This window comes from Chelmon rostratus, chromosome 3, assembly GCF_017976325.1.
Source record: "Chelmon rostratus isolate fCheRos1 chromosome 3, fCheRos1.pri, whole genome shotgun sequence".
NCBI lineage: Eukaryota > Metazoa > Chordata > Actinopteri > Chaetodontiformes > Chaetodontidae > Chelmon > Chelmon rostratus.
The window spans coordinates 27,908,005-28,035,658 of NC_055660.1; the positions used below are offsets into that span (position 1 = coordinate 27,908,005).

Below are 127,654 nucleotides of genomic sequence, written 5' to 3' on the forward strand. Positions count from 1 at the left end.
TTCACAACGCCACATTCTGAGAGAAACAAAGTTATGCTGGCGAGTTTTGTGGTGACTAGCTAATAGCTAAGAAGCTGAAACCTTTATCAGAAGGAAAATTTGTGAAGGAGAGCCTTGTTGCTGCTGTGGAGCTGCTAGCAGCGGACAAAGTAATATTGTTTCTAAGTGTCATTAGGAAACACATTTTCCTACTCTCAAAGAGCGCAAGCTGCTGTGACCTCTGAATATCCTGTTGAGTGGAAAACTCCTTCAGGCATTTGGTGAGAGGTTTCAGGACATGAAAACAAAAGGAACTGAACAAAACTCGCTGCTGTTTCATGTGGGACCTGCTGATGTTTCTGACAACCCATAACAATAGATCACTGGGCTGCAAAGCAACGACCTGCGACTGAGAGCAGCTCTTTTCAAAATTGACTCTTGCAAAGACTCAATTCTGCTCAAGAAGGACTGACCCAAACCAGGTCAGGGTCAATCAGCTTCTGAAAGAATAAAACCCTTCTTCAGTCAATCTTAACAAAAGTGATGTAGACCGTCACCTGGCTGGTTGCCAGGTAGGTTGCCTCTATGACACAAAGGGTATTTTAATCCCCAACTGACCTTTGGCAAGCATATTTGGTCAGTAATTGTTCTAAGATGTATGAAAATCATATTCAACCTGCAGTTGCCAGAATCTGGACTTTCTCCTCTTGCCTCTATTGCATTGTACCGTATACTAAATAAAACTACAACAATTTCATAATTCCCCTGGTCCGCACTTAATGTTTTCAGTCAAATTTGAGATTTAATGTTAAAATTCTTATAAGACATGTCAGCCATTCTTACCGCTATTGGAATTTTAGTGTGTTTACATGTGTTTAATCCACATTAATTCTGTTTATGCACCATTTCAAAAATGCTGATGTAATTAGAACACTTGTTTCAGTGAATTCAATCTCTTTTAATTATTACACAATATTGCAAATATCTTACAATACAGAGAAGAGCAAATAAAAACAGTATAGGAATGTGGATTGTTAAGTTTGTTTCATGTACATTATTTGGTGCATCAAATGATTGAGTAAAAGCACTGTAGGTAAAACAAAGCCTAGTTTGACATGAACTGACGAGAATAAACACTATCAAAGAGACTAAAACAACAAAAAACAGCAACCCCCCCATAATTGTCATTTACAGCATGTGATAACTTCTGATATGCACATGTAAAATATCCTTTTTGTTTTGTTTGAGACACTGATCCTATGCTCAGTCAACTGTGTGGCCTGCAGGTGTGAATAGTCCATACTGAAACAGCTTTAAGGAGAGAACGTGGTAGTGGTCTCAGTGTCTGTGGCCCCGGAGCTCCGCCGCCTGCCACAGGTATACCTGAAGAACCTCTCCTGGCTCATGCAACCCAAGTCTTTCAGTAGCTTCAGGAGGTCATGACGAAACTTCACACCGATAAAGGCATAGACGAAGGGGTTCAGGCAGCACCTCAGGAATGCCACACATTGGGTGACATCAGTGGCGTAGAGGAGTCTGTTGTCATAGTTGCAGTCCTTGGTTCCTCCTCTTGATGCGACAACTGTGTTCCAAAATAGGACCAGGTTATAAGGCACTTGGCTGAGCAGGAAGACGGCAACTACTGCAAGGATCACCTTGATGGCCTTATTCCGTCCATTTACGTATGGACAATGCTGCTGTAACAGAAGCCCATGACCAGGAGTGGCAGGGCAAAAGCCAGAACAATCTGGCTGGCCTGGATGCTGACACGGAGAGGGTCGGAATTGCTCGAGTAAGGGGTGCAGGTGTTGTTATTGATAGTGGTGTACCTCATTTCTGGTATGGAGAAGATTACCGCCATCACCCAGATGGCAGCTGATGACACCTTACTGAGAAATATTGCTTGGGTGCGGTGCCGGTGAGCAGAGACGGCCTTGGCGATGGCAAAGTAGCGGTCCACGCTGATGAAAGAGAGAAGGAACATGCTGCTGTAGAAGCTGACCTTGTAAATAGTGTGCATGGCCCTGCACACCACCAGGCCCAGCACCCATTCTGCCATGGAGTTTGCTGCCCAAAAGGGGAGCGTCAGAGCAAAGAGCAGGTCTGCAAAGGACAGGTTGAGCAGGTACACATCTGTCATGGTCTTGAGGCGCTTGAAGTAGAAGAAGGTGAGGATGACCAGTATGTTCCCTGCCAGTCCCAGAAAGCAGATGATTGAGTAGAAAGTAGATATGAACCAGAGACGGAACCGGTGGTTGGACTGTTTCACACACAGCACAGGAAAGTCATCATAATCAATACTGGATAGCTCATCATATGGGTAGGTCATGGTGGTTGTATTGTCTCCATGCTGACACGAGCAAGACTGTAATCAAAGACAGATTAAACTATCAAATAAAAGCAAGTAACACGTAAAGTAAAGCAAGGTTCAATGATACCCCCACCCCCCACCCCACACACACACACACACACACACACACACACACACACACACAAATTTTGTTATTGGTACACCTTTACCAACCACTTCCTTCAAGGAAATGATGCTCGTGAGGGGGAGGTTGCGGTTAATTTGCTACAACATTTGTTAGCATTGTGTTATCTTTCATGTTTACAACTGTAATAAGGAGGGCTGCACTTTTGTTTTTCTTACCTTAAAATTCATTAACCATATCAGCACAGCTGGAAGAAGCTTTCGGAGATCTGAAAAACAAATGGAGTGAATTTTTAGAACACCAAGCACATTTATAAAGTATGACTGACAATATCCTTAAGCATTGTGCTTTGTCAACAATCATTATGTCTAATTTTAGAATAATAGAATGACCAGTTAATGGGGTTCTACGGTTTAGTTCTACAATCCCAAATTAAGGGACTTGAGACAGATTTCATAAAGCATGGTCAAAAGTGAAGCAGCAAAAGGCCAAAAAATATCCTGAATTTTACTCCCTAGTATGGGTTGAACTCCCATATCCCCTAATGGTGTTAGGGGGTAATTTTTACTTCAGAAAGCAGCCAGAGCCACAGAAGTCATCCTACAAGTGTTTTCATAGGCCCAGCAGTCCTTCTCATTATTAGCAAACTGAAATTGATGGAGTTCCCCTTCAAATGCTGATCTACAGGTCATATTTTCTGATTTGAATGTTAGTGGTGACACTGTCTTTCTTATTTTTTTTGAAGTAAGGGGTTTCCTGTGCAGCCAGTGGTAATGTTGTTTTAAATCAACTCAAAAAAATCAAAAAAAGACAATTCTGTATTTTTTTTAACAGCGCTTACTAGTAGTCATTAGTCCTATAGTATCCAGTCATTCTGTATATGTGATTCGTTAAACTTCAATACAGACAGCATCATTTATCAAATAACTTGATATTGAAAAAACTATGTGGGTTCTCACAGAAAAATTGTCACTAGTTGCTGTTTAGCAAATGACATAAGACAGAAATCTGTTTGAAAACTACATTTGCAAGTAATTGTTTATTGCAATACTAATATGAAGCAAGTTTTACTATATAGTGGTAACCGCGGTTGGCAGATATGGGCTACCTGAAACATGATGATTGACTACAAGTAGCTGTATGGACAGTTGTAACTCTATATAACTCAATAGATACATGAAGTCACCCTCACAAAACATGTCTGCAGTGCCACGTTATGTGCAGGGCAATCTGCTCTTTGCTACAGATGCTGAAACAGTTGCAGAATTGACACTGCTCTTGGTTAGCACATGGATGATCATGCTAAATGTAGTTGATTGAAAAGGTTACATACTGTACACATACATGTTATCACTCCCAGACACAATAGACACAATATTTGTCACTGATTAATTTGTAATAGCTACTTTTTTCACATTTACTTTTGACATTACTGATGAACTTTAAATTATCATTTGAGATTATCTTTTTAAACAGCATAATTTTTTGTCTTAATTACATGCATCATTCACCATAGCTCATAGAACATCCTTCTAACTATCTTAGTTCAACTCTGATAAGGTACTCACCACTGGGTGCAGTCATGTCGACCGAGAGTAGTATGCTGCAGGTAAAGCCTGTGAACATAAAGGAGTTCAATGTCTGTGTTCGATGGTGGTTTCCCCTTGTTGAAGTGAAAAAAAAAACTTCCTTTCTGTGAGACTTTTTTCTCCAAAGCCCTCACGAATCATGAGAGAACCGTCAGAGAATACCACAGACTGACAAAAAATGAGCAATTTTTCTTTTCTGTTATTGGTACTGCAATGTATCATTAATTAGAATATGTAGATTAGATTATTAGATTAGTTCAACCTTCAGTGGTGTCTATTATACTGTATATAACTATCAGGGCACTTTGACATAAAAGAATGGAGGCTGATCACTGTGACTCATGAGATAAAGATAACTGCTTCCTGTAGTTGATAGCCTCAAGACCCTTTATTATCTGTCTGTGGTCTGAGGGGCAGAGTTATGTACAAATATACCGAGATTACAAAAAATGTCTCCTTTGCCACATTTTGGTAAAACATATTCTCAAAGACAAAGAAATATATGCATAATACAGAGCAGTTCTTTTGCACGTGTACTTTGTTGCGTTTGATCAGTCTTCAGTTATTTAACATGATCAGCCACAACTCTTGTTTTCATGAAAGGCACTGACTACCTGAGAAGAAGTAGAGGCTGAGGTATGAGGCATCATATGAATCATATGTAAATTAGTTCTTCTGGAGAAAATCTGAATCTTCTGTTCAAAGCCACACACTGCTGTCCGTAGATACTTACCTGACAGTGCCCAGCAACACCACATATATAAAGACTTGAATGCCATGTATGGTATGCAATAGTTGAAAGTACTGTTGGTGAATATGCATCAATATATAATTTAATTTATAATCATTATCCCAGTTCATCAGACTGTCTTTCCTCTTGCATAGCAGATGAGGCCTTGCAAACTACCCTTTTGCCGACTAACTCAGAAGGTCCGCACACCTGTATCTCTGTGGTTGTGGTTTCCAGCTTTCACTTGAGGTAGTATTAACCTCACGGTACAAAGCGTGACAAGTTGCAGTGCAGGAAATGTCTTTCACACTTAAAGCAGTGCCAAATCTAATCATTACACCATCTCACAAGAGACTGACACTATGGCAATCGCACATAAATCTTAAATCTTCTGTCATGTGTGAATCATTTCTTTGGGCAGTAATACTGAATTTTGACACGCGCACAACTGAACCTTCAGGAAGACTACTCGTTCTGCACTGAAAACAGGAAATGAGAACAATTCCCTCTCATCTTACCCACTTCCCTTACCTGTACTGTGTAAAGGACAAACATGCTACTTACAAGCACACTGTATGCACCAACAAGTGTTTGATACAAGCCTCTGCTTACCTTTACACAGACTTGTTTTGATCATTTATGCACCATGACTGCTTATGGCAAAGTAACGTTATCAAACAAAGTTTCAAAACCACATTAATACCATACATGTTAAAGTATAGTTATTTATACTAAAAGTGAGCACTTGTTCAGGGTAGAAAAGTTTATTGGTATAAATATGCAAAAGGAAATTCATTTTAAGACTGCATGTTTATGACTGCTATTCAAGCTGTTTTACGACATGAAAATCCATGTTTAAGCAAACCTCGTTACACTGTGTACACAATTACGGTACATTTAAAAGTTTTCTGCTGAAAATTGCAATATTGATCATAACACAGAAATGTTCTAAGCGTACTGCTTTTGATTTGATTGACAGCTAGCAAACTTGAGAACACTGGTAGTTCAGCATTGTACAGCATTGATGATCATGTGATATACTTATGGATGGACTGGGCCAGGCCCAGAACAACCAATACGCAAGTATAATAAAAATGCATATAATAAATAACAAAAATAACTACTACTAATGACTACAAACTCCTGAGACAATACTGTCACTGTAATACTGATACAGAGAGTAAACAAATATTCTCCTGCCAAGGAGATAGTCACCCAGCTCCACTCTTCACAAGTATGCCAACTTATTTTTAAAAATTGCAACATGCAAAAATAACAATAAAATCAACAATGACACTACAATACAAAGGACAACGTTAAATATAACACTGAACAATGTTTGTTTCATGTGACAGCTTTTTTCATATAGCCAGTCTTAATTTGCCACAGTCTGGTCTGACCTATGCCAGACATAGTGCTAGAGATATGTATCAATATGTGCTGAAGAGGGCATGTATGGGTTCTTCCAAATAGCAATGAGGCCTGTGGAGGAAATATAGCGCTTTCGCATGGGCTGTTTTTAGACAGGACCAATGCTTTGTTGGCTTGAAGTGCTTTACATTTTTCTTTTTTTTGTATTCAGCACACGTCTGTGAGCCTTGGGGTTTTCAAACTCATCTAAAACATCATCTTTGCCTCAGCTTTGTTAAACACTGAGCCAATGCACGCTCTTCATATGCTTTGACAAACTGAGATGATACGGTGCAATATGTATGTAATCAGAGGATCATATCAGAGGCCAGCAGATGAAATGACAGCCTTACAGTCCACAGACACTCAGGTGCTGGACTCAGTGGGCTGCTCTTGCTTTGCTGGGCCCCTCTGATGGCTCACTAGTCAGAGCATCTTCTGTTTGAGCAGAGGTGGTCTCTGAGCCTGTGTTGCTGTCGCTGGTTCCCTCCTCCATGGCTCCCTCTGGGACACTCTCCTTGTCCTCTGACACCCCCTCCTCACTGCCTGGATGAGTGTCAAGCTCCTCTGAGGCCTTTGACTTCCCTGAGTTACAAAAGTTAAAAAAGGCATGATATTAAAAAACATGAAGCCCTACAGTAGAGCCAGACAGCCCAAAAAAAGGCCAGTGTGGCGCACCTGGTGTGTCTGTGGTGTTGGATTCTGTGTCCTCCCCTTCCTTGTTGTTACTTTCACTGAGAGAATTTTGCTGGGACTTGCTGCCGTGCGTTGCACAAATGTGTTTTTCTTCTTCTGCTAAGACACAGGTGGGGGCCTCTCGTGCACCTCGGTCTCCTGCATCCTTTTCTCGCTCTGCCATCCGTTTGCGGGCTGCCTCTTCTGCTGCAGCAATCTCTGCAGAAATCTTCTCCATGTCCACTTCCACCTTCATACAGCACAGCTTAAAAGTACAGCAATGGGGGATTTAATATAGAAAGGTGAAAACAATTGCTGTACTCCTGATCATGCTGTACCTGCCCACTAGAATTGTTTTTTTTTTTTTCTTTAACTTTAATGGACCTAAATAATGCCACTGAATGAGCACATAGTTCTGTTCTTATCGACAACAATGTTTCAGCACATGTTCAGTCTTGAAAATGCTCCTTCTCAATCAGTGCTGTATAGAAGCTAACCCTGACCCTGTAACAGGATAAATGGCGCCACCTCTTGTGAATAGCAGACAGTGCATTCAATTGCACAGTGCTGCATCCCATTTCAGAACAATTGTGGGGGCTACAAATTGTAAATGATGACAGCTTTATAATTGCCAGAACATGTGGATGGAGTTAGCAGCAGCTGGTGGCTGTAAAGCAGGCATAGACTGGCACACAACCAGAGCTGCACACTGTATAATCAAACATGCAAAATGAAGCTTGCGTGCGAGTAAGTGATGACCAAGTTCCATGTAAAAGATGCCATACCCTTTTCAGCTCATTTGTGAATGACTCTGTGGCTTCGATGAATTTTCTTTTCTTATCCTGGTGGCGGTCTTCAATCTGAAGCAACTCTGCCTCCAACTTTCTCTGTGACACAAGACACACAGGCACCACAGTAGTTACACTATTAACCGACAAAACAAAGGGGTCTGCTGTTTGCCTCCATTATGTGACCGTTACAAGACCACAATTTGATCATACCTGGTGAACCATTAAAGACTGGACCTGACGTTTGAGGACCTGCATGCGTGCAGTGGTCACAACAGACCGCACATCTGGGACTACGCTCTCACTGAGGATCTCGCTGATCAGACGGTGGTTGCGTTGGAAACGAGATGCAGCTGAGTGCTTTATAGAAAACCCGTCGTCGTAATCTGAAGACATGAACAACATCTGAGTTATTACGATTGTCTTAGGAAATATATTTTTACACACCTGTCAAAAGGCAAGGAGTAGAGATGTTACAGTTACCATCACAGAGTATGAGAGGCTTCAGGAAAATGATACAAAACAAAATGATGCAAATACTGCTCTATCAAGACACTATAAACATAAGGAGGATATTGCTCAATATTTATACAGAGTTAGAGTTAAGTATAGGCCATTATGTCAAAATACATCCTTATGTAAAGCAGAACCGTTATTGTTAGGTGAATGGGACAAGCAGTTAATTATAGCCCACTGTATGTGGACAGATGTAGTCTGCAATTTTCAATCGTCAGCAAATGTTCTTCTTTGTCTTAAATGTATACTCCTTGGCCATTTAAATACAGGATGATAGTGCAGGAAAGTAAAATCCAAATACAGTTAATCTACAGTGCCTTAAGACAATAATCTTCTCTACTTACTTTTTCCACACTAAAAAAATAAGTCCCGATGGATTCAAATGGGTTTTTTATTTTACTTATTTTTCAAATGCATTCAGACTAAAATTCAGAACTACAGTACTTTCAGAAGCATCTTTGAGAGTGATTACAGCTTTCGACCCTCCTGAGTTTGAGAGCCATCATTTTGGTGCGCTGACCATTCTCTCCCATTCTCCATGGCTCAGGCTTTGTTTGGATGTGTGAAGAGAACAGTATCTATATACAGCTATCCTCAGGTCAGTGAAAAGATTTTCAATAGAATTCAAGAGCCAATCCAGGACAACACTGAATACAAAACATGTCCTTCTTTTCCTCAAAACACAAACACAAAAAGTACATTTGTGCTTTCAACAAAAGTGCAACACAATTCATTTGCATAGAGCATGTTGGTGTGGAAACAGATCCAATAAATATGACATAAAGATCTACAAGATCATGTCAAAATGATTGCAAAGTAACTCATTGACTGCAAGTACTGCGGACGTTTACAGAAGTGATTAATACCAGACCAAATGAGTAAAGCTAATGCATTTATATATTGCATTTTACAATATCTGTTAAATTACCGGTAATAACTTAAATATACAGCTGGATTCACAAATACACAGTTACAGTTTTAAATACATTTACAGTAGCTAGAAGAAGTCTGCATATTTATTTACCAATTGCTTCCCCTTTTATATTTCCATTTGCTCACACTGTCACACTCCATTATAAACGTGTCGCTCCGCTTTGGCTTTGTTGTGGCAAATCTTTGCTAAACCTCGGTCTGATGCAACATGAGCTCACGGTGGATATCACCTGAATTTGTGGCTGTAACGCACCCATGTGTGCACCAATGAAGCTTTCCAGAGAGCAGAAATGAATCATCTGCCATGTTTAAAGTTTCAAAGGTGCTCACATGTCTGACACCACAACAGGAAACAGTCCAAGGAGGTAATACATTCTGAAGTTAGTGTGTGAGAATTACACTTCCCGTATGTTCACAAATTCAGTGGAATTCTTTCTCACTAATGTGTGGAATGTCAACTTTTCCTTTTAGCACAACACTACGCCTCTGCAGATTACTGTCTCACATTATTCTTTCTGATAGAATTCAAGCAAAACCAAGACACCTCCTGAATGCATAACAATGTCCTGATTACATTACACGCATGACAAACTTTGAACAAATATAGTTAATTTAGTTTTGCTGGTTAATTTTAAGGCTGTAAATCATGACCATACAGATTTCTCACAAATGCCTTTTAAACCAGAGCATGATAAATCCATTATTTGCTTTTGACTGTATGCCTCTAGCAGGCACTTGATCTCTGCCATCTGTTTAGATGCTATTAAGAACAGAACAGGAGAAACGGAGACATGCCAACAGCTTAGAGTCAAATTTCTGAAAGACTTTATTACTAAAGCAAAATCTCTGAATATGTAGCCACCCGGAGAGCTAAATCTTATTTAATCATTGACGTAGTACGTGCAGACTGTTGAGAACATAACCCACTGGGATACCAGCTCTGACATTTTTATGGTCTGGGGTGTTTCTAAATAGCAATTGGTTTTATCTGTAGTTTTCCTGTACATCATTATCTTCTACTGTAACCCAGCCAGACCCCAGACAAGCATCATTTCCTTGAGGTGGGTGTAACTCAAAAGTCTTCTTCTGGCTTGTGTGTCTAACATGTGTGTGCGTCAGTCTTTAAAACAACAGCGAAAAGAATGTAAATTTTGCAATTATGTCTAAACCAATGGCAAGAATACCTACAAAATGTAAACAGTTGTGCAAAACAATGACAAATTTTGTTCCATTTTGCAGCTTAAAAGCAGAAATGGCATTTCAAAGGTAGCATTACCAAACATGTGGATGGTTGTAGCAGTGTAGGAGGAGGGGAAAAGATAACAGTCTCTGGGTGTGCGGACTGGCAACTCTGTGTGGTCGTGCTACAGTAATTACAGCTCTGTCACAGTGCTCTAAACCTTGGGAGACAAAGCATTTAGCTGAGTGGCCTTACCATCTGGATCCTCCGCTGGCTGAATACTCATGTAAGGCTCGCCCTTGTCCAGCCTAGACTGTCTCTGGCGGCTCTCTTCTTCCAGAGCTGCCTCAGCCCGGCTTTTTGCATTGACGTAGGCCAGGTAGGCTGGCGAATTGTGATAGGCCTTCATGCTCTCATTATACTCAATCTACGGTGAAAAAGATGACAGGAATGACGAGGAAACAGAGAAGGCAAAGAGACACAACATGTGGACCCTGGTTTCAATCAACTATGACAAGATAAGGAAAGAGGTTTACTCAGGACTGCTAGGAAGGAAGAAATGATGACTGGAGGGACCCACAACTGTTGGAGACACATCTACTGGTCACCCATCAGAACAACCCCATAAACACCCCTTGTAAAACAACCAACCTTCTCTGCTTCGTAGTCATTCAAATAATCCTGTTTCTCCTCATCAGTGAGGTCCCTCCACATGCCACCGATTATCTTCCCAATTTCCCATAGCTTCAGATCAGGATTGGAGGCTTTTACTTGATCCCAAACCTGGTGATGAGAACCAGACATGGGTGTGGGGTTGGGTTGGGTTGGAGGGGCTATAAGTGGTTATCTCTTTGCAGAGAGGTCACAAACCAGAGGAGGCCGTGTGCTTTAAGCTCCATCTCCAAATTGATAAATCCCACTGCATGGTGAAGACAATCCTAGCTAAGCCCTGGCTTAATTTGGCTTCACACCTACCTCGATAAGCAACTATTAGTGTCTGAAACAAAATGTACATCTTACTTACTCTGAGCTGATAGAATATCTTAAAAGCAAAGCATCCCTGTCTTCCAACAGAGCACATGATGATGCAAAAGGTAGCAATTAAATACTGTGCACTTACCTTACGACTATATCTCATATATGGCATCAACGGCTTATCGGGTGGCTTGGGTGGCTTTGGGATATTTATTCCAGAGGAGTTCTGGGAAAGAAAGAAGAGTCATCTTAAGGCAACCATTCAAACACTCTCACTAAGCTAGGCTGAGTACATCTTGTAAACTACATGCAGATGCATAGTTATGCAATTTGATGTAAAACTATCAAAAAATGAGACTTAGAATCAAATACAATATGCATCAAAGTAATTTTGTGTCACTTCAATTAACATGATTTAATTAATGTCAGTTTGAGGCCATACGCAAGTCAGGAACCCCACAGAGTACAATGGAATAGCGCTGACTGTGAAAAAAAAATACAAAAATCTCACTTAAACTGAGATTTGCCCATAATGCCATTATCAGAGTCAGCCAACCACAGCTTGCATGCAGCGACTAAATTACTGCTCAGCAGCCAGAGCCATGCCGAGCTGCGAGTCTGTAATGCCATGGCAACACTGATGGCATGGGTTACTTAACATGGCTGTAAGAAATGCAGACTTTGAAAGGCAGGTGGTATTTGAATACACACAGATGGACTTTGAGCCAGTCTGCACTGTGATGGAGGCAGCACAGGGAGTTTGGTATGACACATTTCAGATTCAGTCTCAGTAATGGAATGAGTTAAGCTTCTCATACTGACAACTCTGCAGCATCTGCTCTTGCAGAAAATGCAAAAATACATCTAATCTCATTTGCTCTGAACAAAGCAAAGGTCGAGCTTGTGAAAAGCTCCAATGCTATTGATGCTTGCAGAGGCTTCTGCAGTGTCATCCTTTGACTAAGCCAAAGTTATCTGTTACAGATTTTAATTTCTCCACTTGGAACCGCCTGACATTTTCAGTCACCTTGTTGACTTTGTGTTAATATTCATACCGTTACCCGACTGTTGCTGCTTTGGCTCCCTCCCAGTCTGTAGTTGTTGTAGGCAAGGTGGCTGTATGGGTTGTACCCCACAAACCCGGTAGTGTTGGGCATTTGCTGATGGAAACAAATGAGACAGAAATACGAATGAGAAATGACACAAAAGGTGGGTGCAAATAAATAATAAGCTGGGAAAATGCAAATCTGAAGCCTTTTCAGAAGCCGTGGTGTATAGGCACATCCTGTGTTACAAACAGGTGTTGTGGCTTCAACAAAAAAATAAATAAATAAATAAGAGAATATATTTTGATTTTGAAGTACAAACTGTACCAAAATTAAGTCTCCAAGCAGCAACATCAGTTTAAACTTGGATACTTAGCCAACATTCGGTGCTACACCAAGTTAGGGATACTTACAGTTGTAGGGGCAGGGGGAGGGGGGGGCGCATAGGAAGGTCTCTCTGTTGTGAAAGAAAAGGTCCAAATCAAACACTAGCATCAGTCCAGTGAAACAGCAGACAATTTCAAATCCTCCAGGTTAGCAAACCCTAACTACTTGCTAGTGATGGTTAGTAACAATGTTTTTTATTACATGAAATAAAACCCATTTATAACACAACTGGACCAATATCAACAGAATTCTGTTAACCATTAATAATCGTTTGATACTGCAGTGTTATGGTGATATCAGTTCACATGTATTTATGGAAGTGTATTTGAATTTGCATTTTCATATCATCGTCTACGAAGAGCTTAACATCTCAACTGGCTGAAACACTCCCAGTTTCTTACTTGACATCTTTGCAGTCAGGAACAGTTAGGTGTCAATCCATTGGCTCTGCAATAAACACATTTAGAGTGGGACAACATTTTATATTGTATCGATGAGGTTAATTGTGATGACACGATGGTTTACTGTTATCCATTGCACAAAACAAAGAGGTGCCGATGACGACTGGGAGACAACAGGGCTGGCTAACGCTGGCTAGCATCGACATTACCTCGAAGTTAGCTTAATCTGACTCAACAATGACAGTCAATTGAAGATTGTTAGATTAAAAAGCATTTCATGTTAGCAACAGACTCGGCATCAATCACAGCGTTCATTCGCTTAAGGTCGCATTAAATGACAAAGGAGTCGTGGATATTTTGGATAGGATAACAAGTGAAATAGCGCTGGTAGTTTACGCTGTAACTGGATTTCATCGGTCATCTAAGCGCTAGCGCTAACGCTACATCTCTTCGGGAAGGAGCTGTAATTAGCTAGCAAGCTAACGTTAGCATGCTAACGTGGTGCAGCTACAGAAATTTGTTCTTTTTAGCTAGGTTAGCAAGTCTACGGCAAACGCCAACAATAAACAGTCCGTTGGTAAACGTGCGTGGTCTAAATGTTATACTGTTTGGATAGAAGATACTAGCGCTGTGTGGTTAGCTGGGTAATTAACGTTAACTTATATGGTCTGAATAACCAGCAGGCTGAGGACTAGCTGGTTACGTATCTTAGCTACAAGCTAAATGAAAGAAATACATATGTGAGATGTTATTAGCATGCAACGTCAAGACAAACCAACACACCTATAGATATAAATATCCCCATAGATTCTGATGGTGACAAGCAGGCACCTATACTAAGTATTGGCCCGAAAACTCACCCTAAAACCCTCAGTCCCAACCACAGTGTGTACGTTGTGGGTTTGACAGGGAAGGCTAACCAGCTAGCTCAAAGAAACAGTCCCCCACAATAAACGAATGAAATGGGGTCCACTCACAAGATTCCTGCAGAATCTTCCAGAATTGCACCCCCACCCTCTCCTCATTACAGCTGTTCCTTGCCTCGATGCGGATGCTCATCGCCCTCATCTGTCACTGCTGCAGCTCTGACTTACTGATATGACAGCAGAAACATCTTTCTTCTCCAGAACAGTCATTCCATTCAGAGAAAAGGAGAAGGTATTATAACAGCGCAGCTAAATGGGATTTCACATTATATCTTCATGGCTTTATCTTAATGTGCACCATCATAAGACTTGTCAAAAAAATAATATAGCCTGCTTACTCTTGAGTTGTGTAACGTTAGATGCAAAAAGCTGGCCTACATCAAAAAAGTGTCATGTTAGTGCAGGTGCTCCACAGCTTACATTTAAGCTTTTTTTATACTTCTTTGTAAAGTAATAATGTCAGGCTATAGTTGAAATGACTTATGTCACCATACCGTAAGTTGCATTATGGACGCTTCACAGGCCACTAAGCTTTGAGAAAATCAAGGTTGCCCTATTCACTGCTGCCTTGTTTTGAGAACTGAAATACTTTGCATTCTTGTTCACATTGTTTGAGAGCCGCCCAGGTCAATAGTTGTAATAGTGTGTTCCCTAAAGATAACAGTCCAAAGCCTGTAGGATTTAGCCTACATCTCTGTCCATTCAACCTGAATAGTACTTGTTTTGGATTTGTTAATTGATTGTGTTCATTGTGACCCTGTTACTTTCTGTTTACACTGCACACTTGAGAGCTTATTTTATTACTGCTTGACCTGCATTCTGTATAATATGCATGCCGACACTGTTGTGATCTCATCTGCAGGTGTGGTGCTTCATCTTTTCATTCACCAGGCGAGTGGTGTATGGGCGGAACACGGAGCAGATTCCATACCAGGCAAGACCAGGACCTTGTTGAGCACTGGACACCTGTGATGGAGTACATATGGAGGTAGGGTGGAGGTCACATGCCTGTAAGCTACTGTGCAGGCTTAACACAGACACTAACACAGGGCCTCCCAGGCACAGCTGTGGGATTGTGGATGCCCAGGGGCAGAACAGACATTTTGAATCAATCAGAGGGAAACCCGTAACGCTGTTCTTGTAATGCAGCTTCAGACCCAGTTCTTAAGCCTGTAGAGCTCTCCAAAATAGACTCAGGGAGTGGAACTAAGCTGACTTGAAAGTTTACTCTGGTGGTGGATGGCGAAGGTATTTTTAGAAGCCGCTGTGGTCAGATTATTATGATGTATCACTCCAGAGGTATTCCTTGGACAAATACTTTGAGTATTATCATTAACCTGTCTGTCTAACCAGCTTTCACGAGAGGCTCGGTGAAACATACAGACTCGATTTCAATGTAGGAGAAAAAAATGTAAAAAAAAAAACAAAAATTATATTTCTATTGCAAATGAAATTTTTCTGCCAGCATGGTTAGGTTCATAAATTCATAAAAGTCCATCATAAATGTTTTATTTCCTGTTTTGGCTCAGAAGCAACAATTTGAACTTTTTCCAATGAAATAAACAGATGAGAGATGTGAAGTGTTCTCACACATGTCGATCATTGTAAATTCAGATGTGAAGTGCATCCTGGAGCGCAGCTCATTATGTAGTCATGCACCTGCAGTTCTTAGTCAAAGGTTTGTTTCCTAACTGCTTTGGTAACAAATCACATGACACTAATCAGTGCTTCCTTAAATAACATAATGATTGCTACAGCTGTCAATTCTAGAGCCTGACCGATGCTGCATTTTGAGGCAGATACCAATATGTGAGAGTTAAAAAAATCCAATAACAATATGTCCTCCTGTTCATTTTAAATAAACACACTACATAAGCCATCATGTTTCAGACAGATAAAAGCTAGAACAGCCTGTCATCAATGACTAGTTTATCTTTATGTACTAATTCATTCTTCATTTATCTGAACTTTTTATATTTTGTCTATGTGAGACAAGTTGCTTTATAGGAAAATGTTTTTCAGACATTATTTATGGCAACACAATGAAACACAAATCATAATTGTTGTATGGCATTTCCATGCTTTTTCACATTTTTAAATTTCTTGTGACTTTTTGGCTGACATACAAACATGGCAACTATACATCTGTGATAAGCTAAAATCATCCAGTGCTACTAATAATAACAGCAACAACATTGTCATCTCTAAAGTGTTTTAATTGATGTATTACAATGTGTACATTTTCATCAGGTAAACATTTACAATGTGAGTGACCATATCATTGGTTGTAACTCATATTTCAGTTCGTTGATCACTTCAGTGTTTGAGTATAACAGTCCTGTTCTGGACAAGATACACAAGACCTTAGCTGTTTCCAGCCCCAGTCCATTTGTATGCATGCAAACATTACTTCATATTTTCTGCACATTAATAGATAATATCAAAGGCAAATAGGAACAGTCTAGTCTTGAGAAATGCAATTACAGCTCAGTACAGCAAAGTTAGAAATCAAGCAACATACTATAGCTTAAATACACAGTTTATGTAGTTAGAAGGCCCTTACAAAATCAAAGCCAGAACCATTTGTCATCTCTCTCAAAGATTACGATTATTTAAAAGACAAGTGTCTTTGAATGTGTTTCGTAGCACTTCATTAGTTGATGAATGATAAGATAGGATTTTGCTGAAACTTCTTTGCGTGCATGCATTTCACTGAATAAGTATTGAGGTCTCCAGACACTTCGCTTGTAGTCTTTGGAACATTTTTTAGGATATTTGGTTTTTGATATTTTTAAGCTGGAGCAATGATTCTCCACCCATACCATCTACTATCTATCTGTTTTGGTGAACTACCTTTGGATTCTTTCTTTAGTGACAAGTAAACATGGTCATCAGGTTGCAGAGCACTGTTTCCAGCAAAGGTTAGAAATTGACCAATGGCTACAGCGATAAGATTAAGATTAAATTCCTCGTTGTATGTAGTGTTATTAGTAACTGGGGACCGAAAGTGTGGAATTCTGTCTAATGTTATATATGACAGAACCAGGCCAATACAGAGACAAGAAGTTGCCTTTACTCCTTTTTGTTTTAATAGTTTATTGTGATTAACCGTATAGGACGTGAATTTATGGAACATTCAGTGTAATTCTGTCATAATAAGTTTCATAAGTGAGTTTTGTAGCCAAATTAGAGACGACAAAGTGCATTAAGAACACACCCTCCAAGTTTTTATGTGTACAAATAGTTGTCCAGAATTTCACCCTCAAAGACCTTCGGGATGAAGTGAAGATACATCAGAGAAACCCTCAGTGTGATAATAAGATTCAGTTTGGGAATGGACTGGCCTATATCAGCTGTCCCCACCTCGATGGGTTGAGCCTACTCGGGGAGGGGAACTACTTTTCATGCCCAAAGGTTATATGTTTTACTAGCCTGCACATTAAACAATGAGAGAAGAACCAAAGAAGGGCATTTTACTTTTCTCAGACTCTTTATATGTGCCTATACTACTGCATTTTAGAAAAAAGACTAGACCAAATTCAATATGGAAAATGTGCAAAAAATGCATAATAATAATAATAATGGTTTTCATGGCACTGTTGCTGAATGAACCTTCCTTCAGTATGTTGTGCTGAAATAGTCCAATTTAAAGCTTAATTGATGTTGAGGTAAAATCAGTGTGGAGATACAGAAAGAACCAAGAATCCACTGTGTGACAGCAGCTGTCAATATCTGACTCACTATGATCTTTCTTTTCTTTTTCTTTCCAACATATCTGACATGACTGCACTGTAATCGACACACCAATGATTTGCTGACAGGCTGACATTTATGCTGTTTTCTGTGGGGGTGACCTGACGCTTACTCCCTAGGCCTGCTGTGCTCTCTGTCTCAGGCTCACCGATACCAATAATGACAGACTGTCTACACAGATGAATTTTTGCTGGAGTCAATAATAACCCAAGTTTCCCATGGAGCAGGTGGAGGAGGCTGTCCGTATCTGATGGTGACTAACACCAGCATTAGCTTACACCTGCCACTGCCCTAAACTCGCAGTATACAACACCAGGACAATCAAACTGCTATAAGAATAATACCAGCCTCGTCTATGGTATCTAAAATATGTGATGAGTAGCTATGTCACTTGCGCTGGTAGTTAATTTTTAGTGTGATGCTCTACAGACAACATGAAAACTGCAAGCTATCATTTTCAGATTAAGAGAGGAAATTCTAGTTTCCGCAAAATCTTTATTCTATCTTCACTGCTACACCAGAGTCCTCCATTCGAAGCTTCATATTAACTATGAGTGGCTAGGCTGCCAGGAGCTTAAACCTTACAACCTACTACACTCTGCCTGTGTATTTATAACGCATCACACCTGCAGTTTACAGCGCTGGCTAATGGAACATTCAGCCTGTTAGCTGCAGTGATGGTTCAAAGCCAGTGTGGGATGTTACTTTTACAGTCTAACAATCACATTGAAAACGCACATGGAAAGCCTTAGTGAGAGCTTGTTAAGATGGTCACACATGTAGGTGACCCTCACGCTTGCTGATGCTAATTGCTCTTCTTCCTGAATACCCCAGTCTTCTGTTTCGATCTTAAACAATGCCCAAAAAAGTCCAGAAGCCTTTTTTTTGTTTGTTTTGCATTTTGGCACATTCAGTATATAGCACCACCAAAGTTCTGCCAAGCAGTCTGGAGAGAAATCCTGTATGTTGAAGCATATTCATACGAGAGTCACACTGGCATCTCAGCACCAGCTGGAGAAATAAGATTATCCTATCAGCAGTGTACAGAGTTTCTAGCCCAGCTACTCTGCCAGTCCTTCTGGACTGCGATGTTCGAGAGAGCACGTCAGCAGAGAGAGGAGGATGCAGAGTTAACCACGGGGTAATGAAGCAAATCTATTCTGGCCCTTCAGAGATACAGTTTTTCACACTCTCGCTCTTTTCAGTTTGGTCTTGATATTGTGAATGCTATGGCTTATCATCTGATAACTCAAGGCATTCCTTTGTCACCCCTGTTTCTTTTTTCATTTGATCTGTTCTTCTCAGTCCGTCTTTTATTGCTGCTCTTGTGTTGTCGCTGAACTAGACTTTGTGTTTGCAAACGCATTTTATGGTTTGTTTGAACCTACTTACCAGATGGGTTGGGTTTTTATGACATACGTATAGGACAGTAGAATAAGAGCCACATGTTCCAAACAATTACACACATTGTGTGAAAAACTAGTACATAATCTTTTAATTGATAATCTTTCTGCAGTAATTGCAGCTGATCTAGTGCTCCATAAAGAATTAAACAGATGCTACCAGCTCCTCTTGTATCTCAGGTCTGATTATCTGGTGGGGTTGATGCATTTTCTTACTTTTCAAGAGTACTCTACTGAAGTTAGACTAGAGGAAACAACACATTTTGCTCTCTAACAAACATCACAACTACGACTTATCTGTGAAAGGTTTTTTTCTGCCACCTGTTACTTCAAAGCACATGTGTCTAAAGACTATCTGTCTTAAGCTCACATGGTAGAAACAATATACATCAAGTGCTCAAAAGACTCAGACATCACACACTCTCACACACAGAAACAAAATAGCAAAAGAACTCAATTCAATGGTTTCCTTTTTGTTGCGCAAGCTCAAGTACCATCGACCTCAGGTGAAGCGAGGCTTTAGAGCGAAGTCCTTTCCTTGTGTAGTCCTACTAATAAGCACCAGTAGAGTTCAGCTGGTCCTGCACCCCCACTGCCACTCTTCATTCCTCAGTCCCTCAGGGTAGCAGTCATTAACTGGTGGCAGTCCAGATCCCCTCGCAGCTCCAGTGGCCCCGGGAGTCTCATGCCCGTCTTCTGATCCACGCACCAGCACTTTCCCCGCTGGCCGTCACGTGCTGGATGACACTGTGGGCATTAAAGATGCATAGAATATTTTATTTACATATAATAGTTTCTTCAACACTCTGCAGTTCCTCTCCACAGTCTGGATTTTTAAAAATCAATCAATCAGTCTCATAGCTCACAACTTTCCGGTTTTGGTTCACTCTCACTATTCTCATCAGTGCAGTTTCAGCAGCAGCAGCAGGTAGCTGTTTAACATTAAAAAAAAAATCCACTGTGCATTACCTGCCCAGCACATTGACATGTTAGTGAGTAACTGGTGAACACAGAGCAGCATTTAGCGGCTGGAGAGACAGGTATTTCCCTCGGGAGTTGGTGGAGAGCAAAACAGAGCTAAAAGAGATTGACCATTGAACTTCATCAGGTGGACACAAACACAACTATGCTAATGCTGCTCTGTATCTGCTGTATGTGTAAATAAGCAAATGTTTGTGAACAAGTTCACCATATTTTAGGGTATATGGTGGTAATTTACAGTTTAGAGGGTGTTGTGCTCCCCCCCGAGAATAAATGAATGTAGATCCATATAATACTGAGCACTAGGTAAGAGGTTACAGATTAATGTGATTATCTTGAAAGAGCGGATAATGCTTTGTTGGCAGGGCCGTAGTTCTCTACGATGACAACAGACAAATATTTTAGAGATGTTTTCATTGTTTTGCAGCACTTGGCACTAAATGCTCAAATGGCTGGAGTTTGTCAAGGGTTACAATATTTTAGCAGCAGACCACATTAAGAAAATGATGCCCACTTGCCAAAGAATCATACTTTAAGGCAAACTACATCCAGCAGGCACTTAAACTTACCTTAAGCAAACTGTGAGAAGCATTTCAAGTAGTTTGATTATTTGATTTAAAGCTTCTGAGATTCCTTCTGTGAACCATTAACAGTTCCTGTAAATACAAAATCTATTGTGTGATTTTCTCCTTTTTCTGTATCAATTTCCAGTTTCAAAAAGCCCTCGAGACAATCTTAACAATCTCAGAGCAACCCTGCCATGAAATGATTCCCAGTTGTCCCTCATGACCCGTGCTTTACTTCCCAATAGGTTTTTATCACAGTGCAGTTTTAGTTAAACAGTAAACAGATGCCTGAGTCTGAGCAGAGATACTTTAACCATGTTACACAATCAACATAACTCAGACTCTTGCCTTAGCACAGCTCTCCTTTTATCACTGACTCTGCGTCTGCTGCTTTGATTGCATGTGCAACTCAGAGCAGTCTTATCTGTGTTTTTATGTTCTCTGAGTCTCTCGCTCTTATCTGCAGAGTTGCCCAAACTTGCAAAGGCAAAATAACAAGTAACAGCATCCAAAAGCAAATTGCATCCATCATAGCAATAAAGTGATTATCGTCCAACAGTGTAGGGAAAACCACTTTATACACACATTAAAATCACTTTTCACAAGTAAATCACTTTTCATATGAGCTTAGCAAAATAAGATCTTGGCGTTACCATGACAGTCTGCTTGGAGACACTTTTGTGTTGATCTTGAACTAGTAAGACTAGTAATATTTCATCGGCTGCAGGCATGTTTTGTGTTTTGGCGCACAGATTGCTGACGTGGTTTAAAAGGAACTGTTTGAAGGATAAAGATAGGCATTTTTATTTGTGTTGGCTTAATAATAGAGATTCACAGTTCACCCGTGCACATGGCCAAATAGTGGTCTGCTCAGTAATTCAAAAAAGCTCATAATGAGTGTGCGTTTGAAATCACAGACCTGTTTAGCATGGAAATCTCCGTTCTTGTCACAGTTGGGTATGGGGATTGTGAAGAGATCATCATGCGTGCGGGTATTTGATGCCAATCTGTCCAACGCTCTCTGCAGCTCAGCACGACAGGGAGCCTGTAGAAGAAATCGCTTTTGATTTGATGTTTATACACATCAACTGTAGATGTGCGTCAGCATTTGCAGTGCAATAAGAAAACTGCTCTGCCGTCTTAACAAGAAAGCATTAGCTCTAATTTTCAAAATGGCTAGGAACATCATGAGAAAGTTAAGGTAAAATCAAAAACAACCACCACAAATAATCATTTCAGTCATAAAAAGCAATGAACAATAAATCTGCAATAAAATATACGGACAGTAATAACCTGAGTTTAAAGTAGAAAATAAAAACCAGGCATAGTGAGAAGACGGGCCATGTTTTTGGATTCATACTTTGCGCTGTTGTCGTCTTTGGGGTAAAAGATTATTACTCACTCAAATTACACTTTGTCTGCGGAGCACGTTGCCTCCAGTGCTCATGGGAAGTGGTGGCAGTTTTTGCTCGGAATATTTTTTTCAGTGTTTGATTATCTTAAATACACCGTGTTCAAAAAAAATCCCAACTTTAATTTTGCCATCATGATATATGTTGTGAAAGTCAAAGAGCTGCTGCTGGTTATAGCTAAACTCAACATCACACAGCTTTTCACTGGGCACATGTCAGCCCCCTTACATTGTTTGTCAGTGCATCCGCAAATAGTAGTGAGAGTCGATGCCATGCAGTTGTTCAGGTGGCCCATTATTCCAATGATCTGTGCTATTATTTTCTTTTTACCATTTCGCTAAGATCAGTCCCTACGCTGCTTCTGATTGGCAGTGACCCTGACATTTTTTTCTAACCATAACCATCTAACCCTGACCGAGCAACAAACAATCATAGGGTCATTAGGCAGGTCTTTTCAGACATTTTTCATACTGTTGGGGTTTTGGAATAATGGGCCATCAGAACAATATGCGGTCCCTTCAGAGTCGGCTGCAATGAATTCATAAACCAAATAATGCTGGCATGTGAATGCATCATTCTGGCATGTTTTTAATCAGTCTGCACCACCAGTCCAAATGCATGACCACAAAGACTTTAAAAACATAAGAAAATGAATTAATCAAAAACCCAAGTATCCAAAACAAAAGGTGAACCTATCTGGGTGGGCGACCCAAGTAAATCTATATCTGTTTGTCTATATGTGTGGCATTCATGCAACACATTTCAGTGTTAAATGTAGTGAAATGTGGCAAAGCCAGCCTGTTACTGATTAATAGGGATGTTATGATCCTGTTCTTGCCAGTGTTAAAACAGCATATTGCATGTTGATGTCAATGTGCACCTGTACTTTGTTTCGCAAGACCACGATTAAATGTTACGGTCTGTAAATAACTAATTTGTACAATTTATAACCAGACTGTTAGGCTTGTGGCTTTGGAACTATAAAGTCTTAATGTAAAACACCTGCTGGGGCTGAGGCATGTGTTGCAGAGAGGACTGCCTGGGTTTGTTTCCTGGAAACTGATAACATGTCAGAAGATCGTTTCTCTCACCAACGCCGCCTTGGTCTCCTCCCTGCCGTTGTTGCTTCTCATATTTGTGGATTTCGGAGGGTGTCGGGCCATGGTCTTCTGTATGCAGCGCTTGTCTTGAGGACTGCACCGGATATTGCTGTTGTTTGGGTGCTCAGGGATGATCTCATCCTGCCTGTCCATCGCTAAAGGACAAGGAATAGTGCTTTAGTTCCTTAAATTCAACAACAATGCACTGTCAAAAGTATTACAAAAACAAGCTTGTCCAAAGCGTTTGTAGGGCTTATGTTGCGTGACTGTGAAGGCAACATAATAATCACGTTTTAATGATATGAGCATAATTTATGGCAACATCCATTATTTTCATGATTTGCTTGAGTGTCAGATATAGAGCATGAGCTGTTCCACTGCTCCTCCTTGTGCTTCTACATAACATCCCATACAGCTGAACGTGGTGAGATGTAGGCTAAAAATGAGGCCAGGTTAACCTCAAGGACACCAAGCCGTGTTCCCGCTCTGGGGGGTAATCTGTGCCTCCGCTCTTGCCCTGGTACTTTTCAACTACTGCACCACAGCCATGCCACGAGCTCTGAGGCCTTTTAAACCATACCACCCCTGTTCTGCCACCCTCTGTACATTGTGGTCTGTGCCACCTTCACCTTTGCATCCCTATAATCCTGCAGTTCTGTGGCCCTGCAGGCAGCCAGCTGCTTCCTCAGGAAATGCCCCCCTCCCTCTTCATTCTCCACCCCTTCACAACAACCTCAGCCTGTGCCAGATGGAGGTTGTTAGAGGGTATTTGCACTGTCACAAGTGGGCACAACTCTGGTTGTGTGTGTGTGTGTGTGTGTGTGTGTGTGTGTGTGCGTGTGTGTGTGTGTGTGTGTGTGTGCTAGTTGGTGGTTAGGGGGCACAACATGGGTAAAATGAGGGATAAAGGTCGTGTGTGTCTTTCTTTGTGTACATGTGTGTTGACTTTCACCTGTGGCTTATAAGACTTGGCAGCGTTTTGCGCTTTCTGCTCATAACCCATGGCATTTTACAGATTGGCACCAGAATCAAAGAAGTTTGAACTGCAGTTTTACCATTTTGAAGCTGTTTTCAGCCGTTTTTGAAGCTGATCATTGAACCAGATCCGAGCTCTGGTAAATATCTAAGGTCACTGCCAGGCATCCAGCTAACTGCTTTTGGCAAAGAGACAGTGAAGGTGGGTCAGTAGTAGCCTCTTTAATCTTGTGCAACGTGCAGCCTTTTCCCATGCACGAAGGCGCACATTCAAGCTTGTCTTTGCAGTACTAGGTCTCGAGATAGCTGCTGTATTCGAGATATTGATCCTTGGCCATTTTCTGAAGATGGTTTGAGTTTTTTACAACTCGGCGACATGAGCTGGAAGGTGACCATGCTTCTTTAAACTTCATAGACATAGTCATCTTGCTTGGCTTTGCTTGTCTGGGGGGGAAGTGTCTCTTGGCTGTTTGTATTTTTAGTCTTGTTGCTGTTAAGCCTTGCTCATCAGCACTTTCGTCCACAAGAGCCAACAGAGTTTCAGCTGTTTCCTTCGTTCCAAGTTGTTCTTTCTCCTCTTTTGCCAGTTCACACTTTTCCGATTCCATGCTCTTTTGTAGGGCAAGCCAAAGTGATTTAGAAGTGGGTCAGGGGTGGCATGTCCTGTTTGCTACCACTGCTGTTTTCCATGGAGGAAGTTGCCACTTCTCTGTGTGGTTTCATTTGATTTAGATCAGCAGCTTTTGGCTTTTGAAATATAATTCCTGCAGTGCATTATCAGCCCTGGAGCTGATACATTGAAGTGAATTGTGACTCACAGGTGCACAGCAAAGATAAAGAAAGGTCTTGAGTAAACATATCATGCTCAGAATCAGGAACTGCCTTCACTTCTCTTTTTGGTCTTTGGATACATGGCAGTAAGTCGAAACTAAGCAAATAAAATCCATTAAAGACATCAACCAAGGCCGCTACCAGTCTATTAATCATCAGGTTCAATTCATCATCAAAGTCATTCTTAAAAACTTGCCCTAGTGTACAGCATGTGATTAGCAGGTGGTCACATAGCCCCCGCTGTTATATTTAATTGTGATGCAGCACTGATGAACTGAGCATACAGTAGAGTGAACACAAAACTCCATTTTGTTAGCACTTAACTGACACATTCTGAATCTATTACACAATCAACTGCATTGCTTGCTCAATAGTTCTTAGTCAAATATTTGTTGTCGCATATCAGCCGGTGCACTTGCAAATGTATTCGTCACATTGGCCACCAGACGTGTGACCATCAGTCATAACGGGATGAGAGAGAGCAGGCACTCTCCCTCTGATTAATATATTTTCTGCCTGGGGAAACATCACTTTGATTGCAGTTCCATCATTTAATCAACATTATGACAAGTCTGTGCTGCATCTTTCTTTATATATTTGTCTTCTCTGACATAAGGAGCTAAAGGGTTGGTCAGTTTTCACATTCGACTGTTAGTGGCTATTGGGCTGAACTTGTAAACCTCAAATATCCCTTCAAATAAATATTTAGTTATTCTCAGCGAGATTGGCAGAGTACTTTCCTACGGTTTATACTTCCACTGTCTTATATCTTGTATCTAAGCCAAAAGACAGCCCACTATATTACACATTGATAGAACAACCCTAGATGTACCCTTTTACAAGAATGACTTCATTTGTGCTCTGTTTAATACTGATACACTGAGGATACTCGCAGGGTGAGTCTGAAAACACTGAGCAACTTCCTTATAGGGTAGAGCCCGACTGACCAACGAGAATTGCAGGATATATCTAAGAGCACTGACAGGTTTATTTTTTAACTGTGAAATGTCCCACTCAGCACATATTTTGGTCACAGTTCTGACCTCCAGTGGTTTAACTTGTAGAAGAGCACCTCAGGGCGTGTCTGTACACTGTGACATCACTGTTGGGTGTGGTTATAGGTGCAGCTGCCACAGTTGTAGGTGTTCCACAGCACATTTCTGACCAAACACACTAAAAACTTTTAATCAGAGAGGGCAGGCAAAACAATGTTTTCTTCAGCCTGAACACTAAATGACATCTTTTTATGTCGTATGTGTATGTAAAAAATAGATTTAAAATGCATACGAGACAGAAAGTAGCAGCGAAGTGGTGCATAGTGCTGCTGAGATTTTAAATTGCATCTGTTAAGTAGCAACAGACTGATCACTGGCCAGGGATCAACTGGGCCTTTACCACAGCCAGTGTCAGTCCTGTTCTGTCATCTTATTCATTTATGTTTTCCAAACAATGGGATTGGCCTGTTTTTAATAGAAGTCCATAAAACTTGCCTAGAGTGACTTAAAATATGAATTTCACAAAACGACAAACATTATTTATAGCGTTGTGGTTCTCCTTGACACCTAATAGAATCGATTACACTATGTTGACAGCGACTAATCTCCCGAAAAATAAATATTCTTTGCGGAGGCTACTCCTCCAAAAAGTTTAGTAACACTTTGATAAGTCTTTTTTCAAGAGTTTATGGCTACAAGCTCAAATGCCAGCTAGGCTTACTACCAAAAAGTATTCTTTTCAGTCAACACTGGATGCTGCCAGAGTGTCACGCCGCTGGTTTCCAGGCAGAAGATTTCTTTGAATTCAGTTAATCATCAGAGCTGATGTCCAGTGAGCACTGGTCAAGACTGCTGGCATGTGCTGCAAGAAGGCCATTGAAACTCTTAACAGTGTCATTCGACAAAGGAAAGGTAGAAAGTTAAATCAGCTAAATCACAAAAGCAGCCTTTGTGACATGGGACCCTGCTGCTGCGCTGTCTCATACTGTTCTGGCCACTTCACATTCAGCTGACGTCCAAGACATCACAGTCCTCTTTGATTTCAACAAGCAACACATCTGAAAATCAATAAAAATGCACCTACTTTGAATCCCAAATGACACAAGCTGCTTTGTAATCTGACAGCCTCTCACAGAAAATAAAGCCAGTCTTAGCTGTGGCAACTTTCCAGCAGTTAATTAATTTTCACTAAAGTAAACACAACTGTGTACATGTTTAACATTTCAGCTCAAGGGTTGAAACTCTGTTATTGTCTCTAATAAGTCACACACACACACACACACACACACACACACACACACACACACACACACACACAGGTGTGGAGCAGAGACAAAAAAAATACTAATACAGGATAGAGCAAAAACTCTTCCAGATGGATCATCATCAGGATAAATATTATCCTTTATCCTGACAAAACTCTTCTGGATCAAAACATTGGACTGCATGATGACAATAAAACATGTTTTGGGAATGTTAGTGCAACGTGAGGTGTTTCCCACATTCACTGCCTCCTCTGAGATGCATACTTTCATTTTTCGTCTTGATAAAAACATGTTCATAGACATCTGAATTCCTGTCACTTATCCAACAGCATAAACTGAACTGAGATATTATTTTCATCTGAAACCTCGGGGACAAACCAGACTATAGATATAGATAGACTATAATAGACTGGACTCCATCTGCTGCTTGTTTTGTAGATTTATTTGCTCGCGGATGGCTAAGTAAATTCTGTCATATTGAGCTGGGGTAATCTTAGCCATCCATCACTTGTTGATGCACTCATACTACTACTACATGTGATGAATAGATCTATGAATAGAGGGAAACCTGCAGCTGCAGCAAATTAGGTCAAACTATTTTAAGTAACATCATTAACTTAATTTGAGTGGATTGCTCTTGTTTTAATGTATGTACAGAATCAAGGTCTTGAGTGCAAGTGCAAGGAGAGGAAATGAACATTTCTATCAGCCAGTGAAAGGGGTGTACTACCTGAAATATCAGTAATAATACAGTATTTAATCTTCATGGCATGGATTCAAATAATGACCACTGCTCAGAAAGTACACGTCTTCAAAATCGCCATCTATCAAGATGCTGAAATGTAGATTGCTGCAGTGTTTTTATTGCTGAATTAATAGGTTCCCATATGAAATGTCGGCCCTTGAGGATTCACTGTCTTCCACAGATTAGGCCTGTGTTATGTTTGTGTATCTCTCAGCTCCAGCACCAGAAGGGGGTCTCTGTCCCACGAAGGACAGCAATTAGCTAATCACGTTTACTCCTGCATAAGAGCCCCAGCTGTACAAATGTCCTGCACAACCCAAAGAAAGCAAATACACAACGTTAAGGGACATCTGCTGAAAGAGGTTTGGGAAGATCCTCATAAAGCGCCCTAAAAATACATCCACATCCACACCAGTTCTCAACTTCCAAAACGTGCTGAGGAGTCCTCGCTCGTAGGCGAGAGGAAAATCTAGGTTAGCATGCTGCTTTCATAAAGACCTGTGTGCGTCACAGTAAATTGGGCATAGTTGGACAGAGTCTGGCTCCACCAACAGCTTCATTCATGCAAGTCCTTTGGTGCCTGTAGGTGTAAGACTTTTCATATCTGACATCTGTATCTGCAAATAATATCCGCTTCACTGTCAGTGGGAAGCATTTGAACACGACACCGGGGCAGACACAGCAGGAATGCAGGGACAGGTGCCAACACACGGATGATGATTTTTTCTAAGTATCAAGATAGAGAGGGTTTCTAAGAATGGGATGTTATGATGCACTACAGCTGTCTTAGACCTTGACACAAGATGCAGGATGGTGCTTGTTGTTGCTATGGAAATTTGGTTCAAGAATAGCCTTAAGCTTGATAAATTTTTGAGAGAAATACACTGTTTTGGACCAAAGAAAATGCACTGATATCCTAACGCTTGCCAGCCTGATTTAATGCTCTATGTTTACTTTGGTACATTTTTTATTGGTAGCTAGCAGCTAGCCTTAAAATGAAGTGACAATCATGAGGCAGCACAGACCTCTGTGATCCATATGTTATCTTGCAGTTTCTAGATGCAGAGCTGTACTCTAACTATTAGCCTGAACACCCTAAATTCTCTTCAATGGGCTGTCAAGATCTGCCTCTATCCCAGGGTCCTTTTCATTATGAATTCTCTTGGTTTTTAAAAACCCTCTTCTATTTTTATCTAGCATGTTCACTGTTGCTAGGAGTGGGGCAGTGTCAGACATGTATTCAGGAGATGCACCCCCTTGTTTAATAATGCATAAGTACGATGAATGCGCCACAAAGGAAATCTCCTGCTTGTGACTGGAGTTGCTCTTCGCCTCTCCCCCGTGCCTTTCTGATTGTCTCTCTGCTGCCATGGTTTACATTGAACATTCTTATACAGCAGATCTGAGCTGCTGCCCAGAAGAATTGATTTACAGTGAGGTTTATTGGGCAGAGCTTTGCCGCTTTGTTATGACAGACTCCAGGGGTGAGAAGGAGTTTGGAGGCAAACAGAACTCAGCGCTCAGATTACAGAGCACCGAAAACAAAACTTATGAACTTTCTAAAATGTTTCATGTACTGCCACCCCGCCCCGGAGAAAAGACCCAAGACTCCCCCCGGTGCACTGTAACCCAGTTCCGGGCCAGCTGATCGGACGACGCAGCATCAAAGAGGAGAAATAATGTTCAGCGAGAACAGGCGGCCAAGCTGAGACAGCCCTCAGTTTTTATCATGCTCTCAACAGCTTGCCTCTTCTTTCTGATTCCATTTAGTCATGCTATGTGCCGGCCTAACCTATGCTGGCCCTGCACAGAGAGCAGAAGGCTCTCATTTCAGCTCTGGCAGCAAGAGTGCGATGAGCTCATCCTCATGAAGGAGCTGGACGCGGTGGGCGATGCGCTCAAAGGCTTGGGGGTGGGGGGTGGGGGGGCTGTTGGTGTACCCAGGGCCAGGGGAAACAGATGCTGCAATGAATTGGCCAAGTTGATCCAAATCTTTGGTGTTCTGGCACTAGCAGATAGCCTACTGTCATTACCAGTAACTGTCTGGGAGCCTGGCCTCAGTGAAGCAATGGCGGGCCAGTTAGTTGATAATCTTGAACAAATGAAAGAACCACCTTGTCTGTGACACATTCTAACAATTGTCTCATACAGCATAATGGAAATCAACACCACTCCCTTTGAGGAAAGCAGAGGAAGACAAACAGTGGAGACCAGTTTCCTCAGTAAAAAGAAGTGAACGTCAAAGCAGTGAACTGGAACTGGAGATAAGACACCCAGTATTAGACGTCCCACTGTGTGAAAGTAGAAACAGACTTTCTTCTTTGCAAATGGAATGCATCAACAAAGAGGAGAATAAGAAGTCAGCCCCGAAGAGTGTGATAGAGACATCGACAGTAGAAGAGGAGTTAGACATCTGCAGCAGCGGGAGGAGGAGGAGGAATGGGGGCGTCCATGAAAGAGCACCAAGTGAATTACTGATTGCAGAGAGCTCTAATAGCCCCAGACTGGCCACACTCCATTACATTCATTTCATACAGCAGCTTTTATTACCTCCTCCCATTACAAACACACACACATATTCACCTACACACACACAGACACACACACACAGACTCAAATTCCCAGTACCACCACAATGCATTTCACTGCCTGCACTACACGACTACCTGCACATCCAAAGGTTGCTTGCGAAGGGATTTTTTTTTTAGCGTCGCAATCTGCATGAACCAAATGCATGGCTCCTGCACTAAAACGGGGGACTATCTTGCACGCCACAGCCATGCAGAGTGCCGACACATGCAGCAGAAACATACAGTACAAGCTCCTCACACACACTCACATGCACACACGCCCACCCCAGCTATCACCACAGCGCTCTCCTCTCTGCCTGCTCTGCGTCTTACAGCAGGGCCCCTTTCACAGTGAGCAGCCGCAAGACAGCAGAGGGACTGTGTGCGCTCTCCCATCAGGCCATGCGTGAGGAGCTGGTGTGTGTGCACGCTCTGGTTCGGGGCTTAGCCGAGATTAGGGTAAACAAGCAGCACATTGTCACACCCCCCCCAACTCTGACCCTGCCCGGCTCAGGTAAGGCCCAGGGAGCGGAGACAGAAAATATTCTGGTCTGCTCGGCCGTGGGTCCACCGAGCGAGAGGGACGCAGAGACACCAGTCCAGGTTTGTAGAGACCTGGTCAGCTGCGGCTGACACGCTTGGCACTATGAGAGCATCTTGATATAGACATTCGCAGAGATCTCAAATGTGGTGTGAATGCATCGGTGATGTGAGTCTGATTGTAATTGACAGCAGCTAAAACAAAGAAGTGCTCATTGTCAAGAAGTGTATTCGTCATCAGTTCACACACAGACTCTGACCCCTTCGCTCTCACCTGAGTTCTCCTCCACCTCTCTCTCATCGGTGCACACCCCCTGGCCGTGCATCAGCGAGTGCAGTGGCCTCTCCACGCCACGCGGCGGGTAGCAGCGTAGGCCCGTGCCACATCGGGGCGAGTAGACACCGCAGTGAGCCCCTTTAGGCAGGGCACAGGTGGGGCAGCAGCCGCAGCCGGGCTCGCGCACCGTCTCCTCGCAGCCTTCCGGCAGTCGGCAGCTGGCCAGCCTCTCCTCGGAGCACACCGGACAGCGGATAGCCTGGTCTGATAAGCACAGCGCCACCAGCGACAGGGCGCCGAACACCCAAAAGCCCAAGCAGGACGGAACTACTGCCACGCCACCTCCACGCACCATGGCAGCCCCGGCACCTGCACGCAATCCTTTGCCCTCGTGTATGGTCCCCCTTTGCTTTCCCTCTCCTCTCTGAGTGTTGTGCAGCTTTTGATCACTTTCTACTTCAACAGCAGATTTTAGACCAACAAGGGAGGTTTGAGAGGAACGCTTTGTCCAGAGTGGTCTTTGATATTTTCAGCTGGTTAGTGTTTCAATTGCCGGGACACAATGCCTCTGCTGTATTGCCTCTCCGTTCCTCTGATTCAATTTCACAGCGCAGAAATTGGAGCCTGTTCGTGATCTGCTCGGCTGGCGAATGTAGTGGTGATAAGAACTAGTTTTTGTTATGTTGAAATGAACAGTTGCAGGAAGGATATCCACCACTGTGGTCAGGTGAGTCTTGCTCGCTCTTCGAGTTTGAGTCCAGAGGCTTACCCTCCCTCTAATGAAGCACCGAAAAATCTGGTCTACAAGTGTCCAAATGCAAAGCAGGTCATCAAAAGGCAGTGTTTTAAGTAACAGCTGCAGTTTCCTCCTCTTGGCTGGTGTGCAGTGCAAAGGACTCGCTCCTGAGAAAGGCTCAACACGAGTGGCTCTCCTTGGACTTTATACTGGTCCATGGACACGCCTCTTTCTACAGTGAGAGAGGAGCTGAAAGGCACAGCGGAGAAAAGCCAGGCTAAAGCGCTCTCCCTCTGTCTCTCTAGCTCTCTCCTACTCAGGCACACAAGCTTATATACACTCTCCCTCACTTGTCCTCTCTCAATCCTGAGTGCACGGAGAGAGAGAAAAAACAGCTGAATTGCCCTCTCACTTGTTCACACACAGAATACACTTAGTTTTCTCTCGCCACCGTCCTATTATTCTTCTTTTCAGTCAAACGTGTCCTACTTATTTCGTGTGATAGTCACTCGGGCATATCGATTTGCACTGATGAAACATTTGGGTCCGTAAAAAACAAAAAGACAGCGAACGCATCAGTGCTGTTCCACTTTAATCAACCCCAAATGCCCAACACACACACACACACACACACACACACACACACACACGCACGCACACGTATGTGCCTCTGGGGTTGAAACATTGTTCAAACAACAAAACAACCTCGTTCCTGCTCCTTCAGCGGGGTCTCAGTGTGTGTTTGCATGCGTGTGCATCCAGTGGTCAGTCTAGTCTGAGCTGTTGCACCCCCAACCCCCCCACCCTCCCTCATTATGTCGGTCTCTTTCTCTTTTTCTCTCTCTTGCTACTAACTGGAGTGGGCAGCTATAAAAGGCAAATGGACAGTCTAACCCCCCTCCTCACGGCTGCCCTGCCCCCACCAGTCCTAAAAAAGCCTCCCACCAGTGGGATCGCAGGATAAGTTTTAACAACGCTGCAAACTGGTGTAGTTTATTATACGTGTGTGTTTAGTCTTTAAATCAGCGTGTGACTTTGTTCTTGTTTGCCCCTGTGTGCAGATATGCCCTACACCCACCCTTTAAGGTTTTGAATCATGGCTTTTATTGGTCGACGTCTCTTTTTTTCTTTCCCGTGTTCCTTTGCCTCCATTTTGCCATGGAAACCCAGCATGTATTGTAATGCCTTTGTGAGTGTGCTTTCTTTCGGCTTTTTTCTCCTAGCTGGTAGCTGGTTGCCATAGGCGGGCCAGTGGCAGCAGGCGAGCCTTACAGTACAAGGCTGTGCACCACTCAGGTGGGTGCTACAGTGCGTGTTGTCAATTGCACGGCCTCCAGATCCATCTCATCTATCCCATCTTGGTAAAAGATCAGAAATGAGTCAAGATATCGATGTTCTCGCTGTAATTAAGCCACTTTCATGATTAAACCACCATAGCAAGTCAAGTAGTTGAAAGAAAAATTACACCCGGTCGGTTTCAAGTAAGTGAGTTTAATGAGATGACTGACTGTAATAACAATGTACTGAAGCAGTTGGTGAGCTGCTCACTGGTCCTGGAGCTCACAAGACAGCCAACTCCTTCATTATGTGTCATTTATGAGGTGTTTGAGTGCGTGTGTGTGTGTGTTTTGTTTTGTTTTCTCTGCAGGGGGGCGACTGTGCAGGATGGTTACTCAGAGGTTAGCAGTGGTTAGTAATGCTGTTTTTGTTTGCTGTTTGTCAATGAGCTGTATATAACTTAACTATAACTATAACTTTATAACTGACAGAAGAAACGAACCGAACACTTGAGATGTTTCATCTATTATTGAAATTATTTTTCCTGACCTTCTATGTCTGTATTAGAGACATGACAGGAAATGAGGGGAGGGACAGATGGGGAATGACATGCAAACAAAAGTCCCTGGCCAGACACAAACCAGAGACATTGCAGTTCTTTGTCATTCCCTTAACCCCTATGGCACCGGGGCACCCCATAATCTGATACTGAATAGCACAGATAGTGTGATAGTGTGTCTTTTGGTGTTTATAGGCTGTGTTTTGTGAAATAATATGAATGCCTAAAGTTTAAGATGTGAGTGCAGTTGTAGTAAAAACATTTTTTGTACATGACATCATTGGCAGATGCTTTTGTCCAAAGCAACTTGCAATAAGTACATTCAAATGCAACAGGAGCAAGTGCTAGATCAAAATTTGGACCTCCAACCCACCCAAATAAGTAATTGTGTTCAAAGTGCAGCAGTACAAGTGCTTTTAATTTGGTACAGACCTATTTTACTGCTTGGGGAGACAATGGCTGGAATGAAAAGCAGCTAGTTCGGCCACAAGATGGAGTAATAGTTCCTTAAATAGAAAGTCAGGAACCATGCAGAGTGCCTGAAGTGATATCAAACCCATGATCAGCTCTTTGTTTCACTCATAATCGTTTAGTGTTATAAGACTCTCCACGTTGAGGTTCAGTAAAGGAATGATTTTATTATAATCATGAAAATGGTGAGGAGTGATCGAAATCTTTGATGTTGCTGCTCTGCTGCATGAGCACGTTCAGGTCTTTGTTGCTCCACCTTGTTCAAAATAAGTTCCTGTTCCTTTAAGGGATCTCTCCAAAATTCACTGTAGTGACGTTGTGTATATTCCATATACAGAGAAAGTCCAGTGGCGGAGCGTGGAATCTCCTACTGTGAGAGCGGTTCTCCTCCGGGTGCTGAGCAAAAAGCAGGTAAGATCAATTCATCATTACTCAAACTTACTGTTATCTTCCAACAAAAAATAAAACCTGAGAAGTACCAAGGAATGAATTGTGACGTCTAGACATGCGCTTCTCTATTTCATTTTGAGCGTGTCAGAAAGTTTGTTATTGCTCTATTTTCCTCCCTGAAAGTGATGTAAGAGTGGTTACAGCTCTCTAAATGATGAAAACGTTTCTGAGTAACTGTACAGTTTAGAGGTTTTTTTACTGTTTCATTTGTAGTATACATTTTCAGAGTATGACACTTGGGGAATTTTTATTGGTTCAGTGAAAAGGGCCTCTAAAGCAGCTTTTGAAAAGTGCACAGCTGGATATTTTATTTCCTAATTCATTTTCAAACTGTAGCTACAAGTATTGGAGTCTCACTGGCTGTTGGCGTGGAAAGCGCTTTTACATTCGCTCCTATGCGCAGACCTGGCAGGAAGTACATGTGCAGTGAACATCATCTCTTCCTCACAGGGCTAAATGTAGTGACAGGGTCGAGCAATCAACCGTGGGCTCTTACCCCGACTTTTTTTTTCTATACTTCTTTTTATTCTGTCCAACCAACAGGAACAGTGAGATGCAAGTGCTGCTTCTATTTCTTCACATGCTTTGTAGAAATAGTGACGGAGGCTTTTAATAGTGTCAAGAATGTTAAGAAAGTCAGAGTAACAAACAAAATGTCACATCATGAATGTATGCAACAACCCCACCATTTTCGTCGTTAATACAGTTGTGAATGGACCTAGTTGTGAAAGCGCCACAGGAAGAAACCTGGCTTGACTTAGTCAGACTCCAAACTGTCTCTCATTAACCAAATATTGTAATTCCTCTCCGCAGAACATTATTCATCATGAACACAGACAAACATCCTGAATTTACCGCCCCAGAGGGAAACGGGATGAGTGAGTATCTGATTCTTTGTCTTCAGTGTGAAAGTGTACATGATCGGGCTGCACGCGTTTCTCCACAGCTGCCAGCACCCTGCCTACCACACATGACTGTAGAGGACTGAAAGCTGAAGGTGTACGTGTGGAGGGGTTTGCTCAGGTTGCAACTGATGGCAGACCATAAGTAGACTATGTCCCTGCAGCAGCAAGATGAAGCAGTGTTCCTGCACGTTCAGTGTTCATGAAGGGGATTCGATACGCCATTAAAGTCTAACGGAGAAGTGGACTTCGCCATGTTGAAGTCCTCTTAATGAAACAAAAAGTAACACAAAGTCTTTGCACTTGCAAAACGTGTCACTTTTTCAGATGGTAGCAGTGATGTCGCAGATGTGAAGCCACAGGAGGAGGAAGACGAGAGGGAGGATAACTCATTCAGTGAGAATGGAATGCAGTGTGCTGAAGGTGTGACAGATCCTTGTATGTGTATCCCCCCACACACAGACACAGACACACACAGACACACACACACACACACACTAATATACACACACTCACACACACACACATACATACGCTTGACATCTTTCCGTTTGCACTGTAGGTATCAAGCTCACACCATCTAGTACAGTTGTACAACTACTTTTTTGACCATGAATATTACAAAGAGCTGGAAAAAGTGTGAGGGACGCTGCTACAAACCCTGAGATTTAGTACAATGAAACACTGCTGTCTAGAAAAAAAGTCACGTCTAGCAAAGAAACTAAAATCATGTTCTTATTTTTAGCATGGCCACTGTGCATTTCTGTGTTTCTCTTCAGGGATTTAATGGTTTCATATAACAAGGTACGGTAGAACTTTCTCAACCCATAGGAACGAGGAGGAGAGCTTTATTAACTTTACTTCAGTCCAACATGAAAATAAAACGTACTTAAATAGGCAAGGTTTTTTTAGCCAACAGTGATTCAATATTATCAACTAGAGAGATTACATATGATGAACAGGAGTGCCAGGTGAATCCCAGTTGTTACTCACTGCAGTCTCATGTATTGTATGATAGAAGTTAAATCTTTATTATATGATGCTGTCACATTAACATTGTCAGATATGATTTTTGCATATGTCTGCACTGTGACAACCTTGTTTCACACGTGATATTTTTAGTGTGGAAGTGTTTTTCTCAGCCTGGTAGACCTTAGTCCCTCATTTGTCATAAAAAGAACATGGTGTTACAGACAGCTCTCCGATTTATTTCTGACTGCCACCCATCTGCCCCACTGGGTGCACTTCCTAAAGCTCTGCTCTGCGTCTGATGCGCAGCCTGCGGTTCACTGCTCTGAGACCCTGGACTCTATATCGGGCCTCTCGGAGCTCTGCGTGTACAAAGTTTCCATAGCACCTCTGAGCGCTTTCCACAATACAAGACGCTGCTCTTCAGCTCATCATCAGTCACCGCTAAGACCACATTGTGGTTTCTGGATGGAACTGAGTATGCTTGGGCTTGGTTAACACTTAGCAAGAGGCTCGGCGAGAGGTCCTGCAAACCAGGCCTCGGGACTCTACACGTCAACAGTTGTGGTGTTGAGAAATTTACATACAGTCGATCCTGTATGGTGTGGACGCTTGACCTGCAGTAGGTAAGGACCTGTGGAAAATGGTCAAAAAAAAAGAAAAAACAATTGGAAAAGCTTGCATATCATAGAAATAAACTAAAAGTAGTGTTTTGCTGGCTGATGGGGGAACTGCAGGTTGATTTAGGACGTTTTTCTGCGTCTGTGACACAAGCAATAGCCAGTCAATCTGAAATGTCTTTTAAAAAGAAGATGAGGAATTGGTGTCTGTGTGAGGCGCAAGCCGCGCCTCTCTTCTGCCCTGGTTCGACTTTCTGTGTATTCAGAGGAAATGCCTTCCCCTTATCTTGAGCGCACATCTTCTGAATCTCTTTGTGACACTATACATTGGCCCAAATTCAGCTACCCACATTTTGGAGAATATCAGACTATCAACTAAAAATACAAATGTAGAAGTAGAAGAATTTGTGACAGCGTTTGACATTCGGGTTGGAGTGGAGCCTCATCAGGCTCATTTAGCACCATATTTGGAAGTGAGAGCAAACATCAACTGTTATATGTGTTATACATCACTCCATATGTCTTGTCTATGTAAATCTAGGATTTTTATCACATTTCTGTCCCTCATGTGCATGTACATCAAATGTCACTCTATTCATTGTGTCTCCATTGCTTCCTCCTGGTTGGCTAGGTGTGATAAAAACTGAGGCAGAGGAGATGGAAGAGAACGAGCAGTACCCCAAGGCTGAAAAAGAAGGAGAGATTGTGCCAAAAGAGGAGGCAGAGGGGGCCAGTGAGGACGGGATGGAGGAAGGATTCGATGATCAGAGGACAGAGGAGGATGAGGAGGAGAGGGACGGGGAGGGGGATGAAGAGGGTGATACCCTGAATGAGCCACAGGACCTGTCACTGATGGACTACTCCCGTTATGACAGCACGGCCCCACAAGACGCCCACGCAGCAGCGGCGGCTGGTGCAGAAGGGACTTATGCCTCTGGAGCCATGGTCCCCCGCATCCAGGCATCAGGCAAGCTCAACTGTGACATCTGTGGCCTGTCCTGCGTCAGCATTAACGTACTGCTGGTGCACAAGCGCAGCCACACGGGTAAGCACAGGAACACCTGACCTCAAACACAACAGTTGTGCAACCTTCACTCTGTTGATAGCATGGGTAGATAGCACCTTGCATTGACTAGGTCAAGATGTTTGATTGAGTGAGTACGATTAGGAGCACATGAGTGTGCATCATACATGACGCACACGTCCTAACCAGAGGTTTTGAAATGCCCTCTATTGTTGTTCAAATATAAACATGCAATAACTTTGTGATTTGGTCAGTAACAGATAGATCAACACATCAAAGTACATCTACAGTCATTATTCTGCCCTGAATTATGCAATTCCAGTAATTACTCACTCATGTGTATGGTTCAGGAAAGTCTAAAATAGCCGAAGAGCAGATTAACAGTATAGAAAATCGTGTTCATCCCACATACATGAGGCTCACATTTTCTGTCTTTGTCAGCTAATCGTCTGTCCACATGTAGTAATATTTGTCATGGTGAAGAAATGTAAAGCGGTTGTCAGCCACGTCTGAACACATCGTGCATTAAAAGACAAAAAAAAATTACAAAAGGCTAGAAGTTCTGCATTTAAATGTAGTGAGAGACCTTCAGCACGTGATGATCAGAGAGAGCTCTGCTTCTGTCTCACTCCTACCATCACTCTTCAGTGTGATCAACAAAGCTTCAAAGTTTAAGATATTAACATATGAGGTGACCATGATGCATTTCATTCCATTCCATTATGATTGCTTTACTGACTTGTTTTTAAGGATCCTTTGACACAGTCATGTTGACGGTATAGCAGTAAAACATGCATCTTTATTGCAGCCTCACTTGACTGATGAGTAGTTGATTAGCTGAATGGTGTAGCCTTCAGATGGAACTGTTGTGGCTGCGTTTTCAACATGGGAAGTCGAGTGCTCGATACACTTGAGAGACCATGAGAACATTGCTTCTAGGTTTTCAACAGTCAAAGTGGATGTTGCCTTGTTCCCTTTTCAAAGATGGTGAATGATCATGTTTTTTTGCAACTCACTGTAATGCTATGAGAAAGAAAAGTGTCAAGAAAAATGAGAAAGATCATTTTTGAGTTAGCACAAATTTTCCACTTGTGAAGGCGTGAACACCACATCGACGTGTTGCTCAGCAGTATTCTGCAGTCGGACAAGTCAGCCCAGCGCGGTGAATCTGCAACAACAGATCATTTACAGTGGTCAAACTGTCTTGTGAAAACCAAAAAATGTTGTGTGATCCATAAGTTAAAAAAAACAAATGTTATGTGAAGATGTGAACTGTGCAGGATTGTTTTAAACGTTTTCTTTTCCTCTCTCTCGCTCTCTCTCAGGTGAGAGGCCATTCCACTGCACTCAGTGCGGGGCCTCCTTCACGCAGAAGGGAAATCTTCTTCGCCACATCAAACTGCACTCCGGGGAAAAGCCTTTCAAATGCCCGATGTGCAGCTATGCCTGCCGTCGACGCGATGCCCTGAGCGGGCACCTGCGCACCCATTCTGGTATGAGCCAGCCACATTCGCTCACATGTGAAGCTGGTACTGTATGCACCTGTGTACAGTATCATGCTGGTTGGTTTCTCACTCCCTCATGTTGGTTTCTCACTCCTTTTGAATGTGAACACAGGCTCAGCCTGCATGGCTTTTCCAGTAACACCCTGCCATGCACTCTCATATGGTTACACATATGGCATCTTACTCACTTTTCCCTAGAAACTTACTCATTCACTCTCAGTTCACGTGTTTTACCTGCAGACTTGCTGCACGGTCACGAATATGCACATCATCAGTTTTGTATGAAACCACAAACAAAAAATTGTACCATTTAGATGTTGTTGGTGCTTCATGTGTCGGTGATAACTGAAACTCCTGCTCACAGTAGAGAAGCCCTTCAAGTGCAACCACTGCAGTCGCAGCTACAAGCAGCGAAGCTCCCTCGAAGAGCACAGAGAGAGGTGCCATGTGTACATTCAGAGCAAAGGTCCCGCTGAGAGAGGTGAGCAGTGCGCACAGAAGCCTCGTCTCAATGCTACTTTCTGACACCTGCTTCATAAACGACAGAAACTCCAACTGACAGGACACACAAAAACACACGTCGCACATGCACAAATAACTGTTCGCGCAGTCAGGCCACTGCATGGTCTACATAAACACAGTCATACATATGCAACAGGCGCATGGTTAAAGCTGTTATTGCTAACACATCCTGTTTTATTAGCCTCATTAAATTAATAGGCTTATGGCTGTTAGCCCATCTTTACGACTAAATAGGTTATGGCTGCTGTGGTGTGGAGACTCAGCGCTATGAAGGCCGCTTCTCATGTCTGTAGCGGCAAAGGGGAAGCCAAATATGTAGGGCAAACACACAAACGTACACACTCCAGGTCTACAACCTCCCCCCAAAAATGCCTTTACATACTGACAGGACAGTTGCACGGTTGCAACACGCAGACAATGCTCTGCTTCTGTGGTCACCAAATGTCGTAAGTTTATGCTTGATAGTGCCGTGGTGGTGAGGAAGTACATCCTCATCCTGTGGTCTCCTCTCCTGCATTGGTGAAGTAAAAAAGCACCAGGAAGTGAGGTCAAAGGAGCTTCTGATCTCAAATTAATATCTTGTTCCTCCCAGCGTGACTCAAGCAGCTGGCGTGTTTTTTTTGTTTTGTTTTTTTTACTTCACTTGTAGTCTCAAAAGCTTTGACAGGTGGACAGCTGCAGCTCAGCGCAGTCCCTGTACTCATGATACTCAAGAAGAGGTCTTCATTTCCGTGTTGCACTTACTCTCTCACTCTGTTGCTGTCAAACAGAGGACAGCCAGACATCCAGGACTCAGATGGGCACTGAGCGTGCTCTGCTGCTCGACAGGCTCGCCAGCAACGTCGCCAAACGGAAGAGCACAATGCCACAGAAGTTCACCGGTAAGAGCAGCAGAACTTGCAGCACAGACGCGTAGGGGCTGAGTGGAGCCACTCATCTCAAGCAGATGAAGCAGAGCTCTGTTGTCATTTTAAGAAGCTTATAGCATCATTTAAGAGTTATACAAAATATTATGAATGTCTGCACTGTTTTGGTTTGATTGATATATTTATGTACTGAATTGCTACATGATGTCACATCTGTTCATGCCCACCTATTTACTGACTTGTGCAGCTATAATATGTTGCTGTCTTTTTGAAATGTTTACACCATTTGTGCTTTTTGCTGTGCATTTATGCTTTACAATACAGAATTCTTGTTTTGTGGATTATTTCAAGTTGTCTGTCTAAGCTACTTGTTTGCCTGTCTGTTTGTCTTTGCTGCCCTTCATCTCTTGCCAAACAGGAATTGAGGGCAGAGCACCTGCCTCATACCTGCACACACCAGAGAGTGGTCTCCACTGTCCTAAATTCTCTGTGAGAGTGTATCATAGGTGGGTACCATGCATGGTTAAATAAATGGAGACATGTAAAAAAAGAGAAACATGCACTTGAAACTAGTAGTTAGCACGTTTTGATTCAAACTCAGATAATTTGCCTGAGTGAAGATTGATCAAAGATACTAGTTTCAGTAAAAGACTGGCTTCATGGGCGTACACATACAGTTTTCAATAGTTGGCTCTCACCTTTCTGGTTAAGCCTAACTAACATTGTGTTGTAGTTTCGCAATCAAGCCTCAAGCTGCTCACAAAATGACGGGTGTATTGGCAAAAAAAACCTCCTACGCCTCTCTATCAAGTTGACAAATGAAGTGAGATCTTTCAATATGACAACCACAGGGGGAAAAGAGAAGTAATGTCTGCAACCGCAGAGAGAGAGAGAACAGGCAGGAGGCGAGAAACGTGAGCAGGTGCCTCTCTGTCTATACTTCTGTGATGCAGCTGCACTGGAGGCCTTCGCCTGCATCGTCTGCTTCCTCTCAGCCCTCTGTCCTCTCATGCCTCCAAGCTCAACTGCTGTTAGGATGCTCTGATGCCTCAAAGCCTCTTTTGTCCAGTCAACCTGGCGTGTTCCACTTCACTGTGTAGGTTTCCCTTTGTGTTACCTTGGGGTGCTCATTTTTCTCTTTGCCTGTACTCAGCGCCAAAGTGAGGACCCTTTAGAGTCCTGTAAGGATCTCTGTTAGGTCTTTTTCCATCTGTTAGCAATAACTGCTTTAACTGCTGCTTGCTGCCTGTAGAATATCTCTGCTGGGTGAAGTGTGTGAGAATTTCTCCTGCAGAGTCTTGAGTTCTCTTTCTTCTCGTGTTGCTGGTCTAGGCGACAATGGTGTCTGTCTGGACTTGAGCTTTAACAGGGAGCTGGTCCACCGAACTGACCACAAGGACCCTCCAACAGGCTCCCCAGGGCCCGACTCCCACCATCAGCCCATCCTCACAGGGCCAGACAGCGACCCAGCTCCCTCCCACAGGCCCTACCCTGTCCCGTTAAACCGCAGCGACATCAGCCCCATGGGCCTCACCAACGGCCACAAGATGGGCATGCCACTCCTGGGCCTCCCTCACACCGCCCAGACACCCGTCAGCATGGACTCGTTCCACGCTGACGGCTCCCAGATGTCCCAGCCCGTCATGTACAGCTTAGGGCACCTGCTGGGAGGGCTGAACCACCAGAATGGCATCCCTCACCCGCACGCCCAGCCCATCCCCTTGTCACCTCTAGATGCTTTACGGTTGGTGCGGGCCGACGGCGAGGCCGCTGCGGTGCAGGGGGCAGTGTACCCCTGTGGCCACTGCAGGGTGATCTTCCTGGACTATGTCATGTTCACCATCCACATGGGGTGCCACGGCTTTCGTGACCCACTTGAGTGTAACGTATGTGGCCACCGCAGCCGGGACCGTTACGAGTTCTCCTCCCACATAGCCCGTGGCGAGCACCGCCTAGAACTAAAGTAGCTTTCATTCATGCAGTAGTTCATGCTTACACACACACACAAACACACACACACGCTCAGACAGATAACAGTGTATAAGTACACACACAGATTTACTCATATATGTAGCTGGTAGTATCAGAAATGAAAGCATGAAGTGGCAGCTATCTCTCTGTCTGTGTGTGTGTGTGTATGTGTGTGTGTGTGTGTGTGCGCGTGCGTGTGTGTGTTTGTGTGTGTGTGTGTGTGTGTGTGTAAGCGAGAGGGATTGAGAGAGACGTTATAAGAGTGTGACGGGTGTCGAGTGTTCTTAGTCATACTGTACTCATCTGAAAAGATGGTCTGTAAAGTGTTTATGAGGGAGTAATTCAGTAACATTTGTACTTAATGATCCCTGCTGTAGCCACTGTTTATATCATATAGCCATATGCCATATATATACATGTTCAACAAAGTACCAAAAATGAATGCATTTATTGTGTAACTGCTGTATTTTTTTCCTGCTACCTGTGTAAAGGTGTAAAAATAAAAGAGAAGTTCATTTTTCCTTCAGTACATAGACCTGCACTTTGTTGAGAGAAGTGTAGCTTCTCTGAAAGCACATGCCAATTCAAGACTACAGAAAAAAAGCCCTATTATCTAGAAGGTCACATGTCTCCTTTTAGGCTGTGGTTTGAGAGAAGTGCAGTTCGCTGCTTCAAAAGACGTCACTTCGCTCTGCACCATGTGTTGGTTTCTCACTCCTGAATATTGTACTCATTTAGCACTGCCAGAAGCTAGAAATGGCGCATGGTTTTGCAGACGTTTATGTTACATGCATATATGGGATTTTGGTACAAACACAAGGTACAAATTATATCTAAGAGTAACAGAGGTAAAGGGGGTGTAAATGAAAGTCCAGTTAGGTCTAAATTAAACCTAAGGTGCCGTTGAACACCTAAGGATTTCTCTGAAAGCATGTTAAAGCTGTTATATTACATTAGATCAGCAGCAAAGAGGACTAACCTTGATGCCACTGCAGTATCTAAAGATAAAGCTTTGTTATGGGATTGTCTCCCAGTTTCATCCCAGGATTTAGACATCACTGTTTTTCCGCGGATGCTGAGGTAATGAATGTCAATGGATTGGAGATGTTTTCACAGCAGCATCCATCTGCTGGAGGAAGTGTAGTACTGCATGACAGCGTGTCGGTGTATGTGGTATCGCTCCAGAGCGCTGGGACCCAGGGTGGTTTTCTAGGACCCACTGAGGGCCTATAAAAAAGATGCCCGACACACTAAATGAAAAATAGTCAGACTTTTTTCAACTAGAAGAAAGCTCACTGTGAGAATGTGCAAAAATGATCTTAATCAATAGTTTCATTCTTCCCACTTAACTCTCACGTCACCCACAGAATGGATAATAATAAATTAAGTCTGCCAGTAAAACGCCATATGTGGGAATCTATTTTTGTGAGAGCAAATTTTAGGTAAAAATTGAGGTTTTGACATGACAAACTTTAGGAACCACTGCTCACAGCTAAATTTGTTTCTTCTGAGTGAATTGGGGAAGTTTGGTGAACATACAATGGGTTCTGACTAGTCAGTGCATCGGGCTGTGTGTGTGTGTGAACGTGGATGTGCTGTGCCCACATGTCAGTGCAGGGACTTGGTCACGCCTTGCTGCCTTCAGACCAGAACAGGGTGTTAACTTCATCCAGCTGCCATCACACTATCTCTCCCCTCCATCAGTGCCAGTTCCCTTTTCTCTCTCTGGGTTTGAAGAGAAGTGACACTTCACAGGCAAACTGTCAGCGCAGCTTCATGTCCATATGTCAGATTAAAAAGCCCAGTCATCCATTTCAAAAGTACAACCGGGGCTGCTTCTCTTTTCCCAGCTGTACAAGGCTGACTTGAAGGTCAATTACTATCAATTTGTCAATTGTGGTAATTTAGGAGGATAAAAAACTGTTTAAGGACACACAAAGATTATTTTCTGATACATTACCTCTGAACATAAAAGAACTATGTAGGGAACCAGGAAGGGGGCTAGCGTCTAGAAAGCCATGCTTCTGCTCTAACTGTGTGTGTGTGTGTGTGTCTCGAGTCCCATTTCCACCATAAAACCGGCCTGCCAGACAGAGTTTACTCAGCCAGTCGAGACAGGAGTCATATAGCAACAGTGCCCAGTCAAAATGAGAGGCTTCTGCTGACATCTGCTGACTGAATTATGGGAGTCAACTTGACAGCTAAAATGAAATCCATGCTGATGAGACAACGATGTATGTTGACCTTTAGATCAACCAGGGATTCAGATAAAGTATAGGTGCAGGTCAGTTGGAAAAAACTGCAATTTGGATTTCATATCTATTTGCTTTTAATAGTTTTGGCTGCAACTAGATTAGGAGTTGAGTCTACGAATGGAGAAAGAATTTAATAAAAATGTAGACAACTGCTTGCCACATCATTCAGCAAAATGGAATAAATCAGAGAGAGTAAAATGAAATGAGAAGACAGTAACATAAACACAGCAGTATTATCCACACTGTGGATGTTTTGCACTTCAGGTCAGGACACTGGATGGTGAAATAGCTTGTAATTGTTGCCTCGTTATTCTGTGGAAATCCTGAAGATGGCGCTGTTGAAACAAAATTGATAGAGAAACAGAGCGCAGCCAGCGGTTTTGACTGATTGATCCACATGTTTTACTAATCTACTTCATAACACTGCTCCACAGATAAGCAGCCACAAGGTACGATGCTCCCACATTGACAAGGATTTCAAAAATCACGCTACAGTCGTAAAACGTGGTGAAAAACGGGGCTCATGTTAGATATAACAATAACTTGCCACCTTTGCTGTGACTTTTATTCCGACCCAGAGGAGCAAGTCTGAGCATGCGCACTGCATCGGTTCTAAGGGGACGGGGAGGACATCACGGAAAAAACGTAGCAGCAGCACCACAAACCCCACGCCGAGATTTCGTCTCTCCGCTGCGCTAAAACTGCGCGACGAAAGCGGCCCACGACTATGCCCGGTGCGGCGTTAAAGTGCGGGACGACCACTTGACAGGCCTGGGCGAGGTCTGAGCGGTTGCCGGGAGGGGAAATATATTTCTTCATATGGGAAAAGCATGCGGGAAATGGTCGGAGGTTGCTGCGTGTGTTCAGACGAACGAGGCTGGGCTGAGAATCCGCTGGTCTACTGTGATGGACACGGCTGCAGCGTCGCCGTTCACCAAGGTAACATTAGCCGCTGTTAGCGTGTAATTACCGGGCAGCTGCGGCGGCTGACCCGGCGGCTGGAGGCAGCCAGAGGTGCTGCTTGGCCGGTAGGTTTCTCGGTAGGTCTGTCGCTGTCTACGTGCGTGTTTGTGTGTATGTTGCTGTGTGTGGGAGGGGTAGGTAGGCGTGCTGTTTGTTGTTTCCTCTCAGCACACATGATTAAACACACAGGGCCAAGCACAGTGACACCGAGCCCGGATGGCGCCTTGATGCCACTTTAGGTCCGTGTGTGCGTGCGCGTGTGTGTGTGCGCGCGCGCATGTGTGCGCGCGCGCGGCTGTCTGGCCCGGTTGGATTCATGGCACACTGCAAGAGGCGTGTTTTTGCGACAAAACAGCCCTGGCGAGGCCCGCCGGTTTGGACACTATGTTACCTTGTGTCCACTTGCTTTGTTGTTTAGACTAGAGAGGGGAGCAGTTCACTTACAGGATCATGTTTCTGAGCACAAATCTGATTTATGCCTGTCTGACTTCACTCTGTCCTCATCTGCAGGTTCATTTGTCGAAGCAGAGATGGTTTTATCCCCTAAAGTCAGCGAAACGAGCTGTAAAATGTCATGAAGAGAGAGTAGTTAGACGCTGACACCGCAGGTTTAGTTGAGAGCTGTCCTCATTGGGTCAATTTAAGTTTTAAGTTGATTAAAAATTTCTTTTTAAAAGGATTGTAAGAGAACTTAACATTACTGGCAGGGCAGGACAACATCAGGATATGTGCAAAATACATTACAGTGAAAAAGATAAAATAGAAATTTGCAGTATGCATGTACTGTATGATACAGTGTTGCAGAGAACCATGTATCAAAATAGTATCATTAATCTGCTGTGTGTGTGTGTGTGTGTCCCAGCATGCTACGGCATAGTCCAGGTGCCCACCGGTCCGTGGTTCTGCAGGAAGTGTGAGTCACAGGAAAGGGCGGCCCGTGTGGTGAGTATGCCAACACACAACATGACACAACACATCCATCCATTCCTGCTTCGCCCATCACGAATACTGGCACGCTCACAATTCTGCTCTCTCCTGTCCCGCTCCAGAGGTGTGAACTGTGTCCCCACAAAGATGGTGCCCTCAAGAGGACTGACAGTGGAGGTAAATCTCATCCTCTGTCCATCCCACTCCAGTGCTGTCCTGCCCAGCAAGTGTAGGAAAGAGCAGGGCTGCCTTCTTGTCTGAAGTAGAATAGAAGCTGTAGATTTGCATGTCATTCACAAGGAGCCTTATCATGCCATTATTCTGCTGCCAATCTCTCTGTAGGCTGGGCCCACGTCGTGTGTGCGCTTTACATCCCTGAGGTGCAGTTTGCCAACGTCCTCACCATGGAGCCCATCATCCTGCAGTACGTCCCGCATGAGAGATACATCAAGGTACTGATACAAAGACAGCTGACAGGACAAACCCTGTGACACATTTTGAAGTGACAGTCATTAGTCTAAAGAACGTCATCAGAGTGCGTGGCTCTGTCTCAAAACTTACATTACAGAAACACAGTCAGGTTCCTCAGAGAATGGTACTGACGTGACTGTGAACAAACTGACTGACTGACTGAACAATTTGTTTTTTCCTCCTGCAGTGGTGGAAATGCACACAGAAATATCCTTTATTAGAGATGATAAGTCACCAAAGGCCAGGTTTCAAATATCAACACTTTCCTGTGCTGTCTTACCTGTTGATGCCGAGAAAGCATTCAGGGGGCTAGAAAAGGACTACTTGTGGATGGCCTTTGAGCAGTTTGGCTTTGGCTTTGAACTTATCATTTTGACAGAAGTGCTTTACTGTAACCCTTCTGCTGTGATTGTTACAGGGAATAACACCTCCACTCAATCTCCCATGTCACGTTCCTGCCTTCAATGTTGCTCTTTCTCACAGTTATTATAATAATCCTATTGCCTTTAAACTCAGCATGAGTTCCAGCAGCGCTGCCTTTTCATATACCTGTTGTGTCTGAATTTGAGTACGTAGGGATTAATGTCTTTCAATCATTGGACAACACCACCACCAAAAACTTAAGACATTTTTAGCCTTATAGAGGTGGACCAAAAATGACTGTCTCATCTTCCTCACTCACTGTGGACCCATGTCTCTATTATTAGCCTCGTGTCCCCGGCTCAAGATGTTTACCTTGCACGCTGGTAGGGTCTGCAGTGAGAGTCAGGTAAAATGCTTGCAAGTGTTGTATATCCTTTGTATTATGTATGTGTACTGGATATAATTTCCTTGCCCTACTTTTGAGAAACTTAAAATATTATGTCTGTAGCACAACTTTTGCCACTTATCAAAAAGTTGCACCAAATGCTTGGTCAGATTCATGTTTCCTGTACTCTCTTGTATTTTATTACAGCAGATTTCTTGCACAGTTGTTTGTGATTAGACAATTTGGAAAATCTCGTGCTTTTTTGTTTCTTAAGTGATCTTTCTGCAGAACATATGTTTAGAAGTAAGGTATTGGAAAAAGTATTATTTTGTTATCTGTACTCAAACGCAGCATTATATTGGCACTTGTATTGAAAACGTGTGGTAGGTACCCAGCCCCATCACTGTCACACAACTATTTCCAGAGTAATTACAATAAACCTTTGCAGCTGTAAATTCTGTATGTTTTCAGAGCAGGGACTTTGTCGCTTTTTCCACCAGCATCAACAGTCCCAGAGAGAAATCCATTATAAAGGAAAAAGACAGTAGTTCCAACAAGCCTTGATGCATCGCAGCTTTAAGACATGTGGGAAACAGAACAACTGTCTTTCCAGGAAAAACACATCGCTCCACATCACTGCCGCTCTCTTCACCTACACGTACCGTACAAACCCAGAACTGAATGTGGCAAGGTCACGCCCGCTCTCTGGAGGTTGTTGAAAGTCATTCTGGGAAATGTGGGAGATTTCCAACTGACGTAGAATTAGATGAGGCAGGTTGACAACAGAGAAGTACATTCACCACAGTTCTTCAAAAACTACTTAAACACATTTGAAATGTAAGTCAGTTGTCATGTAAAATATTCACTGGCTGCTGATTCGTCACTTAGGGGATTTGCTGCACTTCCCAGTTTTTGTATGATTAAGAATTGACTGAAATACTGATGAACTACGAAGTTACACACAGTCTTGTCACAGTCATGCAGAGTCAGAGCACCGCTGGAGAACAGGATGAATATCCTCAGGGTATTTACAGCCACGCTTAGACATTGAGAAAAGCTTCTGAAATATTTTGCTAATGTTTTTTTCTTTTTTCTGCTTTGTAAAGCACACCATTTTGACCGCAAGCTAGTTTCAGGCCATTATAGCTTAATCATACATCAGCTGTATTGTAACTTTATCCATTTGTAACTTATTTCTTGTCTGTGTAGTTTTGGTAGTTGGCAGAGTACATGTAGCAGGAGTAATGAGCAGAGTATCCAGCATGCACCAGAGCAGGCCTTTTAAACCATTGCACATTACAAAGAAATCAATATTTGACGCATGGTCACATTAGCCTGAGCAGCCAGTCGCTGACATGCTGTGTGTTTGTAATATGTGTGTGTGTGTGTCTGCGTGCGTGCCTGCATATAAATGTACACATGTGAGTGTTTGAGTGCCTGGTTTCATATTACTGTGTCAGCTACAGTAAATTGCATGCAGCTTTCCCCAGTCAGAGCCATTCATCCAGATTTTGCTGCCTGCATTCCTAGACAGCGTTACAATGGACAGTGAAAACTTGAGAAGCCACTCTTCCTTTTACGCACTCAGTGTAGTTATGTCTCCGGCCTTTCATTACATAGCCGACATCCTCTGAGGGGAACAGAGAGCGGAGTAGGATGTGGGGAGTAGAGGAAGACAGAGGAAAGGGGAGAGAAAAGGCGAAACAGAGAAGGCTGAAGCAAAAAGGTAAAGAGCCTGCTGTTCCTTTGTCCCGCACCTGTTGCTAGGCCTCTTCTGCCCCCCACCAGTCAGCCCCGCTCACTGGGGAATAGCTGAGGAAGAAGTACAAAAGCTCCGTGTGCACGTGCCTGTGTGTTCACATGTGAATGCTTACTTGTATTTTGTGTACATATGTGCTCATTTTCATCAGTTCAGACTGATGCTGCTTTTCAAACAGGAGACAAGAACTCCAGCCGTGAGCCTCTCAAATCAATCATTTCCAAAGTCTTGGTTGCTACTGATGAATTGTTTTGTTGTATCACTATGAGTGTCCCACAGTTCATCATGAAGTCATTCTGTGCCTATTCTATGAAAGCTTAGAAGGAAATTAATAGGAAAGGAAATAAAGTGTGGTAGCTGCAAGATTCAAAAAGCCCTAAAGTAAAAACTCTTCAATGTCAGATTCTTTTCACAACGTTCTCCAACATCTGGTCAGCAGTTTCGCTGTAAGCAGCAGCAAGGACGGAGCAAACTGTGTTCTGTTTGAAAGCCCCATCTGTTGTCCTGACAAGCAAAACTTCCTAATCTTTTACAGTATAGCTGCGGCTGGCCTCAAATTAAGGAGCCTTTTATCTTTCCCGCACTGCAATCACAAGGGTTCACTTAATGGCCAAATAACATGAATATATGAGTTTGCCCTGCTCACATTAGAGCAACAGATGGAACAAGACCTCACAAAACTTGACACAGCTGTCCACATGAATCTGCATTTTATGAAACAGCAAGAACTGTGCAGAAACTTTGTTCATCAGAGGGGCAACATAGCATCTGCTGTTGTTATTAATAATAATAAGTGTTATGTTTCTTTTTCTGTCCATCTTTTTTGCTTCACCAGACCTGTTATATTTGTGAGGACCACGGGAGGGAAAGCAAGGCTGCATGCGGAGCCTGCATGACATGCAACAGACAGGGCTGCAGACAAGCTTTCCATGTCACCTGGTAAGTGTTAAGGTGTGTATGTGCATATGGTGTGCTTGTGGTTGCATGGAAACGTGTCGTCGACAGCATGGTGGTAAGACTTACTCGTGATGGTCAACATCAATTAAGCAGCAAAGATCTTGCAGGAATATTTGGAGGAATTAATTGTTTGATGTAACATTTTAATGAGTGTATTGACAAATAATTTGTATGTTAAAGCTACTAAAAAATACACACAAATAAAACCCCGATTCCAAAAAAGTTGGGACACAGTCACTTGCAAATCCTTTTCAGCCTACAGTATATTCAGTTGAATACAGTGCAAAAACAAGATATTTAATGTGAAAAATGTAAGTAGTTTTTTGTAAATACACCCATGGGGGCATGTTTACTACTTTGTTACATTACCTATGAACAACACACCGAGGACACTAATTGTTGATGGTTTTAAAGTGAAATTCTTTGCCATTCTTCTTGAAATACGACTCAGGTTGCTCAGCAGTCTGGGGTCTCCATTGTTTCATTTTGTTCTTCATAATGTGCAACACATTTTCAGTGGGAGAAAGGTCTGGACTGGAGGCAGGTCAGTCTAGTGCCCACAGTCTTCTACTGTGGAGCCGTGCTGTTGGAGCTGTATGTAGAATGGGGGGCTTGGCATTGTCAAGCTGGAATAAGCAGGAATGCTCCTGAAAATGACATCTGGATGACAGCATGTCGCTCCAAAACCTGCAAATATCTTTTAGCATTGGTGGTACCCTCACATTTATGTAAATAAACCAATCCATGTCCACTGACACACTCCTATATCATCACAGATGCTGGCTTTTGAACTTCGTGCTGGTGACAGTCTGGATGGTCCTTTTCCTCTTAAAGCTGGAGGGCACAACATCCATGATTTCTGAAAACAATTTGAAATGTGGACCTCACCACAATTTTCCACTTTGCATCAGTCCATCTCAGATGAGCTCGGGCTCAGAGAAGACAGTGTTCCTGGGTGTTGTTGTTATATGACTTTCGCTTTGCATGGTAGTTTAACCAGCGTTAAACATGTGGATATTTGACTCCCTTGCAGAACTGACCCTTTGCTAAACTTGCGTTTATAGAAACAGTGAGGAATTGTGTTTACTGACTGATAGTTTTCTGATATGTTCCCAAGACCATGTAGTAATATCCTTTATGCAATCATGTCCAGTGTCCAATCCATCCAGGATGCTCCTTTCATAGCCAATCAAGATACTATCACCTGTGACCAATCAACCTGTTTACCTGTGGAATGATCCAAACAGGTGTTTTTGGAGCGTTCTACATCTTTCCCAGTCTTTGGTTGCTCCTGTCCCAACTTGGCATCAAATTCAGAATAAGCAGATATTTACAAAAATCTGATGAGGTCAAGCATTTAATATCTTGTTTTTGTGCTGTTTATGAGTATAAATAAAAAAGGATTAGGATTAAGGATGAACATATTATCACTCTCTCTTTTATTTATGTTTAACACAGCATCTCAACGCTTTTGAAAGTGGGCTCGTACACAGCAGGACAGTGTGCATTAACCAAAATGTGCATTTGTTTGCAGCAGTGTTCAAGAAGTGATGTCATTTTACATGCACATAACTGATTTTCTTTGTTGAAGCGGCAGCAACCGGAAAGGATGGCCTGTTGCAGCACTTGAAATCAAGCCTGAAAGATTGTATGGCATGAATTTTTGTGTGCAGAGATCTGACATTTGATCCATTCTATCATGAATGATGACAAAAGCTCTCAGGTGACCCGAGCCACATCCAGTTGCCGTTGTCAGGGTTAGTGTGTGTGTGTCTGTGTGTGTGTGTGTCCGTCTGTCCGTCTGCTCTTCTGTTTCTTGTCTGACCCTGTGACACCCTGTGTTCAGTGCTCAGATGGCAGGTCTGCTGTGCGAGGAGGAAGGCCCGGAAGCTGACAATGTTAAATATTGCGGCTACTGCAAACATCACTACAACAAAATGGTAAGATGGACAACGGTCGAGAGACTGCAAACCAACATTCTTGCACAAAACATTGTAAAAATAAGGAAAGTGAAAAAGAGTTGCAATTATCTTAAAGACCACATGATGAAAGTAGTAGCTGCTATAAACATCAGAAATAAATGTCCTTCTCAAAAATTCTCCCTTAAATGGACTGTGAAATGTCAACACTGTGCGTTAGCAGTAAACATGCTAAACAGAACTATACACAGTTGTTACTTTGGTTGGTGTTAATTCTTTAATTCAACTTTAAACAGCCTGTATATAGCTGCATCGATTTCATCCATGACTGTCGACATCATGGATGAAATCGAGACACAGGAAGACGACGTCTCCATTCTCAGTCCCACCTGCAAAAGCTCTGATTGGCTCAGTTGTCAGTTGGGGAAACAGCAGCCAATGAGCACAACACGGCTCATAGCTCAATGGCACCTTAAAGCATTATTTGAAGAAGAAGCCCTGCAGTTTGGTCTTGAGACAATGCTCACTTTCTCCTTTGGTTTTTACAGCAGAAGAAGTTGCGCTCCAGTGAAAACGCAAGTAGCGCCTTCAGTCATTCCAGGGGGCGCTCCAGCTCTCCATCACAGGACAAACACCACCACCACAGACAGAGGAAGGTAAACACTACTGCTGATGTGTGTAACTGTAACTGCTAGGTGGTTACCAATGGTTGGCACTGCACATTTGGTCAGTTTTTTAGTCATGTTTGCATATTCTTTAGGTATATGAGTTTTGGTATTGGTACCAAACTGGCATTATATTGGCAAAAGTATAAACAAAATTTCAAACAATGCCCAACACTAATTGTAATCATTTTAGTGTCTCTGTGTGTGACTCTTAACACACCTGAGCCCTGTGTTTTCCGTTCTGTTCAGAGTCACAAGGACAAGATTCGGCAAAAAGAGCGGCACAAGAAGTCGTCTGACAGCCTCGGCTCCTCAGTGACGAGCAGCACTATAGAGAAGGTATGAAAAGAGATGTTGGACACTGTGAGATGGAAGTTTAAATTTGAAGAATTCTTGATGTCACAGTATCTTCGTCAGTATTGTATAAACAACGTTTTGATAAGTCATGTCTGGTTTAGTTTCACGTGTAGTATAGAAGTGTCGCTTGGTGGAAAAACTGAATGAAAAAGCTGATCTTGTTATGCTCTGTGTGTTCTGATACAGATATCCTCCAGTCACCACAGCAACAAGGACAGTGAGGGAAAGTCCAAGAAGCTGAGCTCACACAGTCACGGTCACCGCAGTAAGAAGACAGGAAGCACTGGCAAGAGCTGCTCCTCCTCCTCCTGCTCCTCTAGTCCGTTCAACACAGGTACTGCGTGAAAACTGAAACGGGACATAAAGCTTAGAAATAATGTTAGCAATGAGATTCTTTGAGTTTGACCACAGCTTTGTTTCTCTTGGAGGTGGCTCCCTGACCTCCGCTCAGGATTTCCATCAGTTCTCTTCGTCCACCCGCCTGGAGCGTGACCACGACCGAGGCGGCGACGACCACAGCGGTGAGGAGCGTAAAGAGCGTCACAGGAGGCCAGCTGTCCAGGAGGAGGAGGACGAAGAGGACGATGAAAAGGAAGAGGACAAAGACGAGGAGGAGGAAGAGGAGGAGGAGGAGGACAGTAAATATCACAAGCCACCTGCTTTGACTCCTGCTGATGGCCCACTGGCAGGGTCACAGGGTCACGACAGGTCAGAGGGCAACTCGAGCCCTTTTGAGAACAAGGTCACTATTTCCACCTTTGGGTCCATCATGCGCATCACCTCCTCGTCAGGGCTGGCCAGCAGCAGCAAGGTCCGGAAGATCTCCTCCTCGGGGGACTTCAAACCCTCCAAGTCTCTCTGTAAACCGTCTCAACTGAGCACGCCTCCTATCCTGGAGGAGGCGGACCTGGAGGAAAAAGCCACACCTCCACCACTTCCCAGAGAGAGGAGGCACCGTGGCAACAAGAAGAGCAGCCACGGTCCAGGGCGCCCACGGGGCAGCAAAAACCGCGAGCGGAGGGAAGAGGAGCATCACCAACACCATCACCACACAGCACCGCCTCCTCCAGCCTTAACCTCCTCGCTCTACCCGAGCCCGTCCTCCATCCCCCACCCCGCCTTCCCCTCCACGCTTCCTCCCACCACCATCATCTCTTCCTCTTCTTTCTCCTCCTCCTCTGCTGGCAGTTTTTCCACAAGCCGTGGCAACTCGCTGCTTGGCCCTGGTGAGTCTGAGTGAGTGGGTGTGTGTGGTAGCCCTCGAGCTTCCTGTGTGAGAGCAAGCGTATGTAAAAAGGAAAAAAAAAAACACCCGACGCTATCACTATCTGTTTGTACTTTGGTGTGTTCATTTGCAACTTCAGTGTTGAAATGTTTCCATTACACACGTGTCATGTCAGCACCACAGTATCAGCCTGACATCAACAAGACAGTGTAGTAGAACAAGCCTCTGGTAGTAAGGGTAAAGCAGGATGGATAAAGGTTCTGTGACATTTCACTGTTTCACACACATGGTTTAAACATTTAGACTATTTTGTAAATCTGTCTCACAGCATTTATTTTATCTGCACGAGGCAGAGATATTGTCCCAGATAGTGGTTTTGTGTGTGCTGCACATGTCTCTGAGTGGTAGATTTCCTGCCCTACTTACAGATTGATTCAGATGCACACAAACACATGTGTGCCGTGTGTTTGTGTCTTTGGAGAACAGACAACTTCTGAAAAGAATAACAAATATCTTTTTACCTAACTTTATCTTTCTGATCTCCCAGGTATCTACTCCAGTCTCAAGGACCCTCTCACTCTGGGTGGGGGTGTCTGCAGTACCCCTCTCTCCCTCGGTGGAGGGGTGTGTAGCACCTCCTTGTCCCTGGGAGGGGGTATGTGTAGCACCCCTCTCTCCTCAGGACTCCTTCAATCCCACATCTCCTCACTCTCACTTCCGTCAGTCAACGCTGTCTCGAACACACAGGTACTTCAGCGGAGAGAAAAGTTTAGGCCGTTTAGATCAGTCAGCCTGAAGGTTTCAGGGTGAAATGATCTGTTCTCTTTGTTATTATCCCGGTGTCTGCGGCACCTGTCTATTTTCTGTAGTTGAAAATTAATCTGCAACTATTTTGACAATCAGTTATATCTTGTCAAACATTTGCTGTCCCAGCTTATCAGATGTGAGGATTTTCTGCTTTTCTTTGTCATGTATTATAAAATAATAATAATAATAATAATAATAATAATAATAAACTTTATTTGTGTAGCACCTTTCATACAGCTTGAAATGCTTTACAAGAAAGAAATCTCATGCACCAAGTGAGTGCTGCACATAGAAAAGACAGAAGGACATAAAACAGGGATAAAAAATGAATGTAGAATAAGATGAAGGATGAAACCCACTGGATAATGATGAATAAGGATGAAAGTAAAAAACAAAGACTGCATAAAAACAAAGGATAGCTTTATGCATTTTATGAGAGCACAGGAATATCTTTGGGGTTTTTGGGATAAATTAAGCAATATGGAGAAATCTCGTTGGGCTCTGGGAAATAATGATCAACATTTTTGACTCTTAAATTTCTGACAATTGTCTGAATTTCTTTCTCGAGACAAAACAATTCATTTATAAATGGAGAAAATAATGAGCAGATTACTCAGTAATGGAAATAATTATCAACCACAATTTTAAATTAGAATTTTATCTCATTTATAATTGATGTTTATGAGGCAAAAATACTTTTTTGCTGCTTTGCTCTTTTTTATGTTGGTGAAAATTAAATATTTGATGTTCATTGAATATTGTATATCATTTGTATGCATCACCTTGGCCTCTGTGAACTTGTAACGGGCATGTATACTGTTATGTATACTATTTTCTGACATTTTATAGATAAATTATCTGTCAGCAGGCTAACAGATAATGAAATGGCTTTAATGCAGCCCGTGCTACATCGTTAAATGATTTTGTAAGCAAAATGCACTCCTATACTAATATTAACCAGCAGATGAGTTTGTACTTTGTTTGAGCAGAAGGCTTCTTTTTTCTCGAACATCCTTTCCAGATGGTGCAGATGATTTCTTTGTCAGCCAGATGCTAATGTTCACTGTCTCATAGGTCCATCCAGGTTCCAGCACCTCCTATAGCCTGACCTCCACTCAGCCTTTCGCCAGCTGTCTCTCCACAGCCCCAACACTGCCGCCACTACTGAGCCAAGCCCAGACCTCACTGCCAGGTGAGAGGAAGGCAGAGATCAATATGTTCATTTGCATTTGTTCAGAAACTGAAGCTAGTTTTACGTAAGTTTCCACAAGTACAGACTTAGCCAGACACAAATATTCTTCCCTTTCTCAGAATATGACATACATTCAATTTCTTCATAGTGCACCGCCTACAAACAAGTAAAGTTCATGAGTCTTTGTTCCCATTCTCAGAGTCCGACCTCGATGACTGTCGCTTCCCGTGTCAGGGGAACTCACCGAGAGAGAGCCTTTCCTCACAGTACGTCTCGTTTCATCTTTTCTTGTGATTTTTGACAGTAAGCCTCTGACACAATATGTGATTTTTGCTGCTCAAAATGAGTAGGCAAGTGGCAAATCGGTTTCAGTTTTGAGACGGTCTGACTATCTACTCATATTTCATCCATTTAGTGGAACATCATTTGGATACATTTTCCCTGTACTGTAGCTGCAGTCAGATCAGTTTCTATCCCGTAACCAGCAACAGGAAACAACTACCAAAGTGACTGCATGCATTAGAAAAAATACCAACCACAACAGCTGGATCTTGGTGGTAGTTTTCCCAGCCTGGCTGTAGCAATGACGTCTGACTCCTTGTTGGTTTTTACCTCCTCCACACTCAGGTCTCCTATGAGCTGTCTTCCTCTTCTGTTTGACCAGAGGGACGGGCTGGGCGCAGGAGTCAGAGCCCGTCCTGAGAACGTCCCTCCAGCCAGCTCGCACATTGAGCTCCTGCTGGAGAAACACGGCAATGGAGAGATGGGAGTTAACAGTGAGTGAGCCTTGGAAAAGATGTACTGTACTATTTTTGTTTTGTTTTTTTTCATGTGAAACACTTTCACTTCCTCTGGCCTTTAAAAACTCTTTAAATGGAACAGTCTGAGAAGGAGAAGTCACTCTCTGGTTGAACTGCTCATGACTACTGGCTACATTAAGTTCTTGTGAGCCAAAAGGGTTGGGAACCACTGCAATGCACACTTAATTATACTATTTGTGATCTGCACATGATTGTGTTCACCTGCACTCTGCAGTGCGCTCTGTGAGAAAAAGACCTGGTGCTATTTAGAGATGATGAATGTACCTGTGGATGCTGTCAGGGACAGAAAATAGCACAGTGAGAGACGGCACGCTGCAGCAATCATATAAAAGCGGCTCTAGCAGCTTTGTTTCTCATGTTCTTTCTCTACATTTCATTTCTGTCGGGCTCTTTCCTGGACCAGACTGATCACTGCCTCTGACTCATTTTGTCTCTGGGGACATCATCAGCGGATATTTGCTTTGTAATCTATTTTTTGCTCCTTTTTCTTTCTCCACCCAGTGCTGTCACATTTTCTTTCCATTTTGCCTCATGCTTCTCAGTTCAGTTATCAGTATCAGTTATCTTATTCTGCCTTCCATTGTTGTTATAACGTTGTTGTCTCTCCAAAAATTAGACTTGGTTCCTCCTTTCTTCCCCAGCCCTCATAATATTTCTCAACTGTATGTTTTTATACATCTTACAACCCTGAGTCCAAACAAGTTGGGATGCTGTTGGGATGGATATTATTACATGGGCTGTGGAACACTTCAGTAAGGGACTGTCGGTAAACACGGTTTGTTTACTAATGGTTGCATTCTGGTTTTTTTACGTTTCACACAGCATCCTAACTTTTTTGGGATCGGGGTGTGGCCTCCCATCCTCTGCTGAAGGAAAGGCCCATAGCCTCCACCATTAATGTGTTTCTCTGTGCCCCAGGGAGAGCTCACGCTAGACTAATGAGTGTTAACTGCTGTTCCACCCTGCAGAAATGAAAGAGAAGACTTGTTTGTTCTATGTGATTTGACCTCTTGTATTTTGTACTGTAGTGCAGCCCAACATCAACCCATGCAGGAGGCTAGGCAATCTGAATAATTGAAACCACCTGTGGGGTTGCACAGAACCTTTAAATTGGACTAAAATAAAGTTTAGCACAAGTCACTGCATCTACTTTTGGCATAGATATTTCCCTATGAATGGGACTGTTTAACCATAACTACAGCTGCGTTTCCATTGCCCCTAGAAATGCACAAATCCTAAATATCACAAACACCTAAATTTCGAAAATCCTCTCAAATATCGCAAAAACATTTTTACGCTCTCATGAGGTGGTTTTTTAGATGTATCGACATTTAGTTGTATCGCAAAAGTGTAATGGAAACACTTTTTTACGCGTCTCTGAGGTCAGGGACTCCTCGTTTCGGGCTGTCAGATGGAAACACCTGCAAGTCGCATTCGAACTTTGCCGAAATTTCAGAAATATCGCTTTTATTTTGCAAACAACTGTAATGGAAACGCAGCTTATGTTATCCTGATACATGCAGTGAATTAATGGGAATATTATACATCAGTTCTGGTTCCTCTGTCAATTGACTTGTATGGTGTAAAGGAAGTGCGGGCACTACGTACATTTTTGTGTAATGTGCTCGTGACAGGCCTGTTCTCTGCTGTGTATCTAGTGGAGTAGTCGGACTCACTTGGACACATCCTGTCTGCATCACATCCTACCCCAAAGTACAGTCAGATAATGGCAGCAGACCCACGCTAGGATGCTGTTTCTGTATGATGACGGATCTGTCGTCCCTGCCTCTTCTAGTTGTCGAGATGCTCCAATCGCTCCATTCCCTGCAGCAGGAGAACCAGCGCCTCCAGGACCAGATCCTCAGCCTGACGGCCAAGAAGGAGCGGCTGCAGCTGCTCAACACAGAGCTTGCTGTGCCTTTCCCCCCACATGTTCTTTCCGCCCAGGGCTCCATGCACAGCTCTGCCCAGATCAACTTCCTGTCATCCACCCAAGGTCAGATTCTTCTTATCCTCTACCTACTGTCATATTGAGATCTCACAACACAAACTCCCATTTCTGCCCCCCTTCACCTGCAATGTAGCATTTTGTGTCATTGTTAGTGTGTTACTGTCAGGTTGGTCCTGTCTGACTGTATTGTTCGTTATAACTTTCTTTCCTCTGATGAGACAACTTACAATAAACTCAGGGTGGTTGTTACTTCTTGTTCTGCACCCCTCTCCTGGTTAGTGCCATGAATGAATGCAGCAGAAAATCAAGCCTGGTAGCACAAGACGATACATGTTTTAAAATGCAGTGCAGAGGCTGCACGTGTTTTTGGCAATGGCCATGAGCACAGTAATTCTACAAACAGAAGATGTCAAAATGCTGTATGTAGGGCATTTTAAAATTTTTTTAAAAAAACATGGTGGTTAGTGTAGACCTTGGTTTTATAGTTTTCACCCTGTGTTCATGCCTCTCTTTTCCTTAGACCCCCTGAGCACCAATAAAAGTCCCCTGTCCAAAAGCTGCTTCCTGAATGACACCTCCTTTGTTACCTCGTCTGAGGTGAGAACCTGTAGACCCTTCATACCTTGAACACACCATACAAACCTTCATCAGATCATATTGGCTAGTACATTTCTACATTTCTAATAAGAAATGTGTGCGTTTAACCCTCAGTACAATGATGGCAACGACAATTGATGCTGTCTGCTACTATCACATTTATCTTCAAATACACTGATTGTTGGTGCAGAGAGGTGCAAAGGCACTGGATGCACCAAAAGTTAGCTGAGAGCTAATTGGCTAAAATGATTGTTTATGTCTTTGTCCCAGGAGCTCCACTCTGGCAGTCCGTCCCGCAGTAGCTCCTCGCTCTCCTTCCAGAGCACTCCTCCTCCACAGCAGAGCCCTGCCTCCTTCGGCCAGCCCCTGCTGAACGGCCTGAGTCGGGGTCTGAGCGACGGTCTGGGGACAATCAGTCAGGCCGGCAGCTCCTCTTTGCCCGTGGTGGGCGGACTCATGGCGTCCCTCGCAGGAAGTCCTCAGCTGAATATGAACGGTGTGCTGGGCAGTCTGAACGGCGTGATCCAGTCTCCTGTGCAGAATGCCCCTCAGCCGGCACTCCCCGCTCTGCGGCCCCAGCCTCCACCTCTCAACCCCCAGGCACTGGCACAGGGCTTTCCACTTCCCAAGAGTGTGAGCCCGTATGTACCCAGTCTGTCCTAAAATCAGCTGAAGTAGAAATCCAACTTAAAATGAGTTGTTTTATTTCAAGACGTTGACATCATGTCAGGCAGCCAACAGGTAGTACTTGTACCAAAGATAAGTCTCTAATCGTCTGGACCGATTGGCTTGAGGGTTGGTGTATTGTCTGGTGTGTAATGTGACCATGTGTTGTTGCTTGTGTTTCAGGTCTTCTCTCCTGTCCGAGCAGCAGAAGCAGATTCGTCTGGAGCAGCAGCAGCAGCAGCAGCAACAGCAGCAGCTCCAGCAGTTCCTCACCTCACAGAACTTCACTCCTGTAATTACACTCTTTCTTCCTGGCACTTATTCTCACCTGTATTTTTACAATGTACATTTGCTCATAGGATCTACAATATTTCTCCCCTTTGATTTGATTTGGAGTGTGACATTGCAGCCTTATAGTGTTAGAAGGCTGTGTGCTCTCTCATACAGAGGAAATAAAGCTCCTTCAAAGAAAGAATACTTCCCAGTGAATATTGAATGCTATTTTTGCTTGAAAAACCCATCCCTAAAAGTGACTGTGTCCAGCCAAGAAATAGTGCCTTCTTCAGTGCGGATTGAGCAAACAGGATATAACATGCTAATTAGTGAGCTTTAGAGGTGTTGGTGTTACCTTTGAACAGAGCCAAGTTAGCTGTTTTCCCCCTGTTTCCAGAAATTATGCAAAGCTAAGATGTCTGCTGGCTCTAGCTTCATGAGATTGAAATTGATTTTCTCAAGAAAGCGAATAAATATGTTTCCCAAATTGTCAAACTATTCCTAAAGCAGGTAAAGTTGACCAGTTTTCAGTTCAACCCAACTTTTTGAATATTTTACCAGTATTTAGTGTAATTTGTCTGATTCTACAGTAGTGATGTGCCTTATTTTGTCTTGCTCAAAGATGCTTCCTCTCATTAGTGTCCCACGAGTGGTCATTAACAGTCAAAGGTGTGACACTTAGGATAAGAAGTGTAATTCTGGAACATTAAGTATGCATAAGCATAAGATGTGAAATGTTGTTGATTAAGAGCAATGATACTTATTTGCTTCAAAGATGAATATGGAGATCAAAGTCTGCAGTAGCATGAGATTTACTAGCTGCTGAGGCTGTGAGTCACTGTGTGACTCCTTTTCAACAACAGGAAACCAGCTGCCACAAATGTTCTATTTGACTTGCAAACAGGCAAACGTCTGGTGGAGTCTGGAACCGACCAGACACTGTGGACATCTGACACATCGAGAACTGGTGTCTTTCCTTGGTAACTGTGGGGTTTAGGCTTATTTGTTATTGTGTTATGGCACAAATACAACCCCATTTCCAAAAAAGTTGGGATACTGTGTAAATGTAAATAGAAACAGAATGTGATGATTTGCAAAACACTGAAACCCCAGATTTACTTGAAAATAGCACAAAGTCAACAAATGTCGAAACTGAGAAATTTCATTGTTTTCTGGAAATTCTGTCCTCATTTAGAATTTGATGCCAGCAAGGCGTTTCAAAAATGTTGGCACAGTGCCAACAAAAGACTGGAAAGTTGTGAAATGCTAAAAGAAAACAGCTCATAATGAATGAGGATAACTGGCAACAGTTTAGTCTAAAAAGTCTTTCTGGTTCACCACTCTGTGACAGCTGCACTGGCAAATGGTGAAACAATTTAAGAATAATGTTTCTCAACCTAAAACTGCAAATAATTTGGGGTTTTCACTGTCTGCAGTACATAAAAGATTCAGATAATCTGAAGAAATCTCCGTACGCAAGGGACAAGATTGAAAACCAGTATTTGATGGCCGTGATCTTCAGGCCCTCAGACGACACTGCAGTAAAAAGTCTGCAGTGGACGTCACCTCATGGACTCAGGAACTCTTCCAAAAACCATCGTCTGTGAACACAGGTCATCACTGCAGCCACAAATACAAGCTGAGACTCCACCATACAAAGAGGAAACCAGATCCAGAAACTCTGTCGCCTTCTCTGTTCATGAGCTTATTTAAGATGGACTGAGACAAAGTGGAAAACTGACCTGTGGTCTGACAAGTCAAAGTTTGAAATGCTTTTTAGAAATCATGGACATTGTGTCCTCTGGGCTAAAGAAGAGAGGGACCATCCAAACGTTATCAGCAAACAGTTCAACAGCCAGCATCTATGATGGTATGGGGAGTCATTAGTGCCCGTGGTACATGGGCAACCTACTAATGCTGAACCATAAATTCAGGTTCTGGGGCAACATGCTGCCAAGTAGACAAGGTCTTTTTCAGGGAAGGTCTTTCTTATTTCAACAAGATGATGTCAAACCACATTCTGCAAGTCCTGCTGCTAAACTGACCTGCCTGCAGGTCGACTCGTCACTAGTTGAAAATGTTTGGTGCATTATGAAACGTAAAATACCACAAAGGAGACATGAAGTGTTGAGCAGCTAAAATCATACATCAAGTGAGAAAAACAAAACATTCATTGGTCTCCTCACTTCCAAAACACTTAGAGTGATAAACATGACCCCAACCCAACTGTTTTGTAACGTGTTGCTGGCATCAAACTCTAAATGAGGATATAATTTTCAAAAAACAATTAAATTTCTCAGTTTCAGCATTTTACATTTTGACTTTGTGCCATTTTCAAGTAAATCTGGGGTTTCAGTGTTTTGCATATTGTCACATTCTGTTTCTATTTACATTTTACACAGTGTCCCAGCTTTTTTGGAAATGGGGTTGTAGGTGAGAAGGGTCCAACATGGTTGATCTGAGGAAAGTTGCACTTGTTCAGCTGCTTTCAGAGCAGCAGCCCAGTTTTAGTAGGTCTGTCACAACTATGTCAGGGAGAATCGACACTTGAGAGGTAGTTTTTTATCAATTAAGATTTTTCTTCAATTTAACTCCCAATTCTGAAAGCATAGTGATGTTATTAATCTTAATGTTCACAGTGCAAAAACAGAAACTTGTGTGATGTTACATGACTGCATAATGAGGTCAAAGTTCAGCGTCCCACATGTCCAAGCTGGAGGTCACAGGTGTCCTGAACATCCCACAAACTTTCTTCTCCCCTGTCCCCACCAGGAGCAGCAGCTGGTGGTGTGCCAGATGCTGCAGCAGCAGCAGAGACAGAGGGAGCTGCAGCGCCTCACGCTGACAGGAGCACTCACCTCCACCCCGAACTCGCCCATGATCGCCCAGTCACCCAACCTGCTGTCCTCGGCCACAGCCTCACCCCTGCAGGGTGGCCAGGGCGGCAGCCTCTTCGGCCTGCAGGACAACGCACTTCACAAGCCTGGGGTGAGCAGCGCCGCAGGACTTTTCATGACGACTGTATATGTTGTAATGTTTTCAGTTTTAGAAATGTAAGAAACATTGTGTAATTGTGTTTTCAGGCTGCAGGAGAGAAAGGTGGAGACAAGAATGGGTGATATCTCTTCATCACACAGGAGCAGCTCAAATGAAGATACCGGGCATCAGAGCCCACATAAAGAACTGCGTCAACTTACATGACAACATCCTTCCTTCTTCGTCATCTTTATTTTACACCCTCTTTTATGAATGTATAACAGGATGGACTTAAACGTCAAGGTGAAGTTTTTCATGTTTGGGGAATTCTTTATATCAGAGGTTCTTCTCATAGGATTTTGTGCAGGCAGCTTTCAGAGAGCATAAATACAATGGTCTCTTCTTATATTGCACTAATTTGTTAGCTAGACCAATGGGGCTGCTTATGAAGGCAGAGCCAGCGATCCTGCTCATCCCTGCAGGTGCCGTGTAGGCTTCTGGGTTGAAGAGTGAACTGTAGGTCAGAGTGTCTCTCCTCTGACTTCTCAAGCACTGAGCGTTCATGATTTCCCTCCATGGCTTGAACCGGAGTTTCCATTCAGTCGGTGAGAATCACAGACTTCTACCACTTCTTGCAACCTCAACTGTCTTCCTTGATATTTTTGTCTTCCCTTTGTGTTCACCCCACCCAAATTCCATCCAGATCTTCTACATGTTGCATCTTCTCACATGCACTTATTATGTAAAGGATAGCTATACAGTCGTTTCCGGTGTGTGGTTAGTGGCATTTCTTCATTAAGCTAGTTATTACCTCAGATCTTTCTGCCACCTATTTTCCATTGTTGAAATTTTGTGCTAACTCATTACCGCAATAGCCTTCACTGGATATAAATGCCCACCAAAAATCTTGGTGTTAACTCTAAGGTATTAACTCATATAAATGTAAAAATGGCACCGAACCCACGTGTCCAAAATGGCACTATCGTCCACTAGAGACTGGCATCAACGTGAATGTTGACCAGCAGATTTTATTCAAAACCAACTCGAGAGTTTCTAAAGACTTTTATATCCTTCCAGTTGCTGTTGAGATTAAGCAGACAAAACCAAACATTTGGAAATTGTAAGTAAGAAATGAATTGCTTTTCCTAAACAAGTGTGCACTTTGCATGTTAGTAGCTAACAGAGCAAATTAGCCATCAACACAGTACCTTATAAAGGATCCTTGGTACTTACTAGGCCACTAGGGACTGAGAGGGTTTTGATTTCTGTGAGTATTTTGCACTCCTCCTCCTGAAGTGTCAGTTTTTTGTGTTACTTTCATACATAGATATTCTGTTCATGTTCACCAACTAGTTGTTCTTTTAGCAATACTGGATAGATAATGCCTTAATGATGTTAGATTTACAGAGAAAACCACGAGCCCAAAGGCTTACTCTCTTTCGTCGTCTTTCTTTGATAGTGTTTTTTATCTGGGGTACATGGAGGGGTACATTAGTAAAGTGGAAGCACTCTTCCCTAAACCCATTTATACTTTTGATAGCTGACTGATGATCTCAAAAGATGAAATGTGTGAATAACCGTATAGTGGTAACTGAAGTGTCAAATCATTTTTGTAATTTTTGTGTTCAGATGCAATGTTCTTTAGTTGTTTGTGCTTCGGAGAACTGAGAAACAAGGACTTATTGAGAATCTTAGCCTGCACAGTGGTGTCGTAGGAGACGGCTGGGGACGGCCACGATGTAAACTATTATTATAGTGCTGTCACAACAGTGTATGATGCATAGCGTAGCTGTTATCAGCTGAGCAGACGGCGCGTTGCCAGTGTCGTTAGTGTTGACCTTTACTGCAGGCCCGTTTGAGCCCACGTTCATGACTCAACGTAGGACTATGATGGGCTTCTCTTTCCTTCCACTCCGCTCTCTCATGTGATGCTTCTGTTTAGCTCAGTTTTACTAACAGGGGCCGCTCACAAAGTAAGTGATTATGTTATCATATTTTCTCCTGTGTTCTTTAACAGTATGTCATAGGCCTTTTAAAAGAATTTCTCACTTCTTTTTGCAATCTTGAACATGATCTCCCATACATGTGATATCTTGAGTGCTAGGTTGTTTTGTTAGCAGCTAATGTAGACGTCAGAAAGGAACTTCAAGCAGCTCACTAGTTGGTGATAAATACTGTAGCAATGACAGAAGGAGAATGTTGATTACGTTGATTAAGGCATGGGCTAACGCGTTGACATGACTCCACAAGGGATGTCTTCTTATGTAAGTCCAGACACACAACCATGTCCAAGAGATTGACTGAAGAGTGCGAAGGATTTCTGAAGCTGTTTCTTTCTCATGTTGCACTGGGGCACTTTGGGCCCAATTGTAAATTGTTTTTTAGTACCTTTTCAATTTTGTTGGAATACAAGTTGTATACTTTAATATGTTTGTGTAAAAACACATTCATTCTTTTAAGCTTTGAAGTTTGGGTAACCAAGATAATCCATGTTCTGAATGTCGTACTGTGTATCTTTTATGTATTACAACATTTTAAGCACCTGGCTCTGAATGAGGTTTGACGGAGAGCGAGTTACCTATTGGGATATGAATTGCATGAAATGCAGTGAGGTCTCTCAAATGTATTGCTAAATACCAAGTAATAACTATGCATAATTTTAAATGCATTGTTCCCTGAAAAAGAAATTAAATGAAATGAGCACTGAATTTTAAAAAGGACAAGCATGTTGTCATTGTACAGTGTATTTGTTTGAGAGAATTGATTGAAACGAATTTGACGATATTCAGATTAAAAGCCCTGTAAAGTATTTTGATATTTTTGTGTGTAAAATTAAAAGGACGGATTAAGACAATTTTTTGTCAATAAATGTATTTTACTGAGTTGTTACATTTTCTTTTGGGTGTTGAATGACTCATCTGTCAGTGGTCTGGACTTAAACAGAGGCGGTGGGAATGAAGTCAGAACTTTTCAGAGACAAGTGATTGACATAGCTCGCTGTACTCTGGCCTGGTGTCGGCTCAACTGAAGCAGATTTAACTTCACGTTACAGTAACAACTATCAGAAGCAAATATTCTGTATTAGAGCGATGTGAGAAGTGGATTCTGTCCGACTGAAAACAGGCTGCGCTGGTTTTTGTTACCGTGTGCTGTGCTTGGTGCAATGCTGGAACTAATGTTTGGGTACCTGAATGTAGGACTGAATAAAAATGTAATCCATTATAAAAAAAATGTATAAATGAAAATCACAACATTTTAAAAACTGGTTCCCATATATCCCAGTAGTGTCCCCATCATCCTGTTACAATAGTCTGTATAAAGAGTACATCTTATCTGTTTGTGTACAGACAGATTTGTAAGTCATCAAACTGAGTCCAGAATCTTGAGATCATTTTCTAACCAGATGTGGTGTAAAGAGGCTTGAAGCGGATCCAGAGTACACACATTTACACGGTTTCTTTGTTTTTATCACACCCTCTAACAAGGCAGCCATTGTTAAGAGTTTATAAGAAGCAACTTGTAGCTTTATGAATGATTCACAAATGATTTGCTCCTGTTACATATTTCAGTAATGACCGTTTATAAATGGTTTGCGGTTTAATTGTTTTATTAATATTTAATAACTGGCTAATTATTCTATCATTAATAACGCTATTAATCACAACTTGAAACTCTTACAAGTGGCCCCCTCTGTCAGGAAGTCTCTCCGTCTCGTAGTCCAGCACCGCGGATGTACAGACCCACCTTTCTTGGTAAGAGCGATTCATGCGGAGGAAGAGGAGGAGCGGTGGGCTAAATTACGAAGGCGTGGCCTCAGCGCGCGAGCTGTTTACACTCATCAACCAATCACCTGGACCGGGTGCGACAGGGGCCATGTTGTAGCTTTGGCTGCAGTCCGTCCTCACAGCTTCCTGGGCCCGCGGGCTGATGACTTGAGAGTCCCCGTAGAGCTGAACAGGTATCACACCTGAGCGCGTGCTCCGGAGTTGCAGAGACATGAACACGAGCCGCTTCATGGCCGCGGTGTGGAGAGGAAGCTCGCACATCTTCAGACGAGCGCAGCTGGAGCCGCTTTCCTCTGCGATGGTGAGCCCTCAACAAGAATAATAGTCTCTTTCTCATGTTCGCAGCTCATTTTCCTGTTTTTCACTGTGCTTAGAGATGCGAGTGGAGTATTTCAGAGTGCTGAGTCATGACAAAGTCTACTAGGCAGCACCGGTATTTTTTATTATCCATTCACACAGTGAGTCTGGCACACCCTCCTTTATCCAATGCCCTTTGCCACTGATGTGCTTCGCTTGTACGCCTGTAGGTAAAAGAGCAAACAGGCCTGGCCACTTCATTAAAGGCTATCAGTGTTCTGTTAACAAGACACATCTGTCAGGAAGTAAGTGTTAGGTATCTGCTCTGTCCGTGTGTGTGCTCAGCTGCTGGTAGAAAGTGCCTTTTTGTATCAGTTGTTATTTATTTTGTTGTGAGTCAGTAAGCTACCAGTTAAACCTGAAGCTGTCTTTTTTTTACTGTCCGTTAACTGTGGTCTGCTGTTTCAAACCCTCCGCTCGCAGTATATTCCTGTAGCCATCACCAGGTGCTCTGTGTCACCTGTGGAGGTGTGTTTCATCTGCAGGTTCAGCGCCGCCTGCAGTCCACACAGAGGGTCCCTGCAGCCCGTCTGCCCAACATAGTGAAGGTGTCTGCCGGGAAACGCTACGCCTGGTGTGCCTGTGGACACAGTCAGAAACAGGTGAGTGTGTATAGTGCGTCGGGGTCCCGCTTTCAGTGGCACCTGGGCTCAAAGCAGGATGGCGGTCATTCACTCAGTCAGCCACAGCCTGGACACGTTGATCTGGACATGGCCCATGTCCAGGTTACATTCCCACAGGTGGGAAAGCTGCCTTTCCAGACACAGTTTGCTGGTGGAAACTCGAATTTCCTCCTGTGACTGACAAATAGCTGAGCTAATTTGAAAGGTTCTTGGAAGTGTTAAGTACAATGTGTCATCAGACTATGCTGATGTGTGCAGAGATCCCCAGTCATGTAAAGGAGAGGGCCAAAGTGGACTAACTTCAGACATAACAATAATTAATATTAAACCTTCGCTGGGCAACTTTGAACTCTGACAGCAGGAGATAACAGAATGGATTTCAGGGTCAATCCTGACAGCCAACACTGCTGTTAATGTCCTTTTTCAAGACAGAATCTTGACCTGTCATGGCAGGAAAAGCACAGGTCTAACAGCCAGGTTCACAGTGGTTTTGTTCTATATCAATGTGCAGTGATAGTGAGCCAGCATGTGCAGTCAGTAGTAGTGCAGCCATAATGCTACATATTACACTTGTGCTTTTTCTGTGATATGTCCAAATGAGTGATTGGCCCATGTTGTTGATTAAACTATGCTGTTTTTCAGACCATTGTCTATAATGTTTTCAACAAGTGTCTGAGCTATTGCTGTATTCCTGTTTCTGAGTACACAGACTGAAGCACAAGTAAGTGTGAGTGGGAATGTTGAGTGTGTTATAGATATTTGCATCATCAAGACAGAACTCTCCTCAGCTGTTTCTTCTGAAGTAGCATGGTAAAGAGTAGTAAATAAGATCAGTTTTCATACAATCCAACCCAGTTCAAATAATACATTAGTTGTTGTCTGCTTATTCATGTCAGAATAATCCAAAAAGTGATCAAAAGAACTGACTTTACAAGAGTGAATCTGGCATCAGGTATAAAAAGATTAACATTGATGTGAGCTGATGATGATTTTGCAGTCTGTGTTGTCTCACCTTTCCCTCTCTGTCTCTCTTTCCCTCAGCCTTTCTGTGACGGAGCTCACAAGACAAAAGCTCCGAGCATCTCTCCTCTACGCTTCACCCCTGACAGAAACAGGACGGTCTTGCTGTGTGCCTGCAAGGAAACCAAAAACGCACCGTACTGCGACGGCTCACACCTGAAGGTCATCTTCCGCGATGTAGTGAAGTCGGTGAAGGGCGTCTTTAAATGAACAGCATCCCAGATGTTTGCACTGGGAGGCCGTGGAGCAACGACTGTAATAGAAATGAAACGGAAACCGTCTTTATTGTGCCTTATCAGTCATCCACAAATTCAGAAAACTCATTGCATTTTGATATGAACACAAAATACATTCACTGCTGTCTGCTTTTGGCAGGAAGATGTGATGCCCTGCATCATTTTATCGTCCTCACACTTGTCAGACTGATATTTTGGCTGAACATGGTAAATTGCATTGTTTTTTTAAGTAAAAATGTTTTTGTAACCAAAGTCCATATACAAATGTATAATCCATTTAAAAAAGCACATTGGTGTTTTGTTCAAGCGTACATAATCAGTAGAAGTGACAGTTTTCAAAGCAGCTTGTACCAAAGCCGAGCAGTGACGTCTATTACATCTTTTGTGATTGTGAGTTATTCATATGTGCCTGAGTTTTCCCTAAAATGTGTTTGATTGCTGTATGTATCCATTTGTATTGTATTAATGTCTGATCTTTGTCACATTTTTGTACAATACATAAAACATATTGGTGTTGTCCACCCTTATACTGTACCTACTTAGCATAACTTTGAATTGTAAGATATAAACTGGTCCTCAGAAAGCACCGTAAACACGACCTCTGTGTCCTCAGTAGCAGTTCATGTAGGCTCATGCTGAATTAGCCCACAGTTATTAATTTATTGTTTAGACATTGAACCTCACACTCAATCAGTTCAGTTCAGTCTGCAGCTGGCTGGCATCCGCCTCCCAATTGGTTCAGCATCTAACACGTGATTACCGGAAGTGAGCCGTGCAGTCTCGTCGGTCAGCTGTTGTGTTGTGAAACATTGCACTATTTCACGGTGTGTGCTGCGTTTTTCTTCCTCTGCTCGGCTGACCTTTCATGCCCTGTGTAGTCGTGACGTCACTGGGACGTTGTCACCGCTGAGGCACGTTCATGGTTGTTTCACCTGCGCGCGGCTGAGGCAGCAGCAGCTAGCTAAGGTCGCACTGAAGCTCAGCCGTCAGTGCAAACATGAACACGTTGGTGACCAAATTAGACCACAAATGGATCAGTTTCACCTTCAGACAACCTTGGATAACAGCCATGGCAGCCTCCAAGGTAAATTCAGCCCTTATAATAGCCCCTGCCTTTTGTAAATGTGTTATTAGGTTGACTCCTTAATTAGTAGCAACATTTCTGAATCATATCTTTTTCTGTTGTCTTGTTTTCTGTATTTGACGTCCGACCTAAGTATTATTTGGACAACGTGTACTTCAGAACAGTTTTGACGTCGTTAGCTTGATGTTACAAGACTTAAATGGCGCACCACAACACATTTCAGATAGACACGCCGTTCCTCTTTTCATCCAAACCTTCTGACTTGTGACGTTAGTCTATCTACACCTGAAACACGACACTCACGCTAACTAGCGAAGAGTAGCCGGAAGTACAGTGTGTGGAGAAAGTATAGATGGTAGTGCCACCTGCTGTGTAACATCAACAGACACGTTGTAATCACAGCCTGACCGGACCTGTCCTCTGCGCTGTGGGCTCATGTTAGTGTTGACACACCTGGGCACAGTTAGCCTGCAGCTATCAGCAGCAACGCCCAACCTGTCTTCACTGGGAGGAGAGGTCAAGAGAAACCAAATGGCTGGACTACACCTGGGTCGTCACACACCCACACAGGTGTTTTCATTTCTGCTTGATCGGATTTTAGCTCAGGCTGAATCCTAAAAGCTGACACACCCAGAGTTTCAGTTGGTGTAACTTCATCAGGCAAAAGTGAAAACTCCTCTGGAGGTGTGTCCTGGGTATGCAGCTGCTTTGCACACTGATATCAAAAACTACTGATCATTACTCACAAAGAATACTTTTGATAGTGAAGTATATTTTAGATTTGTATATTAGATGTATTACTTTATTTAACTAGTAGCTTCAGTGGAGTATTTGTAACTTACAGCATTGCTTCTTATCTTAAAAAAAACTGTGTACTCTTCTGTACTCCATCCAGCTCTCCACACTTCCTCCAGAACCTGTCATCCCCTCTAAGAAGCCTTTCAAAGTGGAGCTGGTTGGTGGAAAGCGTTACTCATGGTGCACCTGTGGACACAGCAAGAAACAGGTAAACCACCTTTGACGTGATCTCGTTTCACTCCTGTACACATCCTGTGTATTCCCTGATCACGTCTTCATCTTTCAGCCTTTCTGCGATGGAGCCCACAAAAGCAAAGCCCAGGGCCTGTCCCCGCTACGGTTTGTCCCGGAGAAAGACGGCACGGTTTGGTTGTGCGGTTGCAAGTACACAAACAGCCCACCTTACTGTGATGGCACGCACAAGCAGGACTTCATTGTATCCGCCCCGCTACATGAACAAACCAGCTCTTCCTGAGTACCTCAGAGAGGTCTTTGAACTGAACATTAATGTTGCTGTTGCATCCACATTTTTGTAAATCAGCGCACTGGATGAAAGCAGAGAACGTAAACTGATCGTGGATGGCAAGTGTTTGATTCTTGTGTCTTGTCAATATTTCTCTCTGCTTGGCAGAAAAGGAGAGGTCCTTGTTTCTGTCTTATCTGGGAGAGATGTTGCAATACTGAAATACCACCAGAGGTGTAAATGGTGGAGATTTTACCATTTTACCAGGGGTATCGAAAATATCTCTAGTTTTAGGAGGCCATTGTGGGCAGTGTTGCAAAGACATAAACAGTACTGGAAGTTGAATGTAACAGTATTATGGCTAAGATTGTTTAGAGAACAGTGTTACAGGACAAAGCCGTCTGCATATATCTTTTACTCTGTGAAGTGTGTTCATGAAGGAATGTATAATTTCATTCCATAGAGTCAGTGAGAAGGTGTGATGGTGCTGAGTCTCCTACAATCCCTCCATAAAGGAGCTATCTGTCAGGATCACAGAGTAAGCCTCTTCTCCATACTGTGTCTACATATTGTCTTACCTTTTAACTTTAGGGAGATTAGATAGATAGATATTTATATGCTTTTGAAGTAAAGAAAAGTAAACAGCAGTCAGGTTGACTTCAGTGTCTACAATAGTGCTGTCAAATAATTGAATAAAACCAAACTCAAACTGAACAAACTGATCTGGGCAATCTGTTGAGAGAAGAGTAGTGTCTGGTAATATTATACACAAACTTTCCTCTGAAAGACACGGCCCTGTGTAGCATTGAAATTGTGATGTACTGAGTGCAGAAATGTTTGAGGGATTCTGGAGAAAAACATTTTATCATGTCGACGTATGGACCTCTAGATAGGACCTGGATAGAAGACGCACCAACTTCATGTATCGTCCACCAGGTGGCTTTGCACATGAGCTACTGACACTTGGCTGCACATGTACACACAGGGAGGGCACAATTGACCTGTCCCCAGAGATGGTAACTCTGCCTTTCATCACCAACACTACCACTGTTTCACATTCATCCTGGTAAAGTGAACGGTGAGGGAGTCTCACCGGTTCATCTGTGTTGGCTGTCATTAAATTTGTCATAGTTCTATCATCCTAAGAGAAGAGAGGTAGGCTGAATGCCTAATTAACAAAAATAGGAAGGCTTTTTATTGATCACATCATACATATCAGCGGTTGCAAACCTCAGAGTTGGGTCGCAACATCATTAACATGAATGCAACACAATTCTTTTTCCATATATTTTTTATTGGAAACCGGTATTTATACAAATGTCAAATACAAAGTACAAATCTGTCTTCCAAAATTGTTTTTCCCATTTTTTGGTGTGTTAAAACAGAGAAATAAAACAACACCTTCATCCAGCCCACCCACCCATCCCAGACTCTCAGTAAGAGACAAAAGAAACCACACATACAAAAAAAACTAAATAAAATAAAACACACACACAAAGAACAAATAAAATACAAAAAACAGGGAGGGATGTACAATAAGAAGGATGCTCAAGGTGCTTACTTCAAAGAATGGGTGCATTCAGAGTGAGCTGGGGTCCACAGAGGTATTAGAGTATTTACAGATGAGATAATAGGCTGCCATCTTATGTAGAAATTGGCAGATGACACACATTAAATCATTCAGGCTGGATGTAGAAGGTGTATTTGGGCTTTTACACACACAGAATACATCTACAGGCTATGAGTGAGGCAGAAGCGACAACATCAGAATCATTCTTAGCGAGACTGGCAGGTATGAGGGATGGCCACAAAGGGCCAGTTCACAATTCATATTTTGAACAAGAAAAAGACACCAGTATGATCCGCTGGTGACGAGCTACATCTATCACAGGTCTCACTTGTGTCTGGAAACTGCAAAGTAAGCCTAGCTTTAATAAAACCCTATGCAGCACCTAAAACGGACTTAAACTCAGACAGGGACATGAAGATGTAGAGCTGACCCCGACCAGTGCCTCATCCCACCATTCAGCTGTCACATCAAGCACCTTTTCCAAACTACCCCTATCCCCCTGCAAGAGAGGCCGCTGATATAAGCTCATAGCACATGCCTCCGGGAGAGAAAGCAGCTCAACAAGAAAACCTGCTGCACAATTCAATTTCTGTTTTCAGACTTTCCTCAAATCTTTACGTCTTTGTCTGAAATAACAGATTGAACAGAGTGACCAGGGCTCATGAGGGAGCCAGTGATATGTAGTGTAGTCTCTTTACTCTAATAACTTCTTTGTGGTTTGATACAGTGAACGCATAAATGTAACTATAAAATCCGACAGGAAGAATACATTAAAACCTCATCTGTTCGTAGGGGATTATGCCGAGACGATGGAGTGATCCTAACATTTTTAAGGTGATGCCGTTGCACTTTGCGAGGTGGCTCGTTGTAAGAAGCTGCACAGAAAATAAAGAGCGGCTGAAATGACATAATGCACCCTTAATTATTGAACTGATTAAAGTTCAGTTTCAATCTGCAACAGAAGTGCCTGATTCCTGTCCGTTAGATTTTATTAAACACACATAGCAGAAATGATTTAAATGTTGAGCAACGCTTTCAGTATACCTCCTGCTTTCACTACAAACAGCACGCTACACAACCTGCAACGTTCAGGGAATCAAACAGGACACTCAGGTCAGAAAAACCTAGTAAGTAAACATTTTATTGACCTAAAACATGCACATATGGCTGATAAAAAAGTATCATTGTTTGCTGAAAAGAAACAAAAGGAATGTTGAAATTTATGGAACTACAACATACATGGCCCAATATTCAAATCCCTTTTGAGTTCTTCGACTGCCATGAGAGAAAGAACACGGTCTGCTGACAAAACATCTGCTCGCAAACGTGGTAGTGCTTGGAACTCTTGAAATATAAATGCTTCTCCTGTTCTCGGAAAATACTTGTCGGTTTGGATTGTGTGACTTGACCTCAACAAAGTGCATCAACAGTTATATGTAATGTACCTGCGTTACCTGATGAGCGGTTGCTTATACTGGACACTTATACAGCAGTTATTAACATGACGGTTCAAAGGCAAGGATAAGCTTTTTTTTCTTTACATCCAGCTCCTGCAGTGATGCGCACTGCAATGCCTTTCAGCATCTCCTCTCAAGTTTTATGGAGCCAAATGAATGCTGATGGAACTATGGTAATGAAACAGACCCACTGCATATACAATACAAAACGATTACAATATCTTGTATAAAAGATAAGTTTATACATATGTATGCACACATGCTCACATTTGATACATACTGTACAGTTTGTATGTGTGCACTGTTCTAGTCTAACACACATAAACACACACACGCACGCACATACATACATACAAGTGTCTATTTGGCTGCACTTTTCAGTCTTTCCTGCTGAAAAATGATGACAGTAATCTGCCTCCCGTTTGTCCAGAGGGAAGAGGGCGTGAGCTCGTCTTTTTGCTCTGTGAGAAAGAAAGAAGGGAGCAATTCAAACACTGTCCTCCCCGCTGCGCAGCATACGCGTTAGGTTGTCGGAGGCAAACCGCTTTTGTCGGCCGCCCTCGCCTCCTCCTTGCCGGCCGCGGAGCTCGTGCCGTTGACAGTCACCTTCCGAGCGCTGGCGCCCTGTTTGGAGACGAGAGTGTGTCGCTGAGCGTTATTGGGCACAGTGGTACCGTTGGAGCTTTGGATGGCGGGAGAGAGGTCATGGGATGCAGCGCTGGACTGCGAGGAGGCTCGGGGCGGCTGGGCTGCAGCAGGACTGTGGACTTTGTCGCTCTGGGAGTCGCTCTCTGACGTCGGGCTGGTGTTGACGCCGTCAGAGTGGCCCTGGGCTGCGGACTGGGACGGCCTTCTGCGCTTCCGGGTGGGTTTGACCAGATACTGCAGGGGGATGGGTCCAGTCTGCACAGAGTAGACACACCGTTAGGACTGTGGATAGGAGGTCCGGTTTTATAATTCATCAATATGTGTGCAAATTTATAGACAGGACTTTCTGTCTGTCAAGGGTAAATGTTAAGACTGCTGAAAAACGTTGTTTATGTCGACAAATCCCATGAAAAGACCAGAGCGATCACTGAATAGATCCTATTAACAAGTGTTGTCTGTGCAGCCAGTGCCTGATACACTCTACACATCTTATTCCTCCGTGCCACAGAGCTCCACTGTTGTCAGAAGACAATTAACAACACATCAGTGAGACACACTATTACAGTGGATGACCTCTTCCTTCATCACCATGAACATGGGCACTCACACATACACTGTCCTGCTGCTGTAAATACTCACTAGTGTACCAAATGTGTATTAATCCACCGCAGAAAATAGTCCCCGACAAATGCGTCATTTACAACAGTTTTGAGAAATACTTGCTAAAAACTGCAGTGCCCAGCAATTTTGGGAAATTATTGAGCATTTTTAAATAAAATGAAACTATATCTGTGAGCAGCTTTTACACAATCACATCTTCAGTAGGAATGAATGGACCCACAGAGATGGTGGGATGGAAAGGTTGGAGATTATTTTGATTTTGGACCTTTCATGGGATTTTTTGATAATATGGAATAGATACAGAGAATACCAGCTGCCTCGTCTTTTAATATCCCTTAGTCCAAATATCACATGTGTTTCTCTTGCCTCAGGACAACTGACAGAAGGACTTTAGGATATTAGCAGGAACTGCTATCCTATATCATTTCATAGCATCAATTTCAGTTAAATAATCTTAAAACGAGGGTTATCAGCTCACCCTGTTCACTCAGAATACTCCAATTTAGAGATGAATGTGTCCACACAAAAAGGGATTTGACAGGGAATGGTCAAAAGACTACTCCAGAACAACATACGACATGAATCTACTGATTTTTGTTGGAGCTATAAACATACAGCTAAAACAAAAACAACAGAAATGAAGAGAAGAAACAAACTGAAAATGACTGCGGGTTCATGTAAATATGTGTTCAACCATGTCTGCATGATGATGCTTGTGTTTCCCCCTCTTTTCTCCCATTGATACAAATGGTGTTTCGGAGCAGCTCCTTCTAAAAACATCTCCCACGCTTCCGGGCAGCCACAGTTCGTGTGGGAACCTTTGAGTCCGCCTGGCACATGTTGCTGGATGTATGTTGCTGAACACGTAAGAGTAGGGACTGGTTTGAAATCCAGCCAAACGCTGAAAAACCATTCACAAGCTGCATTGTGAGAGAATCAGCCTCACAAGACAAACTACAATCACACACTGGCCTGGTGAAAACCTGGGATCGTGGGACTTTGGCCATATCTTGCATAAAAAAAACTTGCTAACTTTAATGCACCAAACATTATAGTTGGAAATGTTTTTCTAGCAACTGTTACACCAAGACGAACTACTCTTACTGGACACTTGTTACGTAATCCATCTAACAACATAAAGCATGAAAAGGAAAGCTGTCAGCAGTGTGTGTGACGGTCCAGGAAACACTGCAAAGAGGGGGAGAATCAGCTCTGCGCACAGCTGGTCGGTTCTTTCTGCATATCTATTCTGTCAGCTGAACAGTCAACAGGCAGACTGTACATTAGCAATAACCTGCACACAACTGCATGATGCGGACTACCTCCATGACATCACAAACGCCAGGTTACCCTTAAAGCTACCTGACTTCCGACCTACACCATGCAGCTGCATTACACGTCTCCCACACGTGCTTCAAAGCATTGTTACTTCTTCCATCTCCAGCCACCGTGAACACTGATCGCTCATTCCATCTGAGTGTAACAAGTGTGTAAAAAGTCTGAAAACTGTCACTCACCCGTCTCCACTCGTAGAAGTAGGCGATATCCATTAGTGTGTAGTAGTCCTTCAAGGGCTCGTCTCCGTACAACACCTCCACCTTTAACACACGGTGAAACACCAGTTAACACAGTGTGACCAGCGGAGACATCTGCAAGCTCTCCACTTTAAAAGGTTTTTGTTTCTTTCTTTGAAAGTTCAGATCTCTCCTACTGCAATGTGTCCTAATGCTCCAGGTGATGCACTGCAGTGACCTACCAGTATGGATTTTTCCAAGGCTGATATCTGTATTTTTGGACTGAAGCTGAAGTGTAAAAAAAGCTTCTCTATAGAAACATCTTAATGTTTTAACTTAACATGAATATTGACCCAATATTGGCACAGCCTACTGCGACTCCTGAAGTGCCATCCTGCTTCCAGGCAAGCTCTTGTTTCACTGACCTCAATTACTTTTGTATAAAAGTGGAAAGGCTTTGTGCTTCTATCTAAAGATAACTGGCACGAGTACCGCGTCATTTGAGCAAAGATGGCAATTATTTTGTCAGCATTCAATAACATTCATTCCTGAGAGGGAAGGAGAGGAAAAGGCCACAACAGAAAGCTGCACTGGAGGCGGTTCTGCTGGGAGGTGAGCAGTTTAAAACCATCTTTAAATGATTTCTACTGTTGCCAAAGTAGGCTTGTACCTTATGCTGTGTTCAAGTCCTGTGTGAATTACGGTAATAAAAAGTTTCCCACCTGTAAGTACATTTACTGTTAAAATGTTACCTTCCATCCAGCTGGAAGCAAAGGCAGCGTTACAACGCTGTTGACCCATTTGAATTCTCCAGTCGTGTACAGTTTATAATTAATCGCATGTTGTATCGAATGAAAACCAAGACGAGGTTTGATGAAAGTGATACCGCTGGTGTGTAATCTGGGTGGTCGGGACAGAGTCCTGCTCCGGCTCCACTTGCTTAGCAGCTATGTAGCACTGACGTAGTTGACCTTTACACAGGATCAGGTTTTGACGGTGCTTCAGGGTCTAATGCCACATTGACATCATTCTGTTTTCAGCCAGCTACCAAATCTCCCGTTCGGTAAAAACTACACACAGCCGCAAGGTGGCTGTCACTATGACTGGCAGCTACATCTAAATAAAAACCACCACCCTAACCCTAACCAGCAGTGGTGGGACAGGTCTTGGAGTAATGTGTTGACGCTCCCGAGTTACAGATGTTTCCCCGTTCTCGCCATTCTGCTGACGCGGACTAACTGCACGGCCTGACTGCTGGATGATGAGCGGAGAGACAAGTTGGCATCCACGGCGCAACACGATGGCCGGGGGTTTCTGTCCAGACTGTGACCTGTGCTAGCGAGTGAAATGTAATCGCCTCATCGTTTTAAAGCTCTGCAAAACAACCATCGGCTAGGCAGCATTGAACGGCGACATCTCAAAGGCCCGCGCGAGCTGTAGTCATTGGAAGCTAACCAATTCGTAAAAGGTGGGTCATATTATTGATCTTTTTCACAGCAGACATTTTGACAGGTGACAGCAAGGACAGCGCAGGTGGAATGGATAAAACAATCAGACTGACCTGCTGTTGGGAACGCTGCTCACTGGGACACTTACTGAAAGAGGCCAAGCAACACCTGTTCTTTTCCTGCTGTGACCACCAACATGTCTACTGTGGAAAGGGCTTCTGAAACGGTGCCCCCTGACTTATTCAAAGCAGCAACAATTCATTATTTTATTTATTTATCTATTTATTTTGACCCACAGGGTTTGGACAGGGTGACGAGCAACATTAGCATTCATCGTCAGTCATTTTGTGTCCACCTGATGAATACAAATCCAATAGTCACTCTCTTTTTGCTCTGTTTTTATCTCCACCAACTGCTGAGAAACACCTCTTGCTCTTCAGCTGCTGAACGCTCCGCTACGCTCAGCACCTAGTGGTTAACCTCGTCTTCCTCTGGATGCTGGGCAGATAGCAGACTGAGCTTTTTCCACTAAAAAGAGAGAACAAGTGGGGCTAAACAGTGACGTTACAGGCCATAAAACCAACTCTGTATGAGCAGAGTTTGGTGAGTGATCCCTTTCACATTGCACGCAGTCATTTGATCCAGCGCTGACAGAAAAAAGCCGGGCAGCTTTTCTGATTCTGCAGTTTTTCGGGTAAAGCGCCTCAGCTTGAGGACATATGATTTGGACTCTTTGGAGCTCTTTTATCTATCATCTTGCACTGACAGCTGACAAATGCGTGCAACCCAATATGACCCACCCGCGACTGTGATTACGCTACTGTAGAGTTAAAAGTCCTCTTACACAAAGGATTTATATTATTGTGTCCACACCCTGAAGTATGCTACACAATCAATACGGCGAGCGTGTCTAATTACCCGATAGTTGTTGGGAATATCCATCTTGCTTCGGAGGAACTTTGCTAAGTGCATGACGGACATGGCTGCTGGGCACTGCAGGAAGCGTTTACCGTTGGCCTGCGAACAAAGAAAAGAGCGGAGAGGGGATCCATAAATCCAGGGTGAAGACCAGAACACCACATTAAACATCAAGTGTGCGGGCTTCGATCAGGCTTTACCTTGTCTCCTTCCATCTCTGAGCGCTGCCTCTCATTATTTCTGCAGACGGATATTAGACACAAAGAACACGCGTTTAACAATAAGTGTGTGTTTCGTGGTTTTTACTCCTGCCTCTGCAGCGGCCTTCCGGCAACTGACCCGGCATCAAGAATTCTCACAGCTGGGTTTTTTGGAGAAAGGTGAAACGGGCGACTCACTTGTTCCTCTCGTAGAACTGTATGGACAGACTGATGATTTCGTCCTCCGCTATGTTGAACGTCTCCACCACTTCCCCTGGTTCCAGCACACGATTCTCCGCGTAGAAGTCCCGCCTCCGCTTCATCTCATCTGAGTGCAGCACGCACAAAAAAACAGTGACAAAGGTTGACACTAAGAGCTTGATTCAATTAGTCTGTTGCACTGCAGCCTCATGAATCCTGGCCTTACCTTTGAATAACCCCGGAACAAGCTTATACACGATATCTTGCAGAGTTTTGTCCGCTCTGGAAAGGAAAAAGAGCATGTTAATGTTGATAAGCATGATGCTCTCTGCATTCAGAAGTGCTTAAAAAAAAAAACAAACAGCTGATGTAAAGCATCCTCACTGACCTGATGCTGAGCTGCGGACACGTCTTGTGAACCTGGACGTCACATCGAGGACAGAACTTATTTGTCTCCAGGAAGGCAACGATGCAAGTTTTACAAACTGTATGGAGAGAAAGACCAGGGACAGATGCTAAAACACAGCTCTGTATCACCAGCTGCGTTCATGTGTAGTTCATGAAACGCTTGTATTTCGGTGTAGTACAATAACACATGGTGCTTTTGTTACGTTTTTGTTGAGGCTGACTGAAGTCTCTCAACAGTCCAACAGATACACGACCAGCCTCCACATAGAGCTGAATTAACTCCTCATGCACAGTGTCAACAAAGATGGAAATGCTGTTTCACTATCACTGCATTACTACGCTGAAGTAAACGTCCTCCAGGCCTGCTTTTTTAAATGAGCATTAAGGTGGAGTCACGGTATGTGAATCAACATCATCTACAAGCAGCACATGAGCAGGAGCTCTGCTTAACATGCGTACAGCTGTGAGGTCTGTCACACTGGTGCATGCATGGAAGGAAACGCTTTCCTGTGAGGGACTTACAGGAGTGCAGGCACTCCACGATGGTTGTAGCATCAATTAGGTACCCAGCGCACAGTGGACATGTGAGGTGTGGATTCAGATCTGTGATTTTAATCCGGTTGGGCTGCATTTTATCCATCTGGGCAGATCTGCAGGGGAAACAAAACAAGAGGAGAGCTTGTGGTTACACAGGAGGGCACAGGAGCTTGTTTAAACGTGCAGAGAGCTTGCTGAGACCACTAGTTCTTTCTCATATGGTCAGTGAGAGGCTGCCACGGTGTCCCCTCACACAATGTCTGCAGCTCGTCCTTGGGACAGCGGCCAGTGAGACCACAACAAAGAGAGCCGACGGCCACCAGAAGCACCTGGAATGACATGCTGCAGCGATACAGAGCGTGTGGAGAGCAGCAGCCGTGCAGCTAAACGCAGCCTGCGTGCTGGTACACAGCAGCCGACGAGTGGATCGCCCCTGTGTGGCCTCATCTTGTGCATCAGCTCCGCTGCTCGACCAGCGGACCAACAAAGAGCGTCTGCATTAGCCCGGAGCTCCGCCGTACGAGCGGCCACCAGAACCGAACACATCCACAGAAAACAGCAACACCGAGGGGGGGTGCAGAGCCACACAAAATCACACTGGTACACAAAGCAGCCATCTTAAATTCACTGACAGGGCTGTATCAGGAGGCGAACAAGAGAGACTCAAAATGTGACACCGTGCACTTTGTGTGCGCCTCAGCAAACAGCGGGGCGATGTGCCCGATAAAGAGCGATCACCGATGCTTCGGTCCTACCTGATTAGACATAAAAGTTTCCCTCTCCTCCCAACGAGGATCCAGGTAAATTATTTGGACTTGGACAGAATTTGCAGCAGCGCCAGAAAATGGCTTTTTTCAGCACCGTCAGAGGACTGCCCATTTTGGATCACGTGATATTATTTTGTCGCCTCGCTCTCGGGGCATACAGGGTACCTCTGCAGGCCCGGACTACTTTTTACACGGTCGCTTCTCCTGCGCGGCCCGACATCACGTTTGCTTTATTTTTTTAATTATCTCACCTGCGTTTGTTCATTAATTTCTCATGTGAAGCAGCGCGGCGGAGGGCTCTGCCACGCCCTCTGCTCGTCTGGCTGACTGGGAATTATTCTGTCTGCATCACCGACAGTCAGAGGGCCTGCAGGCCTCATGTCCCGGGGCCCGAGCCCGGCGGTGGCCCGCAAAACACTGTGGAAGTTAACTGAAACTCACAACACTTATTCCGTTTTTATCTTAATGATTTTTTTTAAATCAGTAAAGTCAACATACTATATTTATAATATGATATATATGTATTGAAATGAAAGATAAAAGCAACAAAACAAAGGATATTGATAGTTGATCAAATTATTTACATAGATATAAAATACAGACATGAAAACAGTAGAAAATTTGTCTGATCACATACATTATCCTCAGTGTGGACTGGGCCTAACCGAAGTGCTGAAGTATTCTTATAACAATCAAGTGAATTACAAGTTAAAACAAAATGTATTTGTCTCATGTATTTAATTAGTGTTTAATCATTTAAATCCGAGATTAGAAAGCTCCTCTTCCAGGTAACAATAAAACAAACAATAAAAACAACACAATTTTACAGACTGACAGGAGAGCGAAAATAAATGAGACAACAGTAAAAGGGAAAGAGAGCAGAACAGAGACTAGAGTGCAGGGTAAATGAAAACACTATATAATGACTATCACTAAAAAGTGTAACTGTACTTTAAACTAATGAAGAGCCAGCAGTTCCTTTAGGTGCCAGGCAGAGATCATCAAAACTGTCCCTTGAAGCCTGCAAGAGGCCTGGGGGCGGCTCACAAAAATCAACACTGTTACTGCAGACTGTACTGACTCCACCTCTGTGCTGCTGCTGTATGTTAACATGCAGCACATGGTGAGAGCTTTCTGTGAAGATGACACACTTGTGACTGACTGGAGATTTGATAGTGCAGATACAGTGCACAGGGGGTAATGGTGATTTCATGCTAACAGTACAGGGAACATATAAATTATTAGAGAGTAGTTCTTTAGTTATAAACTGTAAAAAAAAAACTATTACAACTACACTATTACAGCTGAGTGCATCTTATAGTGTAGTGACATTTATTCATGTTTTTAAAGGGCAACTCAAGCAATTTAATGTTACTTCCATAAAGCTTGCATGACTCACAAGAGACAGATTTTTTAAAAGAAATGGCTAAGTTTAAAGCAGCAGGGGGAAAGATATCCGAACATTTTTACTCGCTAAAATGGATCCAGCTCCAGATAGACTGGCTCCTGCATTTCCCATAATGCAACTCAGTAGCATCTGTTCCTTAGACTCACCCTGCAATAAATAAAATAAGAAAAATCCAACTATTTGAAAACATTTAACAGAGGGGTGCACTGGATGGACTTGGCCTCAGTATTTCATTCATCAGCCCTGGCTACAACCCATCTCCCCTCCTTGTCCTGCGGGTAATCCAGGTCCAGGTCCTCTTCCAGGGGAAGGTGTGGAAACCCCTGTAGTTCTGCCTGCGGCCTGTTGGGGGCGCTGTTGACTGTGTAGTGCAACACAGACGCCATCTTGAGGAGACCCCGAACGCAGCGCTCGCTGGCGGTGATTGACAACAATCTCAGGCGCATCATGATGGGATTACTCACCAACAAGTAGAGCAGCATAATATCAGTGTAGGGTTGCAGGCGCTAAAGGGAAAGCAGAGGAGCTGTCCGGTGAGTGTTCACCGCTCCGGTTCTTTTTGTGTAGAGAGAGGCTGCGCTGTAGCCTGATGGCCGGCTAGCTGCTCTTTGGACTCCACCGCGGCCTGCTCGGGAGGAGGAAGGGTGGTGACGGCGCAAAATGCTCTACCGCTGACTCCCAACAAGACAGTTATCCTTCCCAGAGACTCGCTGCGAGTTGGACAACGAGCACGATGCACTTATAGTTTTTTTTTTTTTAACTGCTCTTAACTTTCCGATTTTCTTGTTGTGTGTGGAGGCTCCGAACGACAGTGAGCGCCGTCTTGCGTACCCTGAATTCCCAGCCTGAGACATGTCATCCAACTGCACCAGCGCAGCGCCTGTCAGCGCTAGCAAAACCAAGACGAAAAAGAAGCATTTTATAGGACAGAAAGTGAAATTATTCCGCGCAAGTGAGCCCATTCTCAGCGTTTTAATGTGGGGTGTCAACCATACGGTAAGTGCGTGTTAATTGTGTCGTTGTCGCTCGTGAGCGGTTTGTTTATGCCGCTGTTTTGATTTAGCTAGTCCGCTAGCTTGTTAGCCAGCTGCCCTCATCTGTCAAGACAGCTTTGATGCTTAAAGTCAGCCACGTAATTAGCCCATTTCATGGAAATTCGCCAAGTATTAGCATTAGTTTGCTTGGACAGAAATCTGCTGGCTGACTCTATGCTGAGCTTGTCGCTTTCGTGCAGTTTGCAGCTAACCGCCGTTGCCTTGATAGCTAGCCGCGGCTTGACGTGCCTGAAGCATGCTTTTTGCAGGGATTTAAAGTGTGTCGGTTAAGCTCTCTGCAGCTGTGGAGTAATAATCAGAAAAGAGCATGTTCGCTGCAGGTTGTGCATTTTCACTCCAGCCACAGCGTTAACAATCTGCCATCATAAATCATGGATTGTGAAGTGTTTCGGAGCCAAGTCGTGAGCTGCGGCTGTAGTGCAGGCATGGAGTGGGAGGGGTGTGACAGGCAGCCGGAGCAGCAGGTCACACAGATTTTCAGCCCCACAGCTGCAGACAGCAGCCTGCCTATTGTTTGAATAAACCTGCTCGGAGCGTGCTTTTGCAGCTCCGGTGATCGCTGCCTACATCCACTTGCTGCAGTTAATTCCATCACATCATTCCCCTATAAATAGAGCAGAAAAATATATCACATTCACTTTTGGCTGAGGCTGCCCATGGCTATGTAAAGCACAGTGAGGGGCAGAATCGACACCAGTGATGGATGGAATGGGTTTGCACCAGCAGTTTGGTCATGCCTAATGTGCAATAGTAACTGCTTGTCAGACACCCACTCTTGCACAGTTTTGATTGGTGCTTGAAGAGCAGCCTCTCAGGTGTGACAGAGAGCTCTGTCCGGGGCTGAAGCTTTTTGATTTGCTCCGAATGGAAGAACACCTGTGATCTGCAGTGTGGGTTCATCTCCACGATCAGGTGAAATGTGTTGTCAGGTCCTTTACTTTTGGTTCTCTCGTGTCAGTTAAAGCGCATTACTGTTCAGTCAGCACTGTTGTGATCTAATGACAAGCTGACTTGTCTGCCAAACATGAATTTATTCAGTGATTGGTAGCAACTCAAAGGTGATTAAGTGCCAAAACTGCTGATAGTGACAACAGTCACAGCAGATTTGACACTGTGACAGTGGAAATGTGTGTCTGTATCAAACCCCTCTGATTTCTGCAAGACGTAACATCAGAACCACAAACACTAGCTATCCTGTTAAAAGAAATGACACAGCGGATGAAATGCATACAGCCAAGGAATTAAGGAGGCAGCTAATGATATGGTTATCACTGCAGCATCTCCAGGATTCAGTGGGTGAACTTTGGCAGTGGGCGTGTGGGTGCAGCACACAGGCCTGGTGATTTGAGGTGTGGGTGGGAAGCTGATTCCAGACATCAAACAGACTTCTCATCAAAGTCCCCTTCTTCCAGTCAGAAGTTGTATGCATTTTTTAATAGCGCCCTAGCTGTGAATCGGGAGGACTTGCCTTCCACACAGTGTCAGGCGGTGTTTAGATGACGTGCTGCACCACCTGTTTGACGGGTTAATCCCTCAGATTTTTGTAAATGCAATGTCAGCAAGTTGCCCACTCAGGTCCATCAGCCCATCAAGTTAAAAGAGTGTGTTCATATAGAAACGTCCCATTAAAAACACAATAACTGCACGCTTTCATACGTTTCATTTTACTTCCCAAACGACTGAGCTCATGTAGTTAACAGGCCTCCGCAGGCACCAGGAAGCTACCTTATTTCCTTTTTGAAAACTTTATTTCAAAGTTTATACTCCTCATGTAGAAACAACAGCTGTATTTTTTAATACGTATTTCTCCTATATTTTTTATTGTCTTTGGCTATTAATTAGATTGTTTAGTTGTTGTTTATACTGTGAATCCAACGTAACAATAACAGCAGCGTATTCTCTCCGTGCATTGACATACATCATCAGGAGTTTGAGTTGACTTTCAGAATGAGAAGAACCTATTTTAAATGACCAAACAGCACTGTCAGGAGTGCGTACTTCCCCTTTGTTGTTTATCTGCCCGTTATTCCCCGCTGAGCAGTTCCTTAAAGGCTGTTTGACTCAACTGTCTCCCTGGAATAGTGGTATCGCTTCAATCTTTCCCCCCAGTTTCCCTTGTATGGCTGTTTACTTGATAATCTGCAAGGAGGTTTTTCTGAAGTCCATCAGTGTGAGCCTTTGTGCTGGATGTGTGTCAACAGATAAGATCAGAGTCGGGGGGCTTAGCAGCAGTAGCAAGAAAAGCTGTCGGCCTGTTCTTTGGTGCCAGAGTTAATGATCGCTGCTGGTAAACACTGGCAGAGATTTGGCCGAATGTGTCTGGGCTGTTTGTGAACATTGAGGTGTGTTACAGCTGTCCTGTTAATTAGCATGTGCAGTACTTGAGGGCAAAGTGAGATATTTATACATATGTTTCTCCGTTTTACCCTCATATGATGTTTAAAGCTTATCTTGATTTGTTTGACTCGAACTGCACAACAGTAGAGTACTTTGTGTGGGAGTCTGTTTTAAGCATAATTTCAAACTGCCCTCAGTGAAGCTACAAAAGTCAATATTGCTGCTTTGGTTTCTTATAAATAGTTGCTGTATACAGTCTGTTGTTGTGCATATCAGCTATTCCCTCCTGTCTTTAAGCTCTTGTCTGATCTCTGTCCCTTTCTCACTTCTCTCCTTCAGGTTAACGAGTTAAGTAACGTGCCTGTACCAGTAATGCTGATGCCAGATGACTTTAAAGCCTACAGTAAGATCAAAGTGGACAACCACCTATTTAACAAGTAGGTACATCACAGCTTATGCTCTGTCAGCACAGTCTGTTAACGGCACAATCTGTAATCCATGTGTAACCAAAGTGGTCAATGGTCAACCCACCTCTTAGCTCAAATGCTCGTCAGTTGTAGATGTGAATATATTTGTGATTTATGTGGTCAAAAAATGGAGATTGTGCTTTTAACAACTCCCATCCCATCACAGTACAGAAGCAGACTTTGTCTGAATGTCCGTCGCAATCTTGTGAACGCAATATCTCAGGGAGCCATTCATTACATCAGTCATTACAAACGTCATTACAAACGTCCACTTGGACTCAAGGAAGAACTTGTTAGATTTTGATGGTCAAAAGTCACTGTGACCACACAAAACACGTTTTTTTTGCCATAACTTAAGATATTATACGCAAATATACAAATGTATATTTTGATTAAAATTTACACAAATGTCTTATACAATAAAATGATGACATTTTGTATCCCAAAGGTCAAAGGTCAGCTTCACTGTGACATCATAACCTTGTACAAAAACTTTTTTCTGGCCATTATTCAACACCGTAACTCAGGAACAGGAGGGCAGATTGTGACTGGATACTGAATTGGTGACAAATAATTTGAACACTAAATTGACAGAACTCTGACTGTGTATTGTATCTGTGCCTGCTGTCATTTAAAAGACTATTCTCTTGGAGGTATTTGATAATCTTGTAGTCTGAGCGATGCACCAGCAATTTAAGTGCACGTCGTTTGGAGTTTCTGTTCTTTGGTGTCGTAAAGAGCCACAAAGAAAAAACTAATTATAAGCATTGTAAGTATTATTAGACTACACATCTGGCTTCTCTGTCACACACTTTTTAATGAACTGACAAAGTGCACGGAGCAAGATACACACACAGCAGTTTTGATAGCTTTTGAAATAATAATCAGGGAAAATATCTGTGCTGACACACATATGTGTTACCATAGTTACCATATAATGCATGCATAAATATATACATGGTATGTACAGGTCAATTATAAAATCAACACATTTCACAGATCAACAGATGGATTGATTAGTAGTTAAGCTTTTGTCACACATCTGTTATCATAAAGTCCTTTAGTTGCTTCATTTGCTTTCACGCCACAAACGAACTGCAGCTGACCTGAGTTCATCAGAACCAAACCACACAGCTTAGTGTGAGAGCAGCCTTAGTGATTTTGGATGCAGTCTAAATTTCTTTGTATTCACACTTCACGTTTCACATTTTACGATCAAACATCTGTTTGCATTTAACTGGCAATAGGAATATGGGATGTCAAAATTAACTGCATCTGTAAGTTGCATAAATTTTCTGATTACTGTTGAGATTTGTACACATTTAGCTTTAGTAGGGAATGAACATGATAGCAATGCCTTTGCTCCCATCGTGAAACTTGTTTTGTTTGCGGTCCTAAAATTAAACCTGCAGCACAAAACTTTTGTTTCCCCTTGTGGCAGTGAGAGTAATTACACAAACATGAGGGGCTCATGGTGCCATAGGCTCCACCACGCTCCTAGCTGCTGTAGCCTACTTGTCAATATGGTCACACTCCCCCTCAGCTCTGACAAAGCAAACAGTGCTGGTTGATGTAAAACACATCAGTACCGGTGCACCAGCGCGGGAATGTCTGTTATACTGCGAAATACAGAGAGCTTTACATGGCGGTGATAGGCTTATTCAGCATTGTGTGAACATATTTGCCGAGCTTTAATTCTAAATCTGATGTTAGGGTTTGCTTTGCTGTTTGCTCTACCTAAAAATGTCCTCATCCAGTGAAGTGGCAGCACCTGAGCTGTAAATGTTGACACTGAGTTGTATTATTGTCTGTGCCGATCCACACAGTCATAGAAATAAACCCAACAGTCAGCGAACAAACTTCAACATCAGTCAGTCTTCTTCCTCATTCTCAGTAATGAGCCTCTGAGCTGTTTTTTGTTTTTTTTTTGCTGACTGTGCATAACTCCGTCTCTTTCTTGCCAGAGAAAACCTGCCTAGTCGCTTTAAATTCAAAGAATACTGTCCCATGGTGTTCAGAAACCTGAGGGAGCGGTTCTGCATCGATGACCAGGACTACCAGGTCAGTCTCTTCTGCTGAGAAGATACAAACTAACTGTGATTGATGAATGAAAATTGTTTTGAGGCCTCTTTGAAGTAAGAATGTGTCCGGATGTCTCACCCCCAGAACTCTCTGACGAGGAGCGCCCCACTCAACAGCGACTCCCAGGGTCGCTTCGGCAACCGCTTCCTGTCCAGCTACGACCACCGCTTTGTAATCAAAACCGTGTCCAGTGAGGACATTGCTGAGATGCACAACATCCTAAAGAAATATCACCAGGTAGAAGCTCCTCGTACCACTGCACTTCACATCCAGACAGAATACCTGAGTGTTATTAACTCAACACTTTGATATCTCTAATGTGATGAAACGTTTTTTTGAATCTAAAGTCACGCCCGCATGTGAATGATGCAGCACTGTAGACATCATGTAACTGTGGAGCTGTGCAGTTTTAATCAGTTTTCATGCTGTATATTTCATCCCTCACTCCCACTCTTCCCGTTGCACTCTCTGATTGTCTCCAGTTTATAGTCGAGTGTCATGGAAACACGCTGCTCCCTCAGTTCCTGGGCATGTACAGGCTAACAGTGGACGGGGTGGAGACGTACATGGTGGTGACCCGGAATGTATTCAGCCATCGCCTCACTGTACACCGCAAATATGACCTGAAGGTAGGATAAATCACGCACACACAAAACTAGACAGACTTCAGTCACAAATGAGAGGCTTCGTAACATCCGTCTCTCTCATTACACCTGTAGCCTCCCACCAAATGAACACTGTATCTATACATTATGGATTCATTTGATGCAATGTATGACATTTAAAAGGGTTCCTCTCCAAGAAAAAGAAAAGATTTAAAAAATGAAATTGAATTTATCTAATCATCAATCAATATTCTGCATGCCAGGCTTGTACAAAATTCGGAATTGAATTGAGAATGACCCCCAAATTCAAATTCAATTCTTGAATTTCATTAAGAATTTGAAATGAAATTGAAAACAGGAAGTGGAATTGCAATTCAAATTCGAATTGCAGGAAGTAGAATTGGAATTCCATGAAATTCAATGAAATTCATGATAATGAAAGTATAGTTAACAAAGATTCTGTACAGACTTATATGATTTCAATATGTATTTAATATCTACAGTATCTACACTATATTAATATAGGGCCTTACCCTTTGTCCACAGCACGATTTTGTATATTTTTAACAGAAAATGGCCCCATTTGACCACAATTTGTCACTACAAATATGCACTCAATAAAACTGATCCTTAAAATTTGAAGATATGGAGTGCTTCCAGATGGCTGCAACTCTTGATCCAAGGTTTAAGCTAGACTGGTGTAACGGTGAAGAAAGAGCACAATCAGAAACCTCCTCGCTGCAAAAGTTGATTCTGTATGTCCAAAAGCCACTTCTGACATGAATACCCAACCACGCAAACATCCAGACTGTTTTCCTACATGGGCGCTGAAACAACTTCTGTGCCAATTGATGCAACCTCACATGAGCTCCCAGCTTACTTGAGCTCTCCATGTTTGGCAGAGGGCACCAACCCCTTGTTGTTCTGGAAAGAAAACCAAAATCGCTTCCCAAACGTTGCTCTACTTGCATGCAAATGCATACCTGCTTCCTCTGCACCTGTCTCACTTTAAAATGAAAATATAGTTTTTTTAATATAAGTATGTATGCTTAATAATAGTCTCTGTATTGCATTTATAGTGTTTCAGATATAATTATTCCAATATGGAAGAAAAAAAAAAACATGCTAAGTATCACATTCACATTGATACGTGGTTAGAATGAATTTCTCTGAATTGCAATGAATTTAAAATTCCACTTCCTGTAATTCTAATTCACATTCAATTCCATATCCTCTGGGGGTGGAGCCAATTCAAATTCAATTCAAATTCACTTCCTGAGTTGAATTGAATTCTGAATTGTGTACAAGCCTGCTGCATGCACTGCTTTAATATCTGGGTAGTAGCTGAAGATAAATGGAGTGAATTCTCATTTAATTGTCTAGTGTGATTCACATCAATGAACTAGTGAATTAAGAGAAAAAAATTCACTGGAGATTACAAATCAACAGCTCATCAACAAAAAAAAAAGTTTGTGCTGAATATTGTGGTTTGTAGTTTCCTTTGTAGCATACGCTGCTTCTCCTGCCAAGTATTCTCTGGAGAAAACAGTCTCACTTGTCCAGGATTGACAGTTTAAAAAGACACCGTGTGAGTTAGAGCCTCTGATGTGTCTTGAGCTGCTTTCAATTCGTGCTATTTTAATTCTTATTTTCCCTCTTTTTTAGGGTTCTACGGTCTCGAGGGAAGCCAGCGACAAGGAAAAGGTACATTTTATTTCAGTGCTGTGACGGCTGCTGCCGTGATGGGACAAAAATAAACGCCCTTAGCTCACCCCAGAGCCAGAATTGTCAAATGACATCTAAAATAAGTAGTTGTAAGAAAGCAGATGTGTTTTAGCAGTACCTCATGCTGGCCTCATGCTGTCAGTGTGTACATGCACTGTAGAGTACTGACAGTTATTCACGCTGAGTTGTTGGAAAAGGACTTTCCCTGTCCAGTGAGACCAGAAACCATTGAGGGACCATTGCTTTTGACCTTATCTCTATGTATTTGTCATAATATGACATTTATAACTCATGAATTGTTGCACTTTTTCAGTAGTATCCTGTCTCTATTCATGCCCCTAATCCCCACAGTTGATGATGAAGGTGTGGCCCTGTGACCTCTAATCATCTGAATTATCTAACAAACTGAAGCAGGATCCATTAAACCCAGAAAACTGCCATTTCTGCTACTGTTTGACACCAAAATCCTTCCCCTCTCTTCAGGCAAAAGAACTCCCCACTTTTAAAGACAACGACTTCCTGAATGAAGGCCAGAAGCTACAGATAGGAGATGACAACAAGAAGTACTTTTTGGAGAAGCTAAAACGGGACGTAGAGGTAAGAAACATCTTCATCGTCTTCTGAAATGTGCCGGTAGCATGGAGTACTGAAAAATGTCAAATACCAACAGCTGGGATTGGTATTGTTCTGTATTTGTTCTGTGAAGAGACTAGCTCTGTTTCTGGTCTCCAAGTACAGCAAACACCCCGCTATGCTCACCTAGTCTAGCTAGTCGCCAGCTGTTATGTGGCGAAGCAGAAGTATCGTACAGCGGAAACATCAGAGCTTTTTCACTGCTGCTAGAACCAATGGGGATGAAAGTGGTGTGATTAATGCAAAACAATAAACCGTGGCTCACAAAACCAAAACATTGAGCTGAAAAAGGTGAAATGCTCCTGAGTGGCATTTGGGTCGTTGTTTTCCCGGTTCGTTACTATGAGTAAGCCCTTTCCCATTATACATAACCATTTGATGCATTGTTAGTATAAAAGTAGTCATTAGTGCAGCTTTAAGGACTGATATGATGCTCATCATCATCATCATCATCATCTGTTTATTTAAAAGACTGTTGGGATTTAAATTCACACCCATACATATCATGACCCAGAAGCCCAAATGTGCAGAAGTGACAGCGAGGCATTACATTGAGTGTCTTCTGTGTGTATGTGTTTGTCAGTTCCTGGCCACCCTGAAGATCATGGACTACAGTCTCCTGGTGGGCATCCATGATGTGGAGCGGGCGGAGCAGGAGGAGATGGACGTGGAGGGCGTGGGAGAGGAGGAGGAGTACGAGAACGACGGGATGGGCGGGGGCGTGCTCACCGGCTCCTTCGGCACGCCTCCCGACAGCCCCGGAAACCCTCTCAACTGTGGAGGATTCTTCGGCCCCGGGGAGTTCGACCCCTCTGTGGACGTTTACGCAATCAAGAGCCACGACAGTGAGGGTGACCTTTGACATCCATGACTTACTGTGTTCACTGTAGCTTTAAATGAAGACTACTTGTCTGACAAGGAAGAAGAAAATAAGTAGCATTAGAAATAAGATGCATCATCTTGATTTTTAAGTGTTTAAGTGTTGTGTTTAGGTTTACATTTACCCTAAATTCCAGGCATACAGAGTAAAACTTGACTATCGTCATCAGGCAGGTTAAGAGCGCTCAGAGCTGAAGAGCCGGTCGGTCGAGGCTGTCGTCCTCATACAAATTAAAGCCTTGTGATGTGTTGATCTTGTGCCAGGTGCTGTGAAGAAGGAGGTATACTTCATGGCTATCATCGACATCCTCACGCACTATGATGCTAAGAAAAAAGCTGCACACGCTGCCAAAACTGTGAAACACGGGGTGAGTGTCCAGACTGCATCATAATCCATCAGTTTGTGGCTAATGGCAGACTATTTAGAAGCCCCAGAATGGTCAGTCTTAAATAAGACACTATGAAACAAATAAACACATGAATGAATAATGTCAAATATATCTTTAAAGAAAATAATGAAATCATTTAAGAAGTTATTAAAGCTCCATTCAATAGTGTGAGATGTTTTTTTTTCTTATTGGACTTCATGGTTAATTCAAAACTCCCTTTTTCATAAGTCTGTTTTTATTTCATAAAGCCACTTTTGATGATAGTAGGAGTTGCCACAGGTGTCCGCCCCCTCACCTGTCAGCCAATCACAGCTGCCCTCAGCCTCCCAGTAGGTTTAACAACTGGCAGGACACTAGCTAGATCCAGTTAGCTACAGGAAACACGGTGGTGTGTCATCCTTAGAATCACAACACTGCAGACGTGACTGCATAAAGTAGCCTGCTGCTGCTGCTAACACAGACTCTTCACTTCATCGCTGACCAAGTCATAAATCCGAGTTCACAGCCAAACCCAGCTGGTTTGCTGTCTAGTGAGGTAGCATGTTTTGCATTGTTGAAGTAATAAAGGAGAAAGTAGTTATCATATTGTGCCTGTGCATTGTGTTTATTTACAGCAACAGCCTCTAGTTAGTTGATTCAGAATAACGTCAGCGTTAAATTGCTAGATGCTTTAGCTACAGGATTTAGCCCGCTAATTTGGCTTGCTGAAAGAGACACGGAGCATGTGATTGGCTGAATGGTGAGACAAAATGACATTAGAAATAAGCATTTACATTATGAAAATAAAAAAAAAACAATAATCAAGTTTTAATAAGTTATTAGATTATTTCACCATTGTTCTTTTTACTCCATTAATATTTATTTCATGTCTTTGTGTATTTGTTATTGAACACATAGCAGATATACAGTGGTAAAGTCTTTTTTATAGTGCAATTCCTGAAACAGTTCCTGTTGTCTCTTGTTAGAAAATTAATAGTTTTTAATTTTTTATCTTTCATTAATCATCGTTTATCAAGAAAACATGCTTGATAAACGTTTGTTTCCTGCCCATCAAGGAGGTGAAGATTCACTGATGTTCTCTGTTTCATTGTAAACTGAACATCTTTGGGTTTCAGACTGCTGGTTTGACGAAACAAGAGAGGGAGCTGGTTCATTGCGTTTTTCACTATTATCTGATATTTTGTAGACGTAACAAACAAATGTTTAATTGCAAAAACAATCACAAGAGTCATCAATCATGAAAACAATAGTTAGTTGCAGACCTAAATGTGACGCAGCAAAGGGGATCTTCAGGTCCGAGCGCCCCTGGAAGTGCATTATACTCCATGTAACACAAAAAACAATGGAAATCAAAAGTGTTGACGTTCTTATATTGCATGTGTGTCCCTCCATGTAACTATTTTTTTTGGCTTTTTTTTTTTTGTGTTTGTTTCTCAGGCGGGGGCCGAAATCTCGACGGTGAACCCGGAGCAGTACTCCAAACGATTCTACGAGTTCATGTCCAACATCTTATCATAGACTCATCTCCCAGTCCAGTCCATCACTTCCTGTCAGAGATCTGTCAAAGGCCACGCACTTATTTCTCTTCTCCCCCACCTCAGTATAGGTCAATCTCCCCCCTGTCTCTCTACCCGCCCCCTCCCCTCATAAAACTGCTGGCATCCTCCCACAGCCAGGACCAGTCTGGCAGGAAGGATGCACCGAGCCTGTTACACTGTCCCACTCAATCACACACGCCGTCACACCGCCGCTGCCGCCGCCGCCGCCTCCCTGGCTCCATCATCCAACGCAAGGAAATCTCATGAAACCCCTCACTGAATTCAGAATGACATCCCGATAATCTCCCTGTTCTTTTTTAAAAATTTTCTGCCTCCCAGTCCTCCTCAGCCACCTTGTTACTCCTCACGCCAGCACGGAAACTGTCTCACTAATGCCTTGAACGAGTGTGTCAGCTTCAGCAATTAACAGTCCGTTAGTACAGTCTCTTTGGTTTCTGTTCACGTCGTTGTTGTTCTTATGATTTCAAATAGAGACAAACACACACACACACACACGCAGATGTAAACAACTCGCACAGATGCTGAATGGTCAGATTGCATGACAAAGTCTTTGACAGTCACCATCAGGCTTCTCTCTCAGTAACAACAGAAAAGTAAAGCGAACTGCTGACAAATTGGAACAACAGGGGAGAAACACATTAATATATATTGGTGTATTAAGTAAATGAATGCAATATCAAAAATGCATGGCTGATGTGTACATGAGACTCCACCAGTAAGTTGAAACATCAAACCACTGAACTTAGCATCTGAGTGTTACAACTAAAAGACAAAAAAAGAGAAAAAAAACTTGGTGTTTGAATGTTACGTTGCCATATTGTTTTTGAATATTTTTGAAATTTTAACCGTGAGCTTGGTGGAGATTGGTCAAAGAAAAAAAAAATTGACATAAAAAGGGGAATTCTGCAGCAAATACTTGTTTTATTACCATAAGGATCATTTTTATATCTTGTTTACATTAATGTAGCAATTTTGTGTTTGTATACAGTATTGTTTTGTTACCAACAGACATTAGAAAAAAGGTTACTTGAAAATGACTCATTGCATATTAAAGGGAGTTTTATCTTGTTTTTGTTGTTTGGCTATGCTTATTTCTACAGTGACTGACCCTCAGATGCTTCAGTCTTGAGTCTTTGTGCTACCTTGTGAAGCGCAAGGCTAATATAATGTGCTGCTATTGAATGTCCTTGAAACTACTTGGGTTTTTTTAGATCTGGAAACAACATGAGCACACATAATGCAGCACAGAACAAATAGTTGACAGGGGCTACTCAGACCTGTATCTACATTCAAACTATTATATTTTTCAAATATCAAAATGATCCTTTGCCTCAGCTTGGTGTTGTCATTGAATGCTGCAGGATAAATTGAGTGAGAGCTCATTTGCGACCACAGAAACTGGTTTTAAAAAAATGTTTGTTTGGGCCTCAACTAAGCTACCTCCATGACCAAACTCCACCCACCAAAGTATTCTGTGAGATGATGCAGTTAAAACTCCCACAAACAGCTAGTAGGTGGACCCTAAGTAAGGTTGTTTCTTTTTTTGTCAAAGCACCACAAAACATCTAATTAAGCAGTAATATTTCGCAAGTCATAAGGTTATATTAAAGGGTTGATTTAGTTTTGCATTTCCTTCATGTTTAGGGACTCGCAAGGACTCAAGATGGGCTGAAATATACTTTTGTCCACTTTTTGTCCAGCTCCAGAAATGTTAAATCCTTGTTTTTCATAATGCAGCACTCTAACCTTTTTTTGTTGCACCCTCCATGTCTAGGAAGCACATCTCAAATCTACACCCCCTAGTTCCTACACTGTGGTTAAGGTTGCGAAACTTTGGCCCAAGCCCTAAAAAAAAGCATTTCAATACCCTCTAGTCTGGAGGGTTCAGTATTTAGAATTAACATTCGGACTGGCCCCTTCTGGATTTTGCAGTGTGTCATGAGTCTGGTGCTAATTGCACTATGACACATGGGAAAACAGAGTTAACAGGTTCTCTTCGTGCCAACCCTGCTGATGTCACCTTCCTTTAATTTGAATTTCTAAGGAATCTTGATTTGGTGCAGAACCTGTGAATTGGCGTCACACAATAGGAAACATGCAAATTACAAATAACATCAGTCAAGTTCATTGTTTAAACCTGTGTTCGTTTATTGAACAATATCAATAAGAAAAAAAAGAAAGGACAAGCATCGTTTATTATTTGTATACAAAAGCATCTGTGTTGGTGAAGTGTGGGGAGAAACAGCAGCTCTAGTCCATCCTGGCCTTCAGGGTTCGTGTGGTGATCTTGTCTTTCTCACTGCCAGAGAAAAGAGAAGTCCGTCAATCACTGCAAACCTGTCATTCAACCGAACCCTAACCTGTGCATACTGTACATGTTATCACTGTCCTTACATGACATGTACGACGACTCCCATGCCAGACACGGCATCTCTATCAACGGCATTCAACATGGCTTGGGAGATGGTCTCAAACAGGTCCTCCGGTTCCTGCAAGATCAAAAAAATTTCTCAAACAGTCATAACTTTTTAACCAAAGAGTACCAGTGGCCAAAAGGGTCAACACCTTGGCAGACCTCATATACTGTACAAGAGAAAGAGTGTCTCAACTACTAGCCTCTATGGCACAAAATAGCATAAACAATAGATATCACAAATAACAAAGTGGCAGATTTTTATTCCTCCAAAGTTGAAACTGTCAGTTGTTGGCTGTGTAAACAAACCATTCTGATCTTGTAACTCTGTCCCAAAAGGTCTGATCTGTTTGCCATATATGGAAGTTAATAGTAACTACATTTACTATACATTCATAAAAAGCACACACAAGGTCCCTCCTTATCATGTCGGATCCTGCAAATACCATATATTTACAAAAGTAGGGGAATATCAATTTGCAAGTCAATAAACTAGTAGTAACTGTCATTTGGTGTCCAGCAACCAACCTGCAGGCAAAAGAGTGACTTCAAACTTCACACACTACTTACCATGTCTGGCTCCCACAAAGATTCACACATGCCGTACATCTGCTCTGAACAGGTGCCGCTCACAACAAAATCTTCTGTTACCATGGGGCAGCCAATCAGATCCAAGGAGCAGATGAAGGGCTCTAGGGTTTTGGGATCTAGTCCGGCAATTACAGGTTCAATGTAGTATGGCCCAAATCTAATGAGAGGATCACACATTAAAACACATTAGTCTGGAGTTGGACATGGGTCTTGTTCTCACTAAAATGGGTCCAAATTAACTTTGGTGCACTCACCTCCTTTCATACAACAGGTTGGACACCATGCTCATGAAGGTCTTGGGCTTAATCTGACGACCCTCCTTCAGCTCATACAAGTTCAATCTGAATTTAAGCCTCTGGGCTCTACACACAAGACAAAGTCATCCAGTTACCACCACAGCTATACATCACCCCTAAGGCATTTTATATTTGGTATTACTCAAAAACACATTTACAAAGAATGCAAATTTAACTTATTTCCTAGCTGGGACTAACAGCATTACTAACACTGCAGTTTCCTCGAAAATAGTTAGTGATCAATAAAAACATGTTATCATGCCCAGGTGAAAGAGTTGTTTTGCCAATTTGAGAGAGAGAAAGCTATGGAGGTGAATCACACTCACACTGTCTGAACATCAGTGGCCAGTCCAGCCAGCCCAATGTACAGCCTCTCTCCCATAGGGAAGATCTTCTGGAAGTCTGTGGTGACCATCTGAGCCTGAATGCCAAATCTCCGGTCTGCTGCGATCGCTACACAGTTCTTACCCCGCATGGCCATGACGGCCCCTCCATTATAGGACATAATAGACTGGATGAAGGAGAGGAGAGGTAAGTCAGTCAGAGCTGAAACTCAACAGATGGTATTATTAGTCAACTGACAGAAAATGAATGATTAATTGATGAATCAATTAATTATTAAGTAATTTTAAGTAAAGTCTATAAAAAGATTTTGACAAACATTTTTCACTCCTAATGATGTTTTATTAGATACAGTAAATATGTAAGTGTGTAACATATAATGAAAAAGTACTATAGTTACAGTATATTCTTATCCTCAAAATATTACAGAAAATCAAGAGTGTTCATGACATCACACATTAAAAAGAAAAAAGTATGTGTCCATTGAATTCATCAGGGTTATTTTACCTCATGTGTAAGCATGAAGTAGTAAAAAAAAAACCTCAAACTGGAATGAACAGATGAAATAACAAGTGTAGTTATAGGGCATAAACAGCATGCAAATGTATGAACTAGAACGCGTCATATTGTTTTAAATGCATAGCATTTAGGTTACAAAAAAATAACATCGCTAGTGAGTTGTTATAATTGTAACAGTTGGATAATTTGCTGCTGACAGTAGCGTTATCCAACAGCTAACTATACTGCTTCAGTTAGCGTTAACCAAACTGACAATGTCCGATCAAACTTCCGCTGATGTTAACACAACCTGAACTACAACAACTTAAATTAACATCGGTTATAAAACAGAAACATAACATTATATTCAGAATAATACCCAACTGTATAAAGTACAACGTTAGCTTATTTGTGGCTAGTATGGGTATGCTAACTATGTAGCTTTCCGGCTATCGCCGGCTACTGTTATCATCTGTTGTTCAGTATCATTGGCTGAAATACTAATTAAAATCTAAAGTTCTTAAAGGATTTTTTGATTACTAGAAAAATCTAGCGCTAAATCTATTTTCAGAGAATATCAGTGAACTTTCGTGAGCTAGCAAGAGATGGCAGCGAGTTACCAACATTAACGTTAGCTTAGTCAAGCTCTTGTCCCTGTTATCCTTATTAACCACCTTTCAGCCATTTTACCCAATAAAGCATTCACATATGATCCAACGTATGATGTTCTTACCATGGTGACGGTGTTGTAGTCTATTCCCAACTGCTTGAACCTGCAAACTCCTTGCTTTTATAAATGACTGCTAGTATCCCACAGTGACTACACGATTTAGAAACACATAGATCACAGTAACATGGTTCCCCTACCGCATCATTTCAGGCAAAATCAATTGGCTAAGAAACGGCACACGCGGTGCAAAGCGCTGCTGTCATTGGAGGACATGGCACAGGCGCACGGTGCGTGCATAGTTTGTTAGATGCGTGTTAAAGTGAAATTAAAACAAGGCGCTTTCTTTCAAATGTACCTTTTAAATTGGATTGTCACTGTTCAATCCAGGTCTGAGGGTGACAGGGTTAGGCATGCAACCAATGATTGTTTTATTGGATCATGTCTCAATGTCTTTTTTTTTTCTTCTGTTAACTGGATAGTAACGAGTCAGCGCAACGTTAAAACGTTTAAAATAAGGCCTGGCCTGTCCTCAAGCTGTTGGACCAACGGCTGCAAAACTTATTCAATTAGTACAAATAGCTAGCCAAGACGGGAAACCGCCCATCCTTATTTGATCAACTGTACCATCAAACATCATAAACAACAAACAATTAATTATCAAAGAGACAGTTTTTATCAAAATTCTGACCCTTAAATGTCCTGTCAATGTACAAATAAATTGCCTTAATTCACTAGCATCGCACTGTTGTATCAGGTTTTGAGTAATATAAATCCTTTTAGCAAAGACAACAAAACAGATGCCTGTGTGTGTGAGACCCGGAGGGTTTCCGTTCATAATGGGGGTGTTGATGTGTATATTTATCCTCCATGGTTGAAAGTGTGTTTTATCTAATTATACCTGAATGCCAGAGTATCCCAGTGACAAAAAAACAGTATAGAGTTCTGGAAATGTGTTTTTATTCCAGTTGCTACTCACAGGTGTGCACTAAATAACAAACATATATTACAAAAACTTTGGGAATAAAAGCGGTCCCATTATAGTGTAAAAACAAAAACTATATACTGTACAAAGTTCAGATTACTTTAAAGGTGTATTGGCGTTCAGGAAAGTAACTAGAACGGACCAGCCACGACAGCCCTTTAGCATTTGTCTGAAAATGAAACCACTGTGGAAACTGCTTTTCAAAATAAAAGTCATGGGTAGGCATGAGCCATGTGGTTCCTCATTTGACAACAGACTTCCAACACACCATCCAACCTCAATGCATTAATACGTACATCCATATCTGCCTCAATACATTAATGAGACACATAAAGGAGTGGCTGGCATACTCTTGCCAAGCCTTTTCAATCAGTTCAGTCTATCTGTAAGATAAATGTCTCATGTCTTCATCTCTTCATGAAGTTGTCCAGGGAGGCTGGCGTCCTCTGAATCGAGTGGATATTTCTCTTCACTCTGTCCTCTAAGGATGAGCTGGCAGCACTCTCCAGCTTCATGTTACTGCAAGAGAGAAAGGTTACATTAAGCATGCGGGAAAGATTAAAAATGAAGAGACACAATGAGGACATTATTTGTGCATTTAAAACAGAATATTATACATGTGTCCATAAATGTTACACCCACTGATCATCTCAGTGTCCATGATGCTCAGAAACTTACTGAATGAAGCCAGCGTGGTGGTCATGCTTAACATTTTGTTCTCGCTGCTTTTCCTGCTCATCTTGCCTCTTGTATCTCTTCACGTTATTCTCCCTGTCCTCCTCCCTCTGCTTGGCCTGGTCCATCATCTCCTGCCTCTTGCGCTCCAGCTCTTCTGTAGAGAGCTTCCTACGTTGGTCAGAAACCAGAATTACTGCCTTGCAGTTGTACGCCTCTGCCAACCAGTGACATTACACTTTACATCCATGTCTGTACAGACTCAAATGTCGTGAAGACTTTGAAGAGATTTAATTAAAGGTATTAAGTATATTTTTTGTTGAAATGGAAGTTATCACTATATTGACAGGTATGATTTTAGTGAATAATTTCCAGTAAGAAACATGTTGTCTTCACTTAGAAGAAAGAAAAGAAGAAGATTTACTGCTAAATATGTATAAAAGAGAAAGACAAGGACATACGATGGAAGCCACATGGCAGAGGGGAGATTAAACAAATTAAGACTGATTAAGTCATTAGCAGCGCAAAATAGAAAGAAGATGAATGGCACACTTCTATAAGCAAGCAAGTAATGAATCTTAAATGAGGTCCTGTCTAAATCAGAAATCTGTTAGTATTTGGACTATAGCCATCATTACAAGTGCAGTGTCTACACTTTGTGGAGCCCTGTGAACTCTTACTTGGACACAGGGTGCCTCTGTCTGTGGTAGCGCTCTCTCTGTGGGCTGCCAGCTCTAGGTTCAACCTTCCTGTCACCTCTGTGTGAAAGAGAAGAGTAGGAATGGCTTTCCCTGTTGTTCCTGTGAGGCGATCGAGAGCGGCTCCTCTCACGGCGCCCTGAGTGGTTGGAGGGAGCTGAGGACTGGTGATGTCTGCCGGCGGGGAGCTGAGAGGGAAGACTTAACTGTTAGGACTTACAAGGGTTCAGGTGCAGTGACAGATTAATAATTTAAACTGGAGAATAGATCATATGTGTGAGCAAGATAAGAGTGATAGAATAAAATTCCAGTTACTGCTGCGTACTGACCTGTAGGCCGTAGCCCGGAAGATGATGGGAACGAAACTTGGTATCTGCAGAAGAGTCATTTCGTGAATGTGACCTAAAAATAGATCACATGGTATTTATGCATTGTGCGCCATGTGCTTTGCTGGTTGAGCATATATAAATCACACGCAGCACATTGTTTCAACTACTTCTTAAACAATCAAATCAAAAACTCCTTACATACCTGTGATTTTTCTCATCTTCCTCGTTTGAGCTTGAACTTAAACTCCGTCTCTTGTGCTTCTTCTCCTTTCTCCTCTCTTTGTCTCCTTTCTTCTCCTTTTTATCCTTCTTCCTCTTCTTCTTCTTGTCTTTCTTGTCGAGATTCTGGCGCAGCTGTCAGAGAACCAACCAATGTTTCACCATAAGCAAAAATACTTGACAGTCGGCTCCTCTCGTGTTAATAAATCAATACGTGTGAAATGTCAGACACGAGTGACTTGGTTTTTTACAGTGATGTAATATAAATCACTATCTTTAAAAAGGTTATTTAAATGTCAAATCAACATCTTAAGAGGTCATCAGAATGAATCCATTACAAACTAATACATCGAAACAGTTTCACAGTAACTTTACCATTTCTTTAATTTTCTTCATCTTCACAGGATTAGTCAAGACTTCTCTCTTCTTTTCTTCCTCACGTTTCCTGCAGAAAACAAACAAAATATATATTAAATGATTTGCACCTTCACCCTAACCCTAACAAATTACAAGAGAGAGGGGGCTTACTAACCTGATTTCAAATAGGGGGTCTTCCCTGATCTTGGCAGCCAGGTCGAGGTTGGAGGCGGGAGTGGTGGGGTTAAAGATGGACCCAGGCAGGAGGCCCGTCTCCGCCGATGGACCACTCTCGGGCTCCTCGTATTGGTCAGTGATCTGCTTGTCAATGGGACGTCCCATAAGATACTCATCTCTGGACACCTGGCCAGCAGGGCCCTGGTACATCCAGTCCAGGCGATCATCCTTCTTTCTGTCATCATAAATATAGATAGAACATGACGTCACACTACTTTTCTGACTCGACTCACAAAACACCTTAAAGAACATCAGAGAACTAACTTGATGGCACCAGTTTCCTCTGCATATCTGGTCATTTCTTCACGGGTTCGTTCCTCTTTCAGCTCTTTCTGGAGCTCCTCAATCTTCTTGCGTTCAGCCTCATGTTTCTGTTCAGCTTTCCAAACGCGCTCAATGTTTTTCATAGTCTGGGGGTGCCAGCTCTTTTTCAAGTTCTGGCAGACGACAAGGTTGAAGACATTTAGGAACTGTATCTGTGAAAACTACCAGGTACAAGCTTTAGTGCACTATTTTGACTTGAAAGGGTTTAACAGCGTTACCCTGTCGACCAAAATTAGTCACGTAGACAGAATGAGTGTAAAGATCTAACATCCAAAGACATACAACTAATAATGATCTACTAGAAATCCACAACATATTCAGGTTTATTCGGCAAGGAAATCCTTTATTTATTATTTATAAATGTCAACTTTTACTGTTGACTCTCCCATCGAATCTTCAGTCAGTTAAGCTAACGCATTAACGTTAGCTATTGAGACAACAATTAAAAATATAAGCATAAGCATAAGAAGTTAATGTTGCTAAAGTGAATTGTGGCTCGTAGCAGTCCCTAGTAGTTGTTAACTCATGTTGTAACAGCTGTATAGACATCATTAAGCCGACGGACATCTATAAACTCCCATATTCTGAATGGAGTTGGGCACAATGCTCTAGCCTATTGTGGTGTAGCTCAAACTTACCAAATCACCGCCCCCCATCTTGAAAAAATCGTTGTTTTAGTCCAACACGAATGGAAATAGACAAATATGCCCTGTAAGCTATAAAAGGTGGGACATCGAAAGTTGCTAAAAAGCTAGGTAGCTACAAAATGGAGTTTCTGAGGCTTGTGTGTGACGTATATTATGTATTTCCGCTTTGTATAATTCACTTCCCGGTCCCAGCTCAAGGTGCCTTCACGTACCCGTGATAAAGTCAACGACAGTAGTGTCAGCGATATGAGTCGGGCAAGAATTTGAACTGATTTTGGTCGCAGTTAATAAAAATGAACGCTTTTTAGACAGTGTTTTCAAAATATTTCGGCTTGTCACCCCTAAAAACGAAGCAATTTACGTTATCATGGCCTTGATGCAGCTGTGTGTTAATAATTGAACCACTGAGAAGTTTGTTCTTAGCAGCTCACAAGGGAGTTTCAGGATTTTCTCACATCCAATATTTCATAAGTTAAAGCTGTAAGACAAAAGGTTGGAAAAACTAGTTCTTACTAATAATTATGACTCACATACAAAGAGAGACATATACACACATATATTTGACTTTCCATTGTGTACCTGGGTAGGCTGGTGGTTAAGGCTTATTCCCTTGGAATAGAAGAACGCCGGTTCGAGTCCCAGTCACGGGGACCTGAGCAATAAAATCTGCATCAACCTACAACTGAATTGGAGGAGAAAACCTGCAACCCTTGAAATGCCACCAGACAAGCAACCGTGGAGAGAGGGAGTATATGAAGAGCATATGGATTGACCAAATGCTTCCTCACCTCGACATTAATTACAACTATAAGAAGACTGTTAACGAGAGGAGTGCTGATCTTAAAGAGGATGTTGAAAATCTCAACAGCAGCTGGATGAATTGAGGATGTTGAATATCTCAACAGCAGCTGGATGAATTGCATGTCAAGATACTGGAGCACCATGTTGACCCACATGCTCTTCATGTACCCCCTCTCTTCAGGGCTACTTGTGTGGTAGCATTCCAAGAGTTCCAGTAGCCCCCATCATCCGGGCAAAACCCTTTTGACCTGATGACGTCTGAGCTCTTCCAGCTCCAACTAGTTCCAACTTACTAGTATTGCCGTCCCAGCTTGTCATGTTAAGCAAAAAAACTGACTAGTTAGGGTCTTCTTTGACCTTACTAGTTAACTAGTGATGCTAAAAATGTTGAACTGACCCTAAACCCTGACCCTAAACCCAATTCCGATTTCAGCTTGACTGTAGCATCTGTCTCATCGGTTTGTTGGTCAGGTAGTGTCCACACACAGCTAAGGGAGTCAGGGTCAACATTGTGCACTGTATATCACAATGAGGAACCCATTAAAATTATATGCATTAAATGCATGCATATAAATAACAGTGTGATAGACAGACCCTTGTGCCAGTGTTGCTAGTAATGCTGTTCCCAACCTTTTCTGGTTTTTCAAATATCACAACAGCAAAACCTAAATAAATGCAAGTTTATAACAGAGTCCTCATAATTACAGTCCTCATAATTACAGCATTTTCAGGTTGATTTTGATAATTACTCTTAATACTTTTGTCATAATATCTTTGATGGTATAACTTATGTTCCTTAAATAGTTGTGCTATTATTCTTTATTGTTTAGCTTGTAAGTGAACACAGTATGTTTGTTTGATATAACTTATTCGGTCATTACCTTATTTGTTTGTAGTTTTCAAACAAAGTTTTCAGTAATTAAAAAATCAGCTACTCAGGACACTTTGTGTAATTTTGTACTCACATCTACTGGCAATAGTAAATATACATTATATAAAATTACATATGCTTACCTCCAAAGATCCTGTAAATCACATTAGTAGTTCATAACATAATAGCACTATACCTTCAGTTGGCCTACAATGAAATTGTCAGGCATCTGCATGAACGAGTGTACCCTTGGATCCATCATTTTTGCATCAACATCAAGAAAATAAGAGAAGGAAGTCTGTAATATGAGAAGAATAAAACTGAAATGGACTATATGGAACTATAAAATACTTGTAATATCAAAACATTACTGGGGGAGGGGCCTACAATGTAGGCCTATATTGTGACAAAATAGTGATGAAATAATATATGTTCATTTCTGATAGCTAACCAGTGTTAATACAATGTAGGCTGTGCTGCTGCATTGCCAATAATTCAAATACTGCACTGTACTTCCAGCGTGTCCCACCAGAGGTGGTGAACCTCTGACGGCCTTTTAGTGCCTGCAGAAGCATCCATTCTGTATGTATTTTTAACATTTATTTGACTGTACTTAACCACAAAGTTTTAATTGAAAATGAAATCCCTATATCTGATGTGAGACATAATGCTTCCTGTCACTTTATTCAAAGTGATCTGATTGGCTGTTGTTCCTGTCACTGTTTTTAAAGTGTTTCGGTTCACTGAACATGATTATTATGCTACTGGGATGTGGCTTATATAACATACCAGCACTTGTGTTTTACTATTATTGTTGATCTTGAAGAAGGTCTGTGCTTGAGTCTCTGCTTGTCTCTGCTTCTGGCTGAAGCATCATCAACATCAAATATACTGTATATATGTGTATACACACACACACGTATATACGTATATGTGTATATCTGTATATACAAATATACTGTGTATATACACACACACACACACTGTTCTGCATGTCTGTTATGCTGCGCTCTTGTGGATTCAGACAGACGATAGACAGACAACACTGTCTGGACCGATGGAATGGCAGAACGTCAAAACGAGACAAACATGACAATATGTTGCTATAGTGATGTTGTATTGTTTACAAAGAATAGAATAAAATATATTAGATACATCTATTTAGTTTCTAATATTTTATTTCATGTGTGTATTTAATGTCAAATTCATGAAGCTATAAAATGCAGCTGTCTCTCGATATTCTATTACAAGCTTAAAATTAAAGTTAAATTCTTTGAAACACATAAGGTCTCTTCATTCATTTCTAACGTGGATAGTAAAAGGAGAAGCGCACTTGGTGTATCCCTCATTCATGTTTGTCTGAAAAAGAGATGAGACAACAACAAAAAAGACAAAAGCCTACAAAATTATGAACTCCTTGATGTTCAGATTGCAGATGTTTTCACCTTGTGTGAGGGAGCTACGTACCATCTGGCTGTAAATTCCATCGTGGAGGAAGGCAAAGTCGGAATATTTTAACTGTGACTGAGAATTTCTACCATCACTGTTGTTAGTAGTCTCTGCGGGCCTCACTTTATTATCCTGCTGTCATCCACTGAAATGATATTCAGTTTGCCGTCTACCGTTTGCCTGAATCCATGTGAATGCAGCACTATCATGGCCTCTGGTAATTTAATCCCTTCAGTCCTCACTACCTCTCCTCTTTTTGCCTCCATTCAACCGCAGACCGAATGACATCCTGATGTCGTTGCTGTGGCTCCTGGTAAGGCGGATCAGTGAGTCAGTGTCTCACTCATTCCTGGCATCCAGCTTTATGTCATCCATGTGTAGGAGGTTGCTGATGGTAACTTCTGAACCTGTATCCATATCCATTCTTGATGATCTGATTTGGGGTTTAGTGACACTGCATCACCCTGGTATATATGCCATATTTGTCTTTGAGTTGGCCTTTTGATCTGTTTTCCACTCAATGAATTATCTTTAACTTGTGATTCCTGGATCTCTTGAAACGGAGTCCCATGGGTTGGGAACTGCTGGTCTAACTTTGATACACTACTAAGTCTAATTGCCTTAAAAATATCCAATTAACCTCAACTACTACTACTACTGTGGCTATTAAAATTACTACTACTACTAATAATAATAATAATAATAACAACAACAACAATAATAATAATAATAATTATTATTGTGTCTGTTGTATTTGCATGAAAATAAAACTGCAAAGAGTAATTCATAATAAGCACACCTGTCTTTGGTAAATAATGGTTCAACATGGGCACAGAATATATATTTTTTTATTTAATAAAGGACAATAATAGATTAAATACAAGTTATTACACCATGACATTTAACTTATTAAAAGTTTTAGAACCTATGTCATTACAGTCAACTAAAACATTTACTACAGCAACCAATTTAAAAAAAGCTGTCCATCTTGTTCTACTGACCAACATATGAGACTATCTATAATAACATCAACACAAAATAATAATAATAATAATAATAGTCAATACACAATAATTGACTAATGTTTAAGTAATGTCTTCCATTTTTTGTCTTCTATACATAAATACAGCAATTATGAGCCTCCAATAATGCAAGCTCCCTATATATAGAAATCTCAGCCTAATGTCTGTGATGGTTTACATACATCCTAATAGTGTTTTAAACTGTAAAGATGCTCACACTGCTCGCTACAGAACTATTGATCACAAAATATTGATTATGAAAGTTAACTATTCAGAACAAGTAACATTATCTGATGCGCATGGTGTTCCAACTGCATTTTATTTCATTCACTAGACTACTAAACAGCCTTTCTCTGCATGCTAATTCAGAGTCAATTCCTTGCAATGTTTCAAACAGAGTCTTGCTAAACAATTTGTCAGTGTCAGCGAACAGGCACACCAACAGCTGTTAATAAAATGTGTTGAGAGATGAGCCCTTCAACATTCTTTGTTGATGATTTTGAGTAAAGCTTGATCCGACATGCAAATGGCAATCAAGCTGATGATATTTGGAAGAATTGTATAAACCCCTTCAATGAGGGACACCTGGATGGTATTGGTAGGACAGCCTTCTGCTTCCGCCACCGCCTGAACCTTTTGAGGCATGAATTCAAGGTAAGTTCTTTCAAGATTTTCTGTTGCATGTTTATGATATGAAAAGCAGCATCAATTCATTTTTTTTTTTTGGCCACCAGCAGAACAAGGTGTACAACATTAACATATCAGCAACATTATGGCAAAGTTGTGTTTCTGGCCCCTTGACAAATATAACATTTGCTCTCCTTTTAGCATGGTTTGGTCTGCTCCTCGATGATCACTAGATGGGAGCCTAGCTATTTTTGTTGTTCTGACATTTGGTGCTGAGCGATCAGCCAACAGAAGCTTTATCAGAATGTTTTTGCTGAAAACAGCAGCCTGCTGCTGAGAATGAGACTGAACCATAACAGCTGTGGGCCAGAAATCCAAAATAATGAGCTCAAATCATCAACTGTGTAATAAATAGTGGACGAAGCCACCATGATGTCTCCCATTGGTTTGTGGACTACTGTTCTGCTGCCTTGAGTTTGGCATTTTAGCCTACGCCATCTTGTTTTTTTGGAGCCTCAAGTGAGCATATTTGGATGGGAGAGTGGAGGATACGCATTGCTACGCCTCTATCTTATCTTGATTGGATCTGCCTGAAAACCTAAGGATATGCTGTGGTAGCGACTTGGTAATCTGATTTATTTTAGCATCCAGTGGTGTTGCCCCCTGCTGGTCATTAGAAAGAATGAAGGTACTTCTGCATTGGCTTCACTTTTCAGACCCAGAAACTGTGGGGAGCTGCAGAGTTCAGTGTCAATTCTGTGTTTCATCACTACAAGCGAGTAATTTGATCACTGCAGCTTTAAATCTTGGGACTATACAGGCCATGGGAGTAAACTGTGTTTCTGGAAGTTTAATTCAGTACCAGCAGCCTGTAGTGTTGACACGGTGGATCTGTGGAGTGAGGTTTTTACCAAATATGATCACTGTCATGAGCATGTTGTCCCAGAAACCAGGATTTATTTGACCAGGCAGCATTTTCCCTCCATGTCCAGCTTTGGTGATCATGGTGCTCAACTTTATCTTCTTGTTCTTACCTGACAAGAATGGAGGGTGTCACTGTCCTCTGCGGCTCTGGCCGATTCAATTAACCGTGATTTGTGAGTTTATCTTTTTCATCGGTTGTTTGCATTATTTCTATCCACCTAGTAACCTGAATCAGTGTTCACATTCTTCTACTGTACGATCATTCTCATTAATGAGTGGTTTGCCATCAAAATGATGGTGGTGACAGAAATTACACTATTTTTACTAAATAGTAGCCTTTGAAGTGCATGGAACTCCTTTTTTATATAATATATTATATCATATCATTTTACATTATATTATATTATTGTTTCAGCATTACATCAACATTACAGCATGCTGCCATGACAATGCATTAATGGCTGCTGGACTTTCATTTTGTTTATGAACCATTTTAATTACTTATATACCAACATACACACACAACCAGTTTTGTGGCATGAACTGTCAGCCATCCAAATGACCACTGGCAAATGCTGCATTATACTCCAGTGTTTTATCACAACTACCGCAGTCTGAAACAAAAACAAAATATCACCGTCTCCTTTCTCCGCTTATGCTGCCTTTGAAGTTGGTAAATTAAATTGTAAGTCAAACAAGTCTCCAACTCTTCCAGCAACACATTTGATTCATTTCATTGTAAACAAGTTAACACGCCACCTTCAGTTGATCTCATCCCAGTCTCTGGTCTGCTGGTAGTGGTGGCTCTAGCAGCAATGGAAGTTCAGCAACGAGCTGCAGCTTCAGCTTGGTTGCCTCCTTAGCCACCTTTCACTTTTAGTATACAGGGAAGGTTCTAGCTACAGCACAGATTTTTTTTCTCTGTGTGCATTTAGATTATCACTGCGTTATCCCTGTTGATAAATTCACAGGACCACAGACAACATTTTCTGTTCCATCCGACTTTGATCGGTATGAGCTTGTCTGAATTTTTTTTCTTCTCTATTCTATCGTAAATCTATGACACCTCTGTGGCAGGGAGGGGAACAAATGGTTAACCTTTAACTGTAAAAGATTCTTCCAAAAGTGATGAAATTAGCCGGACTGTCCTGTCACGCTGGAGACTGAGGGGTCTGTCTCACATTTCAGCTTCAGCGGAGGCTCTGCGGTGTCAGACGCAGACACATTTGAGGACGACTGAGGAGGCGTAGGTGCATCAAAGCCCTTATCCATCCTCCCGTCTCCATTTACCCTCTCCTCCCCATGTCCTGGTGGTGACTCGTGTGTGCGCATGTGCTTGGCCAGGTGGTCATTGCGCATGAACACCCTCGGACATAGTGCGCAGCTGAACTTCTTAGCGCCAGTGTGTGTCTGTAGGTGGCGCTGCAGTTCATCAGAGCGTGTGAATCTCTTGCCACAGAAGAGCCAGTTGCAGACAAATGGCCGGTCCCCGCTGTGCCATCGTAGGTGAGCCTTCAGGTGGGAGGTCTTGGCGTAGGCTTTGCCACAGCCAGGGATGTGGCAGTTGTGCATGTGCTTCCTCCTGCTGTCGTCGGTGCTTTGGCCCAGCTGTTCAGCATGGACGCAGTTAGGGCAGCGACACACAGCCTGGCCAGCACCTCTGGAGGAGGAGCGGCGCTGGGGCTTGGGGCGAGCTGAGACAACGTTCTCCTGTGGTTCCTCCAGGGAGAACGGTTCTCCCTGCTGCAGCATCTCAGGGGCCAGCGGCTCCATTTTGAAGCCGTCCTGGGGGAAGAGGTGGGACGAGTGCGAGGCTGGAGCATGCTGAGCTGGAGGCAGGGTGCACAGCTGAGGGTCAGAGCCGTAAGGGCCTAAAGAGGACTGCAACCCCATGGAGCTCCCTGGACTCACCGAAGGCAAGCCGACACCCTGCCCCGTCTGCAGGTCTATCCAGCTCCCGGGTTGGACGTCCCTGTGGAGGTCCCACCAGGAGGGGATGTTCATGTCTTCTGAGCTGCCACTAGGTGGTGCTGTCCGTAGCCAAGGCTCGTAAGGGTGGGCCATGTGAGCAGCTGGTGCAGGTGCAAGACTGTTGATGAAAGTGTTGTTCACTATCTTTTGGGTGACGCTGAGAATATTACCACATGATGGGATGGCGATGCATTGAAAAAAACTGCAGAAAGACAGAACAGACAGTGTTATGTGTTATCACTGGCGTCAACTCAGCCTTTTGTCACTCAGCTGCATTTTGTCAATGACTTCATTAAACCACATGCAGTGACTTTGACAAGTCCTGAGGTCATTTTTTCCAGGCTTTGAAATTACTCAGCTTCTGCTGATCTAATGTTTCTGAGCATCAGAAGTGCAGACACTCGGGCCTAAATCCTCCTGTCTACAACATTTAAATAACCAACCCCAAGCACACCTCCTTCATCACCATGGATACTGCAGTTCTCACGCTGCGTGGCCGTGGAGACAGAAGAGAGGGGGAGACAGACGTGTCCAGGCAGAAGCCTGCCACATGCATCCGCTGCCAGGTACTTCCCATGGAGGACAGTCAAAGACAAGCGCAAAGAAAACAACATCATCGGCCCTGTGCAGAGGCAGCAGCGGGGGGAGGGACGAGAGTGAAGGGGAGTGTTGACAGGAGAACAGTTTGGTAAAGGAAGAAGTTCCAGGGAGGTATGGCTGCAGGCCAAAGTCTATTTGTGCGTCTCTGAGGTTTGTGGAGATGAAACCTGGCAGACAGGAGAACCTGTTTTTTATAAATCACACATGATTTACAACAACAGCCCTCCAGGCAAGTTGCAAAAGGAGGCCCGTAAAACACCCGGCCTCTTACACACTGGCGGCAGAAAGCATCAACAGTTGCAGACTGATTCAGGAGCCTGAGAATGGGAGTCCAACAATAACATGAGAACAATTACTTTATGTATGCAATTACAGGCACACGCTCCGAAACAGCATCCTGTCTCCTACACACTCCACGTATGTACACTTGTGCACACCTCAAAAGTGTCAGTCAGCAGTGGGAGGGGCTCTGATTTCCAAAGGTGACACGAAGCCTGTTAAAGTTGAACGAGTGTGTTGAAATTTATTACAAGAGGCTAGCAGGCTGCAAGGTTTGTGCTTGGCTCGAAACATGTCTTAGCCCCAAACAATCTTGCTGGCTTCCACCACACCCCCATCCTGGAACATCTACAATTATCTTTACAGCAGGAAACAGTAAAGTAGTCTGAAGCTTTTGAGGCTGAAATCTTAGTACTGAGATCACTCTCTGTGATACCATATCTAACTTGGCAAAATGCACAAGGTCGCCCTGAGACCAGAGGTCAAGCTCCAGTGGAAGACATGCATGTCTGATATGCAGATCCACTAGAGACAGGTGGAGCAAGCACGTGGTTCAGCCCACAGGTGGTGTCACTCTGACTGACAATGGATCTCAATTTGTTGAGTCAATACGGTCATACCAAAAGAATTACACTTCCTTCTTAAAGGTTCAGTCAAACCCTCTCAGAGATGCTTTCTAGTCGCAATGAAATCGTAAAGCAATTAGTTTGGAATTCCCTAATGAAAGGTCCTGTCTTAAAGGTCAAGCTGATTTATGTCATCTCGGCCTGGAGCCAGAGCTGCTCTGTAATTTTTTGGGAATGTTACTCAGACGCACGGCTGAACCCCCCCCCCCCCCCCCAGCCCCGCTCTTACTGACATGACCGTAAACAAATGACAGCAGCATCCTCCTCCGTTCGTCAAAGTGCTGGGAGCGTGAAGAGCTCCTGAAGGAAACAGCTGGCATAAGGTGGGCCCCAAGGGGGGCGGCAGCCCGGGGGGAGGAGGAGGATGGTACGGAGCAATGACAGAGCTCTGGTCATAAAACCTGCCCGACCAAGACCCAGCACAGCCCCCGGTTTACAAGTCTGCCATCGGGAAGAGGCACAGAGAGGGAGTGTCTACAATATGAGTGCAGTGTTCCTGAGTCTGACCAAACATTTTTGCTATTTTTGTGCAAACCAGTGTTTTGAGAGCTGAATGATTAGGCTTTCCTGCATTTTCAGACTGCTAACCTGCTAATGTGCTAGTGTACACTGTTGCATTTTGAAGTCCTTTTCCAGCATAAGTTACGAGCCCAGCTGAATCCTCATTCTATCCACCACAAGTCTCCCGTTCTATCTCATCCCACACAGAGAAAAGGTGTGGGATGAGACAGCTAAAACAGTGACGCTTGCTGTCAGTGGACACTCCAAACAAAGCTGTTTGGGTTTAATGGCATCTACAGGTTGTTTGATTTAACCTGCTGGAGGACAAGATGGATAGAGAGGACAACACCGATTCAGTAGGGGTCAGGTCAGTTGTCAGAAGAGCGTACCACGACGAGCTTCAAACACTTTTCTGTTCAAATCAACATTTTGTGACCTTTGCTTCGTGCTCACATGTAGGGAAAATGCTTAACATCTGCATAAAAACTATAAAAAACCACAGAGAACTGATGTGAGGGCCAAAGTCTGACCACAGATCTGTAAAAAATCTGGTGGGTGCAATAATAGGGACAAATGAAACTGACTTCATTTTAGAATGTATAAAATGCCATAACTGACAATCAATTATTAAAGTAAATTGAATTTGCACAGCTAAGTGAAGGACGATGTTAGTGACATACAGAGTTCCAGATGGAGGGCTACTCCCAGCTAATCGGTTCCTCTGTGTTTTAACTGTGTGATTAAGTGCAGAGATAGTTTAGATACGGATGACAGCTTGACATCCTCAGTGATTTAGGGCCGTCGGTGTGACACTGATTCATACACAGTTGCGTAAAATGTTGCATATATTACCACAATATCTGCAGCTGTTCTTGTGCCTGTAGTTTTAACAGCAGTTTTCCTTCTGAGTGGACTCCGTGCAACCAGAAAACTGTCTCATCAGACATTTGATTTACAAAGGTAGAGGGGCCACCGTTCCCAGCCACTGTACAGAAGCATATTCTCTATCAAGGTTTCTAATAAAAAAAGCAAACGAGTGTGAAAAACACACGCTGTTCTGCAACAGACATTTCTCTGAACACAATTTCATGTGCTCGTTTATGCTGTTTTAGTATTTATGTTTTAATGGACAAAGAGATTAAATACCAAGCATACAGACAGGTTGTTATTCTAAATAAGACGTACAAAATAGTACATCAGTATTACATAAAACAGTTGGGTAAAATTTACATTTGATTTACTGTAACAATTGTCAAGATACATATATATGGTGGTGGAAAGTTGTTAAGATCAGTTACTTAAATACTTAAGTTACATTTTTGGAGGTCCTTGAACTTTGAGAATGTCCAATTTTGCACTACTTTATACAGTATATATGCAACGTAGCAGCTTTTTCTGATTTAAAATTTACATACAAAATACGTGATCAGTTTATAAATGATGCATTGTTTTAGATTAACCTGCCAAGCAGTATATAAATACTTTAATCAGTTACAAGACTGCCGTACCAGTTAATATTATTATATTAAAACAGCAATAATAATGATCCTGTAACACTGTCAGGGGCCACTCTATGTTTTGGTACTTTTATTTTTGATACTTATATACTTGGTGAAATTGTGAATGACTTGTATGATACTGTGTGGTATTGCTACTTTTCTTAAATAAATGATTTGTCATAAATAATTAATCTCTGAATCTCAAGTCAAACTATTCTTCCTCTCTTGAATTTAGTGTAGATCACATATTTGTCATTTATTGTACATTCTCGCAATTAAAATCTCACATTATTCTCCAGTTTGCTCAGTTTCACAGGGTCCCTGAGGACTGTTCCCACATGGAGCGTGAAAAAATTATAGTAGTCAACTTTAAATAACCTGAATAAATATTTTTGCAGCAGGAAGAAAAGAGGAGCAATAATGACTTTAGACCCGAATTAAAAAATACCAGCAAAAATGAATGGTGGAAAATTTTCTCAAGAGCATTAATGCACAGATTTGATTCCTCTTTCATAAGTATGACACTGGTGTGATTCCCCACCATTTGCTTGTGAAACATTATTTAAACTAAGAGTTTAAAATGGAAAATCTGCATCATCATTTTTTATGTGAGTCCATGACACACCAGGCTACAGTCCATTGAAACTGACCCTCCACACCTACAGATCAGTAAAATATAATCCACACTTTGATGACTTTAAACCTGAAAACCAGGACTTTATATTCTTGTTTTCTGTATATTCTCATGTTTTAGGCAGCCAATACTGGACACTCTGAACCACATGAACGCTTTAACTACATCTCCAAACTCAAAGTTAACCTGTTAAAATCAGTTCAGGTTGGGTTGCAGGTCTCCTCAGTGGGAGACTGATGTATTTTTAGTTTGGGTCTCAAGTCTCAAGTCAAAGGAGTTTAAGTACGTATGTTGTACTTTCTGCTTCCAGTGTGAAATGATTCTTGATTTTCTCTTGTGTGATATGTTGAAGCCCGCAGGACGTGCCTCCGGTTTAATAAGCGGTTAAAATAGCATAGTTAGTTGTAGTGATAAGGAAGATCAGGTCATGATAATCCAGATCATACAAACAGATAGGTAAAGGCTTACATTAGATCGTAGCAATAGCAAATTCCTGATTTACCTGTTGAGCTGCCGCTGTTGTTATTTTCTTTTTGGAATAAAAGCACCTTGGTTGGAGAAACTTAGCGTCGGCTCAGCTCTGCTGCTGCTTTTCGTCGAAAAAAGTGCACAGAAAAAAAATATCCTCATCATATCTCATCTGATTTTCTCCATCGCAGACGCTCCAGGTGAGGAATTATCGGCGTTTTGGCGCACAGGTAAGCAGCATTCACAGGAGTGACAAACTTTATGATAGGCTGTGCGTCTTGAGTCCCCGCAGGCTCCGCCCCCTGCTGCAGCGCAGGCCCCCGCTTTGAAGATGCGCCCTCGGCTGGAGGTGAGGACGCGGCTCGCTTTGGGGAAAACACGGCGGGACGGTCCGGCAGAGGTGCCAAAAACCCAGTTGTTTTCCAAAGTGGACTCTGGGGGACCCTGTCAGACAAGGGTCTGCTCTCATGAGGTCATCAGTAATTTATTCCGAGTGTCAGCCTGCTCTTCAGTGAGGTGCACATGTGTGATTCTGTAGTTTAAACATCTGCATTTCTATACAAATGTCTAATACCAGGAATCAGTTGTAGAAACTGCCCCAGTAATACTGTAATACTCATATACTACAGTCACACAGGCTTCAGTTTTCAGGTACTACACCTACTCTATGCACCGCTACATCTGGGGAAATACATCTACTTTTTACTTCACTACATTCATTTTACAGCTGTCACTGCTTTCTTTACAGATTGAGATTTTACAGACAAAACATTTGATCATAATATATTCTGTCACACACTTTTAGAGATTTAACTGAGCAGCAGTAAAAGAAGCATTTAGAGTTAGCTCCACCTCGACAAACTGTAACGTGAATCTGCCATTTCAATGTGAATGCATCCATAATAAGGGCAGGGGTCATTCTGCATAATCATAAGAGTGCTCTGACTTTTCATACTGTGAGTACATTTAGTGGATAATACTTCTAGACTTTTACGGAAGTGCATTATGTGTATTGGGGTTAGTTTAGTAAATGATCAGGTCTTCCACCACCGTCAACGACACAACAAATGGTGGCGTCTTTGAACAGGAGCATCTCTGACAGCATGACATGTCAGAGCTGAAGCACTGCTGCTCTGCATCAGCTGTACATCTGACCTTTCAGGGGCTCTTTCATTTGATCAGGATGTACTGTGAGACAAAACCTAGAAAGATTTAGTTTACAGACCATTTTTAGCAATAAAGTTTGACCTTTGAAACAACAGTTATATCACATGCACTTACTGTTTTTTTCCACTTAAATTGTCAACAACTTTTGTTTTCTCTTATTCATAGTTGGCAAGAGGAGATGACATTTGGTCTACGAAATTAACATTCACACTGTTAACTGTGTAACTGTTAGAACAATTTCAATTCATTTACTTCATGTTTTTTTTTTTTTTTACTGCAACAAAGCACTACTTTAAAACTACTTGACATAAATATAAAACACATATATGACATCATGTTGATGCCTTCTGCCATACTTTGTCATGGTTATGGTGATGCACCAAAAAGCTTTTTCACACCGTGCAGGTTTGGTCCAGTAACCTGGCCAGTGCCGTGACTGCAGCCTGTGAATCAGATAGTTGAGACCTGGAAATCCTTTGATTGCGGACACTCCTGAGAGGCGGTTTGGCCCGGGCCAAAACACAGGCACAATGCACAAATCTGGACCTCTTACTTTGCAGTAAACAGACACCAGTTTTGCTTATCAGGCGATCTGAACCATTCAGAGAAACAGTTTCTCACATTAGTACGAACTGAACTACGCTCAGTGTTAGGATTGAACTGCTGCAAAAGGCTGATAGTACTCGCCAAATGTTGAATTACTCCCAGCTTCTGAGCGTCGCAGTGTGTCAGAGTTTAATGGCCTGCAGTGGCTTCCAATGTGCATTACACATTTAAGAGTTTTTAACATCATCTTCCTTTGAGGCCTTTTTCTTTTATTTTGTCTCCTCGCTGAGTTAATTCCTTTCCTGTCACAGCATGTCGGTGGAGCAGCTTCAAATCAACTGACAAACACAGACCACAGACAAGCCGGCGGGAAATGACTTCCTACCCCCTCTGCTCGTCTTGCTCTGAAGCAGCACTTTACAAATGCTGAGTTTGAGCTGATTGCATGATGGTCACTTAGTGGAACCACAGGGCGACCGGCAAATATTGACAAAGTCTTGATGGAGCACTCGCCTTGATAGGCTTATACAAACCTTCCAGCCATGAAGACTGATCACACTGATGAGGAAATGTTGTTTCCGTGAACACATTATTTGACCTGAAACGGTACCAAACCTCTGCTTAGATTTTAGCACACGAAAGAGCTTCTGAAACCTCTGCAGGGTTATTCACACATAGACGATTCAAACAAAGTCTGACGATTTTGTGACAGACACATACGAAACTCAGTCAAAACCGAAATTAGTGCAATATCTCAGCATCTCGTACGTTTCAGTACGTACTTGTACACGTAGAGGAGATCAGGCCACTGAATTGAAGACCACACACCACGTCTAAATGTTGTTTACTGACGTCTTTAAATAGTCAAGGATATTTCCTCATGAATACAATGCAGCACAATCAGAAAGAGACTGCTTAATAACATTTAATTACAGTGCAATTTCAAGTAGGGGTTTACAAATTCTCCTAATGATTTAAACGTGTTTAGATAGCTTGTTTGACACTTTTTATGGCTGTTACTGCTTACATATTTTTTTTGTATAAGAATTTATGCTGTGTGTACATGAAGCTGTTTGCGGTTCTTTAAACACTCGTACTAGGAGGCTTTTCCTGAAGTACTGACATTTACTCTTGTCATCAATCCAGCAGAATCCCTGTGAATTTCAACGCGGTGAAGTAACATCTATTTATATGACTGCAGCACCTTTGACCTTTGCGTGTTAGCGCTGCTCAGACCAAACCCATCTATCTATGCAAGTTACTACACACTAATCGCACCAGAAAGCACACAATGTGTTAATGTCAACAGTGTACTGCTTTGGCACTCAGTATAAAGTAATACATGCTCTATACAGTATTATGCCGTGAGGAAGTAATGCAGGGCGTGTGTTTGCAGATGTCAGTCAAACTGAAATTTTGGATATGATACAGCTGACTCCATTTTGAAAACTTCGTGAATAAATATATATTTTATCATACATGAATATTTTGAGAAAGATTTATTTATTACTTTTTTTTCTTTTTGCATTTTTGTTAGCAGCTTCTGCACGAGCCATTGCACCAACATCAGCTTTTTTTAAAAATTAATTTTAATTATGAGTTGCAGTTTGGGACAATAGTGTCTCACCAGAGTCAAAAGATGCCAATACAGTTTACTTTTCATATATTTTGTAAATCTGTAACTTGGAACAGAGTGAATTATGTGTGTGTGCAGCTGAGACACAGCATCATAGGACCAGAACGGTGAAAAACTTTTAAATAACAATTCAATGCCGACTGAAACAACAAGTGAACAAATCCCCAAAACCATGAGATGCAGATGAAAAAGCAAGTTATGGACTTAAAGTGTCATTCATTAAAAGAAAACAGTCAAGCACTCTCATGTCTGTACACTAAATATGAAGCTCCAGCCAGCGACCAGTTAGCTTAGCGTGAAAACTGAAATCAAAGGCGGCAAAATCTGTCGACCAGTAAACATGTTAGATCTTGTTTGTTTAATTCATATGAAAAAAACGAAGTGGAAAAACTGTTTTCGACAGGGGTTATTGGGAAATCACTGCGACTAGCCAAGAAATATTTCAGCACCCTTAATTGGGCGTTTTTACACTTTTGCACAGATTAAAAATGAAACAAGATATAATGTGTTATTTAGTGAACTTTAGAGGTGCTGGGACTGTCAGTGGATTTGGTACCTTTGGACAGCTATTTCCCCGTTTCCAGTTTTTGCTCAGCGAAGCCGGCTCTCGGTAGCTTCATAGTTTAGACATGAGAGGGGTATGAAGCCTTTGGCAAGACAGGAAATGAGCGTCTTTTTAAATGCAAAACTATTCGTTTAACGGCTATACATGACAAAACCCTCGAAGGAATTTTTCGCCACTTTTTAATGCTGGAACTATTTGCTAATGTCCTACACACCCTAAACATACAGTATCATTGCGTGTTACTATCTATTGTATTTTTAATTACAGTAATTAGTCAGGAACAAGTTTTAGGAGCGCTTGCTTTGGCTCCCCTGAAGGTCAAAATGGTTTACATGAGACATCAATCTGAATTGTGGAGCTCCCGGTTTGTGCGTGATTGTATTTCTGTGCGCGAGACGTGGGACTTTCCTTAAAGGACATGTGTTTTGTATACAAGATTCCCACCATATAAAGTTGGTTCTGATTCTGATTCACTGGCCTCTGGCTGGTTTGACTTGCCTCTAGTCCCACGGGAACCACACCGGTGTCCCAGACAAATCCTCCTGCCAACACGCCAGCCTCCAGAGAGCTAGGCCGGCTAAAGCCTCACTTCCCCTCCAGAGGCAGAAAAAATCCAAACAAAGTAAACAGTAAGCACCTAGTAGTCAACTTCCTTATCCTTGTTAATTATTCAAAATCCCGGAGGAGAGACCGGCCCACAGTTGTCTTCTGAGTCACCTTTTTTTTCTCATACAGGCACTCACTCACCACAGCGGCCCCCCTCTCCTCCTGCCTCCCCTTTCAACTTCAAACCCAGTCATTTCTGCAAGCTGCGCTTTGATTGTACCAAACACCTGTATTTTTCGAGGAGAGACTTCCTTGTGAGCCCCCGCCTCCCATCTTTGATTGTTAAACAGCAGTGGCGCCGTCATTACTGTCTGTGCGACTGATGCCGCCCAGCTTCCCCTCCCATCTTCCACCTCTGCCTTTTAACCGGAACTTTAATTGCTCAGAGAAAATTTGAATCGCTTTATTTTATCTAATTTTCAAAAAACCCTTATTTCTCTGTGTGTGAAGGGTTGTAAAACTTGAAATGCGCCTTGTTGGATTTATCAAATGAACTGGAGATGATCACAGATTTGCTAACAGCTATAAAAAGAGCACTCAAACCAAAAATGTCCTCAGACTTGTTAGAAGATGTGGGAACTTTTTACATTTGGCGCAGAAAGTTGGTCGTAGCCAGGTGGACACAGACACCCATGTTTTTTTTTCGAGCTCACCAGTAATCCTCCAGGAAGGCAGACAGACACACACACACACACACACCTTTGCAGCAGTAATACCATGCTTTATTAGACGGCCTCTCCTGCCATCCTGTCTCCCCCCTCAGATTAATATCCTCTGGGCTTCCCACCAGCTGTTTCCGTCCCATAACACCCCTCATCTTCCTCCGGCCGGCCCTCTGCTTCACATGGTGGGGCTCACAACCTGGCCCTCGCCGCCTGCGTGGCTCTAGGAGGCGTCTTCGGCTTAGCGCTAGCATGTGTGCGTCAATATGTGAGTTCGCCAGGCGAGCTGAATGACAGATCTCTGAAAATATATCACAGTGAGCACTGGTAAGATGTTGAAATCTTTGAATTTAAACACTTTTGATTTTTGCAAATGGTCCAAACATTGATAGATATGAAACTGATGATAAATGACGATAAATATCAAAAAATATAATGTTTTTGCAGGACAAGCAAGGGCCAGAGTCTTGTTTGTGGCTTGACTCAATTAAATCTGCATTTTCATTACTTCGTCATTCAACACTACTGATGTCAACTTGATTTGTTTTATTGGAGTAGGCTATTTACAAGGTTTGTTTTTCATTCACCCTTTTAGTTTCACTGTGCCTGTGCTTGTTTCTGCACCGAGCGTGTGTGTGTGTGTGTGTGTGTGTAGGTCTCGCTTGGGTGTGTCTGCCTTTGGCTCAGGTGGGTGTTTACCTCTCTTGGTGTTTTTACTGTTTGTGTGTGAGGGCAGACAGGATGTGCGCGCTTGTCAGCACGCTCCAGGAGATGAAAGGCCGGACAGGGTGTGGAAGTAGCCAAGTGCTGTTCAGGTAACAGGTTGTCTTCTCAGAAATCGCTCAAGAATTCAGTCCTGTTGCCTTCAGCATTCCTACTGAGCCACGAGTGAACACCACTCACCACCAAGTTGCTTCAAAAAAGAACTCAACACCTCCTACAAATCGGGCACAACTGAACGCCGATAGGGCCCAGGTGCCGAGTCTCAAAACACAAGCATTAGGTGAACGTTTGGAGGGGCTAGATTTGCGCTCCTTGTTTCCTGAGAGTTTAGACGTGCGTGCGAACTGTTATTAAACTACTGCCATAAAACTCTTTGCATCACCGAAGCTTGACAGACGCAGCATGAGTCAGTTTTAAGAATGGGGTCCACTAACATGCATATTGATGAGCAGTAGTTGTTGACACTACAGCGGTGTGCTCTGGATGTTGGGAATGACATATGAAGAATGCTGTTTGTCACTGCAATGCAGTTAGGCAGGTTTACATTATTAGTGTTAGAACGAACCTATAGCAACCACATCCTGACAATCTATTGTTAGCACAGGTGAGGTTATTAGTTTCACTCTGCGTTGTCAATTCACGGTTCACTGCTGGAATTATTGTGAGGAAGCAGGAAGCTGTCACTTTAAAGAGCTGGTTACCAGGCAACACGTTTATTATATTTATTACCTGCAGTAACTACCTAGAATGTGCAGTTTTCTGCCTCCATCCCAAGTGAAAATAACAAAGCTCACAGTCTAATATTCAGACTGAATATGTTTTTTGAAGTCATTATTTAGTGTGGCGTCATGCTCATGTTAGCTCTGTTTGGAAGCGGTTTTAAACATCACTGAGTGACATATCCATTCTATAGAAATCATTTTCATCAATGGTTAGCCTTAGCTAGCTTTTGCTAGGGGCAGTTAACTTAAAGCTGAATTAATTTTTTTGGCTACTTGATATGACAAACTTGCTGGCAGCTGTTTATTTACACTTCCAGAAGACTTAGAGCATCATGAGCTTTTGGAGTTGCGTTCCTGGCCACCTGATGAATGCAAGTCCAGTATTCACTCTCTTTTTAGCCCTGGTTTGGTCTCCACCATCTTCTAAACAGCTAAAAGCCCCACATTGTACTAGCTAGCAACTGTTGGTGCAGGGCTGGTCGCGTACAGTATTGTCACGTTGGTATGGTACATGTCTGCAAACCACAGGTATGTTGAAACTTAACTCTTCTTTTTTCAATTTCATATTGTGACAGCGCTGCGCTGTGGTTTAGGTCTGGTTAGGTTTAGGCACAACAACCGCTTGGTTAGGGTTTGGAGAAGATCACGTGTACCTGGGAAAATGCCATGACTTCTTGATAAAATACGTGGTTTTGCCACAAGAAAGACAACTGGTTTGCCGCTTGGCAGTCATCTCACCTAACCTTCTCACAAATCTGAACTACGTCCCTTTGATACCTGTTGTACAAACCTTGATAGGGTACGTATACAGTAAATGTACGAAGATGACGTATCCACGGTTTGCAGAAAGGTACAACGCCAACATTTGACTCTGGTGACTGGGCTGTGTGTACAGAATTGTCACTACAAGCAACACCTTTAACATTACCTTTATTTGATCCACTGTTACTCTGAAAATATTGATTAGTGCAAATTTAACATCTTTCATGTTATTTATGTTGTAGACTAACAACAACCAGGATACGTAACTGTGATAACCTTACCTTTTTTTGGCTGTAGCACAGGAAGGTGACAAATTGATTCCTGAGCACAGTACCAGTTGGATTTGAATTACTGAATAAATTGAAGGTGTTGGCAGAAATTCAGAGGTCTGGGACCAGGAAAGGCTGAAAAACGGCATTTAAATGAATCAAATGCATCTTTTCAGAAGCAGGTGCAGTTTTCATTGGAAGGTCTTTCTACTATAGTACCTTGTTAAAACTTATCATCTAGAGTAGCAGGGACACTGCTCATGACATGCTATTATTGACTCATTTTATTAAAAAAACCCATCAAAAAATGTTTGTTAAATCTGTTTTTTCAATCTTTTAAAATAAAAATCCCTTCACTCCCACTTCAATGTGGTGGAGACAGACATGGAGATCTCAAGTCCTGGACAAAGTAAACCAAAATGTATCTGCATCACCAGATACCACCAGAGATAAGACTGAAAATATGTTTTCTCATAATCTGGGTGATTCATCCCTTTAAAATCCCTGGAGGATGAAATGGAGTAAAGTGCATCAAGCAGGTGGAAGGTGTTGGGAAGTGTGTGTGTCTGGAAAACCTGAGCCCACAGACAGGAAGTGTCAGCGACATAATTCAATGAAACACCAGCGATGGGAGACACCCACTCGATAAACCCACTGACACACAGGAATTCGCCCAACTTTAATTACACTGATTAGCCAACATGTGATCCAGAGTACTGGTAAAAAGCAGCAGTGTGGTTATCACAGTGCCAAAATCTGTGACTCAGAGAAGAGAAGACTCTTTAGACTGCAAAAAGAACATATACAACGTACAAAATACATTTCTCATCCAAAACAAGCTGTTAACATGATGCAGTCATAGATTTAACTACCCATCAGAATAAGAATCAGTCACATTTAACTCCACTGCTGAAAACTACAACATTAAATGCTGCTTACCTGTGCATCATTAATAATAAGAAACCAGTAATATATCAACTAGGAACTACTTTACGTGTAAAAGTCGTAACTAAGGGCTTTATTAATGGCAACTTTTCCGTGGTCGGGTCATGAAAAACCCTTTTGGTTGGTGTTCATCCTCCTCCAGACACAGACCAATCGCTTTGTCTTTTTAGTTTGCCTTTAAATTAATCATACAGACTCTCCAATGGACCGTTTGTTGGTACTTTGGATACTTCAACAAAAGTAAAGGATTATATAATATGATAGTACTTAATAAGTATAGGTGAATTAAGTGAGTATAGAAAGAATCTATAAAACGTTATCCAGAAACACAGAATAAAATAAGTAAAAAAGTACCTTAACTGTAACAATACTGCAACAAGAAATATAAATGAATCCATATATACTCCTAAACACGGCTCCCTGACCCATAATTCATGGAAAGAATTTAAAGGGCCACTCCGGTGATTTAGTATTATACTTGCTGTTAAAGAATAATGGTCAAAGAGGCAGAGGCCGAGATATTCTAACTGTCTGCCTTTACTGGATCCTACATTTCCCATAATGCAGCCAATCATAACCCTAATGGCGTCATCAGGGTTATTTTTCTAACTTTGGAAAGATACTTAAAAAGCCGGTGTGGTGCTGCCGCAGGCTGAGTCGTTCTGCACCTGTGGAGCAGACTGGAGTTCATGTCGGAAAGGGTGGAGTGCCCCTCTTACAGCGTTTCTTATGAAAATGTTAATTTGTTTACTTAAGTGAATGCAAGGTAAGACGTTTGTCCAGCTCATCACTTTGGGTCATGCAGACATGAACTCATGAGTTTAAGTGAAGCTGATAATCAGCGAGTATGGCGAAACAAATACTTTGCATATAATTACAGTTTTATATGCTCTTATTTTACAATGGATATGGCGAAAGGGCA

At 42.5% G+C, this 127,654-nt stretch overlaps 12 protein-coding genes across 20 annotated transcripts; 5 read left to right on the top strand and 7 right to left on the bottom strand.

Annotated features, from left to right (window-relative positions):
- Positions 1-921: 921 nt before the first annotated feature.
- ccr7 (chemokine (C-C motif) receptor 7) lies at positions 922-4,090 on the bottom strand. The gene is given in 4 exon segments (XM_041932985.1): positions 922-1,654; positions 1,657-2,344; positions 2,633-2,682; positions 3,983-4,090. Coding segments are annotated over 4 exon segments (1,158 nt in total). The 5' UTR covers positions 4,041-4,090; the 3' UTR covers positions 922-1,292.
- A 1,398-nt stretch (positions 4,091-5,488) lies between these two features.
- LOC121627806 (SWI/SNF-related matrix-associated actin-dependent regulator of chromatin subfamily E member 1-like) lies at positions 5,489-14,174 on the bottom strand. 5 transcript variants are annotated; one of them, XM_041932982.1, is made up of 11 exons: positions 14,022-14,173; positions 13,045-13,090; positions 12,670-12,713; positions 12,272-12,370; positions 11,356-11,436; positions 10,887-11,018; positions 10,491-10,662; positions 7,820-7,992; positions 7,604-7,705; positions 6,822-7,083; positions 5,489-6,728 (listed from the first exon to the last, which is right to left on the bottom strand). In XM_041932982.1, exons 2-11 carry the CDS (start codon positions 13,049-13,051, stop codon positions 6,523-6,525), a joined length of 1,278 nt encoding a protein of 425 aa, XP_041788916.1. In that variant the 5' UTR covers positions 13,052-13,090; positions 14,022-14,173; the 3' UTR covers positions 5,489-6,522. The 5 variants fall into 5 exon arrangements, with proteins under 5 accessions (XP_041788916.1, XP_041788913.1, XP_041788914.1 ...); XM_041932979.1 differs by having other exon boundaries at positions 12,266-12,370; positions 14,022-14,172; XM_041932980.1 differs by lacking the exon at positions 14,022-14,173 and adding an exon at positions 13,905-13,965 and having other exon boundaries at positions 12,266-12,370.
- A 1,997-nt stretch (positions 14,175-16,171) lies between these two features.
- LOC121603778 (insulin-like growth factor-binding protein 4) lies at positions 16,172-32,305 on the bottom strand. The gene is made up of 4 exons (XM_041932986.1): positions 31,381-32,305; positions 23,177-23,340; positions 21,593-21,718; positions 16,172-19,873 (listed from the first exon to the last, which is right to left on the bottom strand). The coding sequence occupies exons 1-4, from the start codon at positions 31,736-31,738 to the stop codon at positions 19,736-19,738; spliced, it is 786 nt and encodes a 261-aa protein (XP_041788920.1). The 5' UTR covers positions 31,739-32,305; the 3' UTR covers positions 16,172-19,735.
- A 2,446-nt stretch (positions 32,306-34,751) lies between these two features.
- LOC121627804 (zinc finger protein Aiolos-like) lies at positions 34,752-43,777 on the top strand. 3 transcript variants are annotated; one of them, XM_041966874.1, is made up of 8 exons: positions 34,752-34,838; positions 35,691-35,755; positions 36,107-36,217; positions 38,000-38,413; positions 39,718-39,885; positions 40,265-40,378; positions 41,190-41,300; positions 42,618-43,777. In XM_041966874.1, the coding sequence occupies exons 2-8, from the start codon at positions 35,704-35,706 to the stop codon at positions 43,250-43,252; spliced, it is 1,605 nt and encodes a 534-aa protein (XP_041822808.1). In that variant the 5' UTR covers positions 34,752-34,838; positions 35,691-35,703; the 3' UTR covers positions 43,253-43,777. The 3 variants fall into 3 exon arrangements, with proteins under 3 accessions (XP_041822808.1, XP_041822807.1, XP_041822809.1); XM_041966873.1 differs by having other exon boundaries at positions 34,754-34,838; positions 40,262-40,378; XM_041966875.1 differs by having other exon boundaries at positions 34,754-34,838; positions 36,107-36,202; positions 40,262-40,378.
- Positions 43,778-46,154: 2,377 nt separating this feature from the next.
- LOC121604538 (protein AF-17-like) lies at positions 46,155-67,667 on the top strand. Of its 2 annotated transcripts, none has more exons than XM_041934086.1 (20): positions 46,155-46,450; positions 47,337-47,416; positions 47,524-47,578; positions 47,744-47,853; positions 51,215-51,318; positions 53,183-53,276; positions 53,804-53,911; positions 54,170-54,259; positions 54,464-54,611; positions 54,706-55,503; positions 56,050-56,249; positions 57,384-57,501; positions 57,701-57,767; positions 58,129-58,277; positions 60,118-60,318; positions 60,794-60,870; positions 61,141-61,511; positions 61,720-61,828; positions 64,582-64,797; positions 64,893-67,667. In XM_041934086.1, exons 1-20 carry the CDS (start codon positions 46,342-46,344, stop codon positions 64,926-64,928), a joined length of 3,240 nt encoding a protein of 1,079 aa, XP_041790020.1. In that variant the 5' UTR covers positions 46,155-46,341; the 3' UTR covers positions 64,929-67,667. The 2 variants fall into 2 exon arrangements, with proteins under 2 accessions (XP_041790020.1, XP_041790021.1); XM_041934087.1 differs by having other exon boundaries at positions 53,807-53,911.
- A 960-nt stretch (positions 67,668-68,627) lies between these two features.
- On the top strand, positions 68,628-71,393 carry LOC121604516 (CDGSH iron-sulfur domain-containing protein 3, mitochondrial-like). Its single transcript, XM_041934057.1, has 3 exons — positions 68,628-68,871; positions 69,413-69,529; positions 70,592-71,393. Exons 1-3 carry the CDS (start codon positions 68,782-68,784, stop codon positions 70,778-70,780), a joined length of 396 nt encoding a protein of 131 aa, XP_041789991.1. The 5' UTR covers positions 68,628-68,781; the 3' UTR covers positions 70,781-71,393.
- Positions 71,394-71,572: 179 nt separating this feature from the next.
- LOC121604572 (CDGSH iron-sulfur domain-containing protein 3, mitochondrial-like) lies at positions 71,573-74,331 on the top strand. Its single transcript, XM_041934131.1, has 3 exons — positions 71,573-71,890; positions 72,786-72,896; positions 72,975-74,331. The coding sequence occupies exons 1-3, from the start codon at positions 71,804-71,806 to the stop codon at positions 73,161-73,163; spliced, it is 387 nt and encodes a 128-aa protein (XP_041790065.1). The 5' UTR covers positions 71,573-71,803; the 3' UTR covers positions 73,164-74,331.
- A 1,504-nt stretch (positions 74,332-75,835) lies between these two features.
- LOC121604477 (polycomb group RING finger protein 2-like) lies at positions 75,836-83,542 on the bottom strand. The gene is made up of 9 exons (XM_041933994.1): positions 83,429-83,542; positions 82,659-82,786; positions 82,117-82,213; positions 81,955-82,010; positions 81,726-81,855; positions 81,528-81,567; positions 81,328-81,426; positions 78,965-79,045; positions 75,836-77,081 (listed from the first exon to the last, which is right to left on the bottom strand). The coding sequence occupies exons 2-9, from the start codon at positions 82,774-82,776 to the stop codon at positions 76,701-76,703; spliced, it is 1,002 nt and encodes a 333-aa protein (XP_041789928.1). The 5' UTR covers positions 82,777-82,786; positions 83,429-83,542; the 3' UTR covers positions 75,836-76,700.
- Positions 83,543-85,262: 1,720 nt separating this feature from the next.
- On the top strand, positions 85,263-97,649 carry LOC121603838 (phosphatidylinositol 5-phosphate 4-kinase type-2 beta). 2 transcript variants are annotated; one of them, XM_041933091.1, is made up of 11 exons: positions 85,263-85,381; positions 85,647-85,844; positions 88,580-88,677; positions 90,672-90,768; positions 90,874-91,026; positions 91,272-91,418; positions 93,060-93,098; positions 93,603-93,716; positions 94,336-94,603; positions 94,896-94,999; positions 96,458-97,649. In XM_041933091.1, exons 2-11 carry the CDS (start codon positions 85,701-85,703, stop codon positions 96,536-96,538), a joined length of 1,245 nt encoding a protein of 414 aa, XP_041789025.1. In that variant the 5' UTR covers positions 85,263-85,381; positions 85,647-85,700; the 3' UTR covers positions 96,539-97,649. The 2 variants fall into 2 exon arrangements, with proteins under 2 accessions (XP_041789025.1, XP_041789026.1); XM_041933092.1 differs by having other exon boundaries at positions 85,266-85,381; positions 94,336-94,597.
- A 1,053-nt stretch (positions 97,650-98,702) lies between these two features.
- On the bottom strand, positions 98,703-101,583 carry psmb3 (proteasome 20S subunit beta 3). Its single transcript, XM_041933427.1, has 6 exons — positions 101,453-101,583; positions 100,206-100,390; positions 99,838-99,945; positions 99,563-99,740; positions 98,974-99,068; positions 98,703-98,878 (listed from the first exon to the last, which is right to left on the bottom strand). Exons 1-6 carry the CDS (start codon positions 101,453-101,455, stop codon positions 98,830-98,832), a joined length of 618 nt encoding a protein of 205 aa, XP_041789361.1. The 5' UTR covers positions 101,456-101,583; the 3' UTR covers positions 98,703-98,829.
- A 746-nt stretch (positions 101,584-102,329) lies between these two features.
- On the bottom strand, positions 102,330-105,982 carry cwc25 (CWC25 spliceosome associated protein homolog). The gene is made up of 9 exons (XM_041933969.1): positions 105,849-105,982; positions 105,151-105,323; positions 104,825-105,061; positions 104,668-104,737; positions 104,276-104,427; positions 104,074-104,146; positions 103,727-103,932; positions 103,050-103,217; positions 102,330-102,890 (listed from the first exon to the last, which is right to left on the bottom strand). The coding sequence occupies exons 1-9, from the start codon at positions 105,864-105,866 to the stop codon at positions 102,779-102,781; spliced, it is 1,209 nt and encodes a 402-aa protein (XP_041789903.1). The 5' UTR covers positions 105,867-105,982; the 3' UTR covers positions 102,330-102,778.
- A 3,892-nt stretch (positions 105,983-109,874) lies between these two features.
- sp6 (Sp6 transcription factor) lies at positions 109,875-118,361 on the bottom strand. Its single transcript, XM_041933618.1, has 2 exons — positions 118,164-118,361; positions 109,875-113,724 (listed from the first exon to the last, which is right to left on the bottom strand). The coding sequence occupies exon 2, from the start codon at positions 113,613-113,615 to the stop codon at positions 112,686-112,688; it is 930 nt and encodes a 309-aa protein (XP_041789552.1). The 5' UTR covers positions 113,616-113,724; positions 118,164-118,361; the 3' UTR covers positions 109,875-112,685.
- Positions 118,362-127,654: the final 9,293 nt, after the last annotated feature.

Coding starts and splice junctions, on each gene's coding strand:
- LOC121603778 (XM_041932986.1), bottom strand. CDS start 31,738: ATGGTGCGTGGAGGTGGCGTGGCAGTAGTTCCGTCCTGCTTGGGCTTT. Junction 21,719..23,176: donor AGGAGACCAAGGCGGCGTTG/GTGAGAGAAACG, acceptor TTTCTTCTACAG/GCTCCCTGTCGTGCTGAGCT. Junction 19,874..21,592: donor GAGATTTCCATGCTAAACAG/GTCTGTGATTTC, acceptor TAATGCCCACAG/TGTCATCCAGCACGTGACGG.
- psmb3 (XM_041933427.1), bottom strand. Junction 99,946..100,205: donor GCCACTGATGTTCAGACAGT/GTGAGTGTGATT, acceptor TCTTGTGTGTAG/AGCCCAGAGGCTTAAATTCA. Junction 99,069..99,562: donor CTTTGTGGGAGCCAGACATG/GTAAGTAGTGTG, acceptor TTGATCTTGCAG/GAACCGGAGGACCTGTTTGA.
- LOC121627806 (XM_041932979.1), bottom strand. Junction 11,019..11,355: donor ATATGAGATATAGTCGTAAG/GTAAGTGCACAG, acceptor TCTCATCACCAG/GTTTGGGATCAAGTAAAAGC. Junction 7,084..7,603: donor TCACAAATGAGCTGAAAAGG/GTATGGCATCTT, acceptor TGTACTTTTAAG/CTGTGCTGTATGAAGGTGGA.
- LOC121604538 (XM_041934086.1), top strand. CDS start 46,342: ATGCGGGAAATGGTCGGAGGTTGCTGCGTGTGTTCAGACGAACGAGGC. Junction 53,912..54,169: donor ACCACCACAGACAGAGGAAG/GTAAACACTACT, acceptor CGTTCTGTTCAG/AGTCACAAGGACAAGATTCG. Junction 55,504..56,049: donor CAACTCGCTGCTTGGCCCTG/GTGAGTCTGAGT, acceptor CTGATCTCCCAG/GTATCTACTCCAGTCTCAAG.
- LOC121627804 (XM_041966873.1), top strand. CDS start 35,704: ATGAACACAGACAAACATCCTGAATTTACCGCCCCAGAGGGAAACGGG. Junction 35,756..36,106: donor CCCAGAGGGAAACGGGATGA/GTGAGTATCTGA, acceptor TCACTTTTTCAG/ATGGTAGCAGTGATGTCGCA. Junction 41,301..42,617: donor AATGCCACAGAAGTTCACCG/GTAAGAGCAGCA, acceptor TTGCTGGTCTAG/GCGACAATGGTGTCTGTCTG.
- cwc25 (XM_041933969.1), bottom strand. Junction 104,738..104,824: donor GACCCCCTATTTGAAATCAG/GTTAGTAAGCCC, acceptor TGTTTTCTGCAG/GAAACGTGAGGAAGAAAAGA. Junction 102,891..103,049: donor CACCACGCTGGCTTCATTCA/GTAAGTTTCTGA, acceptor TCTCTCTTGCAG/TAACATGAAGCTGGAGAGTG.
- LOC121604477 (XM_041933994.1), bottom strand. CDS start 82,776: ATGGATAAAATGCAGCCCAACCGGATTAAAATCACAGATCTGAATCCA. Junction 79,046..81,327: donor ATATTCCCAACAACTATCGG/GTAATTAGACAC, acceptor CGTGTGTTAAAG/GTGGAGGTGTTGTACGGAGA. Junction 77,082..78,964: donor ACTTCTACGAGTGGAGACGG/GTGAGTGACAGT, acceptor TACTCTGTGCAG/ACTGGACCCATCCCCCTGCA.
- LOC121603838 (XM_041933091.1), top strand. CDS start 85,701: ATGTCATCCAACTGCACCAGCGCAGCGCCTGTCAGCGCTAGCAAAACC. Junction 94,604..94,895: donor CAAGAGCCACGACAGTGAGG/GTGACCTTTGAC, acceptor ATCTTGTGCCAG/GTGCTGTGAAGAAGGAGGTA. Junction 95,000..96,457: donor CCAAAACTGTGAAACACGGG/GTGAGTGTCCAG, acceptor TTTGTTTCTCAG/GCGGGGGCCGAAATCTCGAC.
- sp6 (XM_041933618.1), bottom strand. CDS start 113,615: ATGGCCCACCCTTACGAGCCTTGGCTACGGACAGCACCACCTAGTGGC.
- LOC121604516 (XM_041934057.1), top strand. CDS start 68,782: ATGAACACGAGCCGCTTCATGGCCGCGGTGTGGAGAGGAAGCTCGCAC. Junction 68,872..69,412: donor AGCCGCTTTCCTCTGCGATG/GTGAGCCCTCAA, acceptor TTTCATCTGCAG/GTTCAGCGCCGCCTGCAGTC. Junction 69,530..70,591: donor GTGGACACAGTCAGAAACAG/GTGAGTGTGTAT, acceptor TCTTTCCCTCAG/CCTTTCTGTGACGGAGCTCA.
- LOC121604572 (XM_041934131.1), top strand. CDS start 71,804: ATGAACACGTTGGTGACCAAATTAGACCACAAATGGATCAGTTTCACC. Junction 71,891..72,785: donor CAGCCATGGCAGCCTCCAAG/GTAAATTCAGCC, acceptor TACTCCATCCAG/CTCTCCACACTTCCTCCAGA. Junction 72,897..72,974: donor GTGGACACAGCAAGAAACAG/GTAAACCACCTT, acceptor TTCATCTTTCAG/CCTTTCTGCGATGGAGCCCA.